Genomic DNA, 144,179 nt, shown 5'->3' on the forward strand with positions numbered 1-144,179 from the left:
GGGGGGGGGCCACCAGGTGTGGTTCCAGGCGTCAAGGTGTGGACCCATGATGAGCACCTTGGTTTTATCCGTGTTGACTTGTAGGCAGCTGTTCTTCATCCACCTAGTGACTGCTTCCATTCTGTTTTGAAAGTTGAAAGTTGAGTTTGGTGGTGTTGGATAAGGATGAGTTGGGTGTCTTCTGTCGTAGAGAAAGGAGCGGATCCAGTCAAGGGCCTTGTTCCGGATTCCAGCGTCATGGAGTCTGCTGGCTTGGGTTCGATGAGAGACTGTGTTGAAGGCCGCTGAGAAGTCCAGGAGGATAAGGGCCACAGTCTCTCCTCTGTTGAGGAGGGAGCGGATGTCGTCTGTCGCCACGTGAAGGGCAGCTTGAGCGGTGTGGTTCCTCCTAAAACCTGATTGGGAGGAGTTGAGGATGTTGTTTTCTTCTATGGAGGCAGCGAGTAGACTGCTTTTTCTGTGACTTTTGCCAGGTATGGGAGTAGGAAGATCAGTCGGAAATTCTTAAGGTCGGTGTGGTGCGTTGAGCGTTTTTGTTCAGGAGAGGGTTGATCTCAGTGTGTTTCCAGTCTTCGGGGAAGGAGGCGGCCTCGAAGGTCGGTTGATGATTCGTTGAAGCTCGGGCGATTATGTCTGTGGCTATGTGGTAGATGTGGTGGGGGCAGGGGTCCATGGGGGCACCGGAGTGGTTGGTCTTCATAGTCCTCAGGGGTCTTCAGTGCTGAGGGTGGTCCAGCTGTTTAGTGTCAGCTGCGTGGTGCTGGGAACGGTGGGAGGGGGGTTCCTCGTGGGGGTTGTTGTTGCCGAAGTAGTCATAGATGGTCTTGGTTTTGTGGTGAAAGAAAGCGCTGAGTCTGTCACAGTGGTCCTGTGAGGGTGGGATGTCTGCAGTCTTGCTGTTTGGTAGGGCAAACTCGATGATGCAGAAGAGTTCCTTGCTATTGTGTGAGTGGGTGGAGATTCTGTCCTGGATTGCTTTCTTCCTTGAGTGTCTGATAAGTTTGTAGTGGGCAGTGGTGGCTGATATGAAGTTATCGATATCTGCAGGGGTTTTGGAGTTACTCTGTAGCTTTTTGAGGCGTCTACAGGTGCATCTGCAGTCCTGGAGTTCGGTGGAGAACCAGCTGACTTTCTTGGCGTGAGAGTTGGAGGCTTTCTTGAGAGGGCGAGGTTGTTAGCGCAGTCAGTCATCCAGTTGTTTAGAGTTCGGGCGGCGGTGGTAGGGTCATCGTCAGTGGTGATGGGAGCAGAGCTGCGGAGGGCGGCGGTGTGCTGGTCGTCGGAGATCTTGTTCCAATTCCTGTGCTGGATCTGGTTTGGGCATCTGCGGGAGATGTTGGTTTTGAAGGTGAAGTGAACGCAGCGGTGGTCATTCCATGGGAGTTCAGAGGTGTGGCTGAAGGTGATGGAGTTCCCTGCTGTGAAGATGGGATCGAAGGTGTGTCCTGCTGAATGCGTTGGTTCTGGTACGATCTGTTTGAGTTCGATGATGTGGAGGTTGTCCATGAGGGAGGTGGAGTTGGGGTCTTGGTGGTTGCCGAGTTGGAAGTTGAGGTCTCCCAGCAAGGTGATCGGTGGAAGTGATGGCATGTGGCGTGATGATGTCGGTGATGGATTTGGAGAGAGGTGTGTGGGGTCTGGGGGTCTGTAAATGAGGGTGCTTTGGTGGGTGGTGGACGGATTGGTCAGTATCTTGAAGTGGAGGTGTTCCATCACGTCTGTGGGCCCATCGGAGGTTGGCCTTGTGGGCAATGGCGATGCCTCCCCCAGGGTGGGTGGGGAGGTCCTTCTGGGTGATTTTGTACCCTTCTGGGGTGATGATCGCAATGTCTGGTCTGGAGGCAGCATCTGCCCAGGTTTCAGTGAGGAAGGCGACATCCGGGGAGGTGCTGTTGAGGATGTCCCAGATTTTTACGACATGTCTTAGGGGGAGCGGACGTTGAAGAGGATGCATTGCAGGGTTTGGAGTGCTATGGAGTTATTGCTGGGGGTTCCTGGGTCTCGGTGAAGGGGAAGGAGTGACAGCAGGTTGAAGGGTCCATGTTTGTCAAGAGGTGAGGAGAGCTTCCAGTCGTCGTTCTTTCCGATGTTGAGAGCTGAGGAGCTGTAGTACTGGTGGGCCCGTCGCCAGGGTTCCTGGCTCTGGTCGGGGACAGGCGCAGATGGTCTTGCCTTTGGCGCACCAGCGGCGCGGCCGTACAGCATCCGCCATTGATTAGGGGTCAGGGAGGGTGATACAGCTGGGAGGCGGGCGCGTGGAGAGGGAACACGCGGGAGGGGCAGCATATATATATGGACTCGACACGACTGACACACTGGGTGGAGTGGTTTATTTGACAGTGGCCCTAAGGTGCCACCCCTGGTTGAGGACGACTGGCTTTTCTGGGGATGTCCACACTTCTGTTATGGACATGCCCTTTGATGGTACCCGTCTCTTCGGAGATAAGGCAGATTCGGTGCATAAGCGCTTTAAGAACTCTTGTGCTATGGACAGGTCTTTTGGTCTTTCTGCGGCCCCACGTCACCCACAATCTGCCTTTCACGGCTACAGAAGGGGCTTTCAGCCACACCCATTCCCTCCCAGCCACTGAGCTGCGCATGCACCCCAGCTTCTGCGTAGGCTAGGGCGCAGAATCAACAGACCTCGTGGGTGAGATAGCCAACAGTCTGGTTAGTCAACCACCATGGAAGACTCCAAACCTTCCTAATCTGCCCCTTTAGCACCATGGGCATCCAGTTGGCAGCAGGATTCGCCATCACTTGCTCCACTTGCAGTCCCTAATATCGGATAGATGAGTTTTGCAGATTTTCCGAAGAGGATACTCCCTCCTTTTCATAACTACCCCTCCCTTCATGACACCATCTCATGACCAGACCAGCTGATGGAGGATTATCTATCCCTTCTCTGCGAGGAGGTCGAGGCTCTCTTGGCCAAGGGAGCCATAGAGCGGGTTCTGGTGCCAGAAGTATGCTGTGGTTGCTATTCCCACTACCATTTTCCTGGTATCCAAAAAGGACAAAGGCCTTCATCCTATTCTAGATCTCCGAGCCCTCAATTTCTTGTTCAAGAAAGGCAAATACAAAATGCTCATGTTAGCGCAGGTCGTCTGCCCTGGATCCAGTTGACTGGATGGTAGTGTTGGACTTGAAGGACGCCTATTTCCACATTCCGGTCATGCCTGCGCATTGGCGCTATCAGTAGTTTACGGTAGGCATTGAGCAATTTTAGTTAACCGTGCTACTTTTTGGCCTTAACAGTGCCCCTCAGGTGTTCACCAAGGTGATTGTGGTGGTTGCAGCTCATCTGCAGAGATCAATGGTGCCCCTATCTTGATGATTGGCTGTTGAAATCGGGCTCACCCTAGGCTGTTGCCTCCAGCAAACCTCCTGCATTCGCTGGGGTTCGCAATCAACATGCCAAAGTCTCACCTGACTCCCTCTCAGGTATTCTGTTTCATCATGGCTGTTCTGGTCATAGTTCTGTTTCAGGCGTATCTTCCTGGGAGGCGAGTCCAGGATATTCAGGCTATGATACTGATGTTTCAGCCTCTATCCTGAGTTTCTGTGAGACTATCTCAAAGACTGTTGGGCCTCCTGCTGGTAACGCATGCCTGCATGTGTATGCGGGCTCCGCAGTAGGACTTGAAGTTCCAGTGGGCACAGCATCAGGGGAATCTCTCCAACACGCTCCAGATCTCGGAAGGAACTGCAAAAGATCTGCAGTGGTTCCAAATAAACCGCAATTGAGCCAGAGGCAGACCCTCTCCCTTCCCCATCCAGATATGACTTTAGTGATAGATGCGTCACTCTTGGGATGCGGTAGCCATTTGGGAGAAGTGGAGATCAGAGCATTCTGGTCCCTGGTGGAATCGGGACTCCACATCAACATGCTAGCGTTCCGAGTGATCCGACTGGCATTTAAAGCCTTTCTAGCCTCCATCAAAGGAAGGCTAGTACAAGTGTTCACCTTCATGTGGTACTGCAACAAAAAGGGCAGGGTGGGGTCATGGACCCTTTGTCAAGAGGCCCAGTGCCTCTGGACATGGCTGGAAAAGCAGGGCATATCCCTGGTGGTTCAATACATGGCTGGCTCCTGGAACACCAGAGCAGAAAAGTTCAGCTGTCGTTGCCTAGCGGATCATGAATGGCATCTCCACCCGGAGGGGGCGCAAGGTCTCTTTCAGCAATGGGTAGAGCCTTGGTTAGATCTGTTCTCCTCTGCAGAGAACGCGCAATTTCAGCAGTTTTGGGTGCTTGAGTTTCCAAGGCGGCTAGCGCTCAGAGACGCTTTTCATCTCGAGCGGAGCTCAGGCCTCCTGTACGCCTTTCTGCCCATGCCAATCCTGCTCTGAGTTCTCAAGAAGATCAGGAACGACTGTGCCCAAGTCATCCTCTTGGGTCCAGGTTGGGCATGGAGAGTCTGGTATCCCAAGCTACTGAGCATGTCTATCGATCCTCCAATCAGGCTGCCCCTTCAGGAGGAACTTATATCACAGCAGCAGGGGAGTCTACATGAACCTGTCCTTTCTACACCTGCGTGCGTGGAGATTCAATTGCGACAGTTTACAACTTTCAAACTTCCTCCAGAAGTCTGTAATGCCGTCTTGGCAGCCAGGTGCCCCTACACCAAGATATCCTTTGGGATCTTGTTCGCGCTATATAAAACTTTATAAATAAATAAATTAAATAAAGAGTATACACTTGCCGTTGGAAGAAATTTGTGGCATGATGTGCAGAAAAATGTACTGATCCCCTTCTGCCCCTCTTTCTGAAGTGCTGCTTTTCATTCTCTCCCTTGCCCATGAGGGCTCTGTTCTGGGCACTCTCAAGAGCTATTGGTCTGTCCTTGTGGCTGCCTGACCATCCCTCATTATTAAGTCCCCTATTGTCCATTGGTTCCTGAAGGTTCTTATCCATCTCTTCCCTCTTTCACCATTTATCATGCCTCAGTGGGACTCTTACATTTGTATTGTGTGCTCCTTTTGAGCCTCTCCACAATTGTGCCCTCAGGCTTCTAACATTGAAAACAGCCTTCCTTGTGGCAATTACATCTGCCCCCAGAGTGAGTGAGCGAGCTGCAGGCCTCATCATATGATCTGACTTAACTTTCTGTCTATCCTGACTAACTGGTGCTGCGCACAAGGACCTCCTTTATGCCAAAAGTGGGAGCCCCATTTCATGTAGGCCAATCAATCACCTTGCCTTCCTGTTTTCACTCCCCCGCATCCCTCTAAAGAAGAGGAGCAACTCCACTGTTTGGAACCAAAAAGAGCGTTGTCATTCTACCCCGAACACACATGAGTTCTGGGTGGTCGACCAACTCTTTGAGCAGAAGCAAACTATCGCTATATGGTTTGTGCTCTGCATCAAAATCTGCCATGCACTGGCCATGAACCAACCTACTCTACGCTTGCGAGCTCATTCCTCCAGAGCTTAAACTAAGACCACTGTGTTAGCACGCAGAGTTCCAGAGCTGGACATTTGCCAGGCAGCATTGTGGGCATCTCTGCACATGTTTACCAAACATTACTGTCTGGACAGTCTGGTCTTTAGGGATGGGCACTTCGCCCATTTGCTTATGCAGGACTTCCTTGTTCAAAACTGGTCCGCCGACCCAGCTCCAGGGAGGTTTGCTTCAGTATCTATCCAAAGGTAAAGAATTTGCGGCTAGAAAACTCTATCAGATGAATAAGTTACTTCCCTTTGAGGTAACGGGTTTTTAGGAACCCGTTTGGTGCCAGGGGATAACACCCGAAGACCTCTGAGTGCTCCCTGTTCCGGACCACAGAAACACGGAGTCTTCTAGTCGCAGTCAGAGATCAAGTTTTATTGGCAGCTACCAAGTAACAGGTGTCCTAGAAGCACGACAAACACGGGTCATGTGTTCTCAGGAGACTGTTCGTTTTTACAGAACCAGCCTTCTCCTTATATACAGAAATAATAGCTGCAAGCAAGAATTCTTGAGTTTATGATATGGCTATACACATATTTCTACAATAATACAAAAGAGCGAAGTCATGTAGGCAAGTCCGTATTTTAGATGTCCAATTCGTGATAGATTACCCAGCCAAGCCCGGAACTCCCATCAGATATCGGTGAAACCCCAATAAAAGAAGGCACCTCCTAGTCATAAAACTGGCCATAAACAGGGAGCGTGGACAGGTGTGTATGTGTGTAGAAAACATGATCTGTACGCGGTGAATGGTTTGTGGTATGTTGTGCATTGATGCTATCGTGTTTGGCCACTAGGCGAGGAGCTGCCCAAACAGGTTTGGCTGGAGGCAAGGGAGTCAGTTGGGACAGGTCAGGGGGGAGTCAGGGAAGGTGGACGTGTCCTTTTAGATCAAGCTCGACCTTTAATTGACTTATCATGAGGGCAAGACACAAGATGGATACCGTTTACAAAATGGAGTCTGAGGGGTCGGGACGGAAACTACGATTCAGGGGTGTTAGCATGTCTCGATCATGACGCAAATGCATAGGAATGATGTCCTAATCATTATCGGTTCGTCGACACCAAATTCGTCATGGTACGTTGATGTTTCGGGACACGGGTATCGGACCTCGATACCGGGACAACAGTAGGGTCCAGAATTTCAGAACCACAGACCCTCCTTTTGCCCTCATATAAGGCAATAATTCATGTTAATCCGAGTCTAAGTCTGTATGAAGGAATTCGTGGAGATGCTGCTGTAGCATCACTCTGTTGCTCAGTTCGTCCCTTGACACAGGCTTCCGTACATATGAGGTAGCACAGAGGCCACATAGTGCAGGAGCGCACTGTACACACAGGCAGAACATAAACAGAAGTGCTAAGATCATCCCAATGAAGATCAGTGTTTTCCATCCCCAGGTAGCGATCAGTTCCCAGAACCACCCTAGTAAGGACCAGTCCCCTTTTTCTACGTGAAGGGAACCAGATATCTCGTGTAGCTTAGAGATGGCCTGGTACACTGTCGGTGCGTTATCAGGGATGAAAATGCAACAACTGGATTGGATCACTCTACACACACCACCACAATCGGCGAGTATGATATCTAGGGCAACTCGGTTCTGAAGGGTCATAAGTCGATCCGACTGAAGTTCGGTCGTCAAATTGCCAAAGGCTCCGGCCATTGTAATCACGGCGGATTCAACTATCCTCGATAACTGGCGAATATTCCTGCTGTTCACCATAGGCCCCAAAAATGGCAGAAAACCCTTTGCGAAGTCGGCGAATTCCTGACCCGCGGTGTCGTCTTTACTCGCGACCCCTCTAGCTGTCCTTGTCCGATGGTAATCTGCTCTGGCCGTGTAGGTGGGAGGCAGCAGAAATGAGATAAAACATGTACCTGAGAAGTCAGGGGGCAACCAGGTGTGGGCTTGGTCATGGCAGACGAAATACGTGCCTTTGGCTGCTAATAGTATAGGGGAAGTTCGGGAAGCGAACACATAGGTTTCCGTGCATATACTCTTTCCTAATTGTGCTTTGGGATCCCTGCCGATACCTTGTAAACATAAGTGACCTCGGTTGGGTACTATCCAAACTGGGCGGGATTTCTTTGCTGTCTGGCTCTTACTCAGGTAAACCCCATATTTAGTTACGTCCCAACGAGTGTACGGAGTGAGTTCATCTTTGGGAATCGTAAGATAGGTGTCGAACTCTCTACTCATATTTCTTATCCCTGCTACTAGTGCCTTGTTACTGGAATCACTCTCAGTAGAACGGGTCGGGTATGGTTCTAGGGCGAATAGGAACATGGTCTGGAAAGCCCACAGAGAACCATAATAACTGAATGGCAGGATGAAGTATGGGATACCCTTATCCGTTGTGTGTGGCATGAGTCCACATATCCAACAGTTCGATGTGTTCATTATGGTGTTGGTGTAGAAGTTGAATGAATGAGTTATTTACAAATTCGAGTCTTCTGACAGACTCGTGTTCAGGTAGAGGGTGAAAGGAGTGTGTGGACAGAGTGAGAGGAGGAGTTGGCCGAGTGTCATTTGAGAACAAGGAAACTTGAAAGACGAATAGGGTATAACCAGTCAAGAACATTGCTATGCTACACAACATAAAAATACATATTATCAAAAAACTTCTTTTGGCCAGTATCGGGCATAATTGTCTTTCAAAGTCCGTGAGTCTGGCAGGTCTCTTTACCCTAGGAAACTCCATCCTCTAGTTGCTGCCCGCGGTGGTAGGTTGGTTCTGCCAGGGAGTGCGCTCTGTTCAGTCCGGGGTAACTCCCTTGGACCAACCACAACCGTTGACCTAGACGTCCCCAGTTGCACTCCCCAGACTTCAACCGCGACCCTAGCAGCAGAACCGGATGGCGGTTCAAAAATCAAAAATGAGCAAGTTTCCTGAGAGTGAGAGAGCTGAAAAAATCAAAAAAATAGTTCTTGGGGGAAGGGAAATCATATTAGTTTGCTTTTTATTAGTCTCTTTGTCTTGACCTTAGATTATATTGTTGTTTCCCAGGTACGGTGTGGTCTTCAAACAATGTCTCAGGTTCGGTAGTGTCCAACTGCATTGACGGTGGCACAAGTCCTTGTAAAATATGGTCACTCTCCTTTTCGGTACTAGTTTCTTTTAAACGTGCATCGCTGAAAGGGATGAAGCGAGGTATGGATTCTGTCTCGGAGTCGGCAATTCCTTCGTTGACCCACCGGTCGTATGGAAGGGGCAGAGGGACCCGTTTACAATGGGTCCCGTGCACCCAGTTCTTTTTGCCTTCCACCCGAACAGCTGATCTCGTGGAAAGAAGTACCAGGTACGGTCCGGTCCACCTCGGCTGTCCGTTGTTTGTGCGCTGGAAATTCCGCACCAAGACCCACGTGCCGGGTTCGATGGAGTGACCTGGATCGTCAGAGGCTGGCGGAGAGGAACTGTGAACCTGTTGGTGTAAAACACGCAATTTAGTTGTTAATTCGCACAAATAGTCAAGCAGTACGGGGTGCTCTATTTCGCTGAGTTTCTTTGGCCTTGGCACGCCCCAGACGTTGGCTGGGCGGCCAAACACTATCTCATGGGGGCTAAGTCCTAACCTGGAATGGACGGTCATTCTGGTTGACAAGAGTGCTAGGGGCAAGGCGTCAGGCCATTTAAGACCTGTACAGGCTTGGATCTTGGCTAATTTGAGCTTTAAAGTGCCATTGTAGCATTCTACTAATCCAGCTGATTGGGGGTGATTCGCAGAGTGAAACTTTTGTTGTATGCCTAAACACTCACACACTCTCTTCATCACGCGTCCTACGAATTCACTTCCATTATCACTCCAGACGATTCTAGGCATGCCGAATCTCTGGAAGAACTCTTTGACAAGGGCTTTGGCAGTTGACAAGGCAGTATTGTCCTTAAGGGGGTATGCTTCCACCCACCTGGAGAAAGCGCAAACAACAACGAGCACATACTTCAGATTGTTGCATCTCTCCATGTGAATGAAATCGAGCTGCAAAACCTCTAACGGATACGTTGGAGGCGCAAAATGACCAGCTGGAGTTGGGGTTCCCCTACCGGGATTGTACTTCAAACACACCATACAGTTTCTGACCACATTCTCTGCATATTTCGGGATATTACCATTTTGCCATACTGGGGCCAATACTTTACAGATTCCTCTCGAACTAATGTGCGCAACTCCATGAGCCATGGTTACTACTGCAAGTACATATGCGTTAGGTAATAGCCATCGCTGGTGTTCTGACAATTCGACCCAACAACCATTCGCATCTAACCTACCCTTACTTTCTCTCCATTCATTCACCTCTTTCTCAGTTGCCTTGGCTTGTATAGATTTCACGCTTTCGATGGTGTCCTCACACATTCCCACATCAGTAATCCATCTAGCGGGACCTACAACATACATCCGACTCATTGTGTTCCTTGCAGTCTCTTTCGCAACCTGGTCTGCAAATGCATTCCCGCGGCCAACATCATCCTGAATCTTTTTGTGTGCACTGCATTTTACAATTGCAACTTGTAGTGGCAAGGTCAGTGGCTCGAGGAGTTCATTAACTAACTGACCATGTTGTATCTTTGCACCATGTGACGTAAGAAACCCACGTTCACGCCACAATCTCCCAAAACTGTGAGCCACACCAAAGGCGTATTGGCTGTCAGTGTACACATTCACTCGCTTTCCTTTCACTAACACACATGCTCTGGTAAGCGCAATTAGCTCTGCAGCTTGTGCAGAATTATGGGAAATGCGCGCGGTCTCTATAATGGTGTGTAATGTCGTTACGGCATATGCTGCAGTCGTATCACCATTCGGCAGCTTGAAACATGAACCATCAACCCATAAAGTATCGTTGCATTCAGGAAGGGGAGTGTCCTGTAAGTCTACTCTCCCTTTTGTCTCTTCTTCTGTCCTAAAACAGCAGTCATGGTTATCAATCTTGTCTGTTTCTGTCGGAATGGGTAATAACGTTGCGGGGTTCAGTGTATCACACCTCTTTATGTGGATGTGACTTGCTAGCAGTGTAAGTTCGTAACTGGATAGTCGAGCGCTAGTAAGGTGTTGTGCCTTCGTCCTGTTTAGTAAAATGTCTACTGCATGCGGAACCATAACGATCAGAGTATTGTTCATGACTAATCCAGCGGATTGTCGGATGCAGACAGCTGCTGCGGCGGTAGCCCTCAGACAACTTGGTAGGGCTTTAGCCACAGGGTCTAGAGTTGCCGAAAAATACGCGCATGGGCGCTGTCTGTCCCCAAAATGTTGTGTTAAAACTGATAATGCACAACCTTCCTTCTCATGGACATATAATGTAAAAGGCTTACTGTAGTTGGGGTTTCCCAACACAGGAGCCGAACATAATGCATCACGCAACTTGTGGAAACTCGTCTGGCAATCTTCAGACCAAGGCATAGGATTTGGCGTGTCTTTGCAGAGTAGTGCCAGCAAGGCTTTAGCTAGTAGTGAGAAATTCGGTATCCATTGTCTCCAGTACGATGTAATGCCCAAGAAGGCTCTAACCTCTCTCTGTGTCCTTGGGGCACTCAGTTCTGCAATTGCCTGTATTCTTTCTGGTGTCAGTCTCCTTCCCTCCTTCGACAAGATGTGACCTAAGTAGGTTACTTCTTGTTGGCAAAATTGTAGTTTGGAAAGAGAGACTTTGTGCTTCATGTCACATAAGTTACGTAATAATGATAACGTAGCTTTCTTGCAAATCTCTTCAGTGTCTGCAGCGATCAGCAGATCGTCTACGTACTGAATCAGAGTTGAACCATTCGGTAGAATAATCGTGTCTAGTTGTGTTTTCAGGGCCTGACTGAATATTGATGGGCTTTCGCAGTAGCCTTGAGGAGCGCACTTGAAGCGGAAGCTTCGTCCTCCTAAATTGAATCCAAAAATATCTCTACTCTCCTCGGCAATCGGGATGCTGAAGAAAGCGTTCTTCAGGTCGATCACCGAGAACCAATTTGCTGAAGCTGGAACCATCGTCAATAAAGCAGTAATGTCGGGGACAACTGGAAAATGTGGGATAACTATCTTGTTCACTTCTCTGAGGTCGATCACGAACCTGTACACAGGCGGTTGTAAAGGATCAGTACGCTTTAAGACGGGCAGAACTGGACTGTTACAAACATTTCCTGTTGTTTCTTCGATGACGTCTTTATCAATCAGGTCATAAACAATCATCAATAACGCATTTTCGCATTCGCTAGATATTTTGTATTGGGGAATACGTGGCAACCTAACGTTGGCTTTCAATGTTATGACATACGGTGCTATCCCCAAACGACCTACATCATTAGAGCCATTAGCCCAAAGTATATCAGGAAGTGATGACAATTCAGTCGGAATATTGTCCTTTGACAAATACATTGGAGAAATGACTTTCTTACCTAAAGTAAGTTGTACTCCCAAGGGGGAACAGTACAAAGTCGCATATAACCTTTTTAGCATATCCAAACCTAACAAATTTTCACCGCAACCTGTTGTAAGAATGAGGGGTGCTTCTAATTCGCACGGGCCAATAGAAAGAGATATAGGACTAGAGATCGGGTTTCTAACAGGGGCGCCAGAGAAACCTACTGAAACATTCATTTCGCCAGACAAAGGTGCGCCAGGAAGTTTCGAGTGCATGATAGAACTTTTTGTAGCACCAGTATCCAGCAGAAATGGCTCTGACACTCCTGAGGTAATTACCTTGACATAAGGTCCATTCTGATCTACTGGAACTGAAACAACTCCCTCTCTTTGTCCATGGCTGTCCTAGCAATCGTTACCCTCATTTTCGTGTTCGGTGTAATAGTCGTCAGCATAGTACTGAGCTGACCTGGACGACGCATTATTCTGTTGGTCAAAGCTGTTCATCGAATTCTGAGGCGGAAAGGAAGTTGTATTCTGGGTGAAATTTCCACGGCCCCTACCTCTAGGGGCATGTTGAACACCTCTTCCCCTTACACCTGAAGCACCGCTCGAACGTCGCGCAAGAGCCGGACAATTACCTTTAAAGTGACCCTCTTCTTTGCAATACGCACATTGATTCGGGCAATAAGCAATACGCTGATGGGAAAACTCGTTTCCTTGCGCGTTTCTCGAATACTGCTGTTGTTGTTGGTAATTGGGCTGACTAGTCATACGAGGCGGATAGGCTTGCTGGAGAAGAACTTTAGTTTTTAAATCTTTTGTCTTTTTGTCGACTTTATCTAGCTTGTCTTTGCGCCTATTTTCATAGTACTGGGCTGTAGCTAAAATTTGCGCTGACGTAGAGACAGCCCAAGCACTCTCTGAATCTTTCAGTTTATTACACAGTTCAGGGATTAAATTATGTACGAATTTGTCTACAAACAATCTTTGACCACCCTCGGTAGCCATATCCTGACCACTATGATCGGTGAAAGTCTCCTCAAATCTTGTGAAAAAGTCAGACACATTCTCATCTTTCTTCTGCTTGCACGCAGATAGCTTGTCCCAGTTTACGCGTACTTCAGGCATTATCGTTTTCATGTACGCGATAATTCTACCGGGAAGTTCAGCTATTAACGGCTCAGGTTTAGAACCACCAATTTGTCTAGCATCTATAGCGGCAATGTTCGCCCATGAGTCACCTAGTTCTTGGTCATGGTTCGTATGACGTATTTTGCTCCATAAAGGATGTGGAACAACGTTCCCAAACAACATGTCTATATCCGCTAAATTTATTATACATGAGCTTGCAGTTTGTGATAACTCCTTATAATACCCAGTCGGGTTTTTACGAGGATCAGGCAGTGTCTGCTTGAGTGCTAAGACATCGGATCTTTTCCAGGGGACATGTACCCATACACGCTGGAAATGAGGCAGAATTGGTGGATTCGCATTCGCATCACCTTCCCTCCAAACCGGAGGAACCTCTCTCATGGGGTACTGTCTCGCTCTTTTCCCGCCTGGTGCATCGTCTTCGTGACATGATCTAGAGACGTTTCCCTTACTCCTATAAGAGAGCAATAACTCTATCGCTTTCTCAACATCTGCACCTATAATCATACCTTCATAGAACTTAAAGCGTGTACGCCATAGTTCGTTCATTGTGTATTTGGGATCATTTGTCTTCACATCTTCGCCCAGATATACACACATTTCTTCGAATACGTATCTCTGAGTGGGTGCATTCCATTGACGGAAAACTTCCATAACAGACTGAACATCATATCTAACAGTATCCGTAATCCATTTACGGGCTAGTTCATTCAGCACTTTTCTTTCCTCGTAATCAGGCAGTTGACTACGTAACTGTCTATCTTCTGTTTTAGGGGTCGTTTTAGGCGACCCGAAGAAAGGTGAAAGCAGACCAGTGACGGTACCTGTCACTCTTTGTCTAATAGAAGGAGAACCTTGCGGAGGAGCAAGTGCATCAGAAAAAACAGGCTGAGGCAAAGAAGAAGTAGAGGCAATAGCAGAGGAAGTTGAAGTAGTAGCAGACGTAGTATCATAGACAATAGCTGGAGCTGTAGGCAAAGTCATAGAAGTAGATGGAGTAGGTAGCAAAGATGGCGGCCCTTGAGAAGGCTGCGCCGGAGAAGTAGAAACCAGCTGAAGAGGAGCTGGCGTTCGTGCAAGAGCTGGGTTACGTGCGCCGGGGCGCGGTATAGTAAAATGCTTTGGCGTTGTAGTAGCGTCTAACGCATACGGTGGAGGTGAGCTTAATAAGTGGGACATTAATGGATCTTTCTCGGATCTCTCCTCTTGACCTTGTCCCTTATTTGGTAACATCGGGTAGCATTTATCTACTGCTAGTTTCTTGCTCCTAAGTATTTGTTCGCTTTCTTGCTCTTCCTCGTTATCCCTGTATGCAACGGCAGCTTGCACCATTGACATACCTCTTTTATTCCTTTTTGCTAATTTTATTTCTTTCTGTTTGGCTTCTTTGCACCATAAGCAAAAAGAGTCAAACATCGCCGGCCGGGCTTTTCTCTTAAATAATTTGACCTCTAGGTTATCTAATATTTCTGAGTCGAAACTACCATATTGGGGCCATTTTAAAACACCATCCTTGCGGGTGTATTTTATCCACACTTCATTATATGTGATAGGACCTACGCCGTGCTTTACATAGAGCTCATATGTTGGAGTTCCAATCGGAGGAACCGGACAGGAATCCTCTAATCGGGAGTCCTTACTATAACCAAGACAAAACAAGTTTCCAAGTCTGCTAAAACCAGGCATCTTTGCTCACTAGTCTAGCTTCAAACTTCAAAGGATTATCTGTTACGATATTTCTCGTGAATACACAAGTCCTTCGGCTTTGGGGCTTGCAAGTACCAAATCAAAGCGTATCTCAAGGATACCAAAAACTAAGGACAAACTAAGGACTGGGAGACGCTCCACTTATACTTAACTGAAGTATTTGAAGATCGGTGACGTCGCTAGAAGACTCGTCTATCGTTTCGCTCTACCAAGGATCACTGGGTCCAAAACAAGGCGATAGTCAGGGCAGCAGTCCTTCGTAGCCGTCGGGACGCGGGGAACCTCGCAGCAAAGACCTTCGGAACCACGTCGACATACAGGGGTCGCTGAAGTGGCTGGCCGTCCTCTGGAATTTTCACACGAAGCTCCTCACGAACATCTGGCTTGGACCGTCGGCGCTTGATACCGCCCCGAGTTAGGCGCCAACTGAGGTAACGGGTTTTTAGGAACCCGTTTGGTGCCAGGGGATAACACCCGAAGACCTCTGAGTTCTCCCTGTTCCGGACCACAGAAACACGGAGTCTTCTAGTCGCAGTCAGAGATCAAGTTTTATTGGCAGCTACCAAGTAACAGGTGTCCTAGAAGCACGACAAACACGGGTCATGTGTTCTCAGGAGACTGTTCGTTTTTACAGAACCAGCCTTCTCCTTATATACAGAAATAATAGCTGCAAGCAAGAATTCTTGAGTTTATGATATGGCTATACACATATTTCTACAATAATACAAAAGAGCGAAGTCATGTAGGCAAGCCCGTATTTTAGATGTCCAATTCGTGATAGATCACCCAGCCAAGCCCGGAACTCCCATCAGATATCGGTGAAACCCCAATAAAAGAAGGCACCTCCTAGTCATAAAACTGGCCATAAACAGGGAGCGTGGACAGGTGTGTATGTGTGTAGAAAACATGATCTGTACGCGGTAAATGGTTTGTGGTATGTTGTGCATTGATGCTATTGTGTTTGGCCACTGGGCGAGGAGCTGCCCAAACAGGTTTGGCTGGAGGCAAGGGAGTCAGTTGGGACAGGTCAGGGGGGAGTCAGGGAAGGTGGACGTGTCCTTTAGATCAAGCTCGACCTTTAATTGACTTATCATGAGGGCAAGACACAAGATGGATACCGTTTACAAAATGGAGTCTGAGGGGTCGGGACGGAAACTACGATTCAGGGGTGTTAGCATGTCTCGATCATGACGCAAATGCATAGGAATGATGTCCTAATCATTATCGGTTCGTCGACACCAAATTCGTCATGGTACGTTGATGTTTCGGGACACGGGTATCGGACCTCGATACCGGGACAACAGTAGGGTCCAGAATTTCAGAACCACACCTTTGGTAATGCCTTATGTGGTAGAGCCTATATCTAGCTGCAGATTCCTTACCAACCTACCCATTCTCCCTGCTATGCAAATGTATTTCTAGGGACAGGGCTGACCCTTTTCAGAGCCCTAGTTTTTCACACCAGTGGTCAGAGCACTATGCTCTGTTCTTCAGGTGTGGGAAGCTGCAAAAAGAAACTGAAGTCAGCGCGCCTAGGTGGTGCCTTTATAGCTACCACGAAATCACAGCCAGCATTGGTGATTCACGTGGAGCCAATAAATGCCACCCACTGCCACGCAGGGGTCTTGCTCATGAAAAACCTTCCGGATCCAGTCGGATGCCTGGGGAAATTCCAAGGTAAGGAATCTGCGGCTAGGTTATAGTCTCTACCAGATAAGGCGTTATCCAAGGTAAGTTACTTGTTCTTTAGTGCGAGGGGGGCGACATAAACCATGATGTGGGTTTTGCTTTGATTTATGGTCAAGTCCAGCGGTGCCATAAGAGGTAGAAAAATCCAGTGCTTTCTGCAAGGCCATCAGTTCTGCATGGTCAGCATACAATATGATCGGTATCCCACGGGCTCCTAATTGGGGAAAAGCAATGCACGACTCTAACAGATACTTCTCAAGTCCATTAATATGGTAAATGCTACTTACCAGTATGCATCTGTTCTTGGCATGTAGAGTCTCACACTGAGCATTAGATCGCCACCTGGTGTTGGGCTCAGATGATAGCATGTTGTTGTCGTCTTGGAAGAAGTCTTTGTAGTCACGAGATGGGTGATGGGCATCGATTCCTTCCTTAGATTGTTTTTCGCCATGATGGGAAATGATGGAGTTAGTAGAAATAGAAAAAAGGGATGTCCAGGTGTGTATATCTAATTAAGATAGAACTGGAACAGATCCAGGTCCCGGGGAGGCGTGTGGCCGTGTGAGACTCTGCAGCTCTACATGCCAAGAACAGATGCATACTGGAAAGTAGCATTTACCGTTCGAGGCATATGAGCTGCAGATCTCACACTGAGCATTGACTATACAGCATTGTTTCCCCTAGCGGTGGTCGCCTGTAACTGTTGCAGTACTTTGAAAGAGAGTTTTGAGGACAGCTTGGCCTACCGCAGCTTGCTGCTTTGCTTGCACATCAACACAATAGTGTTTTTTGAAGGTGTGTATTGTAGACCATGTTGCTGCTTTGCATATGTCTTCTAGAGGAATGTTCCCTAAGAAGGCCATAGAGGCTCCTAGTTTGCATGTGGAGTGTGCTCTATGAGGAATTTTTTATGTACTTTTTGCTTTTTGATAGCATATTTGTATGCATTTTACAATCCACCTAGCAATTCCAGCTTTAGAGATGGGGTTGCCTTTATGTGGTAGTGAGAAAGCTACAAACAATTGCCTTGTTTTTCGAAAGGTTTTAGTCCTATCAATGTAATATAGAAGGGCTCTGTTTACGCCTAGGGTGTGTAGAGCTCTTTCTGCTACAGAGTCTGGGTTTTGAAAAAACACAGGCAACTCTACTGATTGGTTTAGATGAAATGGAGTAATAACTTTAGGAAGGAATTTTGGATTTGTTCTTAGGACCACTTTGTTACGGTGTAGTTGTAAAAATGGTTCTTGTATAGTGAAAGCCTGAATTTCACTTACTCTCCTGAGAGAGGTAATAGCAATAAGGAAAGCAGTGTTCCATATGAGGAATTGCAGTTCACATTTCTGTAAAGGTTAAAAAAGGGGGTTCCATAAGCCTGGTAAGAACAAAGTTTAGGTTCCACACTGGAGAGGGTGGTAACCTAGGAGGAATAATTCTTTTCAATCCTTCCATTAATGCTTTAATTGCAGGTACCCTAAATAATGACAGATGTTGTCTATTTTGTAGGTACGCAGAAATGGCTGCAAGATGAAGCCTTATAGATGAATATGCTAGACTACATCTTTGAAAGTGTAGAAGGTAGCATATATTATTCTGGTTAGAAGCATCCAGTGGATCAATTTGATTATTGTTGCAGTAAATAGAAAATCGTTTCCATTTTGCTGCATAGCAGGCTCTAGTAGTAGGTCTTCTGGTTTCCTTAATGATATTCATACCATCTGGTGGAAGGTTAAGGTAACCAAACTCTAAGACTTCAGGAGCCAGATCGCTAGATTCAGTTGATTTGGATCTGGATGTCTCATGTCTCCATGGTTCTTGGTTAGCATGGATGGTGTCAGACACAGTTTTTGGTGTGGAACTATTGAGAGTGCTAGCAGCGTTGTGAACCACGGTTGTCATGCCCATGTGGGAGCTACTAGGATCATTTTGAGAGACTGTTTTCTTAACTTGCGTACTACTAGTGATATTAGTAGGAGTGGTGAAACAGCGTACACAAATCTGCCTGACCAGGTCATCCATATCGCATTGCCTTTGGACAACGGGTGTGGAAACCTGGCGGCGAAGGTTGGGCATTTTTGCGTTTTCGTGTGTGGCGAACAGATCTATGTCCTGATGACCCCACTTGTGAAAGAATGTTAGAAGAACATGCTGATGTAGTTCCCATTCGTGAATCTGTTGTGTCTGCCGACTTAACAGATCTGCTATCTGATTGTGAACACCTGGAAGGTGCTCTGTTAGCAGATATATTGTTTGTGGAATGGCCCATCTCCAAATGTTGTGTGCGAGCTGGGACAGTTGCAGAGAGTGTGTCCCCCACTGTTTTTGAATGTAGTACATGGCTCTCATGTTTTCCGTCCGGATCAGGACTTGAGTGCTAGGAATATTGCTAGCAGCTCTAGGTGATTGATGTGGAGCATTTTTTGTTGAGTGTTCCATTTCCCTTGAGTTGTATGGTGCAGGAGATGGGCTCCCCATCCTGTTAGGGATGCATCTGCTGTAAGTACTATTTGTGGAAGTGGCTTGAGGAACTGCCGCCCTCTGGACAAGTTTTTGGTGTTCCACCACTTCAGAGAGCGATGTGTGCGGCTGTCTACCAACACCAGGTCTGTAAGTTGTCCTTGAGCCTGGTTCCACTGATGTGCTAGGCACTCTTGCAGTGGGCGCATTTGCAGTCTTGCATATGGAACAATAAAAATGCATGATGCCATCATGCCTATTAGTTGCATGAACACTTTGGCTGGAAGAGAGTGTTGTGTTTGAAACTTTGTGACTAAGGCTTGAATGCTCTGTATCCTGGCTGGACTGGGATAAGCTAGAGCTGTATCTGTGTTTATTGTAGCCCCTAGGTATTGATGTACATGAGAGCGCTGAAGATGTGACTTGGTGTAGTTGATCGTGCAATGTTTGAATCGTTTGTAATGTGTGTTGGGCACCCTGATTGAATTACTTGGCTTTAATAAGCCAATCGTCTAGGTATGGGAAGATATGGATGTGTTATCTTCTGAGATATGCCGCTACTACTGCTAGGAACTTTGTAAACACTCTTGGTGCAGTTGTGACTCCGAATGGAAAGACTTTGAACTGGTAGTGTTGTCCTTCTAGCACAAACCTTAGATACTTCCTGTGAGAAGGATGTATGGGAATGTGGAAGTAGGCGTCCTTGAGATCTAGTGTAGTAAGGAAATCGCCTAGTTGCAACAATGGAAGCACTTGTTGTAACGTGATCATATGGAAATGATCTGAGTGTATATATAGATGGAGGGGCGTGAGGTTGAGAAGTGGTCTCAGTGTCCTGTCTTTCTTGGGTATTAGGAAATACAGCGAGTAAAGCCCTGTTCCTTGATGTTGTAATGGAACTATTTCTATTGCGTTTTTTAGAAGCAATGAGAGAACCTCTTGTTTGAGCAGCGTTAGATGTTTTGTTGACATTGGACGCTGTCTGGGTGGTATATGTGGAGGGGTAGCTGTAAGTTCTAGGCAGTAGCCATACTAGATAATTTGTCTTACCCACTTGTCTGTTGTGATGGAATTCCAGACAGGTAGGAACTGTGTTAGTCTGCCCCCTACAGGAGTGGAATGCTGTTGGGGAAGCAGAGGGAAGTCACTGTTTTGTGTTAGGGAAGGTTTGATTATTGTTATTTACTCAACCTCTTCCCTTGTTGTTGTTACCCCTATAGTCTCCTCTAAAATATCCTCTATTGGAGGATGTTTGTGTGTTGGTTTAAAAGGAAGCTGAATTGTCTGCTCCAGCTTGTTTGAAGCCTCCTCTATAAAAAGGAGCGACGAAAGGAGCCTCTTGCTTGGGTGGACTGCAGAGCTCCCATGGATTTGGCTGTATCAGTGTCTTTCTTCATTTTCTCAAGTGCTGTGTCTACCTCTGGACCAAACAATTGTTGTTGGTTGAATGGCTGATTTAAGATAGATGTTTGCACTTCCTGCTTAAATCCTGAAATGCGTAGCCATGCATGTCATCTAAGTAGGACACTAGTGTTTATTGCTCTAGATGCTGTGTCTGCTACATCTAGTGCGCACTTGATGGAGGCATTTGAGATTAGCTTCCCTTCCTGTATAAGGTCATTTGCCTGTGCTTTATATTGGTCAGGTAGATGTTGTAAAAGTGTTTCTAACTGATCATAGTGAGCCCTGTGGTATTTTGCGAGGAGGGCCTGTGTGTTAGCTATGCACCATGTATTACTAGTTTGGGCAGCTATTCTCTTGCCTGAAGCATCTATTAGCTTTGATTCCTTATCAGGAGGTGGTGCTTCTCCTGATGTCTGTGAGTTTGCTCGTTTTCTAGCGTTTGAAACGACTAGGGAGTCTAAGGGTAGCTGTCCCTTAATGTAGGCAGGATCCCCAGGAGCAGGCCTGTACTTTTTCTCTATTCTTGGATTTATGATCCTAGCTCGTACAGGATCTTTAAACACTTCTGGGGCATGCTTAATGACCCCTTTAATCATAGGTAGTATTTGAACTGACTTTTGGGAATGTTCAAAAGTGTCTTAACAAAAAATCTTCTTCTGCCTCATCTGAGTGCATTGTGACGTTATGATAGATGGCAGCCCTATTAAGTAAATGTCCAAAACCTATATTGTCTTCTGGAGGAGATGGTTTGGACGGGTATGGATGTGGATCTGGGATATCTGGTACATCCTGTGGGTGTGGGTACTCCCAGTCTGGTGTATCACTTGGGTAGGGAAAAGGCTCATCTCGGTCTTCCCCCTCCCCGATGGTATACTCATCCTCATTCTGAGGTGGGGTATGTGGAGGTGAAGAATGAGGAGGAGAATTTTGAGGTGAAAGGTTTGAAGGAAGAGGAGGTGAAGGAGAGGGTACAGGAGAAGAAGGGTGCATAGGTGATGTGGCAGAATCCTTCTTCTTGACAGGCACTGGAGGTGTAGGTGCTGTATCTAATTTCCTCTTTCTGTGTGGCATAGTAGAGACATGTCCTGTTGTTTGTGGATCAATGTAGATCCTGTTTTGCAAAGGATCAGGATGAAAAATCTCCTCTTCTTGAGAAACCTCTTTCGGCGACAATTTTTTCGGTTCCTGGCATGGTTGTAGCTTGTCTTTAGCCTTAGGAGCTGGTATAGAGTCCTTTGGCGTAGTTTTTGGCACCAAAGATATTGTCCTTGGAGTCGAGGCCTGTTTTGTGGGCTTGGAAGCAGGCTTTATGGGATTCGGCACCGAAGATTTCGGGCTGGAAGCTGTTTTGGTTGGCTTGGAAGCGTCTGAAACAAGCTTCATGTTTTTTGGAGCCGTCCTGTCTTTAGGAGTCGACAGTTTCAGAGTGTGTTTCGGAACCAGGACTTCTTTCGGTTTCGGTGCCGAGGGAGCTGGTGATATCGCCACTTGCGGTTTGCTCGGTCCCGAGCTTCCGGAAGGCTTTAATATTTTCTTCAGAGCCGGGCTCGATGGCAGGGCTTTCGAAGCAGTGTTTCGGTCGCGACTGGGCCCCGAAGGCGGAGTTTTGACCTTTGCCTTCGATTTAGGTGTAGGTGCTGGGGCAGGGGCAGTAGTACTCATGCGTTGACCCGAAGGTATGGAGTCATCGGAGTCGTCTGCCTCAGATACAATTTGGAGATCATTGGAATCTTCCTCTGGGACGCATGGACCTTCGTCGAAGATATCCACCGGTTCCGGAGCCGATCTCTGTATATCGTGTCGACGGGCCCTCCGATCTCGAATGGTCTTCTTGGATCGAAAGGATGCACAAGCTGTACAGCTCGACTCGACGTGTCCTGGTGATAAGCACAGATTACACACCTCATGATGGTCGCTGTGTGGAAATTTTGCTCCACACTCGGGGCATCTCTTGAACGGCGTCCTTTCCATGAGTTGCAGGCCTCACGGCGTGGATAGGCCCATCAGCCCGCGTCGACGACCGGAATCGATGGGATGATGTTAAGTCGATAGTTATTGATATAGAAAGTTGTTTGGTAAAGTTTTTACGCGTCAAACTACTGCCAAAGTAGATTTCAAACCAGAGCGGGAAAGTTACATCCGAACCTCGTGGCGGAAAAAAACAATCTACGGATGGAGTCGATGCCCATGCACACTATCGTCCAAGGGAGGAGTCACCCATGTCGTGACTACAAAGACTTCTTCCAAGATGACAACAACATGCAATCATCCGAGCCCAACACCAGGTGGCGATCTAATGCTCAGTGTGACATCTGCAGCTCATATGCCTCGAACATAACGTTAACCACAATGGGGCGATCATGCAGCCCTGTTACACTCTCCTTTGTATATTAAAAGGCCTGGTTATTTCTCCTTCTAAACCGTCCTCACCCTTGCAGATACATTAGAATGCAAGAATCTTAAGAAGCCCATAATTTGTTCATCAGTCACGAGTTCAACCAAGGGGTTCCACAATTGCAATCAGTTTATGTGATCAAAAGCTGAACTGAAATCCATAAAGGCCATATAAAGGTTTCCTGATTTGGCAATGGTATATTTGGTTGTCAGAAAATACAGATTGGGAGATTGTTTAATCGTACGTAAACCAGCATGAAAGCTAAATTTGAGATCAAACAAAGTTATGATTCTCTTCACTTCAATGCTCAAGCCATCCATAAGAATTCTACCTGCAGTTTTTGTAGTTGAATCTATAAGCGAGGTAGGGTGGTTGCACCATGGATTGCCTTTATCCTTATTAAAAATGGATACAATAATCTAATGGAAACCATCCCTGGGTGGACTGCAGATTACTGCATTTTGGCGCACATAAGTCACAAGTGGTGCCCACAATGTCAAACTGTTGTTAATTAGATGAACTGGTACCCCATCATTACCTAGAGCCTTGCCTTTAGGACATTTGTTTTTTTTGCTGCCACCACCACGGAAAGCTCAAAATTTAAATCAAAAGCTATGTAAACAGAGGGTCTCCCCACAAGGTTAGAGGGTAAACATGAATACACCAGGGTGAAATGCATCACCAATTGTCTTGGTGGAATCACCAAATCGGGTAAAATGGGACAAATCTGTAATAAAATGAAAAATTAACCAACTGCCAGAAATCCTCTGTGTGCTAACCACTTAAAAAAAGACCCCCAAGCATCTTCTCCGATTTATGTTTTCCTTTCCTCGAGAACTTTCGTGTAGGCTGCTATATAATAAGGGATAGCCTCCACATCCCTTAGGGCTGATTTTAACCCATCCTTAAGTTGACGATGGACGAATGAGCAGTTGCTATAAAAGCTTCTGACAACTCGTTCCTTAGGGGGATCCACGAGGTGGTCCGAAGGTTTTTAATTGGCCCACATCAGGCAGCAAAGGCACTGATGACTGGCGGGCGATGCTACAATCTAAACAGGACAAAATAGAGTCATTATTATTTGAAAGTAGATTAGCTAAATTCGCAGTTCTATCAATATGTTTCATATCATTACAATTCCTTTCTTTTTCCAGTTACCAAAGAATTTGGAATGTCTGGTATAGCCGTAGGATGGCCACCCCAACTTTAAACAAAGCAAAAGAAAATTATAATCTCTATGGGGCTTATTTATGGGAAACTAACGCTGTGCCACAAGTTATTTTGCATTAGTTTCCAGGCACAGGGATGCAACATATTTACAGCAGCATGTTGCATCTCTGTGCCTTTCCCTGCCCTGGCACACAAACTGCTGCCATGCGTCGGCGCAGTCACTGGCACCCTTGCATCATGGTGCAAGGGTGCCTGCATCGTGGGGCACCTTCCTGCACAAAAACAAATCACTTGAGGTGATTTCCTCTTCCAATGTGTGCTGTAGAATGCAGCACGCATTGAAAGAGGAAAAAACTAGGAGAATTGAAAACATTTCTTATCATTGCGTCTCACTTCGCAACCCCTAGGGGTGGCATAGCATCCCGATGCATTTCCAGATTTATGAATGCTCATAAATTCGGAAATTCATCAGTGGACATGGGTGTTGCATGGTAACACCAACCTGTTGCGTGAAATGGGGTGAGATTTATGAGCACATGTAAAGCCACGCAGGGTGGCTTTATTTGTGCTTGCAAATTTCACGCAGCAGGTTGTGCCATATGTGCGTCATGCAACGCGAAGCATCAACAGTGCAATGGGCTCATAAATAAGTCCCTATGTGTTTTCTTGCTAATCTGAAATATGATAAATAAGATCCTCTGTAAACAAGATGCAATCAATAGTGCTGTGGCCCCCTTTCCTCTTGAAAGTAGGCTTCTGAACGACTGGATCGGGACACCTATCTAAAGCCTGCGCTGGTGCACAAACTGCTGCCTAGCGCGAGCACAGGCACCCTTGCACCATGGATTGTTTTTGTGCAGGAAGGCATACCTTGGTATGCCTTCCTGCATATATGGTTTGTCATTGTAGGGTAAAGCGTGTCGTTGTATATTATGAAATGGCCTGTCATTGTAGAGCATGGTATGGTAATTCTTGTTACAATGTACACATTAAACCACAGGAATCGCAATAAAAACAGCCAAACAAGCAAAATGTGCTTTACAATGTTATTTTCATGGTACAATGTTCTACCAACTCATAATAGTGCAAATATAAACCAGTCTAAAACACCGCGTTTTTTTTTACATTAATGATTTTAATAATGCCCAAGACTTCCTGTAAATTATGAACCCCGTTTATTACCTCACAGCAATTGGGCAAAGTCATTAATGTATTTTAAAATCATTGTTAAAAGTGTTGCTAAAACCCACTGGTTTGCTGGTGTAGATATGTTTTATCAAAGAGTAGAAGGGGAGAGGATGAAAAGTGAAACAAAACAAACACGAAGACAGAAAACGAGTGGTGAAAGCAACAGCACAGAGCAATAGACACTTCATGGCAACAGGACCCCCCACCCCACACTTAGCATGCATCCCGCAAATAACACACTAGACACCAGTGTTAGATTGGGAAGAAACTGCTGCAGGTTTATTTTATTACATACAACGTTATGTAATCATAGTGGGTTATCTTATGGGCAATCCAAGGGCAGGCCGCATTCTCACCACCTGCCCGCCTGATGAGCCAGGCAGCACCGTGGCAAACCACCATGTGCTGCCCCTTATGGTAAACATTATTCTCACGCCCCTTGCGCGGCGTACTAGGCAAACCCCCGGTTGCACAGGCCCACAACCGCCCGAAGGACTAATGGGGCGCCGACACGTGTTCCCGGAACCTCCCATGAGGCCCCAGGTCTTAGGCTCTGGCAACCCTATGTGCCCACTGAGGTCCAGTGCTGAACTTCTCTGCTTCTGGATCGCCCTGTAACTCCACCTGCAACGAAAATTAGAACATTAAAACGTTCAAACTGTCCCCACAAGCTGACACACAGGGTGAGAGGTCGGGAGGGAAAATGTGTGTCCCCGCCACGAGGTCACTACGACGCGTCCGGTGCGGCAAAGAGGCAGAGAAGATGGCGAGGGGGGCTTAAGTACCCCTCGCCCTGCCTGCCGCACCGGACGTGACCACTCAGCTCCTTCTAGCTCCCCTCGGGACTCCGCCTGCCCGGGGGAGGAGAGGGGCTAGAGAGGGGCGGGGGGAAGCCCTCTGTGTCTAGGGGGCCGCCCTCCTGATGGCCACTGCGTGGCCTCGGGCAGCCGCATAGACACTTCATGGCAACAGGACCCCCTACCCCACACTTAGCATGCATCCCGCAAATAACACACTAGACACCAGTGTTAGATTGGGAAGAAACTGCTGCAGGTTTATTTTATTACATACAACGTTATGTAATCATAGTGGGTTATCTTACGGGCAATCCAAGGGCAGGCTGCATTCTCGCCACCTGCCCGCCTGATGAGCCAGGCAGCACCGTGGCAAACCACCATGTGCTGCCCCTTATGGTAAACATTATACTCACGCCCCTTGCGGGGCGTACTAGGCAAACCCCCGGTTGCACAGGCCCACAACAGCCCGAAGGACTAATGGGGCGCCGACACGTGTTCCCGGAACCTCCCATGAGGCCCCAGGTCTTAGGCTCTGGCACCCCTATGTGCCCGCTGAGGTCCAGTGCTGAACTTCTCTGCTTCCGGATCGCCCTGTAACTCCGCCACAGCCCAGCCGACGGCAACCGTCGCCGGCCGGGCCCCCCACTACTTAGCCTCCTTCCTACCTGCAACCTTTGTACATTTGACTTGCAATTAACCTTTCTCAGTTAGCAGTGTCCCTACTAAGGTATCTAGCATAATTTATTTTTACTATTGTAGCTTTACTTGCTTACTCGCAGCCATCAAACCTTAGCGTCCACAATTGGCATAGCCTTTAGACCAGACTCGTCCAAAAACTCTAATGGATTATTAGTGCATAGAGCGCGTCCATACTAAAAGGGAGAAAGCTGTTGGAAGTTCTGTTTTACAGGGAATGCACTTTAAGGATTCTGCAATAAAACATGTAGGGAAAGCTACAGGGCACGCTGTCCCAGCTACTCCATGGATTAAATGTCAGATCAGTAACATCAGTAACGTGCCTCCGCCCTGACCTTTCCATCTCTCTGATAACTAAGAAGTTATGGTTAGAAAACTAAGAAAATGACCATGACTATCAGAAAGAAAATGCTCTTATTTCTGCAGCACATTCAAAAATGTCGGATGTCAGACTGATGCTGGTCTTTATCGTTAGGATGACATTGCTATCTTACTCCTTAGTCTATAGGAAAAATAGGCTCACATTTGCACTCTGTTCACCCCGCAATTCTAGCCTTCTGCCTTACCACTGCGTAGAGAACCAAGTAGTGCCCAACACAATTGCTTAATAATGAACACAACTTCCAATAACTGGGGAGCCTATACGCCCCAAGTTGCATTTACCTGAGAATTATCCCAGAAAGCCTGCTAGATCCCCTGGGGGACCCGGCAGCGGAAGCTGCCGTTTACCGGCCTCTCAAACTATCAACGATGCGAAGGACATGTTAAACAACGCAGTGCGTGTTTCCTGGAGTACTGGGATGCCGCTTTTCTCATCAGACTCTTGTGTCCTAGCTGCATCGCAAGATGCCATAGTCCGAAGGGCAACTACGCTGTACAAGCCTATGCAGTCCAGCTGACAAGTACGGTCAGGGGGAAGATCACAAAGCCCAGGAAAGGGTGCAGCTGAGTACAGGCTACCCTGTCTTCTAATCATGAAGGGCACAGGCCGCCAATACTGCCCCCACACAACAGAGGTCAGATTAGTTGTACAGCCCGAGCACTAGTTCGCCCCCAATACCTGGTCGAAGGAGTTGGGTGTGGCACAAACTTGCTTCCTTCCGGCGCCTGATGCAGAAGTGAAGCGTCGCAACACTAAAACAAGATTCACATGCTAAGTATGATAATGACCAATGCACCTAGGAGTGTGCGGAAAAGACACTACTGCACCCGTCCCATTCTACTTCAACTCCGGAACACCTCCTCCTCCCGGGCCAACAAAGCTGACCTCAAGGTTCTTCTTCTTAAAAGACACCTCCCAAAACTACAGGCCCTCTCTCATCTGCAGAAGACCTAATAATATAAAATCTCCTTTACTAAGGAAGGGTCCTCCCATTGTTACCCAGTGGAAAGAGTCTGCCATGTACAGAGAATACTCCCTCTCAAATAACATGCACGCTTCACTTTACTCTAAGTCACACTGATTGCTATCAAGTAAGGGTCCTCCCATAGTTACCAAGAGAATTGAGTCTGCCATGTACGAAGAATACTCCCTCTACCTGTGGTGGGAACTCTCAACTAACATGCATGCGTCACTTCACTCAAGTCACAGTGGGCAAGAGCTTAAGTGCCTACAGCGCCTGCTGCATAAGTAAAGTAAAGGCGTGGGCCTACAACTGACCAACAAGATCTCCCCCTAAAGAGACACTTCCACTGCTACTACATGCCCTCTCCCATAATTGATGGCAGACCTTACATTCTAGTAATTCTACTTGCCTTGAGTGTGGAAGTGTCTTCCCAGTGAGATCTTGTTGTAAGTGAGTCTGACAACTTGCCAAGTGATCTTCTACCAGTGTAATAACTCGTAGTGACATACACTTATTACTAAACTCTTGTAACCGCTATGTGCTACCAAAGCAACGATTGGTTACCTGACAAGCACCAGTGACACTAACGCCTGCGTAACCATTCGTTCCTGGGTAGGCCTGTCTACCAGCAGGGAGGGTTGGGACCACCATGCGGCCCCGGAACCCCTCGGAGAAGTGGCCCACATTCCCGGCCAACAACACGTATTAAACAGCCAAAGGCTGTTCTCACTGGGCTCATCAATAGGATCTGTTCGATACCTATCAAATGTTTAACGCTCATAGGTGCAGACACAGGAGAAAGCCAAAGCGCTGCTTATAGGCTGGAGATGTGAGGAGAGAAAAGTGGCCGAACGCCGTGGATGCACAAGTGGAGCCTGCCAGGACATGCGCTTGGGAAAATTAGCAACTTGTATGCATAAGACTACTCTTAGACAAGAAAAAGGGGCATGCCTCATCACACAGTGCGCTAAGCTATATCCCGCCATCACTGCGATACTCCCTGGTGCAGCCTGGCCCAGGTAGCTAAGGTAACTATTCTGTATTAACTCAGTTCTATTGGTTATTAGCTTGTCTGTGCTGTCATGGCAAAGGATTGACTGTATGGAAGTCAGTCTAGGCTGTGCTAAAAATTAGGATAATTAAGCAAATTCTAGGTCTTGCCCCTTGCTAATAGGAGCCAAAATAACCCCACGCGCATTTCAATCTCCTGGGGCCTTAACCAAGAGGTGCAGTTAAAGTCTTGTTAGGCGAACAAGCTCGGGACCTGCACTATTATTTACCTTAACCTATGAGAAGATAAGGTCATATGACAATAGTCAATTCACTCTTCCATAATACTGCTGTTGTCTGTCTGTTTATCCAAGGCTCTGAAATCTGGAAGGCAGACCATCTTGCTGTGCCATCAGTTTAGGAGCACCTGCTGCCACTCAGTAGAATGTAGGGTCTTCAGCCTGCAGTGTTAAACTCATTTCACATTCAAAGTGGAGGAACTGTTGCAACCTCAGCCTGAGCCTGGACTGCCAATAAAATACCTGAAGGAGTAGGTCCCTAGAAAACTCACAATATTAAATTGCTCAAGAAGTGATTTAACTGCTGTTAAAAGAACTCAGAAATAATTCTCTTGGTGGGACTGGAAATCAGCCACGTTTACTGATGGTCACCAAAAGCATATTTACATGAAGGAGCGCTGGGCCTTTCTTACCTATCAGCGACCTCAAACACACTTTGAAATGAGGAATTACTGGTGTACAGATAAAAAGATGAGGATACCAATCAAGATTATATTACCCATTTCTAAATTGACACTATGCTACAGATGAGAAATACTTGCCGAAATATTATGATGCCATCGACAATCCTATATGTGGTACAAAATTGGAAGACTATTATCAATAGTATGCAAGTGAGCTGTGCTTGTGCGCTCCTTAACTCGAGGGCTCGTAATAAGAGGATCAAACTAATACTCTGTAAAACTGGAGGGTATACAAAGTATTCAGGGTACAGGATAGGTCATTGAGACTTAAAGTATTAGATTATTAGAAATAGAAGCAGGGATCGAAGAAAGGATCACTTTCAATATATATGTCTATAATGAACCACTCGGACCCTCCATCGCAGACAGTGTAACTGTTCTGCTAAATCTCCTGATGATGCTGGAAGAATATTCAATATTTTTCTTGGATATTTGATCGTGAGCATGTCATTTGCTACCAAATTGGCTGATATTATAGTGTAATGGTTGGACAACTTATAGCAAGATACCAGTGGGACAGGATGTTGCACCTTAACGTCAAAATCCCACTATGCCGTGCTCCCAACACAAAAACAAATTGGCGTTCAGGAAACAATGAATTTCGATAAAATTCATAACGGCGCATCCTACAAAATGAACAATACTGGTGACGTTTAAGGCTTGTGCACTCACACCTGTTCCTGGAGACTTGAAAGGGAGGCACAACCGTTATGGGGTGAGACTTTGAAAGAAGTAACAGGTATGAAGGATTAGCACTGTCACAGCTGACCCTCCCCAATCAGAACATCAGTAGCGCTCTGTCGTCCCTCATTCAAAATCGTATTGTGCCTTTCTTTATAAATTGCTTGTCATTTTAAAAACACAGGTACATGGGAACAATAACCAGGAACAGTTATTTCAGCAAACAGGAGTTACCTAACATAAGTATAATGTTGTGGAGAAATGGAGTTGGAAAGCATTCGTTCGCAAACTGGAACTTGGTGCATTTGTAATTTAGTTCCTCATCTGCAATTAAGTCACCTTATTACGCTTACTCTTTAGTAGATGAGATGTGGGGAGAAGGATTGTTCTGCTACAGTTATGACTGCTGCTGCTAAAGGGCAAGACCTGACGAGTCCCATGAATGAGAGCTTAAAGAAAAGGGCTCAGGGTGTGTAGCAGCGTGTTACAGATGACTCTCTTAATGTTAACTAGTGTTCCAGTGGCATTGGGCGCATAAGCAAAATGTAGAGCTTCTGCTACAGCTTACATTATATAAACAGAAGAAGTGAAAGATATATTTACCATAATTGAGGATATTATCCATCGTAATGCCTCATATAAATGCATTTAGCCATGAGCACGTGGTGCCACCCATTAATAAAGCGAGGCTGCAGTTCAAACCCCTTTCGCAACGTATTTGGTGGTGGGAGTACTAAACTAGACCTCCTGGGGGAGTGGAATGTGCAGGGGCATAAGTACATCCTCGTCGCCATCGCTGTCATTACGAGACATACGTGCGTCCCTTGGTGCCTCTTCTCAATGGGTCACTGAGCGCTCTCGACCTACCCAGGAGTTTCTACAACGGAAATTTATTATGAGGTGTACTAGAAGCACTCCAAAAACGACACCCTGAACATAAAAAGGAGCCAAACCAGGGTACAAATACTGTTGTTAGATCCCTGAACAAGCCTAATCGCCAAAGAGAGGGGCCGGAGGCTGAGCGCGACGTGCGCTAACCTTGCTAGCGCGAGAGGGGATCTCGAGCTCCGGTACGAAAGAGCTGCATCGAGCGTGCGAGTCTGAGGCCGTCATTGGATTGTAAAATCTAACCGGACCGCGCAAAATTACACTTTAAGTGATGTCATTTGCAAAATACTTAGCAATTCTTTGTGCATATGCTTAGAGGCTAGAGGTACTACTTTCCTCGTAGCGTTCAGGCAATTGATGCTGCTGCTTTCCCCAGCGCCACACATAAGCATGTTTATTGGTGGTGCAACGAAGTTTAAAACCCAAGGAAAACATTAGAATCACTTTAACCATTCGCTGTAATCCAAAGATGGAATGCTGCGTCGTTTTACTTGTTGTATACTTCCATAGCAAAATTTCGCCGCAAGTCTGGCAATTGACACTAAGCCCAAGCGCAGGGGCGAGTGTTTACCGAGGAGGAGTCCGAACACGAAGAAGGCTTCTTAGTTCGCAGCACAAGCCGTACTTAGATTGCAATACAGGGAGAGCATCTCCAGCATGCCTGGACTCGCCAACAATTCCCAGGCGCTGGGATAGAAGGTACAAAGCGAACAACCATTGAATTCGGGCCACAAAGGAACCTCGACTCACCCTCCGGTCACGGGATGAAATTGACTGTAGAGGCTGGGGATTGAACCCAGGGCCTCCTACATGCGAAGCACGTGCTCTACCACTGAGATACCCCCCCCAACACCGAAACATAGCATGTAAGTCTATGGAGACCGAAGAGCGGGGGTTGACGGGAGGGGGTCAGTTTCCCAACCCAGTAGTCTCTCTAAACTCGAACGGTCTCGCCGACGTACCCTGACCTGAGCAGAGCGCCCTCACCCTTGTATTCTGTGTATGTGCAGTTGTGTATATAGAGAACCCGGCTCTGTGCCCCATCAGAGCGCTTTAAGGGAGATCAGCAACTAAAACAACTGAACCAAGCAGGCAGGGAAAATAGATTGCATTAAAGAGAGGACATCCGAGTACAACCGAGCGCGGGGGGGGGCCACCCACTCGCCCTCCTGGGCGAAGGGAAGTTGTCCACCGGCAAGAACCCGGACCAGAGCAACTGCCCTGTATGCCCTAACTAATATCTGCCTGAAACCCGTGTACGAAGCTAAGGGTCAACACCGGGCAAAGCAGAGAGGAAGCCACAAACCCGGCAAGACCGCTGGGTTCCCCTGCGACCAAAGGGCCGACGTGGGGAACCCCGGGGCGACCTGTGTCCAAACTAAATCTTGCCCGCCAGGCCTGTTCGACCTTCCATGGGGCCCTATCTTTTGCTCACCCCCCTTGGGATGGCCGTGCCAGGAAGGACAATCCCCGCACAACAGGCCGGGAAAGCGGATGGGCCATGGCCCCAGGTCCACGCACACGAAAAGCACGCATGGCCAGATTCGGATCGGGTCCCGGCCCGCGCTGACAACCACCGGTCGTGCCTCGAGTCGAGGCGCCGCAGGCCCCAGGAGCCAACTCGACTAGCGGTCATCATAACCAGGTACAGAACAGGGACTCCTGGAGATACCGGGGATTGAACCCGGGGCCTCATGCACGAGAAGCATGAGCTCACCACTGAGCTACATACCCTTAACTGCCCACACAGCCTCCGCCAGCCCAGCCGCATGACGGCATACCGCAACGGTCGAGCGTGTGGGCGGCCCAAATCCAGCTATGCTGCCCCTAGCCCAAAACCCATCAGGCCACAGTGACGCAAATCAGCCCTCGCGAGCAAGTACCCGCCGGTGGCCACCTCACCCCCCCCCCCGTGGTCTCCTGCCACAGGGCCCCTGAACAACCTGGACCATACCAGGGATGGGGCCGTGGGGAGGATAGAGAGAGGCACACATACCTTAAACTTTGGCGATCCAACAGCGGCGGGCACGCACGCACTGCAGCACTCAATGGGGGGGGCGGACGGACGTAGCCCGGGGACGGTGGCCGAACACTGGGCAGGGGCAGGAAGCAGAGGAAAATGTGTGTCCCCGCCACGAGGTCACTACGACGCGTCCGGTGCGGCAAAGAGGCAGAGAAGATGGCGAGGGGGGCTTAAGTACCCCTCGCCCTGCCTGCCGCACCAGACGTGACCACTCAGCTCCTCCTATCTCCCCCGGGACTCCGCCTGCCCGGGGGAGGAGAGGGGCTAGAGTGGGGCGGGGGGAAGCCCTCTGTGTCTAGGGGGCCGCCCTCCTGATGGCCACTGCATGGCCTCAGGCAGCCGCAAACCAGGATCAAGAGAACTTGAGGTGAAAGGTTTGAAGGGGTTGCAAGAAGCTTGAACGTGCCTGGAGGAAGGATTGGGAGGAAACCAACAGGGTTGAATATCGCTCGGCGATAAGGGCGTACAAACTTGCTCTTCGGGGCACTAAAGCTCAATTCTTTGAGGAGAGAATCAAAAACTCTTCGAACTCCTCTAGAGAAACTTATTCGGTGGTTAAGGAGCTTTTGAGGGTGCCCGAGCCGCCTCCATCCCACGATAATCTAGAAGAGAAATACAAGGACCTAGCAAACTATTTTCAGACTAAAATAGTGAACATCCTAAGTACCCTGCCCCAGATGAACCAGAAAGTTGAGGCGAGTAGTGAACCAGTTGGGTCCCCTGTCCTTTTGGAAGCTTTTTGACCAGTATCTGTGGATGAGGTCCTCAAGGTACTGGGCACTATTAAGAGTGGATCCCCCAGTGATCCAGTTCCCATGAGGATTTTGAAACAGGTAGGATCCACTATTGCTAACCCTGTGACCGATTTGATCAATGCATCCTTGGCATCCGGTCTGGTTCCTCTGAACTGGAAGTGAGCAGTGGTAAAAGCTCTTTTGAAAAAGCCCAATCTAGACCCGCTTGATATGGCGAATTACAGGCCTATTTCTCTGCTTCCTGAACTTAGTAAAATCACGGAAAGGCTAGTGAATTTTCATCGATCACACTTTCTGGAGTCCAATGGCCGGTTGAGAAATTCGCAAACAGGCTTTCGGCCGGGACAGGGCACTGACACCGCCCCAGTGGCAGTCGTGGAAGAAGCCAGAAGCATTTTGGATTCGGGAGGATCAGTGGCAGTGATCCTCCTGGACCTCAGTGCAGCTTTTGACACTGTTAATCATCAAGTGTTAATTCAACGGCTGTCAGGTGTAGGGGTGACTGGGACGGCATTGAAATGGCTTAAGTCATTTCTTAGCGACCGGACCTACCAGGTACGGGACGGTAGCGCACGATCAGCATCAATCCCCCTCCATTGTGGTGTGCCACAAGGCTCCTCCCTAAGCCCCACATTGTTCAATGTGTATATGGCCCCCCCTGGAGGACGTGGTTGCCCCATTTAACATCAAAATCGTGAGCTACGCTGATGATACTCAGCTGGTGGTCACTTTATCCCAGTTTACCGAAAGCCCAGACATGTTGCATTCCTGCATGTCCAAAGTCCATACCTGGATGTGTGAGTCAGCATTAAAGCTGAACGGTTCGAAGACCGAAATAATTCTCTTAGGGCACAAAGGTTCTTTGCTCCCCTCGACTATCTGGCCCAGTTGTCTGGGCGTACTCCCGAGCCCAAAGGAGGAGATTAAGAGTCTTAGGGTGTGGCTGGAGCAAGATCTCTCCTTTAGGACTCAGGCCAAAAAAACGGCAGGAGTCTGTTTTGGTCTTCTCCGGTCTGCTCGGAAAGTTCTGCCCCTCCTCCCACCACTGTCCAGGAAGCTGCTTATTCAGGGGCTGATTGTATCAAGATTGGACTATAGCAACGCTATCTTGGTGCCCCTGAAGCAACGTTCAACAAACTCCAACAAATCCAAAATGCTGCAGCGCGGCTTCTTAAGAATATCCCATTGTCATGGTTGGCTAAACCCGCATTAAGGGCACTGCATTGGCTGCCGGTGCGTGAAAGGGTCAAATTTAGGTCCCTCTGCCTAGCGCATAAAATTCTGCAGGATAAAGGTCCTCCGATCCTGAAGAATCTAGCTATAACCCTACAAGGCCAATAGAGCCCTGCGCTCAGACCAGAAACATTTGCTTAAAACTCCTAAAGTTAAAAAGGCACGTACAGGGGGAAGAAGATTCTCAGTGAATATAGCTATTCTCTGGAATTCACTCCCCCTGAGTTTGCGTTCAGAGACCTGTCTTCTCCATTTCCGCAAACTCCTTAAAACACATCTTTTTTCTAATTGATGTCTTTGAGTTCGTCTGACTGCCACCTTTCGGTTTCTGGAACAAGCGCTGGGATGCTCCAGGGTAACTATGCGTTATATAAAACTCGTAATAAATAAATAAAAAATAAAAGGAAGAGGACGTGAAGGAGAGGGTACAGGAGAAGAAGGATGCATGGGTGATGTGGCAGAATCCTTCTTCTTGACAGGCACTGGAGGTGTAGGTGCTGTATCTAATTTCCTCTTTCTGTGTGGCATAGTAGAGACATGTCCTGTTTGTGGATCAATGTAGATCCTTTTTTGCAAAGGATCAGGATGAAAAATCTCCTCTTCTTGAGAAACCTCTTTCGGCGCCGATTTTTCGGTTCCTGGCATGGTTGTGGCTTGTCTTTAGCCTTAGGAGCTGGTATAGAGTCCTTTGGCGTAGTTTTTGGCACCAAAGATATTGTCTTTGGAGTCGAGGCCTGTTTTGTGGGCTTGGAAGCAGGCTTTGTGGGTTTCGACACCGTAGATTTCGGGCTGGAAGCTGTTTTGGTCGGCTTGGAGGCGTCGGAAACAAGCTTCATGGTTTTCGGAGCCGTCTTGTCTTTAGGAGTCGACGGTTTCAGAGTGTGTTTCGGAACCAGGACTTCTTTCGGTTATGGTGCAGAGCGAGCTGGTGGTATCGGCACGTGCGTTTTGCTAGGTCCCGAGCTTCCGGAAGGCTTTAATATTTTCTTCGGAGCCGGGCTCGATGGCGGGGCTTTCGAAGCAGTGTTTCGGTCACGACTGGGCCCCGAAGGCAGAGTTTTGACCTTTGCCTTCGATTTAGGTGCAGGTGCTGGAGCAGGGGCAGTAGTACTCATGCGTTGACCTGAAGGTATGGAGTCATCGGAGTCGTCTGCCTCAGATACGATTTGGAGATCCTCGGAATCTTCCTCTGAGACGCATGGACCTTCGTCGAAGATATCCACCGTTTCCGGAGCCGATCTCTGTATATCGTGTCGACGGGCCCTCTGATCTCGAATGGTCTTCTTGGATCGAAAGGATGCACAAGCTGTACAGCTCAACTCGTCGTGTCCTGGCGATAAGCACAGATTACACTTCTCATGATGGTCGCTGTGTGGAAATTTTGCTCCACACTCGGGGCATCTCTTGAACGGCGTCCTTTCCATGAGTTGCAGGCCTCACGGCGTGGATAGGCCCATCAGCCCGCGTCGACGAACGGAATCGATTGGATGATGTTGAGTCGATAGATATTGATATAGAAAGTTGTTTGGTAAAGTTTTTACGCGTCAAACTACTGGCAAAGTAGATTTCGAACTAGAGCGGAAAAGTTACATCCAGACCTCGTGGCGGAAAAAAACAATCTACGGATGGAGTCGATGACCATGCACACTATCGTCCAAGGGAGGAGTCACCCATCTCGTGACTACAAAGACTTCTTCCAAGACGACAACAACATGCAATCATCCGAGCCCAACACCAGGTGGCGATTTAATGCTCAGTGTGAGATCTGCAGCTCATATGCCTCGAACATAACGTTAACCACAATGGGGCGATCATGCATCCCTGTCACACTCTCCTTTGTATAATATAAGCCCTGGTTATCTCTCCTTCTAAACCAGTCCTCACCCTTGCAGTTACATTAGAATGCAAGAATCTTAAGAAGCCCATAATTTGTTCATCAGCCACGAGTTCAACCAAGGTGTCCCACAATTGCAATCAGTTTATGTGATCAAAAGCTGAACTGAAGTCCATAAAGGCCATATAAAGGTTTCCTGATTTGGCAATGGTATATTTGGTTGTCAGAAAATACAGATTAGGAGATTGTTTAATCGTACCTAAACCAGCATGAAAGCTAAATTTGAGATCAAACACAATTATGATTCTCTTCAGCTCAATGCTCAAGCCATCCATAAGAATTCTACTTGCAGTTTTTGCAGTTGAATCTATAAGCGAGATAGGGTGGTTGCACCATGGATTGCCTTTATTGGATCCATTTTTAATAAGGATAATCTAATGGAAACCATCCCTGGGTGGACTGCAGATTACTGCATTTTGGCGCATATAAGTCACAAGTGGTGCCCCCAATGTCAAACTGTTGTTAATTAGATGAACTGGTACCCCATCATTACCTAGAGCCTTGCCTTTAGGACATATGTTTTTTTGCTGCCACCACCACGGAAAGCTCAAAATTTAAATCAAAAGCTATGTAAACAGGGGGTCTCCCCACAAGGTTAGAGGGTAAACATGAATACACCAGGGTGAAATACATCACCAATTGTCTTGGTGGAATCACCAAATCGGGCAAAACTGGACAAATGTGTAATAAAATGAAAAATTAACCACCTGCCAGAAATCCTCTGTGTGCTAGCCACTTAAAAAAAGACCTCCAAGCATCTTTTCCGATTTATGTTTTCCTTTCCTCGAGAACCTTCGTGTAGGCTGCTATATAATAAGGGATGGCCTCCACCCTTAGGGCTGATTTTAACCCATCCTTAAGTTGACGATGGATGAATGAGCAGTTGCTATAAAAGCTTCTGACAACTCGTTCCTTAGGGGGGATCCACGGGGTGGTCCGAAGGTTTTTAATTGGCCCACATGAGGCAGCAAAGGCACTGATGACTGGCGGGCGATGCTACAATCTAAACAGGACAAAATAGAGTCATTATTATTTGAAAGTAGATTAGCTAAATTCGCAGTTCTATCAATATGTTTCCTATCATTACCATTCCTCTTTTTTCCCAGTTACCAAAGAATTTGGAATGTCTGGTATAGCTGTAAGATGGCCACCCCAACTTTAAACAAATAAAAAGAAAATGATAATCTCTATTGTGCCTATTTATGGGAAACTAACGCGGAGCCAGAAGTTATTTTAAGAGGTGTGGCGCCGCGGCCAGGGCGACTGACGCTGGAAACTGGGGACCACGGTTCGATCCCCGGCTCCGGCGGCAGGTTAGCCCAGCACCATGTGACTCTGGGCAATAGCTTGCTTAATCTTCCCGACGGCCTCCAGCGCCTAGAGACCCTTACGGGTGATTGTGCGCTTTACAAATGTGGACTTTACTTTATTTTGCTGCCCCCCGTTGCGTTAGTTTCCAGGCACATGGATGCAACATATTTACAGCAACATGTCGCATCTCTGTGCCTTTCCCTGCCCTGGCACACAAACTGCTGCCATGCGCCCGCACAGGCACCGGCACCCTTGCATCATGGTGCAAGGGTGCCTGCATCGTGGGGCACCTTCCTGCACAAAAACAAATCACTTGAGGTGATTTCCTCTTCCAATGTGTGCTGTAGAATGCAGCACGCATTGAAAGAGGAAGAAACTAGGAGAATTGAAAACATTTCTTATCGTTGCGTCTCACTTCGCAACCCCTAGGGGTGGCATAGCATCCCGACGCATTTCCAGATTTATGAATGCTCATAAATTCGGAAATTCATCAGTGGACATGGTTGTTGAATGATAACACCAACCTGTTGCGTTAAATGGGGTGAGATTTATGAGCACATGTAAAGCCACGAAGGGTGGCTTTATATGTGCTTGTAAATTTCACGCAGCAGGTTGTGCCATATGTGCGTCATGCAGCGCGAAGCATCAACAGTGCAAGGGGCTCATAAATAAGTCCCTATGTGTTTTCTTGCTAATCTGAAATATGATTAATAAGATCCTCTGTAAACAAGATACAATCAATAGTGCTGTGGCCCCCTTTCCTCTTGAAAGTAGGCTTCTGAACGACTGAATCAGGACACATATCTAAGGCCTGCGCTGTTGCACAAACTGCTACCTAGCGCGAGCACAGGCACCCTTGCACCATGGATTGTTTTTGTGCAGGAAGGCATACCTTGGTATGCCTTCCTGCATATATGGTTTGTCATTGTATGGTAGAGTAAAGCGTGTTGTATATTATGGCATGGCCTGTCATTGTAGAGCATGGTTTGGTAATTCTTGTTACAATGTACACATTCAACTACAGGAATCGCAATAAAAACAGCCAAACAAGCAGAAAGTGCTTTACAATGTTATTTTCATGGTACAATGTTCTACCAACTCATAATAGTGCAAACATAAACCAGTTTAAAACACTGCCTGTTTTTTGCATTAATGATTTTAATAATGCCCAAGACTTCCTGTAAATCATGAACTCCGTTTATTACCTCACAGCAATTGGGCAAAGCCATTAATGTTTTTTAAAATCATTGTTAAAAGTGTTGCTAAAACCCAGTAGTTTGCTGGTGTAGATATGTTTTATCAAAGAGTAGAAGGGGAGAGGATGAAGAGTGAAACAAAAGAAACATGAAGACAGGAAACGAGTGGTGAAAGCAACAGCACAGAGCAAAACCAGGATTAAGAGAACCTAAAAACATATACACTTTTACGAAGTGCCGCAAACAGAAGGAGAATAAAGGGTTGAGACAGAAAGGGGAAGCCGTAGAAGGACACTCCCAAAAAAAGGAAGCAGTATTTGGTCCATACTTTAGAGATAGAGGAAACACAGGAACAGAAAGTGAAGCCAGCATACGCTAACCGAACATGAGCTAGCTAATATGGCTGAAAATGAAGTCAATCAATTGTGAGCTATGGGCGGGCTTCAAACCCTCTGTATGTAAACAAAATGTCCTGAAAGTGACAGCACATGCGCAGTTTCAGGCAAAAGCTAAAAAAGAATAAAAAGTACAATGTCGTCTTCCACTTGATCTATGAAAAAGGCTGTCTTTTTAAGGAAGCAATTCATTTTCATTACAGATTACGAAAATAGCTCAGAGCCTCATATTGATTGAACTGCCACAAGCCTAAAGTCGAGAGCACATCACTATATTTTTTACTTTAAAAGTAAAGTGTTTAGATCTGGAGCTAGGCAAGACCCTTTGATATTACTAAAATATTATGTATAATATACTTACTTCAAGGGGTTTACAGCCAGTCCTCTTCCTCCATAAGTCTGTTATTGTCATTCACATTTTCCTCCCACCAACTACAGCGTATATACAGTATAGTGGCTCAGTCGACGTAATTTATTGGCCGACCTCAGTGTGAGTGACAGCATTAGTCCTGTTCATATGCAGCACATACACACACAAGAAGTTCCCTTATGTTTTTGGCAATGTGTGATTTTTAAGACAAAAAATTGTTTTACTTTTAGTCAATGTTTGTATTTTTGTTTTTTTTGTTTTATTAACAAGGGCCTGGCAGTTTTCCCAACAATAACATTTTGTAAAACCCATGACAAAACAAGTATTTACAAACCCAAAAGGCTAGCAGGCACCGCCAGAATAATTGGATTTTTATATGCATGTTTTTCATGTTACCATACCCCTAACAAAACTGAAGGTATAAAGAAAAAGCTCCTATACCTTTATTGAAAGTTAATTATGCATGTTGGGTAACATAGCGACTTGGATTTCGGGTGCATAGGAGAGGACCTTTCTCATTACTACTTAGGGCTCCTTACAAAGATGTCCGGAACTAAGAGATTGGGATACTGGGGTCAAAGATACGGATCCCATTTGGTATCTGCACCCCTAATAACAGCCATCATGGGTTATAGTTCACAGAATGGTTTGCTTCCTGGTAATACTTAATCTTTTACCATGGTCATTTTCCACTTACTCTGAGCTTGTGCAAAATGGTCTCAGACCTGTATGTTGTTTTATCAGCTGCAAAATTGCACCCAGTAAAATCGCAGGGCCCTGCTTATTAATTTTGAGTGCAGGAACACCAGGTCTCTTTGAATTGAGTTAGAGCTCCAGCTGGTTCATAATGAGGGTCTTCGTGTTTGAGAGGTTTGGTTAAACGACAGGTGTAAACTGAACCAGCTTGGCCCAATCGTTACTAATGGTGGACCCCAACTGGACTTTGATTAAAAAACCTTGTTGGGTGTTCTTCCTCTTATCCACGCCTTTCTCCAATTCATTTTAATTCCAACTGATCCAGAATAAAACAGTTATTTATTTAAATGACGAAAAATGAAGCGAGAGAGTTTACTTGATGGCCCCTTGCAGCTCATCACATCTGCCTGTCAACTGTTGTGTAAAATGCTACACTATTGCTTGGAGGATAATTGTTGTTAATTGCCAATGGTCTGTTTTTGTAGTATATTTAACCTTTCAGGTACATTGTTGAGGTGACTTGTAAAGGATCACAAACAGTCACTTTTTTGTCTTTTTAGACGTAGTAACGATCATAGTAAGAATGTAATTCAGTGACATGACCTAAACCTTACAGACAGTAAAATTAAGTTGTGTCACAAAATAGCTAATTTCAATGCAGTTTGAAGAATGCCCATTATATGCAGTCACTTAAAAAAAGCCTAAATGCCACTTTCCAGCATGCTCAGTAATGGGCAATGCCACTTTCTGGCCAGTAAATTAAAATACTACTTTCCATTGCACCCAGTATTACGCACTGCCACTCTAAAACGTGTCGGGCAATTCCTCTTTCAGAGAGCTCATCCTATAGCCTTACCCACCATCCTTTCACCTCCCTCATCTCAGTTGCTGTCCTCCAGGCACTAGACCATGACTCTGTCCTGCCCTCCCATGGAAAGAATCCAGAATGTTCCCCTGCTAGCGTTGTGCTCTCTTTGGCACCTGGTCATAACCTTACGATCACCCTGCTCTAGAGTGGCAACATTCCTCGTTGCAGACTTATCTAAGCGGTGATCCATCCCTGGAGACAGATCTCTTCCTAGCCCTATTTTGGTTGTTTTTGTTTTAAGAATCTCCCCATACCCAAGGGAGGTACAAAAGTGCCATTCTCCTACAATACCTCTTGGAGACTATGGAGCCAGACACGCTGAGCAGGATCTTCCCATCATTGACAAATTACCCTATGGATGGGTCTGTTTCAGGAAATTTGTCCCGAATTCTGAGTTGGTCTACTAGGTTTCTTGGCTACTTCATCTATCTCCTAGCAACCTCTGTTCTCCCTTGGGAGGGATCTGCTTGTTTTAAGGATAGATGCCCGTGGGAGGGCAATCATGGTGCCTCCAGATTTGCCAAAGAGCTGTTCGTGTTCTTCGTCAGGAGTTTGCAAGGGGTCCAGAGCGGCTACTTCTTTTTGCCCCTCTGCTGGCTACCTCTTCCTTTCATCATCCGGTTACTATTTGGCTTCTGATCAGATAGTCTTTGTGTTTGAGCTTACTTCCAGAGATAGTTTTGGCCATCCAGCGATCACATCTGTTACATGTGTTCCAAGAGCAGTACCAAGAGTTTACAAGAGAGTTTAGGCATTAAAAGAGGGAGGAGCACTCCACGAGCTGCCCGGCAGTGGGTTTTTGGACCCTATGCCAAGCTTTCGGCTGGGTGTGCTCAACACCTGGATTGTTTTGGCATCTCTGCACTCACAGTTACCAGCCGCATGGAGCATAAAGGGCAGCACAGGACTGTATAATTCACCTCAGCACAAAAGGATGTCAAATTTGTGTTTATTCTTCATTTGTCAAAGGAAATGCCATGAGTTCCATAAGGGAGGCATCGGCTGAGCCTATAACCAGACCTCTGCAACATGGTGAATTATCCAAGGCAGGCTCATAGTCCAGTCTTTTCTTGTGAGGCAAGTTCCTATTTGAAGCATATATAAAGGAAGCAATCGCAAGAGTTAGAATTGTTGCAATGCATTTGTTCCATGTTGTTTTATCTCCGTATGCATCCCTTTGCTATTATTTGTTTTATACACTGTTTTTTCCTTCTTGCAGTTTGGCTTTTGTATAGATTATACTTCTGAATATAATGTTTGCTTTTCTCTCCTCCCTGATATCAGGGGGAGATTGGTGCCTTGCTGATCAATACAGCGAGTCGCCTTGTCTCCAGTCAAGAGCTACAAGACTGCCAATGTGGGGATTGTGTTTTTTGACCCTTTGTGATTTTTCACTTCAACCCCCTTATCTACACTTACTTCTTCATGTATACTATTCTGTGCAAGGTAGCACTGTAGCAACTGGACGGAGTGAATCTTTCTTCAGGCAATTAAGAAGGGGACTCAACAAACTTCAGCGGGAAGGCATTGACGCCATTAGATCTCTATTTTACACACTACAATAGTAACTAAAGATCCTTTTCTAAATGGTGCTCTGGTAAACCTTTGGATCTATTGTCCTGTGATCTGCTGTTTCCTTGCATTCCTAAGAAATATTTTTCTACTGGGGCTGACAGTCTCTTCTCTGCACTGTCAGTTGCTGCTTTCAAGGCTTTCCACTCTTCTTTGAGCAATTAGGGCCTAGATGTATCAAGATTCCATTTTGCGAATCTTAAATAGCGATTTTTTGCGAATCGCTATTTAGAATTCGCAAAATGGAATGTATGTAAAAAAATCGCTTTTTTTTAGCGATTCCTTATTAGTCTTTATTTGCGAATTCGCATTTTGCGAATTCGCAAATAAGGAATAATTTCCCATGCATTCCTATGGGCCAGGTGGCCCATAGCAATGATTGTGAAGTAATTCTCAAATTGCGAATTCGCAATTTGCTAATCGCAATTTGAGAATTATTTCAAGGGTGCAGGGGTGTCTCATGGACACCCTGCTGCACCCCTGAAACTTACATGTGTGTGCATATGGCGCACATACATGCCCTATGGGCATGTATGTGTGTCACATGCCACCCTCAAAATAGCCAAATTTTGGTTTTTGAAAGGATTTCGCAAATTAACACGAACCTCAAGTTGGTGTTAATTTGCGATTCCTTAACCTGAATTCGCAATTTAAAATAGCATCATACATGGCATTTAAGGAATCGCAAAATTGCGATTCCTTAAATGCTTAAGCAAAATAAGGAATCGCAATTTTTTGCGATTCCTTATTTTGCAAATTTCTCATACATCCCAAAAGATGCAAAATGTCCGTTTGCGATTCGTTAAGGCCGAAATTCTGCGAATTTCGGCCTTAACGAATCGGAAAAGGCTTGATACATCTAGGTCTAGGTCTGGTGGTTGAGCTTTCTCCTGGACGTCTATGGATTTTTGCGTTATCCCACTGGAGGGTCAGTTCCACTTCTCCGTATTGATATCTTCCTCTTGTCATCACTGGCCTTTAATCAAATCCTTTTGAGCCTTTGTGAGGCGTCCCTGTTAGGATGCGGTCTGCTAAGGAACGTTCTTGGTTGCCATCACATGGTTTATAGGTTGGGGAGATTAGGCATTTTCTGTCCTCTGATCCTAACCTCTGTTTTCTTCTGGACGGTGTATTTTTACATCTCGCTCCTGAATTTCTAAACCAAGTTTCCCTTCAGAAAACTGTCCTGCCTTATTTCTGGCCTGCCTTCACATCTGAAGATGACTGAGCCTTATATTTTTGAATATGTCAAGGGTTGTGCAGGTATACCTTTCGTGAACCTTGGAGTTTCATTGTTCTCTTTTCATGACACAGTGGCCAGTAGTTGAGGTCATAAGCTTTCCCCCTCCATCATTAGCCAATGGATACACACTACCTTCGCTATAAGTTGTCACCTGGTTGGAGTTCCTCTGCCAGCTCAGGTACTAGGATGCTCCAATAGGAGCATGGCTGCCTCTGGAGCAGTTGCACATGGGATCTCCATTATGGATGTCTGTCGGGCGGCTAATTGGGCTTCCTCTGTACCTTCATCAATCTCAATATATGAGCTGGAGCACTGATCCTACAGGCTGATGTATGAACCATAGGTCGGCACAAAAGCAGATGCTTATTATAAACTGAGTTAAACATGAATGGTACATGTAATGTGTGGTAAACAGAGGAATTGGTAATTGAGACCAGAGCATTAACAAAGGAAGGGGGAAAGGTTAGATAGATCTTCTAAGACTTGGAGAGGACTAGATAAAGGTTTGATGTGTCTTATTAAAAAAACCAGAGAGTCTTGAGAGAATATACTTTCTTTTATCACTGTACACATATGTCCATTTACTGTTACACCAGCACTATAACATAATTTGCATCCAAGTCGACCATATCAACAATAACTAGTTGCTTCTATATAAAATCTGTGTAAGATTTCCTAAGTACAAACCAGCTGGCTCCATCCACATTCAAACAACGTTCCCTACCCCGAGAACACCACTGCAAGCGGTGTACAACTGCAATCATACCACAGCACTGTGGGTTCCCAGCGAGAGAGAAATAAAACACACGGACATGCCCCACCCTCAGGTAGGTGCAACTCCTATAATCTAAGCAGTAAAACAGATGAGACATACCATATAAAACGTATTATATTAATGCACTGGTAACAGGTAGCACAGTTTTGGGTCTGACCATTTCATGCAAGTAAACTAAGAAGACACTCCCTACCCTTTTACCCACACTCTTGCTTTCTCCCTTGTCACAGTCTTTCCGTCTATCACTTCCTCCTTTTCACCTTGTGGGGTTTTCTCTCTATTGCTCTGGATTAAAATCAAATGACGAAAATGTTGTGCAGATGGGTCCCACCTGCAACCACCGGCTCAAATTAAGTACTGGCCCAGGTAGTCCGTTGACTCAAGAGCATGTTAGTTTTATTTTTAGATGACTTTAGTCAAATGAGACATGTCCATGGCTTAATGTCTTTCTCAGTGCTTAATTTGTAAAAGAATAAGTACCGGGCCCAAAGTTTTTCTCGGAAGCCCGTGGTCAATGCCATCGATAGCAGGAGTGCTGAAGACCCAAGGGTGTGTGGTCTTGATGCGTCCACCACAAGACCAGTTCTTTATTTTCGGTGCTCGGCACTGGCACTTAATTGTCAAAAACACACATATCACAGTCTGCCACATAGTAGCACTGCTCATCTAATTTAAAGATGAGCACAACAACGGTTGTTTATGAATACAATATACATTAAAAACTGCTAACACCTATCTCCCCACCCATTCCTTTCGTCTTGGGGACCGTGAATAATCGGAACTGTCGCACTTACAGGTGAAAGAGTTGTTTTGGTACTGTCATTGACCGCAATGACGGCACTGTTCTGGCCAGGGCCCTGGCACATATTATTTCTTTTACAAATTAAGCACTGACCTGGGCCATGAATTTGATCCACTCGTTTGAAAACGCTTGCTACTTCACTCCTGTATAAAAGGTGGGGCATGGAAGAAACGCTAAGATATTCATTGCTGACATCAGTATACTTGCCCACAGCACGACCAAAGTTCCAGCTGAATTCTATGAAATCAGTACCTAGGTTTCCAAAAATATATATAAAAAAAAACAAAAGACCAAAAAACCCAGTTGAAAAAATCTTCTCATCATGGTTGCGGGTCGTGTGTGGAGAAGTCGACAAGTGACTGCAAGTTTAGAAAAGATTGTACTCAACAAAAAAAAAAAAAAAGGCACACGAACAGTGCTTCCACTATGGAGTATTCATTTCAGTTCATACGAAATGTGCATTTCATTTCGTATTTTCTTTATTCCAAGTACTTAAGTAGACTCTGCTAATGAGGAAGTATAGCCCCTCCAAAAAATAATCCCCGCAGGTTCAAGTTCATGATTAGGATTAAAAAAGGTCTACTACATAAAAATCAACAATAAAAAAAATCGCCTGCAATAATGTTAACATGCAATTAAGACCAAAAGATCTATTCATGAACAAAAGAAAAAAACAACTTTATCGACTGCAGGATATTACCCCGTTCTAATGCCAGTCCCAGCACATCACGGTGCACGTTCGTAAGTTTTATACTTCTTTTGATGGAGGCACATCAGTTGATAGGTATTAAGTACATGCTTACATTATTGCAGTAGATTTATTTTATTGTAAATTTGTATCTTGTTATAATTAAGACTGTGGACCCCTAAGACTGACAATAAGCGGACAGACATTCAACCAGTTCACTTCTCCGCCTCACACTGAATCTTAGCTCGTCGATTCCTGGTCCATGTTGAATATAAGGTAACAGGTCTCCAAGTGGTCTGAACCCATTCTGTGTTCAAATTGAGGTTGTAGGTCTTCTGGCGTCAGGCCGCTCTGGAACTGGCAGGCGAGTTCTTCATACAGGGTTTGTCCAACGTCACCTTGAAGGAAACCAAGAGACATAAAAAAAATCTTTAGGAACCCAACATCTTTTATATGCAAGACAGAGTAAGAATGAACAGCATACTTTCAAAATACATCCAGCGAATGCAACTGCCACACATGTCGATGACACTACACAGTAATGCCTAGGAGGCACAATCACCGTGACCTCACATAGCCTCACCCTAAGGATATTGATAACATGGGTGTTGGTGCCTATTACAGAGAATGGAATCTGAACCCCCTATGACATACTCATTTTTTAAGGGCAGGCAGAGGTCCAATCATACCAATAAAAGGTGCCTCGAAGCCAAAACAATGCAGAGTGTGGGTTAGGAAGGCCCAGTCCACCCGGTCGAAGGCCTTCTCTGCGTCCAGCACGAGAAGGATCGTGGGAATTCCTTTCCGTTGTGCTTTTTCAATCAGGTGGACTATTCTACGCAAATTATCATGGGTTTGTCTTCCCTTGATAAAGCCCACTTGGTCGACCTGGACTAGGAACAGCATGACGTGGTCCAGGTGAGTTGCCAGTATCTTAGAATATAGTTTTGCATCCAGGTTGAGGAGCGCAATCTGCCTATATGTTTGGGGAGGATGGTGATTAGGGCTTCTCCTATGGAGGGAGTCACTTGTTGGGTGGAGGCAATGTGGTTAAAAAGTGTCACTAGACGGGGCACGAGGTCCGGCGCAAAGGTACGATAGAAGGGGTCATTCAGTCCATCCAAACCTGGTGCCTTTCTGGACCTCCTCAGCGGAGATGGGGCTGTTTAGCCCTTTATTGGTAGAGGCGAGTACCTGAGGTAGGGTGAGACCTTCAAGGTATTGGTCTTGCAGATTGGGTTGATCCGGCATGTATAACTCGCGACAGAATGCTCCAAAGGTGTTGGCTTCGTCAGCTTCACTCTGGTGTGGACACCCCCCGCCCCCCCTCCATCGTCTACCCTTTGAATATAGTTCTTCTCTTGCCTGAGCCACAATTGGCGCGCTAGGAGTGCCCCTACTTTGTTGCCCACCTCGTAGCTGCGTGCTTGTTGGCGTAGGAGTGTCTTTTCGGCCCCGTTTGTGTATATTGCTTGAAGTTTCCCCTTGACTTGGGTCACCTTGCGGAGTGTTTGTACCGAAGGGGAGGTTTTATGGTCCTCTTCAACGGAAAGTAGTTCGCTCTCTAGGAGGAGGCGGTCTCCCGAGCGTTGCTTCTTGCAGCGTCTAGTTCTATACACTTCCCCCTGATGATTGCCTTGAAGGTGTCCCAATTGTTGGCTAATGAGGTATGGGCTGGGTCGTTGAGTTCGAAATAATTTGTGATTGCCTGTCGGAGCTCGTCTCGGAGGAGTCGATCTCTAGTCAGATAATTTGGGAAGTACCATCTGGAGTATTTGGAACGGGGAGCAGGCCAGTCCAAGGGGGCATAGTCCGAGAGGCATATCGGCTGAAACTGTGTTCTCAATACCATTGAGAGGAGGGATTGGCTCAGAAACACGTGGTCGATGCGAGAATATGTGTGAGTGGGAATAAAAGGAGTAGTCACGTGTCGTGGGATGTGCGGCCCTCCAGGCGTATATTAGACCCAGACCCTGTAGCGTCGCCAGAAGCGATTGGCTGAAGACCCTCTCTGCCGTACTGTGCTATGTGTAGTATCTAAATGCGGGTTCCAGATTAAATTAAAATCTCTCAGTAGTATTATATTGCCACTGGCGTAGTCTCCCAGGGTGAATAGAAAAGCTTTAAGGAAGTCATGCTGGACGGAGTTGGGCACATAGAGTGTTGCAAAGGTGTAGCTCCTGCCCCGTAGCTCCCCCTTGACCATCACATATCTCCCTTCCTAATCAGTGTGAGTGGCTGGTGTCACAATGGGATAGAGGAATGAAAGAGGAGCACCACCCCATTGTGTTTAGTACGTGCCGAGGAGCGAAAGATTTGGGGGAATGCCCTATATTTCAAGCGGTGTTCGTCTTTGCGGGGAAGATGTGTCTCCTGGAGAGCGGCAATTGTGACCTGGTGGTCCCAGAGGAATTTCCAGATCCGTTGTCGCTTGTTGGGAGAGTTCAGCCCCTTAACACTCCACGATAAGCAAGTGAAACCTGTCATTTGACATCGGTACCTGGACGGCTAGGCTCATTTCTCTCCTCTCCCGCCACCCGGACGGTATGCTCCCTCCCCTTTACCTTAGTTCCAAAGTGTGGATAGTAGCTAGAAAAAAAAGAGTCCAACGCAGTTCAACATCTTGCTCTTGAAGATCCTTGGTCATAGAGGAGGACCTCGTTGCGAGAAACAACTGGGTGGGACAAAATTCCATCGCCGTGGCCCATTGAATGTCTTGTGAGTATGGAAAGTATAGTAATCAGTGGCAGTCAGTAGGTTGACAGATTATTGCATACAATGGACTGCGGTATGTTGACGAGCCTCTTTCCGCTGAAACATAAGTGCTGGATCCGGCCTGACTGAGTGCCATCACAAATTAGAGTTTTCAACCCATGAGAGTATTGCCAGACCTTTGCTGTTGAAGCAAGGGGCCTCCTCCTTTCTTCTTTGGTCCTCACCTCCCCTCCGGACTTCTTTCTGGCGTCTCGTTTGTTGAGGCAGGCACCTCGATGCCCAGGATAGCTTCCTCCTCATCCAAGTAAGTACAGTGGCAGTTTTTATTGCCCCAGGTGAAGGCCATGCCAAAAGGTTAAGTCCAGCGATATCGCACCTACCGGTCTCTCAGGGTCGCCGTGTTTGGCCGGAATTGATGGTGTCTGGTTAACGTGGCTTGGGCCACATCTTGGTAGAGTGAACATTCCGCATTTTGGAAGTTGACTTTATCCATAGTATGTGCCTTCTGGGGGATCCGTTCTTTGGTCTTGAAGGAGCTAAATTTCACTAACACGTCACAGGGTTTTCTGGTGTCTCCAGGACTTCCGGGGTCCCACTCTGGATCCGCTCGAGGCATACCTCCTGTTCCAAGTCCCCCCAATATCGTTGAGAAGAGCCCCACCATGAAGGCCTCTAGGTCAGGTCCCTTGCAACCTTCCTCCAGGCCTCTCACGTGGATGTTCTCCCACCGGGAGCGATTTTCTAAGTCTTCACAGCAGAGCAACATGGTCTGTAGCTGCGCACTGAGTCTTCACACTGGGTCTCCAACGGTCGCATGCATTCTTCCAGGTCTTGGTGGTTGGCTTCTAGGTTGAGGGTGCGGGCTTGGACGGAATCCACATCCGCCTGTGGGGCCACCAGTCGATCCCCCATTTCCGACTTGAATGCATCAAGGGAGGCCCCAATGTCTGAGTTGATGTCGTCACGCAGCTCCTGCTTGAACTCTCTAAATGTGGCCATCAGTTTCTCGCTGGAGATTGCCAAGGTGCCTTGGGGGGTTTTGGGATCGACCCTCTATGTCCCCGTGGGTGCTGGGGAAAAGAAGATGGAGACCCTGGGCGTCTGGGATTTTTTGGGTGGCATAGGGACCCTCCTTGCTGTCTATAAAGGGCCTTGTGTACCCGGTAGGGTCATTGGGGGCCCGGAGCTACGGTGAAGTACTAGTCGTCAGTGACAGGGGTTCGGCAAGGTGGCACCCAGGAGTTCCAATGAGCTGAAGGCTCAGGGAACCAGTTGTCTCTATGCGTGGCCCGCGTATCCAAGTCCAACTTGTTGTGCGTGGATGGGCTCGGGCCCCTTCTAAGGTGTAGGGACAGGCCTTAGCAATATGGTCAATCTCAGGGTCAACTGCCGCTGTAGATCACTCCAGGTCGCAAAGCAGCGCAGGTAATGTGTAACTCTGGGTAACCCCTCTCAATTTGGCGCAGCCAAAGTCCTCTGTCATAGGAAGTCTCACCGGGGCACGTGATAGGAGCTTGCAGGTCCTGCTCCAGCTGCCTCCTCTCAGCTGCCTGTTGGTCACTCCATCCGGAAAATGGCAAGTCACTGCTGTTGAGGCCCCCACTGGTGCTACACCGTCGCTACTAAGAAAAGCGGGGTCCGGCTCAGTGACTCATTATGGTATAGGATCTTGCAGGGACTATTCCGCCTTCTTTAAGTCAGGCAGCGCAGAGCGTGGAAACAGGTAGTTCGGAAGGAGAAGCAGAAGGGCAAGCCCCCCACTCCTTACAAGCTAAGATCGGGAGCTTCCCTGCTGCAGTCTCATTAGGCGACCCCCCAGGGTGCCAGTCTCGTGGAAGGACTTGGTCCGCTGGCGTTAAGCGTTAGGAGTCCCGGCGCCTGCCATCTTCGGGCCAGGCACTCGAGCCGTTGCGGGAATGCCATATGCAGGAGGGCCCCCCCGTCGCCCCACAGAATCCACAGTCGCCGCCTTAGGGGGGATCTCCCCTGCTTCGTGTGGATCGAGGGGATGCCGCCTCTGAGAAGGTACGCGAGTAGACGTGATTGCTTCAGGGCGGTAGCGGTCTCTGCTGGTTTGCTGCTGGTCTTTTATTAATATGTAGGGAACGTGGGCAGCCCCCTACACCCATCCGCTCACCAGACTCTGTTCCCTGCTCTCTGTGCTCCGGCAGCTAGGGCAGCGACTCGTGGCGTCAAGATATTTTCCCGCTCTTCAACATTGCAGCCGCCATGATGTCTCACCCGAGCTCGGGGATGGGCGTGCCGCTGCGTCCGGAGTGTCCCGAGGGTATCTTCTGACGTTTGCGCGCTGTCCCTCATGTCTCGGAAGTAGCTCGCCGTCCCTCAGGAAGCAGCGAGAGAGCCCCTGTGCCAAAATCAGGGCATTTAGAGCGCTTGGAACCACTGATGCACTTGGGCCTAGCGAGGAGCTGATTGGATTCTCGTCCGATCAGCCATGACGGTTAGCCACTCCCCCCTCTATTTATGTGTTTTTAAAAGTAGCACATATAAAAGGCATTGTTATTTATAATGCCAATAACTCAAACTCAGACACATTAATGGTGAGTACACCCCTTTCTTTAGACGCTGCTCACTGTAGTCAGGTTACAGTGAGCAGCGTCTCAAGAAAGGGGCACGGCCAACATTTTAAAGTGAAAGCGCGGTATGGGACGCTTTCACCCAAAAAGAAAAAATAAATAAAGAAAGGTTCTGTTGCGCGGTCGCTAATGTGAAAGCGGACCGTGCCGTAAATTAAATAAATATGTGCGCCTGCAATAGTTAAAGCGGACGGCGCTGTAATAAATAAATAAGCTTGGCTGCTATAGTTAAAGCAGACCACACTGTAAATTGAATAAATACATTACTATTAAAAATATAAAATCAGGCGGCATGCTGCCTTGTAGGGAAAGCATGTCATGAGTAGAATAATGTTAGATCATTAAAGAAAATAGGGCTAACCCGATACCTTCCGGTCAAGTTTGCGCTATATGAAACTCAGAAATAAACTATGCTTTTGTTGGGCAACATAATTGTAGAGATGGTGTCAGACTAATTCCGTGCACCCCTGCAGGATATGTCGTCCTAGAGACCAGCTTGCCCACAGTGCAACCACGTGCATCGCTAAACCTAGACAGGTAGCTAATGGCTTTGGCAACCACAGAATATGGCAACCCAGGGATCGTGGTAACAGATCTAGAACCTTTTTGCTCAGTCACTCGTTCTCTCTACCTCTAAAAGAAGTATACAAGGAATACACAGTAACATTTTCAATATTTATTGATCCATTGTGATTCATTATAGAAGATATGTGATGCAGTGATTAATTAACAGAAGCAGATGGAAGTGATTAGCAATATAAGAACAGTGAACAGAATGAAAAGTTCTTGCTGAAACAATGTATATATGCAGGCATATAAACAATATATATGTATGTATATAGAGCGTACTCCGTTCTACGCGTGCCCTAACTTAGATGTCTAGGTGTTCTGCCAGGAACCCCCATTGGATGATCTAACCCCATTACCTGAAGGGAAAGAATGTAGATTCCTTGTGATGGTCACAAGTTGGACATTCCTCGCCGAGGGATCAGTTAACAGCTGGGCTGAAGTTTCAGCATGCAGTGACCTTGCAAATGACAGCAAGTGCTCCTCTCCCTAAACCCGGAAATCCTTGTTTATTTATAACAGAAAGCATCCTTGCTTTGGACCGAGATTCTAGTCAGGATGCCATTGTTTATGTGCTATAGATAGCTGTGTCGCTGCATGAATGAAAACAATCACGTTTGCACAATGTATGTATAGACCTTGCATGTGATGTTCAAGGTATCTAGATAGTGTTCTTGCAAAGTTTACTTTATAAGCAAGTATAGTTTCATGGAAACTAATCTGCACTGTCATGACCACAAATGTGTGTTAAAAGTAATTGTGTGCGAGTGAAGACAACTTAAGAGAAACCTGTGCGTATGTAAAATGGCCCAACCAGACACACGACAGTGGCAGTGAATGACTGGTGATTTCCTGATGATAGACAGGGCAGTAATGGGGAGCAAAGCTTATCTTCACCACTCTATAGCAGCAGCCCTGAACTCCTGGAGGTTACAAGAGCAGTAAACCCATACTAGTAAATCTTGAACTGCTATGATAGGGTGAACACGGAATGATGCAGAGGAAACACTACTTTGGATAGAACACAGGCTCTTTGGTAAAATCAGTGCCTTCTCAGGATTTGAGAAACTGTTAGAGGTAGGTCTCTCTAAGCTGGAGGAAATATGGAGAATGGGCTCAAATCATGCGATCAATTACAAACCTTATTCCGTCTCCACCAATGCCAATTCTAGAAGTACTTAGCGATCTACCATGGCCTACATTGTCAACTAATCTGAGTATTACGATAGCAGACTTCTCACCATTAGACTCAAACTTTCTCCCTGAGTGGATTAGAAGTCAGAGAGCACGGATCTAGAAAACCTTGAAAATCTTCCAGGCAATCTGAACTGGCTATGATCCCAGTAGGGACAATGGGAATTTAGAGGACTTAGAGTTGGAAAAGGATCTGATGCATGCTTGAAAATGTACTATTAATGACAGATCCAGGCTAGTTTATACCAAGAGCTGTCACAGGGTATATATATTTCTAACAATCCAGATTGTATGTGATGAGGCAATGTGCTTAGTCTGAAGTTGACATATTTGTACACACTGTGGGAAGTCTGCTGCTGGTTTACAGATATTTTGGTTGGGCATCACAAGTATACTCTCAAGGGTGCTTGTGGTTGAGCTAGTCTTCCTAGTGAAAGCAGACATGCTGGGAGTCTGACTCGGAACAAGAGTTGCCCAAGCACTCCAAAGCATTGCTAGGATGGAGTGGGGCGGCACAGAGGGAAACTGATTAACAAAATAAGGGAGTTTGAAAACCCTGGTAACAATGGCTTCCTGTTTGAACATGGATATGTGCATGGCAGCAGAAAAGGTCATACACAAAGGCAGGAGTGACCCTAAGAACTTCGAGAACCATAGATGAAATGCTTTGAAGTTTCTTAATAGTATTTAGAAAACGCACTCCACTTTAGTTGCCTGTTATTGTTCCATGGATAGAGGAGCCACAGCAATCCTCAAAGATCGACCTGCATACTAATATGCGGTATGAAGTGGTCCTGTCTTTTCATTCTTATTTTAATTTCCAACATTATACATCGAGTGACATTGTAAGACAAGCAGATTGCCAGACCTCTCATCTACAGTATACTGAGAGTATTCACAGTAACACTTGTAGATAGACTGAAGAGAAACCAAGCCATAGACATTTTCATTAAATAGGTGGCTAGTGCTTTTTACTCGAGGCAATGGACTCTGAAGCCCTCTGGCACATGCCCATTGGCCACGCCATAGCCGTTAAACAGTGAACAATCCACCTGGAAGCAGTTTCTGAAGCAACCGCCATATCTTTGCCTTTATTTATTTAGGACTTTTGTGCAGCAGGACATGCCACCTGCCAGCCACTTCATAGTGTTGTCCTGTGACTTTGGCAATGTTGAATGGTGGAAGGATCATCCTTTCTCGCCAAAGTTTTTGGAGAGCCGTTTTCATTTCTAAGAGCTTGATTAGTACATGCGGGAGTTCTGCGTTGGTATTCCTGCATCTGGAGGTACAAACCCCTCGAACATCGGTACCTTTGGAATGAGGTTATACCAGCCTATAACAGATTAACCCCTGAGGAATCAGTAAAAAAACACAGGAATCGGTGTTTCTGCACCCATTCCTGCATCTGTTCTACATTATAGGGCCTGTTTTCACCCCCACATTTTGCCTGCTTTGAGCAGATGAAAAGGGGGGGCCCTCGGCCCCCCCGCACGCATGGCGGCGCGGCGACCGTCGCCCCCCCTTTCCCCATTGTTGTCTCTCGGTGGTGGGGGCGGGCCCTGGGGGGCGCGACCCACCACCGATTGGCCGGCGGCCTCCCTGACCCGGATACAAGGTAGAAGGTCCGGGTCAGGGGGGGCGGGCTACAGGAGGGGCGGGCCGGGGGGCGTGCCCCCCCCGCCTGGCCCCTCGGGAATAAAGAGGTGGGGAGCGCCCAGGAGACCCCCTTGTCCCTGGACGCTCCCTCACAGTACGGTGTGCCCCGCGCTCGGGGCTTCTTTGTTTTTTATAATTTTCTGCTTTCTTTTTCAGGTTTTGTGCACCGGAGCCGCCGCGAAGGATCAGCCGCGTCGTGAAGGCGGAGAGCGGCTTTTTGGATTTTATGATCATTCGTGAGGGCGGAGAGCGTCTTTTGCCTTTATAATCACTCGTCTTCTTTTAACAGCCTCGTGTGGCCAGGCACGGAACATTGCTTCGCCGGTTGCGATTACCGGGTGAAGACCTGTCGAGGAATTCTAGCGAGGCGGTCCGTTTCTGAGGCCCGTAAGGTATCGTGTGGGGGCGGGAGTATCCGGTAACGAGTACGGGAAGGTTGCCTGGGGGAAACGAGGATCTAGATTCAAATCCCGGGTAAGCGCGCCAGCATTTAAAGACTGTTGCTCCTAAATTGCGAGAGAAAAGAAAGCAGCGGTTTATTGCATCGGGAGCGGGCAATTTTTGGCGCGCATTCTGAGGAACGGCTAAAAAGGCCGGGGTGAGCTAAATAAAACAAAGCAGGAACATTAGGCTGATTTAGCTCGTGACACGAAAGGAAGTGAAGCAGGGTCGACCAGGGCAGCACCTGGATGGGAGACCCCTGGTGAAAGTTTACATATTGTAGGAAAGAAACTGTTTTTCACGGCTGCATTACATTAATGATTAGGTAATTTGTTGTTCATGGAGTGACACAAAGTGTACAAGTGTATGGTAAAACAAGGGGCCATTTCTTACAAGGTTATTGCTTTAATTTTTAAGTGATTTATTATTAATGTCATTGCACAAAGTACATCTATGTAATTGTTTTTCACGCTACACTGCAGTGTTTATTTATAATTCATTGTACTGGATGTGACACAAAGTGTGCAATTTTCTGAAAACGAGGTGACAATTTTGAAAGGTTTTTCACTAATGTATTGTTTTAACTTTAATTATTAAGTGATTTATTGTGTATATCCTTACAGTTCCAAGGAATAAGTGCAGATACGGGTTCAGAATTGTCCTGGCCTTGGAAGGAGTGTTATTTTGAATGTCGCTTATACGCGGTGATAACACAATTTTTTAATTCCAGGCAATTTAACGACATTATTGGGGCCATTCACTAGCGGACAGGACGTAAGAGCATCCAGCACGCAACGTGGTGTGGACCGGGACCGCAGACCATTATCGCAGGCGAGGACGAGGGACTGGTCGGTAAGAGGGGTACGGGGGGCTAGCATTCATCGCTCCTGGTGGCCGCCGGGTGGGTCTACATTAGGTTTACTCATCCCTTACATAAGCGGACAAGCCGCTAGTGTTGCGGTCGCCATTGCATGGTGCTGAAAGCCCCCTGGTGACCCTCCATCTGAAAGGTACACAAGGTTGGCCTGTCGTGATATTAGGAGAGTAGGCAGCTGGTTGTTGGGGGTTTATCATGCCTGGTCCACGGGGTGGTAAAAGTGGGTCCAACATGGAGGCTATGATGCGGGCCATGATGCGTGAGATGGTGGAAATTAAACAGCGGCTAGGGAAAGTAGACGAGCTGGAAGCACGATTGAATGAGAGGCATGGTGATGCCCCTGGCCCATCGGGTAGGCCTGTCCGCCAGAGGGCGGCGCCATTGCCAAGGGGGGATTTTGTTACCCCACCTGGGAAGTCGAAGCCCAAGAGACCCAGGTATGCTGCACCCGCCCCAGGACCAGTAGAGCCGGTACCTGCCGTGCCGCTGCCGGTCATCCCACCACCGCTTACACCTATGCCTATGCCCCCAGCCCCTGTGATACCGGTGCCTGTCGCACCGCCAGGTGACGCAGGGTCCGCACCCCCACCGGTGGCCCCAATCCCGGCTACGGGCTTGCCGAAACCGGCACCCGCCTTGCCTGCTGCGCCAGTGCCATTGGGCATAACCCCAGTGGTACCTGGTGTCCCAGGCGGGGATTTAGATTCAATGCCCCCTGAATTGCTGTCTCAGATAACGGCCTTGATGCCCTGGCTCCAAAAAGGGGGAGCTTTCCCGAACTCTGCGGGTCATGCAGCTGAGGCGGCGAGGTTTGTAGAAAAGATCAAATCGGCAGCGGTCGCCGACAGTGTTGCATTGCCAGTATCTTCTCCCCTTGCAGGTCCAAGTCTCCCGCAGCCGGATGGAGTTAATGGGCAGCCGGCCCCGGTGCCCGCACTTGGTAAGGAAGTGGCATTGCCGCTCTTGGGGGACGGTGTTCTACCTTCTAGGAGTGAGAATTTAGCTCAACATGTGTCGTTAGCTGTGAAGGAGATGATTTGGGCGGATAAATATGTATATATTTATTCTTTGTTATTAGATAATAGAGAAATGGAGCATGCAAAAACACTGAAGGAGTGGATGCACCCAAGTGAATGGAGGGTGCAGTGTGCTAGATTTAGGGTAGAGGAAACACTGATCAACTGGATGAAGGCTTGGGCTGTATTCACTGCTATTAAGGCGGAACGACCTCCAGATTTACAGGCACCACTAGCATGCTACTCGAGCAGGATTGTGGGGTGGAGCGAACAATATTCTGGGGATGCATGGAAAGGGTATGATTTGAATTTCAGGAAGGCACTGGAATTTAATAGATCAATGGCATGGGACACGGTGGATTACATGTCTTGGCATAAACAGTTCTCAGATAACGCACCTCCCCCTTTAGTTGGTAAGCTACAGAAGGGCCCTCGTTATCCGATGAATGGTGGATAGCGGCGACGACCATCTTGCCAAGTCGATTTGACATAAGGGTAGTTAAGTACTGTCTCATCAGGTATCAGAAAGCCTCCCTGAAAGCAGTGACATTAACTACCTTCCTGAGTGGCAGAAGACTTTGTCTCCAAAAGAGACAAGCAGTTGGCAGATTGTCTGAGCCACCTGGCCTCAGTAATAGTTCCCTGCACAGCACTCGGGTGCAGTGTGCTGAAGAGCCTTTCCAGACCCCGGAGTGAGGCCTACTGAAGAGAATTATCAGAGAAAAGTTCATAGAAGGACAGCCTTTGGATAGTTTTGGGCGTGCGTAGAAGGCACAAAGTCAAATTCTGTGATTATAGGTAAAACATAACATGCACAGTATTCAATATGATATTTAAAACCCACGTGCAAGAGTTTGATTTTTAAATAATGACCTATAGTAGATAATAAAGGTAGTATGAAGCACAATCCTCAAACAATACATAGCACATTAAAGCTATGCTTAAAAGAATGTACTTTCGCTCAAAAATATGGATATTCGGACAAACAGATGCACATTCATTTTAACGAATGTACATTCTTCAGAGCAAATGCTTATTTGCCCTTCCATATGACACAACAATGTACATTCATGCTACACCACGCCACATCACATTCACTGGAGTCCAAATAGGAAGCACAGAGTGACTGCAGGAAAACATATCCGCTCAATAAAGATATATTAGATTAGCACTTGAAAATGGGATATTTACACAATTACGCCATACATTTTTTGTATGGACAAGTCAGGTTACCTTGTAATAATAAGGAATCAACATAATTTAGGAAGGGTGGTAAAAGGGCTCCATGCCTTCCTTAAGGGTGGATTTATGGACTTGAACTATTGAGAGTCAAGGAGAACGAATTTAACTTCAGCTATACCTTTATCTGTCCCCTTTCTCTGTTTACAGACAACGTATTGCAATTACTTAATTTGAAAGCACTTCGTCCTTACCCGCACACTTTTGAAGTACAAGAGCAAGGAAATATTACTTGAATTCATGTTGTCGTAGGGAGAAGGAATATATATGGTTTTTTTTGGTTCTTTTTATATATTCCTGTACTTTGCATCAACTCAATACATTACGCAAGCACGTGCAGACCACTGAACAAACATCCACACATGCAGTAAATAAATCTACTTACTCAGTAACTGTCATCCACTTAAAAAAACAGAAGGAAAGAAAACTTGCGTTAAAGTTGTAATACGAGCATAATGAGCCAAATAAAAGAGGGCCTTATTTATAGTGGGCAATATCGAAAATACTCTCATTTCTGGGGCAAGAGCTGATTTGTGGACAAATTCAACAAGGGGAATGAAATAGGGCCTGTTAGTGGACACTGGATTTTGCACTTTCTACAAAAATCAAAGATTTTGCCTTAGCAACCCAGCTCTACACCAGACACAGAATATGTTTTTTTTTTAACTGCATTAGCAAAGCTAATAGTTTTTGGTTTAATGTGCGAATGCATTAAGGGTTGCATTGGAGGGAGATACACAGGAAGGAGCCAGAGCGCTATAGATGAGCAGTGGTCCAAATGCAGTTCAATGCAAGCACTCGAGTGGAGGGGAAGGAAACCTCCAAAAGAAGTAAAAACACAGACCTAATAATCACACCAAAGCCCTATACAAAAAAGCTTCGCTTTTCTCAAACAATCACCAACATAACACAACACAGCATAACACTTAACCTCGGCGTGCTTCAGTTTGGTTGCGTTTTATTTGTCTTGTGTGCAAAACATGCGGTGCAAGGCTGTGGCCATTTAGATATATAACTGAGGGCATAGTGGCAGGCCATGGCCTGTACCAAAGATCAGGTGCGACAACTTTCACCTGTTCCCTGCGATTGGAGTATTTGCTAGTGATGGTTAGCCACGCAGCCATCGTCAGAACTCGACTATAAAAAGTTATGACTATCCAGTTCCAAAGTTGCAATGCCTGCTGCCAGGGCTGACAACCAAGGTGAAACGCAGGTCAGGTCACCGGCATAATTGAAGCAGCTGTTCAAAGCAACGAAAACAGAACATTGTTTTTCTCTCTTCTGCTATATTTTAATATCTTACAATGACCCGCAGAGAAAAGATGTTTATTTTTTGCACACTTTATTGAAAAATGCTAGAATTTTTCTCTATGTTTTTACACATTCCGAGCTAATGCAGCTTTTTAGTTTTTTTAACTTACTTGTATCAAACGGTTTCTAATATCTATTTACATTCAATAGACAACAGGTTTTTGATGCGTTTAATTTTGCAATATAGGTTTTATTTTTATTCTTAATGTTTGCAAACATACTCGCCCTTTCAAATGAAAGAGCTACGCACCAAGGTTTTAAGTGATTTGTGGAAAAGGTGTTGCTGTGACCATGTATTATATGGAATAAAGTATCCTCTGGCCTACATGATAAGAAAACTGCAAGTCACTTTGGAGAACCATAACCTTATAGAGGAACTCGGCCTTCTGCCCCGTTACTCTACATGGTTATGGAACTCCTCAGTAAATGTAAATGTAAATCCAGTACTTGTATAGCGCACAAATTACCCCCATAGGGGTATCTCGGCGCTGGGGGCCATTGGGAAGATTAAGCAAGCCATTGCCCAGAGTCGCATGGTGCTGGGCAGACCCTGCCGCTGGAGCCAGGGATCAAACCGTGATCCCCAGCGTCCAGCATCAGTCCCCCTGGCGCGGTGCCATACCTCTTCCTGTGACTTGCAATATCCTTATAATGTGTGGCGGGGGCACTTTATCCCTTATATAATGTCCCTTGGCTTTGTCATGACCTCCAATTATATCACATGGGGCATTACCATCCGGCATCCCTGTGCCTTCTAACCCTACCTGCAGTACTCAAAACATATCCTGAGGCTACTGCGAACTGGGATAAGCAACATACTCATAGTACTTGCAGAATATAGCCTTCAGCCAGGCCCTGCATGTACTTGGCACATGGCATCACCTCTGACCATGCCTTGTGGGTTCTTGTATTATTTCAGCTATGCTGTTTGCCCAAGACTGTTGTCACACTAGGTTCTCTAAAATACAATTTCTTATTCCAAGAGAGGAAACAATTTAAATGTTACATCAAATTGTGCTGAAAGATCAGATGAAGGAAATATCTAAATTTAACCCAAGTGACCATTTGCAACGATATAAACCAGATCAATGTCTCTGTTGGATTTAACCCCTTCCATGCTTATGACAGAACGGTTCCGTCATGAGCGACGGTTGAGCTGTGCTCATGACAGAACCGTTCCGTCATCGTTCCATTGGCTCAATGGAACGTTCAGCACAGCGCAGGAATCTGCGCCGCGCTGAAGCGGTTAATAGCACTTTTATAGAATATTTTTGAAACTCTTGGAGGGATTCTTGACTATATATTCCAATCTCCTTCATCGCGATAAGCTAAATTCCATGGTGTAATGATATCCAAATTGATGGGCTGGCAAACAATGTTCCCTCTAATTTTTTTCCTCTGTGTGCGGCAGTGGAGGGTCTCTGTGCACTGCTACCATGGCTATGTGTGCCAGGAACCGAACCTCACGTGTCTGCGGCGCAAAATGCCACTCGTTTTTGGTGCCCTCCTGCCCTCTGTCCCACTCGTTTTTGGTGCCCTTCTGCCCTCTGCCCCACTCGTTTTTGGTGCCCTCCTGCCTTCTGTCCCACTCGTTTTTTGTGCCTTTCTGCCCTTTGTCCCACTCGTTGTTGTGCCTTTATGCCCTCTTGCCCTCTGTCCCATCGTTTTTGGTGCCCTTCTGCCCTCTGACCCACTCGTTTTTGGTGCCCTCCTGCCCTCTGTCCCACTCGTTTTTTGTGCCTTTCAGCCCTCTGTCCCACTCGCTTTTGGTGCCCTCCTGCCCTCTGTCCCACTCGCTTTTGGTGCCTTTCTGCCCTCTGTCCCACTCGCTTTTGGTGCCCTTCTGCCCTCTGCCCCACTCGTTTTTGGTGCCCTTCTGCCCTACTCGTTTTTGGTGCCCTTCTGCCCTCTGCCCCACTCGTTTTTGGTGCCCTTCTGCCCTCTGTCCCATCGTTTTGGTGCCCTTCTGCCCTCTGTCCCATCGTTTTTGATGCCCTTCAGCCCTCTGCCCCACTCGTTTTTGGTGCCTTTCTGCACTCTGTCCCACTCGTATTTGGTGCCCTCTTGCCCTCTGTCCCACTCATTTTTTGTGCCTTTCTACCCTCTGCCCCACTCGTTTTGGTGCCCTTCTGCCCTACTAGTTTTTTGTGACTTTCTGCCCTCTGTCCCACTCGTTTTTGGTGCCCTTCTGCCCTCTGTCCCACTCGTTTTTGGTGCCCTTCTGCCTTCTGTCCCACTCGTTTTTGGTGCCCGCTGTCCCACTCGTTTTTGGTGCCTGTCTGCCCTCTGCCCCACTCGTTTTTGGTGTCCTCCTGCCCTCTGCCCCACTCGTTTTTGGTGACCTTCTGCCCCCTGCCCCACTCGTTTTTGGTGCCCTTCTGCCCCACTCGTTTTTGGTGCCCTTCTGGCCTCTGTCCCTTCGTTTTTGGTGCCCTTCTGCCCTACTTGTTTTTGGTGCCCTTCTGCCCCACTCATTTTTGGTGCCCTTCTGCCCTCTGTCCCATCGTTTTTGGTGCCCTTCTGCCCTTTGCCCCACTCATTTTTGGTGCCCTTCTGCCCTCTGTCCCATTGTTTTTGGTGCCCTTCTGCCCTCTGCCCCACTCGTTTTTGGTGCCCTTCTGCCCTCTGTCCCATCTTTCTTGGTGCACTTCTGCCCTCTGCCCCACTCGTTTTTGGTGCCCTTCTGCCCTCTGTCCCACTCGTTGTTGTGCCTTTATGCCATCTGTCCCACTCGTTGTTGTGCCTTCATGCCCTTTGTCCCACACGTTGGTGTGCCTTCATGCCCTCTGTCCCACTCGTTTTTGTACCTTTATGCCCTTTGTCCCACTCGTTGTTGTGCCTTTATGACCTCTGTGCCACTTGTTGTTGTGCCTTTATGCCCTCTGTCCCACTCGTTGTTGTGCCTTTATGCCCTCTGTCCCACTCGTTGTTAAGCCTTTATGCTCTTTGTCCCACTCGTTGTTGTGCCTTTATGCCATCTTGCCATCTGTTCCGCTCGTTCCCCAGCCGCTGTAGCCTCTCGTATAAGTATTGCTGATAAGCACAGCCTATTCACGGGCTCCGATTAACAGCAATACTTAAACAAAATGCCACAGTCTGCCTCGCGCTTTACTAACAAAAGCGTAGACACTTTCCAAACACAGCGTGTACTTACGCTGTGTTTGGAAAGTGTCTACGCTTTTGTTAATAAAGCCCGAGGCAGACTGTGGCATTTTGTTTAAGTATTGCTGTTAATCAGAGCCACAGTCTGCCACGCCCCCACACAGCAGTAAGCCCGCAAGCGCCGCAATCGCACCAGCCCCCACCAGCCCCCCCCCCCGCCTCCTTACCTGAACTCCTCACGCCCGCTCCACCTCCACACGGAAAAGTGCCTTTATGATCGCGCCGCTCGTTTTTTTAAAGCGGCGGGCAGCGCGACTCTCTAGGGACGTCCTGTGTGCGCGCTCCACGCTAGGTGGTGCGCGCTGACGTCAGGGGAGGTGCGCGCGCGCGGCCTAGAGGGAACACTGGTGGCAAAGGTGACATCACACGCACATTAACTTCCCCTGATGACATCCCAGAAAATTGTGACACCTGAATAATGGGTGTGATAAGGTTTTATCTTAAACAACCTTTATTCAAACCTTGACGCAATATTCTAATAACATATTTGCTAACAGACCCCAAAAATAAACTCCTAAAACTACTAGAAGATAAATGCGGCGTGTTACCTTACATGGCAGCTTTTATTATTGGATATGATTACGTCGCACGTAAACACATAGGGATTCTTTACATCAAAGTTAAGGTTTATTACTTTTACATCAGGAGTATTCCACTTCGTAGGTAAGTAATTTTGTGTGTATTTGTAGAAATATTTAGAGGATAGGTACATATAAAATATATTTTAAAAAATTTGAAAGTTAGAATGTTAATGAAAAATATAATATTTATGATTGTATGTCATGATATAAAAATCACAAACTATAATTATACGAAAAATAAGTTTTTAAAATATTATTTTAATAGGTTTAAATTGTAGGAGTTTTGGGGAAATCACGTATCCTGAACTAATCAATCCAACCAAAAGTCGCTGATTAAGTGTACACGGATATACACATTTAAAATTATACGCTGGTATGCAGGCACAACATCTGACCAAACTACAACGCCTGCAGAACTCAGCAGCACGTTTAATCCTAGACATCCCAAGAACAGAGCATATATCACACCATCTAGATACCTTACATTGGCTCCCATTGGCAAAACGAATAAGGTTTAAATCACTATGTTTAACATATAAGGCACTCCAGGGCACCGGAACCCTGTTCCTTAGAACCCACCTTAAGCCATACATTCCCACAAGAGAATTACGATCTAGCCAGGCAAAACTTATACAAGTTCCTAGGTTCAAACAGGCCAGATGGGGGGCAGAAGCTTTATACTGCATGCTGCCAAGGATTGGAATCGACTTCCCCTTTATATCAAGAACTGTACCTCCCTGATGTCATTTAGTAAATCAGTAAAGACATGGCTGTTCAACCCCCGTTAAATCCAGCTCTTTGTGACACCAGGACACTGTCTTCTTCTGCAGCGCCTAGACGCCCAAGGGCATACGCGCGCTTTACAAAACCACAAATCAAATCCAAATTAAAATGGGTGTAAGAAAGTATTAGGTGTTTCAGCACAGTCATCATAATCCTAAATGATGCAGATAATTGAAATTAAAGCAGACATAAACAAATTTACCAGCCTTTTCATCTCCTAATTTAGCAGGACTGAAGTAGTAAAAATAAATGTTTTACAGGGACTACTTTATGTCTACTAAGCCTTACCTATTAAATCAGGAATACATGTGTTCAACAATGACAGTTAAATTGCGATAATTTAATTTGGAGTGTGCTTGAAAGAACTGAAGCGCAAAGGAAGGCTTCACTGCCCAGACATCACAACATAATGGTGTATGGTGAGTATAATGCCTGAATAGTCTCAAAGGAATCTGGCAAAATATGGGTGCACATAGATCAGATTCCTTTAACCCCTTCCATGCGTCGGACGGCCGGCGGCGGCCGTCCGAACCACGGCCACGCCGTAAATCACCCGCACCGCGGCGGACTTTTCGCCGCGGTCAAGGGGTTAAGACTACTCAGGCACTATACTCACCATACACCATTATGTTGTGATGTCTGGGCAGTGAAGCCTTCCTTTGTGCTTCAGTTCTTTCAAACACACTCCAAATCAGGAAGAAATTGGGAAAGCAGGTCTAAAGAGCAAAAACAAAGGACACCACAACCATCAGAACACCCACACAGCAAGAGGCATGTTAATATTCATCTACTGTTCACAAGACCTATCCACTACAGCACACGTATAGGTTCTTCTGTAAGGGATAAGTAGCGGAGTGGTGTGGGCCCTTTTACAAATTAAGCAAGATCAAAGCCCAGCTTAAATAAAGACAGCTACACCTGACACTGGCCACCTGGCTTGGAAAGTGAGGGTCAAATAGAAGCCAGAACATTGGGCTCACTTGAATGGCTGGCATTTCAGACTGAAAGGAAACTGTACTCTAGAGAACGGCAGGAGTGCCTAGAAGAGGCGAGATGCGTCCTTAATTTAAAAGCGGACAGCGAAGGGTGGCCTTTGGTAGAGCTTGAAGGAGGAGAGGGTGAGAAACTTATAACAAGGTTGGTTTCACCATCTTAAAAAAACTAGGGACCAAAGTGCTGTGGATTTACTTTTCATGAAAGTCAGCCCGGGCCAAGAATAATTGGATTATAACAGTGAGATAAGGAGGAAAACGCGTGGAAATTCTGACTTGAATCGTTTAGGAAATTCATCGATCACAGCTGATTAACCTTATTAAAAAACAAATACTTGGAAGAATTCCTGCCTGCCTGCTGAAGTAATGAAAGATGTGACTCCTGCCCCATCCTGGATCCCTGACCCTGAAGAGCTTTTTGATGGTCAGGAAAGCTGGTGTCTTCCAGGTCCACAAGGTTAAGGGAGCCCAGAATATTACCAGGACAAGCCTGGTGCTGCAGCACCTGAATGTAGGGAAGAAAGATGCAGAGGGTCCAAGGAGCAGCAAAAGGTGCATCGGCCTGGAAGAAATCCAGCAATTCCAGCGCTTACTGGACATTTGGCCTTGGCTCTGACAAATTGGGGAAAGCCTTCTTCCCTGGGGGGAGGGGGGGAGGGGGGAGGTCAGTCTTTTTCTTTGATTTCTTCTATTTGTTCGTGAGAATGCATTTAAAAATGCTTGTAAAGTTTGAATCTTTTTACTAAATACTTTTAATATTCAGCTGAATAAAGCACGTTTGTTTCCCGTATTTCCAAAGTTTTCTTGATAGAGAGAAGCTTTCAAACCCTCCCAAGCAGAGTAAGGCTTTTTCAGTTTTCTTGCTTGAACTGCTCCTATCAGAAAATAATTCATAGGTGGGGTATATTTTATTTTTGGCTGTGTATATATGAAGTGATCACGTAACAAAATACATGGCAAATCTACAACCAAATTCACACAACGAGTGAAATAACAGTGTATACAATGATGCAGTGTATTTGAAAGCGGAACAAACCGCTGTGACCCAAAGTAGTTCGATCAAATGCTTGGGTCAGAGACAGAGTAGGCAGAAACAATATATATAATGTAAATGAATGCTAAAAAGATAATTTGATTTTGACTTATAAAAAGGGGAGAAGTAAGTAGTATTAATTACAAACATTACCAGAGAAATAGTTTTCAAAACGAATACTATAGGCTATATATGGAGGCTGAGCACATAATTCAAGTTGTATATTCGTTTTCCTTTAGATGGCAGTGTTGCTCAACTAATACGATTATACAATTTTAGGTTTTGAATGAGGTTAATTCAAGAGCTGCACTGTGACAGGAAGTGCAATGAAAGCCCTTGAATGCTGTATAATATACACTGCTTTCAAAATCTAAACAGTAGGCCTGGTCGAAATTTAAATTACGCTATTTTAATTATCTAAATTTCTGAAATTATGCCTTTACCTCACTTAGAGCAAACATGCGCCATTTGCACAAAAAAAACGTACCATGAACACATGTGAACAAAAGAATGCGAGCGGCTGTTGTACGCAGTGCTTCTGTTTTTTCACACTATTTGTTGGGAGCGAAATGCGTTCTCAAATCATAAATCAATTAAAGGATTTATTTTGCCAAAAAGATGGATTTCCATTTCGCGTGGTTTTACGCAAGTTCGCTGAAGTTCGCGTACTTCTGCGGGGGCCAGTGAGGCCAATTTCGCCCATTCCTACTCTACACAGTAGTGAAGTGAATCGGCTGTACAGTCTGTAGATGGAAGTGGCTCTGTGATGTACCGGCACCCCGTCTCTGGACTCCAAGTTCAAGAAGCAGAAGTGAGACATATAGATTTAACCATCAATTTATTTAGCTCCATTACACCCAGGCATACTACCACCGAAGCTTTCATTGCTCGACTGGAGGACAGTAAGTTGAAATACCCTGTTACCCCACAAGAGCTGCCACTAAGGAAGCCTGATGCTGTGGCTTCGGGACCCCAAGTACTCCCGACCCCACAAAAGGAGGAAAACATAATTCACTGATTGACAGTTCTACCCCACCTTGAAGCCTTCTAGGTTCCTTGGTATGAAATTACAATTACATTTCTGATCTTTGGGATGTTTAAAAGACGATTTGAGAACTTTTTCCCCTGGAATATTAAATAGTCTATGGTCGCCCGCTATGCTTTTCCTGTTCTACAGGCTGGTATAATAATAGTATTTTTTTTCGAATCACTATGCAGGCACTTCGTTGAGCTTAGTTAGATCGACAACATCCTTTGCTCACCAGGGTCCATATTATCGCACTGTACCTGTTTGCGCCACTGCTCAATTTTAATAAAGTGCGCTGGGAGCAAACAGGAACAGTGTGCCCTCTTACATATAATTCAATGACTTTAATACGATCTCAGATTTCCTCTTGAGTGAAGCTAGGAAAATTCCCATTTTCCTTTAATATTTGTGGATTTTATTTAGCTCAAGATGCATTAAGTGTGATGCCCAATTTTTAAGCGATAACCACATTTTCATTTGTCATCAATACCCTTGAAGTGTCAATACTATACAAATTTGAATTTCAATAAAGTGAGGGCTATTTTACCAATGCATTTCTCCTGTAACGTCTTCAGTGTTGCTGATAACGTAGAGGGAACTTTCATGTCCTTGAGGTCATCATGAAAGGCTTCATCGTCAGCCTCCACCTCCATTGCGATGCGTGCATTGGTTACTACCTCTTCTATGGTGTTGCCTCCTTCCTCCTCAAAATCGTCCGGGTAATCATTGAAATCATCATCATCAATCAGATCTGAGAATGTCAGAAAAGGAGACATTTGATTAGATATATCTTAATTTAGTTAAACATCAATTAATAATCCACAGTCTTCACCTTTCCCCCCAGTTCCTACAACAGCCCTGCCATGCAGTACCTCTTCAAGGAATGGAAAAAATGGCAACTTTTTTATTTATATAAATCTGGGGATAGAAGTGGGAGTTCCCACTCCCCCCACCCAAAGGCTGGTACCAGGAATAAATATGTGACCTCTAAAGCCACTCTTCAGAACACTCCTGGACTTGTGGCAGTTACAGAAGGACTGCCCTGGTGCTGCTTAAAGGACTACCCTACTGTCTGAGAAGGAAAACTGAACCTGCTTGCCTTCATCCCAGGCTGACCAGAGAGAGTCCAAGGTCAGTTGTCTGACCTCATGGGGGAGCTACAAGGACACAATATGCTTCAGAGGCCTCCCTGCAACTGCCCAGCGACCTGCTGCAAGTGGACTTGCTTGAGCCCTGGTGACCTCTGCTGAAGTGAGCCCCGATCCCCAAGAGGTGCCTCCACAGGCCATGGACTCTTGACTGGCATCAAAGGGTACTCCTCCTAAAAGAAAGGTGAAAATACTGAAGTTTGGGCTCATCGTGATCGTGAACAGCCCAATTCATACTAAGGCTCTAGCATCAGTGACAACCACCAACGCAAAGCTCTGGTGAAACCAGACCTTTACGCCGATGACAGTCCACTGTGTCTGGCAACACTATACCTGCACTTCTCATTTCAGTAATGACAGACTGTGACAGCTACCACCGCCAAGCTAGAGCAACAACAATCCCCTCTTTGCGCTAAAGCAATGTCTGCAATGTTCAGACTCTTCGGGGCAAACTTGAAAGGTAACCTTTCAGATGAACGAATCTGGTCCCTGTATCTAGCACATGTTCTATCGCAGTCAGCCCGAACTTGTGACTTTCCCCCGGCTTAGCCTGACTAGATGACTACAAGTGTTACTTTTTTTTTTGCTTTTAGGCACTATGTTCACTGGAAATTCTAAAATTGAATATCTCCGGTTCTACTGGTTGGATTTGTGTTGCTCTGGTATCATGTTATTTATTAAACTTTAACTCTATTTTTCGGAACTGATATGGGAGTTTTCTTGAGATTCACTTTATTACTGTGTGCTGCATACATACATCACACATTGCCTCCAAGTTATGCGTGACTGCTTGTGTGCCAAACTACCAGAGGGTTAAGCACAGGTTAATTTAGTGACTTTTTTGGTTCACCCGGACAAGGACTGTAGCTGTTGCATGAGTGAGGCTTCCACCCCTCAACCAAATAACTCAATTTCTTACAGTTGATATACCTGTACTTGCCTGGGTGAGGTCAGGATTGCCCCTGAAATACAACAATTTCTCCTACCTCAAATGAGATGATACCAAGTAGCAACCTTTTGTGGTACTTCTAAAGAGCAAACCTACGATGGAAAGAAACAGAGTGCTGTATTTTGATGCAGAGAAAGGAATGGTTTAAGATGGATCAGAAAAGGGACTTCCAGCAATGTACAATTCATAATAGCTGCATTGTATGGACCTACACCTGATGCCGACATAGTAAGGGCCAGCCCTTCTTAAATAAGATGGGTAGGAACCTACGGGAAAAGTTGAGTAACAGTAGAGAGATTGATGTGTCATCTGTAGTGAGTGTTCATCAGTAAAGCCTCTACTCAGTAGGACAGTCTGCGCATGTAATGTGCTCTAATGAATCAGAATGGATGGAGGTTGTTAATTGGAGTGGTCCAGACCCTTCCAAGGCTGCTGAAGGAGGAGTGTATAGATGAACTACAGAAGTGGATATCCACGGTGGTCCTTTGATGCGCATCCGAATCAGTACCAACTTAATTTTCTTAAAAGGGGAGAGGGTTGGGTCATTCCATCTCGAAAAGTGGAGCAACCACCAGGGCAATCTGGAAACATGTAGGCTAGGTAAATAAATGTGTGTGCGAAGCAAGAAAGTAACACTAACCAAATATAAGTGTTAGCGCAACAAAGTGCTTTAAAGTAGAGGAGAATATGCAAAGAGCTACAGCAAACCCAACAAACAAGAAAGGCAAAATGAGTGCAGTAGGAATATCCATGGAATTATAACCATATTTAACCCCTTGCATGCTGATGACGGCCCCCAGCCGTCATGCACTACAGTGCTCGTATGCTGATGATGGCTGGGGGCCGTCATGACCGCACCCGCGCTGAAATCTTCAGCACAGGAGCGGAATCGCGGCAGCATGGAAGGGGTTAAACACAAAAGGGATGAAAAAAAGTGAATGTTTTTAACCAATAAAAGGCTGCTTTGTAATAACTGCATTTTTGGGCTTGTAAAACACACAGAAAAAAATCTTTCATCGGAATGAGTTAAATTGATTAATTCCTAATATGTCTTTCTTTGCAAGATTGCAGGCGATGACAGTAGTTGTTTATATAACTAACCACACTCACACATGGGATGTGCAAAAATAGAACAATACGGATACATTTCACCAATTCAAGAATACACATCTCAATATTATCACATGCCAGTAACCCAGCAAGAAAACCCAACAAAGCCTAATAATCGTACGTACCAGTAGTGATGTCACTTTGGGGAGAAAAAGAATGCATTGTTCAGAAATGTAAACACATCACTTTGCATGAACAGATTTTCACTGATGGTGAAGTGTCATAAAGCCACTATCTAGCATTGGCATATATTTAGTATTTAAGACGGAATGAAAAAAAAGCAGGGGTCTGAAACAGTGTACAGAGTTTAGGCCTCAACAGATAATTATTTATTTTTCAAGTAGGTGTCCTGCTTTTTGCATTATTAATGTTCACTTATTCAGATGTACCCTTTTATACATAAAAACAGTGCTTTAAATGGGCCGGTACGGAGTACCAGCCCTTTTTTAGTGTGAGAGGGAGAGTACTGGCACTTCTCAAGAGTGACGTAATACTTTTAATTGGAGAGTACCGGCACTTCTCAGAAACAAGCAGGTGTTTTGGTACAGAATACCTGCATTTCTATTTTTCCATTTCAAGCACTTCATATTAATGCACAATTGCCTGGTCCTGTGGGCATTGTACCACTGGAACCTAGGTATACCTGGCAGATGAACCCTAATCAGGGCGCAACCGGTCCTCGGTTGCTTGTGTACCGGTTCAAAGAGGCCCTGCCTGGCAGTTTGAGCTGGTCTATTCCCATTGGAGCAGGGTCAAGACTGGTTTTCATATGGCTGGGTCCGAACGGAGGTGGCATGGTAGGCGAAAAATGGTGGTCTGAGGTGCGGCCCTGAATAATTACCAGTTGCTGAGATTAATTCAAGCATTCCATCTAACACTTTCTGTATACTTCTTTTCAGAATTAATGACACTTTGGTTTGAGTTCCTATTCTGTTGCAGCACAGGTAAGTATGTAAATAAAGTTGGGTGGTCTAATGATTTCTCAAGTTGTGTACTAGGGCTGGGCGTAGTTTGCATAGTGCCACTACGCAAACTTTTGGAAAACAAATTGTGGAAAACGGGGGCGCGTCCTGAGGGTCTGTGTGCCCGGGACAGGGGTCCCTCGTGCCTGGGCAGACTCCCTGATCTCCCCGGCCTGGTTGGAGCCCGGGAGCCCTGCAGCCCCGGAGCCCCAGAGCCCTGCAGCCGAGCCCTGCAGCCCCCAGAGCCCTGGAGCCCCGGAGGCCTGCAGCCCCCAGAGCCCTGCAGCCCCGGAGCCCTGCAGCCCCCGGAGCCCCAGAGCCCCGGAGCCCCGGAGCCCTGCAGGCCCGGAGCCCTGCAAGGGCAGGCTGGAGCCCTCCCGCAGAGGCTCGGGGCAGGCAGATTGGCGTCATTTCGGTCCCGGCCATCTGGTCGCCCCTCTCGCCTCGGCCATCTGGTCGCGACCAATGCTTTCCTATGGGGCGACCAGATGGCCGGGCTTCCCTGGAAGTCCCGATGAGGTGTCATTCACCTCCCGGATCCCAGGCAGGGCTCCAGGAGGTCGGGCACGTTTGCGCCCTGGGTCCCCTCTGTCACCTTGAGTGCACGGATTACAAGAAAGGGGGGTAATTTTCCTCCTGATTACTAGGGGCAAGGGTATGCCCGGACACCCTCCCAGGAGGGCCCTGGAGCCCTGGAGCCCTGGGGCCTCGGAGCCCTGGGGCCCCGGAGCCATCCCGCGGAGGCTCGGGGCAGGCAGATTGGCGTCATTTCGGTCCCGGCCATCTGGTCGCCCCCAATGCTTTCCTATGGGGCGACCAGATGTCTGGGCTTCCCTGGAAGTCCCGATGAGGTGCCATTCGCCTCCCAGATCCCAGCCAGGGCTCCAGGAGGTCGGGCACGTTCGCGCCTATAGACAATTGAGCAGTGCGGTGCGCACTTGTTCCCAGAAAGAGGGGTAGCCTTCCTCCGGATTACCATGGACAAGGTACTCTGGGACCCCTCCCGGGCCAGCGGTTCCCTGCCGTGGACCAGATGGGCTGTGTTCCCGGGCAACACCTCCCAGGCGTCCGGGGCTCCCTCCTCCGGCCCGCGGCGTGGGAAAGTACCCGGGAAGGGCTCCAATGGAATAAGAATAAGAGCTCTGTTAATTCCTTCCTCACTCCTGAGGAGGCTATGGATTACTTTCCATATCTATATAGAGTCCCGGATAAGTCCCAGTCTCAGATACAACATTTGGAGCATAAGGATTGGCATTGACCCCAGATGACAGATGGCAGGTTTGATGCTAAAAGTTATGGTGAACCCGGGTCAGTGTCCCTGCCAGCGGGGTTGCAAGTATTCAGTGAGCCATCTCTTGTTGGACTATGTACTTTTCCTTAAGGAAAGGATGACATTTCTCTGCTCGTTTTTTCTAAAATATGGTATTCAAACACAATGAGAGTTTTATCATGATATGTGGGCTTAGGTTTCAGGCTGTAGCAATTACTGCAAAAGATTGTAACCTCTTAAGCCAACTGCTCTCTTGTCAGTTGATCTTGAAAAAATACATTAGGAGGCTGCCCCAAAGGGAAGGCTTGCGATGTATAGTTGTCTTGTACATTGAACTTTATAATGGTGGTTGGTAAAGTTAGATGCATACTCCGGCTACAGCAAATCTCCCTAAATGCCGTTGTTAGGCATTTAAAAATGGGCTTAGGTTGTATGTTACTCTTTACATTGCCCTAGTTGGTGAAATTAATTGCTGGACCATGGTAATATGTTTTCCCCTTTCAAGACATATCAGCTGCACCTTGCACTTTACAAAGTTTTCCTTCCTTAAATGATCTACACGTCCTGGGTTACTATCATATCTTAAATGTTTTTAATTGGTATGAGTTGATATTGTGATCTCTGATTGAGTATGGCTCTGCACCATGCATTTTACTATGAATTTTCTTTCTTCCTCAAATAAAGTTTATGTCTTGGTTTATTACAATATCTTTAATGCTTTTAATTGGTATGAGTTGATATTGTAATCCGTGATTGAGTTTAGACATGTTAATTAAATTAAGTGTCGTATAATTTTTATTATGTTGTAAGTCTGTATGTCAAATTAAGTCTGTTATATTTCTATAAGAATGTATTTCTTAGAATTAAAGGATTTTGACTGACTGACACTGGATGTGTTTTTATGATGCAACTGTCAGCATAGACGGTGATGCCGCTGTTAATCTACTGAGCGTACATTTCTGCCTGTTTTTCTCACAGGCCATAACTTCACTTGTTAAATTATTTTTCGCACATGCCTGAATTTCTCAAATCTGTGGTTTGCAACCACCTTGGATTCAGATGATAGCTCTGAGAGGGTTGCCAATTGAGCTGTATTAATCAATGATATTTCATTAACTACCTTGCAAATTTGAAAGCGTAGCTAGTGGGCATTGTGGCACTAAAATGTTTAGTGAGAATGACGCAAGTCAGTGAAACATCTGAGAGGTCCTTCCTTAGGATATGTGGCACTTGTTCAGAACAACATTGAAGACTTTCAATATCTGGTATTGTATGCAGTTGTTATAGGACTCACCTATATCTTCAGGAATTTCTCCAACCCGAGATGGAATTGGACTTTCTGCTTCCAAAATTTCCTCAGTGGAAGATAAGCTGCCAGGCTCATCGAAATCCTCAGAGTAGTCTGACTTGTCTCCTCTGCTGGATATTTCTTCTTGGTCTGAGTTCTCATATTCCTCTACAGTCAGCTTATTAACACCCGGTGGAGCGGATTTTGACCTGATTTTGTCTTGGGCTTGGTTACAATGACCCATGGAAGTCTTGCTGCGGTTTCCTATGAGCTCAATTCCCACGATATCACCTTCTTTGGTTTTACCTACTAAGTGATTATGCTTCACTAGCTGAGCCTCTTGTTTCTCAATGAAAACCCGTAGTTGTTCCTGGACAAATGGAATGTTCAAAATGGCACTTGCTGTAGGCCTCTTCTCTGGGCACTTATCAAGAACGGTTTTGATCAAATTGTGCATAGATTCTGAATAACATTCCGGAACATCAGAATATTTGCCTTTTACAATTTTATAAAAGAGACTAACAAGATTCATTGCTTCGAAGGCTGGCTTCAATGCACATATTTCAAAAAGGAGACAGCCAAGGGCCCAAATGTCAGACTTGGAACTGTATGGCACATCCTGGCAAAGTTCTGGACTGAGATAAAAGGGAGTGCCTACACATGTGCTGGCCATATCGAAGGTGCTATTCAGAATTTTTGATATCCCAAAGTCCCCTAGCTTAACCATGCCTTTCTTGGTGAGGAACACATTGGACGTTTTGATATCCCGGTGAAGGATTTTCATAGAGTGAATATACTGTACCGCCATTGCTAATTGTACAAACCACTCCATAACTGTATCTTCTGGGTAATACGATCCATTTCTACTTTTAATATGGTCATCTAATGTCCCTCCATCACAGTAGTCCTCAACAATAAAAATATGTTCATCTTCTTTATCAGAGAAATGTTCATGGCATGCAACAATATGGGGGTGTTTAAGTTTCTGTAAGATTGTGGCCTCCTGTAGGACAGATTCTTTGGATTTTATTTTTGTCTTTGGATCAATCTTGATTCTTTTGACTGCATAGAATTTTTTGTTCTCCACATTTTTCATGAGGAAGACTTCGGCACTGGCTCCTCTGCCTAGTGACAGAATGCTCTCGTACTTGTCCATTTGGATCCAGGATTGTTGAAAACTAAAAAGGAAATAAGAGGTGATTGTTACTTTTTTTACCTAAAAAGTGGTGAGTCATTGCCTTATGTTTGACTACGAAGATAATTTCTGCTTTTGAAAATGTGTCCAATACATTTAATATTATTAATTTACATATTCAAATGTGGTGCATGTAGTACGGGTATAGTCACTTCTACCACTCCCAACTTACAGTGAAAGCAAACGAGGAACAATGTGTCAGTTTTATCAATAAATACAAGAAAGGAATGAGGGAAAAGGGCTATATTTGATCCCAAGGTGGCATCAAACAAAATGTGTCTTACCCTCTGAAACTCTGTAGTTTAATTTAGACGGACACATTGTTGAGGTCAACTTTGAATTCTTTTCGATTGAAAGAGCTTGACCTCAACAACCTGTTTTTCTAAATTAAACTGTGGAATTTTATCTATGTTCAAATGGTTCATCCAGTCCAGTACCTTCACCACACTAAACCCTCAGTGGTATTGCATCTTATGAAGTAATGACAGGTCAGCCGTAGAAAACGTATCCATTAAGAAAACTCTCATACCATTCTTCAGAATTTGAATTACACAAGTACACCAACCTTCAAGCACATTATCAGACATTACTACTCGATTTAAATTCCACCAAGAACTCGACTCTGCCATTTACAGAAGATTTAGCTTCCAAAATCAAATAAAGTTTGTAAAAACAGACTCACGTTTCCCACCCAATCCTGTTTTTTTCTATCATTTGCATATCACTCACACAAATCAGAGGCACCTAGGCAGAGAATTTGCCATCAACCCTATTCTTAGTTTGGTTTTCTTTATGCTTACTTCTGTTAACCTCTTTCCCTGACACCCTTAATAATGAACGTTGATTAAGTTGAGTAACTTGAATCTTCAACATCTCCACTGGGGGAAAGACAGGTGTCCAATGCAGTATAAAATGACATGCCTAAACCACCTTCTTAATACATCCTTTGTCTCCCAAAATTCTAAGCATTGCAGTTTGGATGTCCTTCGTGGCAGCCCTATTTACGCGTTCAGCAAGATAATTTACTTATGTGGTATACACAGGCATCCTCGCCTCAAAAGCTTTTGTCTTCATTAACTAAATTGAACTCCATTATCTGGTATAAAAGATGATGATAGGCCCCACCTTAAAATTCTCTTAGAAACTCTAACAATGAATCGGTAGTGGGATTAGAGCCAAACTTTAATTCAGACCCCTCTGAGCAATAACCTGTAAGGAAAACCATGCACCTCGTGCTAGATTCCAGCTTCTTAAACAGCCTCATAATATCCACGGCCATACTTTTCTGAGGGGAGTGGAATGAGATTAAGACGAGTAGCCCTACATCTCCTTTTTTGTCGAAGATTCTTCATTTTTCAAAATCAATTGACACACTCTCCAATTATTAAGTCCATATGTGGCCGCCAATAAGTGGGTCTAATCATTTTTTATAGCTATTCCCTCAAATGTCCTTCATAAATAACCCCGATGATGGCAGCTCTCACAGCCACAAGGGAAAGAAATGTGTCAAGCATTAACAACAATACTCCCATTAGTCAACTTATCCTTTACTTTCCAGAAAGACTGTAAACCAGAAACAAGCCCCCTTCGACCACATAATTGATCTGTGCTAAAACTCTGTCTTCACACAAAGGTGAAGGTCAAATTGATTCATATTCGAAAGTAAACTTATCACGGATTGGTTCAATTCTAGATAATGAATCTGCTCTACAAGTCATTGTATCAGGAATGTACCACAAACAGTATCTGTGCGACACAGATAGAATTTGAACCAAAGTAGGTGAAGCCTTTCCAATACTATTGTTAGGTAAAAGTACATTAAATGCTTATGATATGTATAAATACAGAATGTTTCCCCCACAAATAAGTTTTAAAACGTTCCACTCCCCACAAGAAAGCCAGTGCCTCTCTGGAACTTGCAGAACTGTGCAAGACATAGAGGAATGAGTTAGGTGGTACCCGCTTCTTCGCTCTATTCCCAAACGAGGAACGACAGACAGATAGTACCCAGGGAATGAGAACTGAGATGGGTTTTTGCGGTTTGCAAAGTTGGTGTGATACCAGATGACTGATGTGTGTAGTGCCCCCATGTACTATTCCCACACAATTATTAGACTGTTTGGCTTCCGCTAAAAAGACGGTTATCTGATGGGTTATGGTACCGATAAACTTTCTGGGAAGGATGTCTTTGATAACGATGGTTATCCAGATTTCTTAAATTTTTTGTTAAATAGTTCTATTTCTCTAATAAAAAGATTTTTTAATGCTTTGCTCATAGTTATTAACACTTATACTGGTCAGGAAACAGGCTAGGATAAACTGGGTCATGTTAGTTCTGCCATTACAACAGGGGAGACTTTTCATTTCTAGATCTGACGCCGTTAATGCCTAAGGGCAGTACGACCCTCAATTAATGAATTGCTGGCTAATCTACTAGCACTCGTGTTTTACATTATTAGCAAGTACCAAATGACAGAAAATGATACAAATAAATGGAGGATGATTGCGATAGAATTGACATAGACTGGCTAAATAATGTGGGCTTGCTATAATTACTTCATTGGAACAATTTTGGGACATTGCAGTTTAGGAGTGATCTCTGTGGCAGACTTTCATAAAACTGCACGAAAATGAAATCCGCTTATTTAGATACTCTACATACCTGTGTTTTCCAAAGGGGGATTCGTCAATTTTTGCTGCATGTTTAAAAATCAAAGGCCTTCTAATGCACTGGATGTATTTTCCTATTACAGGGTGATGGCCTCAATGAAAACTTACATAAAGGCATATTCAGCACCTCAAGCAGACTTTAAGACATTACAATACGACAGTAAAATTCTGGGTTCTGATCATCTCCAATATCTGCGCCACACCACCATCTGAAACCACTAGAAGCACCATCAGGGCTACATAACATTAGGAAGAAGCTCTCAACATTGAAATTGCAGAAGGAGATATGCAATCCATTCAAACTGATACATTTTAAATATGGACTTTGAATTCAAAATATCTTACTTGTACAAAATGAATGCGGTGGCATCAGAGGCATATGCTCTAGGTTTGGAAGGAACCCATAGATTTATTTGTAACACCTGGTACAGATGTGCTTCTCCAGTCCAGATGTTCTGGTGAGAGAGGGTATCTGATATCATGTGTGTGCCACTGGCTCCTGATCCAGCTGTGGTTGCTGAACGATATACATAAAGTCCCTAAAATATCTAGGAAGCAACTAAAACTTTCACTATTATTTGCACTGTGAAACTGTCCACGTTCCTTCTAGACCTCATAGTTTATGGGGGCAGTACGAACTGCATACGCTTAAAGAAGTAAACACAATTATGCACATCTGATTAGTCTACTAGATGTGTGAGGAATGCAATTCGAAAGCATCAGATTTGTGCCTGCAGAGACTATGCAGCTAGAGGATAGTGTGCAACTGCATACGGTGCCTGAATGTTTTTTGGAATGTTATTTGAAAAGAAAGAACTGTATTCACTATAAGTGGATCCCGCTGCTCTTTGTTTCTTTTCTATTGTCGTGACTATGCCATTAGAAATATGCTGATAAGCCTTGTACTACATTAAGCTATTCATAAATTATGTCAAATGGCTACACTGTAATGGTGTTGATATGATAATTTTAAAAATACCAAGTCACTCATGGTGGCAAAGCGTAACATAGCGCAAAAATGGGGAGCCGAGGAACTACCATCATTAGCGGCCTGGTGTAAAGATATGGACCTAGCTATGATGGCCGACAGAACGGTTTTCATAAACCGGAGATGCCCCCAGAAATGGACCAAAATATGGGGAGCATGGAACACATACCGGGGAACATAAGTGAGCCAATACCCGATTGCGAAGATGAAAGTTCTGATGATGACTTCTAAGGTGTGTAAGAGAACTGTGTTAAGTACATTGTCTAAATTCTCAACTGCATTCAGCCAGATTAATGTGGAATCGATGTGGGTTTTTCAAAACGGTTACATAAGTCAACTGTAACATGTGATCTGTACATTCTGATTTACTTGCAAAGTTGTAATTGCAAATAATAAAAACAGAATAAAAAAAAAATACCAAGTCACATTTTTAACTACCTTCATCATGCATGATACTTTACAAAATCTAAATCCACATGATTTATGAATAAGAGTAGTGAGACCCCACCCACCCTAGAATGTGTAGCAAAAGAAAACAAATGTCTCTGCAGACCGCGTATCTTTTACACAATGAGAAAACCCTTGTGGGCTTCTTAGACATTATTAATAAGACACTGTATGCCTTGCAAGATATGAAAAGTCTTACCTGGGTTTGAGGATTTTTCAGCCTTTTTCATTCCTGGTAAGAAATACATCCTCTACTTCCCGCTGCCTTCTACCTCAGCCCCAATCCATAACCATTAGGACAATTAAACTGTGTTTGTGTTTCTAGCAAGAGTGTGTCAGGAAGGCCTCATTAATGTATTTAGGCTTGGTTTCAATATTTACCGCCAATCAGACGCAAATGGGTATCAGAATGCTTTAGAACAATTAAAATTAAATAAGGTGCGTGACTGGATAAAAGGAATACGCCACGTATCAGGCCTTTCCTCAACCAGTGGAAGTTTAGAAAGTACACAAAGGATGCGTATCAGGCCTTTACTCAACCACTGTAAGTTTAGAAAGTACTCAAAGGATGCGTATCAGGCCTTTACTCAAACAGTGGAAGTTTAGAAAGTGCTCAAAGGATGCGTATCAGGCCTTTACTCAACCAGTGGAAGTTTAGAAAGTAATCAAAGGATGCGTATCAGGCCTTTACTCAACCAGTGGAAGTTTAGAAAGTACTCAAATGATACGTATCAGGCCTTTACTCAACCAGTGATAATTTAAAAAGTACACAAATATTTAAAAAGTACACAAAGGATATATTTGTGCAGAGCTATATATGGTGTGAGGAGGTGAGGGTTGGGGTGGTGGTCACGATTGGGGTTTGACCATTGTAGGGGGACTGCAAAGTAGTGCGTATGCTAAATGTAAGTCAGAGGCAAGGCTTCAAATGGAGCATGAAGCAGCAGCGGCTCCTCCACAATGGCGGAGTAGCGTCGCCCCACTGTCTCGGAGCCAGCAGGTGAAAAATAAAATGATATACTATAATTGTTTTATTTTGTATTTGCCGGCTCTGAGCCAACTGTGCAGGGAGGGGCGGGCTGGGGCCATGGAAGGGGGAGGAGGACTGGTCTGCGCACTTATAAGTGCACATGTGTGTTTGGCCAGCCAAATACACATGCACAGTTACATTTCTCCAACCGGATTGAACTGACTCCCTGTCCTGAGCGGAGCGTCAAACCAGCCCGCTCAGGCCAATCCCTGCACTGCTCTCATAGCAGGAGACCAGAACAGCAATTACGCAGGGAAACTCTGCTGCTGTCCCAGCGTCTGCTGGGACCAGGAAGCAGCAGAAGACCGAGGCGCAAGGAGCGATGCAGTATGTGGTTTTTTCCTTCTTAAATTATTAACCCTGCGCCACCACCTCTTCATTGTGTTGGCGGCCACAGGCATGAAGTTCAGTTACATTTAGTGAGGATTCAGGATTGCATTATAGCCTTAAAGTTGTCATTTGGAATGAATGGTTTGACTTTTCAAAGGAGTCTGATTTGGTGTTGTGTGCTCCTTGCTATGGTGTTGGAGTGGGCATGAAGATTTGGATTCTTTTCTATGGTGAAACAATGGGATTGCATGGTCTCAACAATGGTAGGCTTCCAGCTGCGAGTGTTTAATGAGTTTGACTAGGTTTGTACAGAAGTATTATGTGGTAAAGTGAGATCAGAAGGAATTCCATTTTCTCTGCGTTTAGTTTTAGATATTGTGTCATCCATATTTGCAACTCCTTCGACCCTCTTGCCAGTGCAATTGTGTCATCTGGGCATAGACCTTCAGATATAGTTCAGTAACGCTGGAGAACAGGTGGAATTAAATGTCAGATTTATTCAAGAGAGTGGCAAGCGGTTTCCACGTTTTAATAAAAGGCAGGTGAGAGATTGGTACATAGTGGGGCCTCCTTTTTCGAGGGAGAAGGGGGCCTAGATGCCATTAGCCAGTTTTAAATGTTTAAAGCAATTTGAGAGGTAGGATTCAAATCATGCTGAAATAAAACTCTCTGGACCCATATATTCTCCCAGGATTTTAGCAGAGAGATAGGATTGATGTATCAAACACTGCAGACAGATCTAGGAGAAAAAGCAGGCATGTTTTAAACTTATTTAAAATAGTGTGATTGTCGCGTATTATTTGCAGCTTAGCCGATTCTGTGCTACAGCCAATTCTGATCAAGCAGATAGTTTCTTCGATGAAGGTTTTCAGTTGTTTATCCACACAATAATGGAAAATTAGATACTAGGCAGATATTGTTCTGCGCCTCTCCCCCCAAACTCCCACTTGAATAGGGGTAATTTCAACAACTTTGAGACTATAAGGAAGAACCCCTTATGAAGGGAAGAGTCATTTATCCCAGGTAAGAGTGGAGTGTAGGCTGTGGTAATTTGAGAATTTTGGGCAGGACAGAGTTCGAAAAGTGATTAGAAAAGTTTAGATTGGTGGTTGTTGATTTGACATTGGAGTGTATTACTTCCTTGGATATTTACTTACCAAGTCATTGGAGTTTTGTCAGTTACTTGTTATGATGGCTGATGTTCAGTAGGTGTCCAGAGAAAGTTTGATAATTTTCAATTTCGTTTTATAGATTTAGAGATGTTTTTCATAAGATTGTTTTATTTCAGGGAGGACAATGGTTGACTGTGAAGAGGTGAGATCCTTGATGAGGTAGAGTCATTTTCTCGGAAGCATCGATTCACCTCTGATAATTTTGGCCTTACCAAGGGTTTTTTTCATCATGCACATTGTATGTATATGGTACTTCTATAGTGCAAACCAAGCCAAAAACAAGTGTAATACTGTACGTGGTCAAATAAGACTATAAACTCTACAGACAATAGAAGAGGAAGCTGGGTTGCGCATGGCTAACGCATTGTGATACATTGTTCTTTGAAGAGGGAAGTCTTCAACTGTTTCGTACATTAGAGACAAGCACGGGCGTTGCCAATAGGTCTCGCAGTAGGAAAGTTGGAGCTGTTGGTTTTGTAAATGACAAAGCCCTTTAATTTTTAAAAAAGAAAACAAAAATAAAAGGCATTGTTATTTGCAATTGTAATAGCTCCAACTTTCCTACTGCGAGACCTATTGGCAACGCCAGTGCTTGTTACTCTTGGTTTCCCTGATATTTCAGCTAGCATTGTCTGGAGCCAGCCCAAATTAATGCGTTCTCATACCTTGCAAAACTATTATACTCGGTTTCTTTAAAAGTTGAAACTGTCACAATTTGCCAACATGGGCCACTTTTTCCGCTCTCTGATTAACTAATGAGGGCAACTTTTGCTCTAGGCCTATTTTCTGACACAGCCCATCAGTAGCGACTTGGAGGTCGAGAGGTGCACACTTTGCAAGTATCATTTCCATTGTTTAATAGTCATACTGGATTCGCGCATCGCAGCGCATTCTCGTCACTTCTCTGCTCTTTTTCTGCAGGCCCCTGCCAGTGACTCACTGTGAAGTGTTGTGACCTTCTGCTAGTGTTGAGTGTATGGCAGCCGGGTGTTATGGCCCAACAACCCCTCTCTAATCACCTTCCCCCGGCGTGTCAGCTGCTTCCCTGGCAGTGCACCATGCCGCGCCTGGTTACAGCAGCGTTAACTCCTTTTAGCAGTGCCTTTTCAGATCGCTAAGACTTTGGCAATGTCACATATGCCAACTGCTCAGACAATTCCAGCAATTTCAGTTTTGCGCAGGGCCCAGGGTCAACTTTTCCCTGCAGTGCGAGGCTCTGGCGAACAGTGCCATGCTAGTATCAAATAACTAGAACACAGAGAGAGTGTCTTCTAGCAGTTCCATCCTCTCGTTGACGACAGTGCCGTCTGAATATATTGAGTCACTGCATTAGGAGCTACTATATTTTATTATAATCGTCAGTCTTTAACCTGGACTGAGAGAGGTAGAAGCAGTAAAGAGAGACAGAAGAAAGAGACAACTGGAAAAAAGTAAAACATTGAGAAAACAGGAATGAAAAGCAATAAGCAAGAGAACGAACAAATGATAGATGGGACAACGGGAAGCAAAGAGAGGGCGCACGAAGGGAAGCTGAGAGAAAGGATAAACGGGCAGAGAAGGCAAAAGAGAGGACAATGGGTATGAAGAGAAACAAGCGTTAAGAGCGGCCGGCCGGAAAACTGAAAGTACGGCCGGCCTGTGGCCGGCCATGATTCAATTGAGGGAAGGGAGAAAGGAGGCGGATGGCGCCGCTGCGTCATAGTTTCCCGGAAGCCCGTGGGCCTTCTGTTCCTCTAGGCCTGACACAGCGTGGTAAGTCTCAGATTTGGCTCTTGGTGGCTGGGACCAGTGTCGGAGGCGGGGAGGATGGGGGGGGGGAGTGCTGTGGTATGAGAGTGAGAATAAACAACTAGGACCTGGCAGGGGTGTTTGCTCTCTTCCTGTATTCTGAACGTGGTGTCTCTTGGCGCGGGCGCGAGAACAAACCGGAGGAAAGGCTCACGGGTTCACTGTGAGAAGAGTATGACGATGGGTGAGAGAATAAATAGAACGTGTGGGGTAAATTAAGGAGAAAGGACTGAGGGGCTGATGTAAAAGAGGGGCCAAGGAACACAGGAGCTGGAGGCAAAGACACAAAGGACAGTGAGACAATGAACAAGGGGACGATGAAGGAGGAGTAGAGAAAAGATGAGAAAGAGAAAAGAAAACGCGAGGAAGTGATAGAACGAACAAATGATAGATGGGACAACGGGAAGCAAAGAGAGGGCGTGAGACGATGGGTGAGAGAATAAATAGAACGTGTGGGAAACTGAAAGTACGGCCGGCCTGCGGCCGGCCATGATTCAATTAGGGGAGGAGAAGCCGCAGAGCGCACGCTGGGCGAAGCCCTTTGATGTGCTGTGCGGCCGTGAACGCGCGTGCTTGTTTTGTCACGTGATTCACGTGAACTCTAAGAAAACCGCAGCGCAAGAAGCCCTTGGTTTGACGAGGATTTCGAGCACTTGAATTCTCGCTCCCTCAATGCGCTTGCGCGCATTGTAGGTCACGAGACCTAAAAAACAGTGGCACTACTGATCGATATAGGGATGTTGCTCCATATCTTGGGTGCATAGATGCAAAGAATGCTGCCGCCTTATTTTTACTTCTATATCCTTCTTCGTCCGCAATCTGACCGTGTCCTGGCTGCAGGGGTGCCGACAACCACCAGAGTTGGAGAGCTTGTCTAAAAAAAAGTGGAAATGCAAGTACTTATAGTAAAGGCTTTGTAAATGATGCAGTTGCTTTTTTAAATGGTGCAGGTCGGCAAGGGGAGCCGGTGGTGTTCCATCATATTTCTTCAGACCCTGGATGAGACGTGCTCCAGTGTATGATTCACCTAAGGGGTGACAGTGTGGAGTCTGGGACGCTGCTGAGTTGGGCATTACAACCATCCAAATTCCTTAGAAGACAGAGCTGGTACCAGTACTGCCTTTGTTTTCAGGTAGAGCATAGCCAGCGTATGTGCCGTCTCTTGAGACATGCTGTATTCACTCTGTCAGCCTCCAGCTTTTAATTTGCTTTTGTGAGTGTTCTTTTAAAAACGTTGCTTCTAAGTGGATAATGGCTCCTGTTTGTCCCACCTTTTTCTCAATTGTTAACACCCACAGAGTATTGCTGCAGGACTTGTCCTCTTCCACTTGTGCCATTGTATTTTGTGTCTTTGGAACTTTTTTTTTTACATAAAGACCGAGCACTTCCCACTTAGTGCCACACCCGATTCACGGCCGCTGCGCTTCAATGTAATCAAGCACTTCTCTCAAGTGTTTGTTGTGGCACACGCTTCACAGACGCCGCACTTTGCGCAATGTTCTTTTAATTTATGCTGGGGGGGGGGCTGAGCACTTGGCACAGCACCCTATTCATTTTTAGGTCTCGGCTAGCGTAGGCTGCGCACATGTGCAGTCTCGCTGGCAAGATTTAATGAGATACAGAGAATATCACTAGTGAGGTTAAGCCCCGCCCCTCTTCTCCATTGGCTGGCCTCCTAAACGGTGGCCAGCCATTGGAGAAAAGGTCCCAGTGACGTTCTCCTTTTTCGCTAAGCCCCGTCTTTTTCAGACTGGGTTACTTGACTTACTGCTGAAGTAAAAGGTTTCTTATCTTCTTTATGGGTCCAGATGGCTCCATAAAGAAGATAAGGAACTTTTTATGCCAGCAGGAAGTTCGGGCGTCCAGTCTGAAAAGGACGGGGCTTACAGACAAAAGACTGTGTCATGGCGAGCGCTTGTTGTATTACATCCATTCCTCTGTGTGCATTAAAATGGAAAAAGGACCACATTGAAAACCCTGCTTTTACGTGCTCCTTAGTCGGCCATTTCAGAATTATATCAATGTCAAGTAACTATATCAGAAACAACACTCATACTACTCATTCAAGGCAAATGTTTTCAATATTCAGACTTTGTTATCATTTCCACGTGGTTTTCTAGAAAAATCAATCTTAACAGCTTACATCCAAACACGTTAATACTTTGAAAGCTTCACATGAAACATTGTTACATCATTAAAAATATTAAAATGCTTGTCTAGTTTCTTGAAACAATACCACTTCAGGTATTGCAGCACGTTGCTTTTCCTTGAACAGGTGCCCTTATCATATTAAACTTGGCGTCTCGTGTACGCGTGGCCGAGCAGGGGCTCCATGGCGGGTTGTCATCCGTGTCCTTCTTCTGTTTCTGTGATGAGTGCTGTCTGCACGGCAGTCAGGCAGCGCGCAGGGCAGCCCCGCCTATGGTGCTATATCGAGGGTCCTTCGGTCTGGACCTGCTTGGTCTGAGAGGAGACAGCAATGGCGGATTACGATACTTATGATGACCTAGCCTCCAGCAGCTTTGGAGGCAGTCGAGGGTGAGCTGGACTAGCAAGAATAACACCTGTGGTGTGGGAGGGAAAGGCAAGGCGCAGTTGGACGCGAGCAGGAAGTGGGCCGCCACTGGAAGGGCTCCAGGGTAAAATATGGTCTCACAAGCATGGGCATGGAGCCCTGGGAATTTGGATCAGCAGATCTTTCTGACCTCGCCCCTCATGTACTTTCAGGCAGCCGATATTGTCCGTGATTAGTGTAGGCTTCCCCCTGACCTCACCGACGCTGCCTCTATGGGCTCAGCCAGGTCCTCATAGTTTCTATCTGGACATTAGTAGATGCAGTGCTGAGGTGGGGGTGTGTGGTGTGTGGTGTGTGTGTGTGTCCATGTGTGTGTGTGTGTCCCTGTGTGTGTGGCCCTGTGTGTGTGTGTGGCCCTGTGTGTGTGTGTGTGGCCCTGTGTGTGGCCCTGTGTGTGTGGCTCTGTGTGTGTGGCTCTGTGTGTGTGGCTCTGTGTGTGTGGCTCTGTGTGTGTGGCTCTGTGTGTGTGGCTGTGTGTGGGTGTGTGTGTGTGTGTGTGTGTGTGTGTGGCTATGTGTGTGTGGCTGTGTGTGTGTGGCTGTGTGTGTGTGGCTGTGTGTGTGTGGCTGTGTGTGTGTGTGTGGCTCTGCGTGTGTGTGGGTGTGGCTCTGTGTGTGTGTGTGTGTGTGTGTGTGGCTCGGTGTGTGTGTGGCTCTGTGTGTGCGAGTGTGACTGTGTAGAACTGTGTGTGTGGGTGTGGCCCTGTGTGTGTGTGTGGCTCTGTGTGTGGTTGTGTGTGTGTGTGTGTGTGTGTGTGTGGGGCTGTGTGTGTGTGTGTCTCTGTGTGTGTGTGGCTCTCTGTGTGTGTGTAAGTAAGTAGATATTTCTTTATTCAGTTTTACAAAATAGAAAACCATAAAAGCAGTGTTGTAATCAAATAAAAAAAATTTTTTTAACAATTAATACACAATCATTACAATTTAAAAGGAAATCGTTCCACACTAGCATTGAAAATCATTATTTGGAGATTGATAAAAGTTATCCAGTTCATAAATCGTAAAAATACTCTATAGGTTAATTCTGTGTTTAGAAATACATTTCAGAAAGTTGATGACGTAATAACAAATACATTCGGACTCTAAAAACTGTAATCGCAACATCGCTGGGCGACATTGCCTAAAACCCCACTGTTTTAACAAAGGTAACAACCAAAGTCTCCGATGAACGTGATAAAATTTGCAGAACAGAACAGTGTGTATCGTCGTCTGCTCTGATGTATCATCGCAGGGGCAGGGTAGTGTGTGTGTAGCTCTCTGTGTGTGTGTGTGTGTGGCTCTCTGTGTGTGGGGCTCTCTGTGTGTGGGGCTCTCTGTGTGTGGGGCTCTCTGTGTGTGGGGCTCTCTGTGTGTGGGGCTCTGTGCGTGGGGCTCTGTGTGTGTGTGTGTGTGGGGCTCTCTGTGTGTGGGGCTCTCTGTGTGTGGGGCTCTCTGTGTGTGGGGCTCTGTGTGTGTGTGTGTGTGTGTGTGTGGGGCTCTCTGTGTGTGTGGCTCTCTGTGTGTGTGTGGCTCTCTGTGTGTGTGTGGCTCCCTGTGTGTGTGTGGCTCCCTGTGTGTGTGTGGCTCTCTCTGTGTGTGTGGCTCTCTCTGTGTGTGTGTGGCTCTGTGTGTGTGTGTGGCTCTGTGTGTCTGTGTGTGTGTGGCTCTCTGTGTGTGTGTGTGGCTGTGTGTTTGTGGCTCTCTGTGTGTGTGTGGCTGTGTGTGTGTGTGGCTGTGTGTGTGTGTGTGGCTCTGTGTGTGTGTGGCTCTGTGTGTCTGTGGCTCTCTGTGTGCTTGTGTGGGGCTCTGCATGTGTGAGGTTGTGTGTGTGTGTGTGTGTGTGTGGCATTTGAGAGAGATTACGCTATTGGCATTGTAAATGACAATTAATTAAGCTCACGTAACAGAGAAACCTATACTGCATCAATATTGGACCTCATCTGTATCTAAAATAATAGCAGGTTGAGTTCCCAAAATAAATTAAATGAATAATACCACATGAGACGCACTAGAAACTCCAGAGGGAAGTCCGCAAGTGTCTTAAAACTGCCCTCACACACCTTGCGGTGTCATGCTTCATCATTGGGCCGCATCAGACACCTAGGCGCAGACCAACACTCTAGGTGGAGCGTGAGATTTTTTTGACGAAGACAGGTGGTAGGGGTAGTAAAATCAAAAAAGTAAGAGTGGTAATACACACAGGACACTTGCAACATTACATGGAAAGGAAAACATACAAAACATATATAGCGGGATTACATCTTTCCCACAAAGACAGGACCAAACTTAGCAGTAAAGTGAAATTAAAACAGACTAAAGGTTTCCCAGTTTCTCCTTTATTTTATAGGGAAAACTCTGGCTGGATTAAAATGAAGTAATGGGGGTATATATAGGGAAATTATGATCCCTCTGCTTTTACCAACATGTTTCTGCCTATTTGAGTGCCTCCAACTGGATGGCTTTAGGCTTTCATCAGGGTGTTGGTACCTGTTTTCCAATCCTCCCCCAAATCGGGTGAATATTACCTTAATTGTATTTTTCGAATGGACAAATCTGTTCCACCTTATTTGTACCCCTCGCCAGAAATTCTGTGGGGAAACAGATACCTAAGGAAAGTAAACACACATAAGATTTTCCATGAGTGTGTATCTTGCCATCAAGATATCTTTGCTTCTCACTCTACTCGTTCAAAGAGTCTCACGTAATCTTCTCACTTACACGCAGCCATTAAAAACCCTTTGTGTACCATCCACCAAGGTTTTCGCACACACTTAAAATATGTGACTTAACAAACCACACACATGATGCCACAGAACTCGCAAATACATTCCTTCCATATATTAGGTCCAAGAAACCTACGTATGGGTTCTTACTTACACGAGTTTAAGAGAACTGCTCTTAACCCGGGACTGTGTGGGGCAGGTTCTCTCGCCGTCACACTGTAGATAATAAAGAGCGCATTAGTATCTCAAACATCAAGCTCAAGATTTTCTTATAGTCATTTTTTGTCACCACAATGGTTAACATTAAGTATGTTCGCAGTCTATTGCTCCCGGGTGTAAACTTACTTGTCACAAGAGAACAGCTGGTCTAATGCTCCCACTCTCGCAGTCCACCGCCGATGCAGTGTGTGCAAAGAAACGCCGTTTCTAAATACTCCATTCCCGCTCTACCCCGTGACCATTCTCCTTCCTGGACGCTGCTGAAAATAGTTAAAGGACTTACTGCGCTCGCTATGTTATTCCATATTTCGCGGGCGCCATCTTGGAAGGGTAAATACAGTGGTTCATTAAGGTAATGCCCTCTCACGATTCCTACAGATATCATATATTACTGGCACCACAATGGCATAATTATTCATTTTTCATGACATTAAGGCCAAGTACAAAGGGTCAGACAGAACGAAAGTACCGGCATAGATGGTTATGTAGTTCATAGTATCGGGATAAATGTAAGCTCGTATTTACATAGTAATCAGTAATTTTTAAACGGGCTACTTTTGTACTTTTATTTCACTTTAAATATCGACCAAACAACCAGATTAAGGTATCTTCCATGATATTAATTGTAAAGGTGCATAGGTTGTGAAGGCATGATTAAATGTTCTCCCTCCCTGATTAATACTGCTGTGAATGTTTGAGCCAAGTAAAAGGAGGGTGAAAAGAATGCCCAGCTATCGCAAAGGTGGTATTATTGCTCAATAGATAGGGAGATATGTCATTCTCATTGCCACTTAGTATTCCCTGATAATATGATAGACTGATGAAATCCTCACTAGTCTATGTGTGTTAGATCTCCTTGGTGTCAGCTAATCCAACAGATCAGTATGAGCCTAATAACCTGTCATGTTATTTATCTGGTATAAGGGGGTGGTTGATGTATATATCTGGAATATGCAAGTTAGGGATACTATCGCACCATCCATGCTACTATCGGTGCATACTGTCATCCCATGTTCAGTACATGGTCAGGGATCTTCATACTACTGGATACCGTGAGTCAATAGGCCTTGTGCACATCGTTATATTTCGTCACAGCAATCCTCTTTCTCACTTCATCTTGTCATCATACCATGTAATTGGAACCATGGTATCTGGTCATTCAGACCTATTGTGCTACTGCGCAATCGTTCCACCCAACGTTGTTCTCTTAACACCAAAACTTCACCCACATTCCTCATGCCAGCTGGTATGTTCGGTTTATCTAACACCGTCCATTGGAGGTCCTTCTCATTATGGCCCTTCTCCTGATAATGTGCCGTCTTTCTGGTATTGGTTTTTCGGCACCTGATCGTGCTCATATGTTCCAGAATACGGGTCTTAACTTTCCTTGTGGTCATGCCCACGTATAGCATATTACAAGGGCACTTCAGGAGGTAAATTACATTTTCCGTGTTACATGACATATGTTTTCTTCTCTCCCACTGTGTTTTAAGACCAATGTCAATTTCTCTTCCATTCATAGAGTAAGGATAGTGGCCTTCTACTGGTGGTAACGTCCAGGTTCTCTCTAAAGGTAACACTGTTTCTTCCATGTTTCTGGGCCGTGTGTGCACAATCATATCTTTTATGCTGGCACTTTTCTTAAATGAGAAAAGGGGTAAGGGTTGATTCAGCCCATTGGAATTTAAGATCCCCCAGTTCTTCTGTATGATCTTCTTCATATGATCAGATGTTGTGTTGAATGTTGTAACACAGATACTTTTCTCAACTCTTTCCTTGGTGTTAGTTTCCAGGAGGGATTCTCTGTTGCAGTTTCTTGCCCTCTTGCAGGCCTTATTTATTACCCTTTTAGGATAGTCACGCTGGCTCAATTTTTTCTGAGAATATCGGCTTCTTTTTTGTAGTCCGATATTTGAGAACAGCTCCGACGAAGTCGCAGGAATTGCCCGTAGGGCAAATTTTCCCGAAGCGAACGAGGATGAAAGCTCTTAAAAAAAAGAGAGCAAGTTGTTCCTGTCGGTTGGCTTATGGAACACATTGCTGATTAACTTGCCTTCTTTAGGTATGATGTTCAAATCCAGAAAAGGGAGACATTCCTTTGTGATGGTCCCAGTGAAGAATAGGAAAGGATTCCTGCTATTCAACCAGGATAAAAATGCTTCCACAGAGTCTCTATCTCCTCTCCAAATAATCAGTACATCATCTATGTATCGGCGCCAGACCCTAATCTGGTTAGAAAAGGGATTGGCGCTCGAAAAGATGGTGTCTTCCTCTAATTGGGAGACGTAGAGGCAGGCCAAACTTGGTGCACAAGTACTCCCCATGGAAGTTCCATGGATTTGTAAGTAGAATTTGTCGTCATATTGGAAGAAATTTCTTGTTAGTGCCAACTCCAGTAGACATAAGATAAAGGGTCTTGGTGTTTTAAATGACCCCTCTTCTTTAAATTAGATGTTTTCAATTACTCTCATGAGTCTCTCTCTGGGGTATATTTGTGTATAGAGACTCAATATGGAGTCCGATCAAAAAGTCTCTATCCACATCAAAATCAAGATCAGTGAGGAGGTTAAGTACTTCACGAGTGTCCTTCAGATAGGCTGGCATTTTTTGCACTAAGGGGCGTAGGAACACATCACAAAATTGTGAAAGAGGCTCTAAGCTAGAATTGATTCCTGACACTATCGGCCTACCAGGAGGCGGCCTGGCCGCCTTGTGTACTTTTGGAAGTATGTAGAAGTACGGAGGTATCGGGTTTTGTTTGATCAAAAATGCTGCTTCCTTATCACTAATCTATTCGTTAGTGACTGCTTCTTCAACCAAGGATCCTATTAGAACTCTCAATTCCTCAGTGGCGTCCACTCCTAGTCTCTCATAGTTTCTCCTTTCATCAAGTAGGCGAAGGCATTCATCATTGTATGCAGTCTGGTCCATGATGATAATCGCTCCCCCTTTATCAGCGGGCTTGATTACCACTGAGACATCCCCCTTCAACTCTTCAAGTGCTTCCTTTTCAGCTCTTGTTAAATTTGAGAAGGTTTTTTTGTAACTTCAGTCACCAGTGAGTCTATCTCTCTCATCACAGCCTGCTCAAATACCTGCACCTCTGGTGGTAGCTGACCCAACATGGGTACAAACGTGGACTTATTCCTTAGTCCTGTGTCATCTTCCTGTTCCATTCTCTGCGCCCCCTCAAAGAAAACCTTCAAGCGGACGCTCCTAAAGAAACCAGCCAGCTCACATTTCAATTTGAAAGGGTCCATGCGATTAGTAGGTACAAAGCCTAGTCCTTTAGAGAGAACTCGTGTCGGCATGGGGGTCAAGATTTTTTTACTTAAGTTCATCACTAAGTGTGTTCCCTGCTGGTGCTCGCTTCCCCGCGGCCCGCCATGCTCCGTGTCACCCTCTGGTTCATGTCTTCCCACTGGACCTTCTGTGTCCCTTGTACCCCCTGAGGTCTCCGTTTCCCTCTCCCTTTGCCTTGGGCTCTCCCAAAAAAGGATACTCATTGTTGTAGAATTGTGCTGGGGGACCCTGGCGCCCGCGAAATATGGAATAACATAGCGAGCGCAGTAAGTCCTTCAACTATGTTCAGCAGCGTCCAGGAAGGAGAATGGTCACGGGGTAGAGCGGGAATGGAGTATTTAGAAACGGCGTTTCTTTGCACACACTGCATCGGCGGTGGACTGCGAGAGTGGGAGCATAAGACCAGCTGTTCTCTTGTGACTAGTAAGTTTACACCCGGGAGCAATAGACCGCGAACATACTTAATGTTAACCATTGTGGTGACAAAAAATGACTAAGAAAATCTTGAGCTTGATGTTTGAGATACTAATGCGCTCTTTAATATCTACAGTGTGACGGCGAGAGAACCTGCCCCACACAGTCCCGGGTTAAGAGCAGTTCTCTTAAACTCGTGTAAGTAAGAACCCATACGTAGGTTTCTTGGACCTAATATATGGAAGGAATGTATTTGCGAGTTCTGTGGCATCATGTGTGTGGTTTGTTAAATCACATATTTTAAGTGTGTGCGAAAACCTTGGTGGATGGTACACAAAGGGTTTTTAATGGCTGCGTGTAAGTGAGAAGATTACGTGAGACTCTTTGAACAACGAGTAGAGTGAGAAGCAAAGATATCTTGATGACAAGATACACACTCATGGAAAATCTTATGTGTGTTTACTTTCCTTAGGTATCTGTTTCCCCACAGAATTTCTGGCGAGGGGGACAAATAAGGTGGAACAGATTTGTCCATTCGAAAAATACAATTAAGGTAATATTCACCCGATTTGGGGGAGGATTGGAAAACAGGGACCAACACCCTGATGAAAGCCTAAAGCCATCCAGTTGGAGGCACTCAAATAGGCAGAAACATGTTGGTAAAAGCAGAGGGGATTAAGGGATCATAATTTCCCTATATATACCCCCATTACTTCATTTTAATCCAGCCAGAGTTTTCCCTATAAAATAAAGGAGAAACTGGGAAACCTTTAGTCTGTTTTAATTTCACTTTACTGCTAAGTTTGGTCCTGTCTTTGTGGGAAAGAAGTAATCCCGCTATATATGTTTTGTATGTTTTCCTTTCCATGTAATGTTGCAAGTGTCCTGTGTGTATTACCACTCTTACTTTTTTGATTTTACTCCCCCTACCACCTGTCATCGTCAAAAAAATCTAACGCTCCACCTAGAGTGTTGGTCTGCGCCTAGGTGTCTGATGCGGCCCAATGATGAAGCATGACACCGCAAGGTGTGTGAGGGCAGTTTTAAGGCACTTGCGGACTTCCCTCTGGTGTTTCTACTGAGTCTCATGTGGTATTATTTATTTAATTTATTTTGGGAACTCAACCTGCTACTATTTTAGATACAGATGAGGTCCAATATTGATGCAGTATTGGTTTCTCTGTTACGTGAGCTTAATATATGAATAAGGGAATTAGAGAAACCATTATCCCTTGTCTCTACTTTGTGGGTATAAATATTGTAAATGATAATGCCATTTATTTATCTGTTTTCAAACCCAACACATACATAAAATTGTTGTCATTTACAATGCCAATAGCTCTGACTATTGCAAAGGCGAGACCGTTGCATTGTAAATGCTTGTTATTATTTAGATCAAGCACCTAGAAGTGCCTGGCCTTTAAATCCTGGCGTCAGCGCTCTTCCCACTTTCCTAGCAGCCCCTTTAATTTACAGCTAAGCGATTCAACAGGGCTACGCTGCATGGGGATGATTCTTCTATGACTTGCCATCGCTGCTCTTGTTGGCTTTAACAGTGCTTATTTTACATATATTTTAAGCTTTGCATTGCGCCAGCATTTCCCCTCTCCTCTTCTTCACAGTAGTTAGAGAACCAAGGTAAAGGCAGGGGAGTGTGTAACCGGAGCGTTTAGAATGTGCCGTCAGTAACCCAGCTTCTCTCCTTATCTGAGTTACAAACGCCTTCGTTTAAAGTTTTAAGAAAAGTATGTCAAATTAGGTCCATAACGTTGTTAAATTAAGCAAGAGATTGAAAATCTACACTGTTTCTTTTGCATAAAATGAGTAAATGAACCTCTATACTTTTTTTGCAAAATTACGCTTTTTATGTTTCTTCCTGTGCGAGCTGAACACTCCACTGCAGAAAAGTCCCGTAGGCCTGTGTTTGTACAGAAGCGGTCCCCTCCTCCAAGTGGCCACCAAGGTGCCTGCAGATGTGGCCCTAAACTGTTCAACCCTCGAGGGAAATGACTAGTTGATATATCCAGTATTGGAAGTGGAAAGTACTCGCGGCTGCATCCCATACATGGGGTGGGTTGAGATATTTCAACCGAAAGGTAGTGGAGTGAAGAAAGGACAGACCACAAGAGACTGTTCAGTGACAATCCTGCTGTGCATTATTTACACAAAGTCTCTCCCCGAAGTCCACGTGGTCTTACTCTTAAGATGGCAAGAAGAATTAATGTTAAGGTTCATGCGCCTCATGCAGAGATGTGTTGCAGGTATGGCACTGGTAAGATGGCCAGGTTTACTTGAAAGACCTGTGTGTGTAATCTTGGGCCAGAGACTTGACTGACTAAATAGCTCGTTCAGATGATTTATGTGTCGGTTGCAGAGAATTACGTAATTTGTAGGTCACAGGTTTTTATTTCATGTAATATAGCTCGGTGGGGTAATGCTTTTGTTGCAGATGTCCTCATTTAGCCTACATGTCCCAAGTTACACTCGGGTAAAATGGATCTGTGACTTTATGTCCCAATAATAAAAATCTGCATGTGCCCTTCCCCCGCAGACATAATTTATGATGCCTATCAGGTGGCTTGAACTCCCTCTTTAGTCACTTAAGGATGGTCAGTGGGTAGGTTGGATAGTCATAAACACTGTCAAACATTTTAAATGTTATGTGCTTTATAAAATATTACAGATTAGCGTACCTAAAGATTCTACAAAGCATACATTCTTACTAACAGAGCACATGGGTCTCAATGTATTTATTAGAAACTTCTGAACTAACACCCAGAGTGCCCAGGTATGTTGTTCAACTTGGAGACAAGGTTTTTGATGGTCCCTTGGCCTCCAACCACGGAGTGTTTACAAAGGGAATTGGTGCTTTTACTCAAAGTGAACCATGTACTGCTGGACTGTGCCTACCTTGCAGGCAGCAGCATCGCACAGTAAAACAAGCTGAGAGTACTTAAACCCCCTGAGTGTTTAAACCGTTAATTGGATGCCAAATGCTTTGTGTATAGTCTGGTAGACCGATGCCAGTCACGATAAACCAACGATTCACCATGTGATTTGTTTTAAGTCATGAGGTTTTAGTCACCAACACACAGCTGGTACTATCACTAGACATCGTGCATGATATTTTTCATATTTCTGTTTATTTTCTTTTGTTATGTTAATTTTCCACTGAGATTTAACAGAGTTCACATACTTTCACCTGAGTTTACAAGCGCTCATGTTTAGCATTTTGAGATGTTTTTCTATAATGCTTTATCAGGTTCTTACTACCACATGAAAACAGAAAGGTTTACAGGAACGCATTATTAACATTATATTGATTATTTACATGGAGTTTAAATTCACTGAGTTCATTGTACCTCGGATGAGGGCACACAGTATAGTTAACATGTCAAAAACACAAGTGAATCTCATTGTAACCATGATTACCGCAGAAGGCAGTTTAGATTGTTTTACGATACATACTATATTGGTAACACTTGGATGAGATTTTAGAACAGGAGCACCTGCTTACAGCTTTTCTCCTTCTTCTTGCCTCCAATTTCAGCTATTTAGCTGACGAGAATGGCAAAGCGAGCCCAACGGAGCTCTGTGGACTGATTGATATTTACAATTTACAGTTTACTGCTACTAGATGGCAACATTTAGAAGGAAAGGCATTTTTGAAAACTGAATTGTGGGAATGACCGAATTGTTAACAAGATAATGTGCTGCATGCCTAAACACTTCTAAGGCTCCAAAGGCGAGACTTATTGGCTATGCCAATGCTTGTTTCACAATATCTTCCCTGGGGGTGAAGTTGGTGTCCAGGGTGAATCTAAGTGACTTGCCATTCAGTTAAAGTTGGGTTTAAAATCTGTCAAGGTCCATGTCATTGAGCCATATTTATACTGTATCTTGCTTGTTGTTCTTGTCAAATAACATGAATTCTGTCTTGGTTGGGTTAAGCTTCAGGTTGGTGCTGGGCAGCAAATTTGAGATGAAGTGAAAGTAGTGTTTGAGGGATTGGATGCATGAAGCAGAGGAGGCTTTCAAGTTGAGTTGTTTGTTATCAGCATATTGGTGGATCTTGATACTATGTTCTGTGGGGTGAAAATTATACTTACACCATACTGGTGGGAGATGTATATTGACAGGTACAAATACCCAAAACAACAGGTCAAGCACCTTAAGTACTTGACTTCTCTGTGGAGAAATATAAAATCTTTTATGCAATCTACCCTGCTATATTTTCAAATGTTTGGCTTCAGCAGGATTTGTGAACAAATTGAATTGTTCATTGTAAATTATTTTAGTTGAATTGTGTGCAATCTGGAATTTGCCAATCCCTTGTCGCACAAGATTATTATTTCCATGGGTAAACCTTTTTCTAGCCTCCTGTACCAAAGAACTGTTATCTAGGAAGATAAACAGAATAGAAACAGGACAATTCAATAATTACTTCATCCTTTCCATCCTAAAATGGTTTCTCTGTCCCAGTAATTTAAAATGGTTGTTTATGAATAAGCAATTTTAGATAGCCTAGGCAACACCCGGTGGGGGTTGGGGGGTAAGTTGCAGAGCACTTGTCATCGGGATTGTTTTGTACAAAATAGTATACAATATATATTATTTAGTAGTATAACAGCATATAAAAGAAAGTAATGCTTCTATTACTTACCAGTAATTGCATTACTCTGTGTCCTACTCTCACTTATCTCCATTACATAATGAGGCAGACCAAGCTAAAAAAAAAAAAAGACCAGGACAACTGTACAACTATACTGCTCAGAGAAACCCAAACAAAAATGCAAATCGAGCTCAAACAAAAACCTAGTACCAAAATAGTGGACAGAACTGTGGAGCCAAGCACCAGACCCCAAACACACTAAAGAAAGAGGATAGGCAAGACAACAAGTCGAGCAACCCCGGCAGACTAGCAGATGGCACGAACATCAGAAAAACACCACCAAGATAGAAGGAACAACCCCACAGATGAAAGAGGTCCACCCGGGGAACATTGGAAAGCCCACAAAACCAGACAAAATTTCCATGAAGGATACACCGTCAGAGGGAACAGACAGATAGTAGACAACCCCTGAAAGATCCAGGGGACCAGACCCAGACTGACCAGAAGACCCCCACAAGGGGACCAGAAATTCATAAAAGTCCTTTGAGGAGGGACCCAGGGCAGAGAAACCGAACAACGAACCACATGCGGCTGATCCCTCCCAAGCCAGAAACGACCCCCCAATGCAGAGCATAAAAAGACCTGGCAGAAGCCTTCCGGATGCTAGCACAGAAGAGGAGACAGGCTGAGAGACCCTGCACAGGAAGCCGTCCCGCACAACAGCCCAGTTCTCAACAGGGAACTCGCCAGAGAGGGCATCAGGAGACTCAGAAACCTCATGGGAGACAAAACCAATGAAAGCCGTCACAACAGACCCACTATCAGGACCCGCAACAGAGGAAACACCAACGGCCAAGGACACCGCAGGGCATCCAACCCCGAACCCAACAAATTGTGGCAAACACCCAGTGAAATAGGAAACCACCTCCAAATGGAGACCTCCTGACCAGGAGCCGATCCAAGCTCCAGTAGATGTGCAAGAACCTACAGCATTCATGAGGCCCGGCAATGGCACACAATGCCCTGAACTGGCCGGAACCTACCCCCAACAAACATGCAAGATCCCAAAAGGGAACCTGCCGTGAACACAGCGCCGTCACACAGAAAGCAGGAGAAGATAGAAGAACCAGCACCGTCCGCACCCATGATCAATACAGGGGAAGAGAAGCCCCAAGCCCCAACAGTCGTCCAGACACTGGAAGAGAGAAAGCCCCCACAGACGAAGAAATGTCCACAAAGGAGCATAACATGATGGCACGCAACTTAGCAAACGAGCACAGCCAGGTAGACCCCAGGAGACAACAAAGATCAAATCCAGGAAACTGAATCTTCGATGGAATGAGCGCACGCGACACACTCACCCGTCAGTGTCTATAGACACAAAAGAACAGGAGTTTGAGAGGGGACAGGCCTTTTAATATTGGTAGGGGTGTGTCTACAAGGCACAGGGGCCTCATTATGTAATGGAGATAAGTGAGAGGGACGAGGAGGTCATATAATACAGTATGAACAATATATTCAATTACAGTTCCTGTTCCAGAGTTGTTTACAGGGAGCAAAAAGCATTTCATTGCTGGACGTAAAACTGAAAAGCAGGTTTCATCTCTTTTTATAAGCTTCATATGAAAGGATTTTTTTTTGGTTTCTGACAGTACACAGGTCATGAGAAGGGATTACATTTTTGCCTCCTAAAAGTCTTGTATTTAGGAGAGAAGGATGACCTGCAGTGGAAGAGGCATTTTACGCCAGAGATGGTCAATTTGTGAACAAGCTAGTTGGGGTTTCGCAAACACAAAGGTCTATGCATGATGCACACTAATTTTAAGTGCAGAAAGTGCACTATGTAAAGGACCAATGAATTATGCCATTCTTCACTTTTTTTGCACAATTGTGGATTTGCCGCGTTTGTCACAATTCACCATCTGCTGCATACTTTGCAGATTTTTACAAAAAAATATTTTTTTTGCCAAAAGTGGCCAAACGTTCCTAACAATGCAGGGAAGGTGTTGCTCCGCAGTGGAAAGCCCTCCCTGAAGGTTCACTGGCCACCTTTCAGTAACCTATTGCTGTATTTGCATGTTAATTACAAAATACAGATTTTGCCTTTTCTTGCTACATAATTTAGTGAGGGGTGGAGCGACATTGAAGCTAGTGTAGCCTCAAAAACAGTCGACTTGACTTCAACCTCTTGAGGAGAAGAGACTTCAGATGTACCTATCCCTCATCAACATACCACAAAATATGTATTTATAAAAGGCAAGTTCACCCCAACGGGGCATCTTGGCGCTCAATAACAGGTGTTTATGGTTACTCAACTCAATGGTACTCATTTTATCGACCTCAGATGGATGAAAGGCTGAGTGGACCCGCCAGGAGTTGAACCTGTGACCATGAGGTCGAACACAGGCCCATGCAGTAGATGCATTAGTCCACTGAGCCACCAGACCCAGACATATAAGTGCTATAAAGTTTTAGAACAACATGGAAGGAGTCACCATGAACAGGTAAAGGTTTTAGGAGATACCTAAGGAGATAGCTCATTGGTAGTTGGACTTTTTTTTTATTGAGACTGGTTTGCCAAACAGGATGTGAACCAGAAGAGGACTGCGCCACTAAATATCCACTCTACCTTTGAGGATTTTCAAGAGTGGTGAGAATCGCCGCGCCAAGCTGTGGAGAGCATCATGGACTATTTTTTGAGCTGCAGTCACAGTGCTGCAACTTGATCTAAAGCCCAACTGGAGCTCATCAATGCATCATGTAATTTGCAATACACCAAGCAAAGGGGGCATACAGTTTGTTGAAATACAGTTCTTCCTGCACAATGGAGCAAAATGGCCAATAGCTTGCCTTCTGGATGACTCTGAAGATGAGGGGATGGCCCAGGTGGTCCATGGATGCCAGTCTGCCAATCTACACTGTCATATATTAAGGGAGCTTGGAAGTCCTCTTAAAGCAATTCCTGGGCTGTGTCTCTAAAGGTGTTACATGCCAAAGTGACAGAAACTGAAAGTATCCTTGAAATGTTATCCATCAAGTAGCAGCCAACTTGCACCTCCTACACAATTAGACCATGGAAGAAACTCGATGGTCAAGGTATAACGTGAGATACCAATATGCACAAGTGTAGTCTGACTACTGTAGCAGAATGCTTGCTCGTGAAGCAAACGGATGAAAATGCTCAGTATGCAGCAAGAGGAATCGCTATGTCAAAGTCTGGAGAGCTGAAGGTAAGTTGTGATGCAAAAACAAAGAAAAGCTTTTATTAAGATTAATGTGCTCTCTAATACCACCATTCACTGACGTCTGTGAAAAATAGTCTTGAAAAATGCATAAAGTTCCTAGATGAGCATGAGTTAAAAGACAGCGGTCCCACCCCCAGTGCAGAGTAAGCATTCAAGGGGGGGGCTAGATGTTATAGCGGCCATAGACGCTAGAGCATCCATGCCCGACGTCAACTCAATAGTTCATCAAGTTGAAATCGAGGCCACGACTCTAAATTGATGTTTGCATATTAGAAACATCACTAAAAAGCAGCTTTGAATCATCCAGGTGCATCTTTGTGAGGGATTTGCTGACTATACAACTTTTTCAGAACTGAAGTTGCATGGGCTCACTGCTCTGCTGCATCACTTCCAAAATACTGCAGCGAATTCCCTAGCCACTAAATAAAGTTAAAGACATTAAGCAGCCGATGGATTTGGGTCACTGTTCAATTCCATTCTTATGGAAGCATGCTGAGATCAACGCCATACTGAAGAAACCCATGGCGGACCCTAAAGACCTCAAGAACTTCCGCCCCATCTCCCTTCTTCCCTTCCCTGCAAAAGTCATTGAGAAGACCGTCAATACACAGCTGACAACATTCCTCGAGGCAAACGGCTCCCTTGACCCATCCCAGTCCGGATTTCGAGCCAACCACAGCACCGAGACCGCCCTCTTCGCAGCCACCGACGACATCAGGACCCTGCTTGACAATGAAGAAACAACCGCTCTCATCCTCCTAGACCTCTCAGCCGCCTTTGATACAGTCACCCTAATCACTCGCCTCCACAACACCAGGATCCAAGGTAACGCCCTAGATTGGATCACCTCGTTCCTCTCTGACAAAACCCAGAGAGTACACCTCCCTCCCTTCCGCTCAGCGGCCATCGAGATCATCTGCGGCATACCCCAGGGCTCCTCGCTAAGCCCAACCCTCTTCAACATCTACATGAGCCCCCTCGCCAACATCGCAAGCAAGCACAACCTCAACATCAACTCATACGCAGACGACACCCAGCTGATACTCTCCCTCACCAAAGACCCAGCCACCGCCAAATCCAAACTCCAGGAAGGAAAAAAAACGTCACAGAATGGATGAAACTCAGCCTTCTCAAACTGAACTCAGATAAGACGGAGGTCCTCATCCTCGGACCTTCCCCATCCACCTGGGACGACTCCTGGTGGCCCGCAGCCCTTGGCACCTTACCAACACCCACGGACCACGCTCGCAACCTGGGATTCATCCTGGACTTCTCCCTCACGATGACCAAGCAAGTCAACGCCATCTCATGCTTCAACACCCTGCGCATGCTCCGAAAGATCTTCCGATGGATCCCTACCTAGACCAGAAAGACCGTCACCCAGGCCCTCGTGACCAGCAGACTGGACTACGGGAACGCCCTATATGCAGGAACCACAGCCAAACTTCAGAAAAGGCTCCAGCGCATACAGAATGCATCCGCATGACTCGTCCTCGACATCCCTCACCACAGCCACATATCTTCCCACCTGAGAGACCTGCACTGGCTTCCCGTCAGCAAAAGGATCACCTTCAGGCTCCTCACCCACGCACACAAAGCGCTCCACAACACGGGCCCCGAATACCTCAACAGCCGCCTCAAGTTCCACACTCCAACCCGCCAGCTCCGCTCCACCAGCCTCGCCCTCGCCAGCGTACCACGGATACGCAGAGCCACCACCGAAGGAAGATCTTTCTCCTACCTGGATGCAAAGACGTGGAACTCCCTTCCCACCCACCTACGACTGACCCAGGACCATCTCACCTTCAGGAAACACCTCAAGACCTGGCTCTTCCAGCAGTAGCAGCACCCCCCCCCCCCTTTCTCAGTGCCTTGAGACCCTCACAGGTGAGTAGTGCGCTTTATAAATGTATTGATTGATTGATTGATTGATTATGTTTGAAAGTTGGGAATTAACTAAAGAAAGAAGAAGTACCAGCCATCTTTGAGAAGGTCAAAGGTCACATACCATGGATACTACCTTCTATAGTCACAAAGAAGCTGAATCAGCCTTGTGTGGTGAGAATGTGGTAAATCTTAGACTTCTCAACAAAGCCATCAAGTGGAGGTGACACCTAATGTCCACCGTTAAGGAATGTATCCATGGATCTTAATGGTCTTCGAAGCTTGGACAGTACAGGATACCGAAGATTCCACTCCTCAAGAAAGGGGATGCACCACCACAATCCCACACATGTGAAAGCTAAATCACACTACACATATGTAAATGTGATTCTGAAGCTCAAATTGAAATTATTGTGGAATATATTCATTGTGAACAGCGTCTCTGCAGATGCACGGGAGGCGAAACACATTAAAGATGGTATCAGCAGCTCCCAATGCATATGGAGCCAGACTCTTCCTAAGGAAGGCCAGCCAATGTCTGAAGGTAATTCTCAACAAGACCACTCGAGCAGAGTCTTTGTGGTGGCTCTTGTTAAACAACATAGAGTTGATGTGGACTAAGAGGCAACATGAAGACTTCTAAGCACTCAAGGGTGCAGTGTTTAAATTGAGCCGGTGGTTGTGGATGGGGCCCTCCTGCAACCTTTTTAGGTCGAAGCCTAGCAGACCGGGCATCTGTCTGTTTGCTTAAGACATCCTGGGGACATTCTGAATGCTTCCATGGGAATGCTTTCCACCCATTACTTACCATTGGCTTTGTGTTTGATAACTGACATTTGCTGGCTTTATTTTAGGCTGTCCAGCTTGAATTCGTCCCTCCAGTGGATCATAACCTAATACCTGTATTCTTTCCACGAGTGCTCGCTTTTCTGTAAATAGGCCTTGAAATCTTCTTGTTCTTATCTGATCACATTTACTGTGCATTCAAAGACAGAGGTCAAATATCAGGCTCTGACCTACAATGGAGCTTGGTGTTTACTTTTCTTTCTCTGTCTTCAGAGTGAGAGGTTTTGACATTCTTGCCGTGAAAGGAAAGGCTTTTTTCAAGCACACAACAAATTGAAATGATTATTTGGGCCGGCAATTTTCCACATTAGACAGACTCAGAGCAACAGAGAGAACAAGCATTTGCAATGCAATAGGTCTCGCATTAGGAAAGTTTGAGCTATTGGTATTGTAAATGACACATTTTTTATTCATGTGTTGGTTTTGAAAATAGCGAAATTAATAGCTTTGTCATTTACAATGCCAATAGTTTTAACTTTCGCAAATGTGACACCTATAGCATTTGTAACGCAATATGTGTTGTATTTACATGACTTAGATATATTGATCTTACAAATAACAATGGCTTGTAATTTTTTTAATAAGTAATACTAAAAAAAAGTTATTGTCATTTATAATGGCAATAGCTTAAACTTTTGTAAATAACTTTTGTGAAGATTATGTTCATTGTATTTTATTATGAAGAAAATCCAAAAACAGAAGTGAAATATTAACATCTTTTTGTGACATTTGTAATAAAGCTTGAAACATTGAGAGAACATATTTGAACCAGTTGTTGTTGAATGATTGCACAGATTGATGCTGTGGTGGCACTGAGTGATGTTGTGGTGGCCACGAGTGATGCTGTGGCGTTCAGTGATGCTGTGGTAGCACATAGTGATATTGTGGAGCCCCTGAGTGATGTTGTGGTGCCCCTGAGTGATGCTGTGGTGGTCCTGAGTGATGCTGTGGTGATGCGATAGATAGATAGAGTGCGATAGATAGAGGGAGGGCGATAGATTGAGTGAGGGCGATAGATAAATATAGTGAGGGCGATAGATAAATATAGTGAGGGGCGATAGATAAATAGAGTGAGGCCGACAGATAGAGTGAGGCCGATGGATAGATAGATAGATAGATAGATAGAGTGAGGGCGATAGATAGATAGAGTGGTATTGTGTGGAGTGTGTGTTGCATTGAGTGCAGTATAATTATGTTGCATATAACTATGTGGCACTGAGTGGTATTTGGCGTGTATGTTGCATTGAGTGCTCTGTAATTATGTGGCGTGTAATGATGTGCCACTGTGTGGTATTTGGAGTTTTTGTTGCATTGAGTGCAGTGTAATTATGTGGCGTGTAATTATGTGGCACTGAGTGGTATTTGGAGTGTATGTTGCATTGAGTGCTGTGTAATTATGTGGCGTGTAATTATGTGGCAATGAGTGGGATTTGGAGTTTATGTTGCATTGAGTGCTGTGTAATTATGTGGAGTGTAATTATGTGGCACTGAGTGGTATTTGGAGTGTATGTTGCATTGAGTGCTGTGTAATTATGTGGCACTAAGTGGGATTTGGAGTGTATGTTGTATTCAGTAGAGTGTAATTGTGTGGCGTGTAATTATGTGGCACTTAGTGGTATTTGGAGTGTATGTTGCATTGAGCGCAGTGTAATTATGTGGCATGTAATTATATGGCACTGAGTGGTATTTGGAGTGTATGTTGCATAGAGCGTAGTGTAATTATGCGGCGTGTAATTATGTGACACTGAGTGGTATTTGCTGTATGTTGCATTGAGTGCTGTGTAATTATGTGGCACTGAGTGGGATTTGGAGTGTATGTTGCATTGAGCGCAGTGTAATTATGTGGCATGTAATTATATGGCACTGAGTGGTATTTGGAGTGTATGTTGCATTGAGTGCTGTGTAATTATGTGTCGTGTAATTATGTGACACTGAGTGGTATTTGCTGTATGTTGCATTGAGTGCTGTGTAATTATGTGACGTGTAATTATGTGGCACTGAGTGGGATTTGGAGTGTATGTTGCATTGAGTGCATGATGGGGCCAGCAGTACAGAGGCTTCTAGGCATTGGGAACAAGGGTTTACACCAGAAAGCAATCCTAAATGGGGTTTGTAGCGCTGCAAAACAGGTGCATAAGTAAAACAAATGCACCCACCAATGCCGGAAAACAAATTATAGTTAAATAGTAAAAGAATGCAATGTCAGGGGAGCCTCACCTCAAAGAACCGCCAGCGGGAAGGTAAGCAGAATAAACGCTCGTGAAATAAAGTGCAATTTCTCAGGTTAGGTTGAAGGCAGAAAAAATTGTTCATGTGAATACGGCGAACAGTGGCATTGCGCAGGCCAATGAAGGGCTGCACATGACACCGCTATGCAATCACAACACCCGATCCATTAAACTGAAAATGCGGCATTGGTGCGCTTAAAAAAAGAAAACATTGTTAATGTAAATACGGCGAAACGTGCCAGTGAAGGGCTGCGCATGACACCTCTATGCAATTGCGGCACCCACGTCCTTAAACTGTAAGCGCGGCATGGGTGCCCTTTAAAAAAATAATTTGTCAATGTAAATATGACGAACCGCAGCATTGCCTGTGCCAGAGAAGGACTGCGCATTACACCTCAAAGCAATCACGGCATCCGCGCCGTTAAACAGAAAGTGCGGTATGGGTGCCCTTTAAAAAATACATTATCAATGTAAATACAGCAAACCGCAGCATTGCGCATGCCAGAGAAGGGCTGCGCATGACACCTCAAATAATTCACGGCACCCGCGCCATTAAACTGAAAGTGAGGCATGGGAGCCCTTTAAAAACAAGCATTGGCCGCACGGCCGGGCCGAAAATAAATAATTTTTTTAAAAACCTGTGAGTTACTCCCCAAAAATCCTGTGAAGGCTGAAATGTGACAGCAAGGTTTCGGGTGGTCCGATACGCAGGACTAAAGGACCGAATATCTGCGCTGCCAGCTTGAAAGTGCACAGACTTCCATACTGCTGCCGCATTCTGCTGGTCCTTTCTACTCGCCACAGAAGTCTGTTTTCTTTCCAGTCCGGCCCCCATTTCATAGCAGGAGACAACCATCGCAATGACTGTCCCTTGGCAGCATGTCATGGCAAAACAGAAAGCGATCCGGCGTTTGTAGCAGTGTGTATTACGGACTGGGATGTTTAAAGCAGACTCTCTGTGTGAGCTACGTCCTTTGTGATAAGAGACTGTTACTCAGCTGAGAGACACCAGACAGAGGGGAGTAGCAGCTTGTCTGTGCGGACACATCCGGCCAGGGGACACGGCTGTTACTGAAGCCAGCTTCTAGCAACAGTCTATAAAAGAAAAAAAATTAAAAAATTAAAAAATTTAAATAAATAGCTCGCGCCAAAAGTGGCGGGGGAGCGGCTTTCTTTGAAGTTTGATGGGGGGGCGGGGGAGCGGCTTGCTTTGAAGTCTGATAGGGGGGCGTGGGGAGCGGCTTGCTTTGAAGTCGCTGACAAATGGTGTATGGGATGCGATGTGCACGCGCCTGGCTCACATGAAGTGTGTCTAATCCGCAGCTTGGGGAGACTTTTCGGACGCCTTACTAGAATCTCGACAAACATGCATTGCTAAAGCAATGCTGTAGGTCGAGACCTAAAAACACAAAAGAAGGAAAGAAGTAGGAAGAAAAAGATGGAGAAACTGTGAGAAAGGGTGAAAGCTTGGACAAAAAAAACACACGAGTGAGATAATGGGCAGGGAGTGGTGGTAGATGATAAAGGCATAATGTGGAATCATAACTAGGTGGCCTTGGTGTTCAGCACCCACCGCCTCCTCCCCCAACTCCTACCCTCCACCAATTTGATAGTACTGGGCGCAGGCTTTTGAGAAAAATGTTGGGCCCTGCACTTTTTCGTCTACGAATTGAGGTCTACAGGGATGTGTATCTAGCTTCCATCACCAGCGTACTTACAGGCAGGCGGGCAACTAGAGCCAAATTTCGGGGGGGGGGGCTAAAAATATTTCGGGGGGGGGGCAGGGACTAATTCTTCCAACCACGGACAAAGTGGCTGTGAGAAGGGGTGACCACACAACAAAAGCCTCATTTACAACTAAATGGTCTTTTAAAGACCAGTTAAGTACTCGGGTGCGGCTGCAATTACATGCTCGCCAGCCCGCGAAGCTGTCTCTGCCTGGGCTAACAGGCACGACGGGGGGGGGGGCTGAAGCCCCGTGAGCCCAATGGGTGTTGCGCGCCTGCTTACAGGCCAGCATAACAAATTAGAACACTTGATAGTCCCCTCACTTTCAACTGTGTGGTGTTTTATTCCAGGAGAACAAAGAGGATAGTGAGCGCCCATTAGCACGATAAGATGCAAAGAAACGCAGAGGATCTTGTTTACTTCCATCTGTTTAGTTTCACTTGAAGTTTTGGCTGCTAAAACATGAAATCTCTGTATGAGGTTCGGGGAACTGGACCCAAAATTGCAGATTTCCCTGAGAAATTAAATATTTCTCCAGAAAACTTCAGGGATCCACTTACAATGCCCAGTAACGTGGCCTCTGGGTTTATTGGTACCCTATGTATCGGTGGAGTGGAGGTGGAGTTAAGATGCAGGATACCGGGAAGCTTGTAACAAGGGCAGTGTTTGAAGTGGGCGGGATCGACAGGGCACGGGTGCTCCTACTTCTTTTATTCAATAGATTTTGATCCCCTACTTTTTTTATTTTAAGAATGCGTCCCAGGACGGCAGAAATAGCCAAGGCCTGCAGACAAGGCTCGGCATTCTTAGCCATTCAGGGACTCTTTTCCTTCTTGCCCAGAGAAGACAAGGACAGCCTCCACTTCTGCTCTGCAGCTGCCAGCTGCCCCCGCCCCTCTCTCTTTCTTCCTCTTATTCCCTCTGTTTAGGACTAGCTCTTCTTACTTACTGAAAATCGTGACTTTTAGAAACGGTTCTCACCCTTTCTTTGCTCCTTTCGTTTATTTGTTCCCTTGTGAATTGGATCCAAAAAATAAAAACACTTTTGTTATCTTTTTCTGCAATTTTTCTTTTCCACAATGCAGCCTCAGGAATAACAGGTTCAAAATACAAAAAAAATACAAAAATTCGAAATAAAGCAAGACAGAGTGGCTGCAAAGTGGACTGATGATTTTTTTCCTGTCCCTAACACAATAGCGTCACTTTACAGAGCTTGCCAGTCAGGCGCTACTTTTGTTTTCTTGTCTTTCTTTGAACAACAATGTTTTCCCCAGGTGGGGAAGTTCACCAATCCTGGAGGCACAGCGATGCCTGGTTGATGGGTGGATTTGTAAACAAAATGTGTACCACAGCTCTGTGTTTAACGGATGTTGTCTTTTTAAACCATACAGCTTACGTTTTGTAAGGATATAAGCAATGGACATTGAAATGGGTCCCTTCCGGACCCTGTACTGTAGAATAGTGAGTGTAAAAGCGTTATGGTAACCATGGTGTTCCTGTTTACACTTACACACTTTACTTAATCTTGCATTTTCCTAGGAGTGTTTGCTTTTTCAAGGATGTTGGTACTTTTTTTTTTTAGGAAGCATATTACTCTTGTCTAGTGCGTAATTTGAATTGAGTCGCATCCAGGTGTTTATAGCGGGGCACAATTGGGTTGAAGTTGAAGGCAGTGCGAGTTTCTCTCAGTGGGGAGAAGATGTGGCACTATGGTCAAAGCTGCCGAATTTGGAACTGGATAACCAGGTTCACCCTAAATGACCAGTTCCCCAGACCACCCTCCTGGGACAGCATATTCCCATGCTGGACCTTAGAAGCTCTGGTGTCTTAGCACCAGCAGGTGGACCCTAACAGTGGTAGTGTAGGTTAACCTTGATGCCGGTCCACCACAATCCATACTGAAGTTCACCTCCAGTCTTGCTGGCTCGCCTACGAAGCAGCATACCCTAGAGCAACAGTGACTCTGTCACTGAGATCACAGTACCCCTGAAAAGGGGCGCCTGTAGTGCGGTGTGACTGGTACGACCATACCGGGTGCTGACTTTGGATGGGGCGTTGTGTTTACAAGTATATTATTGTTTTAAAAGCACTTGCTGCCTCCTTCCTGGCGTCCAGCAATTTTCGGAAACAATAAAAATGCCACAATAGCTCTGGTGATTAATGTTCTTCCCAGAGAGAGTGAGAGATCAGAGTTTTGTCTAGTGGAAGTTTTGACTCATGCATGGAAAGGTAGCGCAGAGGGTTAATGTGCCTGCTGCAAAGACCATGTACCATGCAGATCACAAAGTGCACATAATGTAAATGGGTCAGTGGGTACTGCTTTTGTCAGAGCAATCTTTTTGTTACTTGCAGTTTATAAGTTAAAATCCTAACATAGAACAGTGAGCTATTAACTGTCATCTAAGAGCTGCATGCAAACTGCAACGTATAAATTAGAGGATTATGTTTTTCCCCAGTCTTTGATTATCCTAATGTTGCAAAAAGGTGTTCGTTCAGATGGAAATCAATTCTGATTATTAAAGAGAACCCCGAACCATGATATTACGTTTTAAATTCTCAGTTTGTGTTCCTCCAGACCATTCACTATTAAACTAGATTGCCTACTAGTAAGGTTGTCATGTGACTCCTACACTTTGTAGTCCTTTGTCTTATATAAGATTGCCTATACTGTGATTTACACATGTAAGATTGATTGTCTCTGGGTAATGTGTGTGATGTAAAGTGTTCTGACAACCTACACTGGTACGAGCGGCGCTGTAAATCAAATTAAATGCATCTGAGAGAGAGTGTAGTTATGGAGACTTGAGGGGCACTGTTAAAGGGTGGTAGTGAAGGAATCTGTGGCGGAGGTGGTCATTTGGGGGTACCAACAAACACTGTTGAACAGGGCGACAGCAGTGCTAAAGCCAGCCCTGCCCTTGACTGCCCTTGAGGACAGTCCGCCTCACCCATTGGTACCTCCAAAGGCCTTGTTTAAGCAGTAGTAGCTGCAACCCACCAGGGATCGGCAAAGCAGGATTTGCACGCACACCAAACTAAGTTTGCAAACTTCACAGTCTCTCTGCTTCACGCACAAGCACTTTTAACATGTGCTGCCTGCTTTGGGGGCACTGGAATTATGTAGCAAAGGAGGACAAAATGATGCTGCAGTGTTGACTAAATTATGCAGCAAAAAAAGGTTGGAACTTAATGCAGTATATTTTCTGATACTTTATTATTTTGACATTTTACACATGCTAACAGTCTCAAGAAAGATTTTGCCTTATTAGTACCAGTGTAACATACAAATACAGCAGTGAAAAAGGTGATAACTCAACCATTGCGAAGGGCTGTCCACTTCACAGCAACACAAGTCACGCTTTTTTTAATCTTTTGTTCTGTTTGTAGCTCATACAGGTTATAAGTTAAAATTGTCAGATTATGCAGCAGATGTTGTGTTATGTGCCAGACATGACAGAGCCATATTTTATATAGAAAACATTTGCCAACTAGGATATTTTGATATTCATGTTTGTACTGCTCTTGTGGAAAAAAAAAGAGAAGTGCTGACGACAGAAACTCCTTGGCTCCAAGACAAATGGCTTGTGATTCCACGTTTTTTTTTCCACAACATATTTTATTGTTGACAGGCAAAGTGAGCCTAGGAAGGTCCGGGGCAATACATCATATACGTAATATGGCATTGGTAAAGAGGTCAACTTTTTACAATAGATTTGTCGAGAACATGAGAATACATAGGACTGAATCAATTGAAAGTATACATTATAAACAAAGAACAAGAGTGTCACATCATCCATGTAAACAATATTAGAGAATGACTCGAATCGCGAAAGATTAGTATATGTATGATTGGTCACATTGTGCATACCTAACATTGAACCTTCATGACAAATCATTGGTACATAGAGCCGGGGGGACAGGTTCAAGATATAGACCATAATAATCGGCCCATCACTTACATATTTTCGGGTGATTCCACTTTTAATCATATTTGGGGTGATTCCACTTTTAATCATATTTGGGCCATTCTGTGATTGGAAACATATCCCACTTTGTGAATGTATCTTAATGTCAATAACTCATATTAAACCTTAAATAATCATGTGTATCCACTGGTTGAATGAAATAACATAATAAGCTGTAAACGGTCAGTGAAATGCCAAACAAATAATAAAAATTGGAATGTTTTTTGCATTCTGGGCACACTTCTGTCTCCGCCCACTGATCCAATCCTCAGGTTATTCCCGCCCTCTGAATCTATGCCCACAGTTCCCCTACGTCTTTTTTCCCCCAACTTCGACCACTGAACGATGGTCTGTCTGGTGTGATGAGGCTAGGATGGTTCAGGGCAGCGGCTGGTGCTGAGCTCAAAGTGTGAAATGTAAACAATGTGGTCCAAGACACAATTTATCAAATACATATAAATGAATTATTCATTTTTTACTCTTTTTAGGACTTAATCCTGGAAAGGAAAGGACAAAACAACAAGCCAAATGCGTTTTACAGTATTATCCTAAATACCCAAAACAGATTATAAAACACTGAGTTTGTATGTAGCAATATAAATTCGCAATTTATTTCACAATCATGTATACATATTTATTTACAAAAATGGGTGCCGACACCATAGACAACCCTCGGGTTGTCTATGGTGACGGCACCCGTTGAGGAGGTCAGCGTGAATAGTACCAGGACCACGCCTATGGAAGTAACTGACTGGCGTCCGTTTGTTATACTTTATTGGTCTGCCTGAATGAAGATTCACCCTTTGCGAGCTGGATTGATTTCTCAATGAGCCCTCTCCAATCACAGGAAGAGCTTTCTATCAAGTTTTCATTTATTGAAATCCTAGAGCACGCCATTAATTGATGGCTACCCTCATTCTTGGGGTGCTGTCCCTCTGCAGTATAGGTCCCCCCTTCTTTCTCCTTCCGTCCTGAGGAAGACCGGCAGCTGAGGTGTTGAACCACCCTCCACAGCGCTAGGGTCGAAACGTCCAGTACCCATTCCCCTGCCCCTTTTTTGAAAGACTATATTCAAACCGTATGATTAATATACGTGGGGCTGGCATAATACTAAGGGAACACAACCTTAGTTTCTGTTCTAAATCATTTGAGTACCCCCTTTTTACTCACTTTTCTCTATCTTCACTGGAGCACATAAAACCTTTGCACTTTCTACTGCATCTGGCAGAATCCCCCAACTTTCTTGGGTTATTGTAAATAAATATGTATATATGATTGTGAAATAAATTGCGAATTTGTATTGCTACATACAAACTCAGTGTTTTATAATCTGTTTTGGGTATTTAGGATAATACTGTAAAAACGCATTTGGCTTGTTGTTTTGTCCTTTCCTTTCCAGGATTAAGTCCTAAAAAGAGTAAAAAATGAATAATTCATTAGTATGTATTTGATAAATTGTGTCTAGGACCACTTTGTTTACATATCATACGATACCCAGGTCCTTTGACTCTGTCTGGGTCATACCCCATTTTTCATAAGAGCTCAAAGTGTGGACCTGTTGTTCTATTAGAAATTTTTATGAAGGGATGTTATGATCATAATATATGTAATCAGGGCTTTAAGTGGGATGAAAAACAGGGGGTCTCTCACAAACGGTGTGGCCAATGTAATTAAGGGCGGGCTTAAAAAACATGTAAGCTAAAAATCTGTTCTTAGCATAGTTTGACGCCCGACTTGTATTTTGCTGTTTCTGTCATTGCATCCATATATATGATACAAGTAACATCATACCTACAACAAGTCAAGACTATTCGCTTTGTCAATGGTTGTAAATTGCATAAGATGAATAAGCAGCAACTATGGATTGTATATAATATTGAAAAAGCTTCCACTTAACGCCGAGGTGACACCACGACAATGTTGATGCTCCTGAGTTGCAAAAAAAGAAGGTAAATCCAGAGAGAAAATTATTCTTTAAAGGATTTCCCTTTCCCTATAACGCTCACCTGGCATGACCTCATGCCGTAACTTCTCCACTGGTGTGAAGTAAGCAGTGTGAGCAGTGCACATCATTGTGCCTGCTGTCACTGCAGTCAGGGAAAAAACGGACCGCCCTGCCAGGGCACAAAACAGCGCCCGATAGAGATCTTTTTCGAGGCACCCTTTAACAAGCATTGGCATAGCCAATAGGTCTTGCATTTGGGACCTTATAAGTGTTTAGCCATGCAACAGTTGATTTTGTTGCACTAAGGTTATTCGGCTGCATAACTAAATACTTATAAGGTCTCAAAAGCGAGACCTATTGGCTATGCCAATGCTTGTTTAATAGTTCTGCCGGCACCAACATACACAAAGACAGACACACAGGGTGCATGCAGGAGGACACTAACGCCGCGCGGCAATAAAAAAAAAACAAGCATTGGCCGCTGGCGCTTGTTCTGCAGGCACCAACATACACAAACACAGACACACAGGGCGCATGCAGGACACTGTAACCCTGCGTGGCAATAAAAAGAAGGCAAAAGCTAGTTGGATTGCTCGGTAAAGTGGTTAATACCTTTAGTGAATGTGCAACAACTCCCTGACTGTGCAGTAGAGCCTGGTGGGGGGGCGGGATGCGAGCGAGTGGGAGGGAACGGGCCAAGCTGCGCTGGAGAAGCATCACGGAGAAGCGAAAGGGTAAGAGAAGAGGCATGGGGGCGGGGGAGAGCATTCCATTGAAGTGTGAAGCTCTCGCCAGGTCTGATAGGGGCGGGGAGCGGCATCAATGCGGGACTCTGCACACCAAGGACTCTTGCCTCGTGGCCCCTGAGAAAAAGGTTGCGATATAGCTGATTCTTTCTTTTTTTCACGTTTTTTTCCCTTTATGTCGTCATTAACATGCCCCCAAAACAAAAGATTCTCACAGGTGTGCTTCTGCCAAAATACTGCAAAAGCAAGTCTGGCGACTAAAGTGTTGCAGCCTCTCTTTTCCAAACAAGCAAACAGAAAAAAAACAAGATGACGAGGAAGGAGGGGGAGAAGGGAGGGGGGTAGCATGAAAGAGATTCTGCAAAGCGGACACATGGCTCCGCCCGGAAGGGCTGAAGCGGAATTAGAATAGTAAACAAGTTGTGAATAAAAGAAGGGACAGAGAGGAGGAAAGGTGGGAGGGAACACGGCCTGGGGGAAGCTGGCTGGGGAGGGGGAGGAGAAATGCAAGTAAGGCTGTGTGCGGGGAGAGAGAGGGGAGGTGCTGGAGCTGGAGCTGGGGCTGGGGAACAGATGGCCATGAAAGTTTATGGCCCAAAAGCGCGTGCCTGTGGCCACGTGAACTTGAAGAAAACCGCACGAACGAAACCCTTGGTTTCACGAGTTTTTTGAGCACTTGAATTCTCGCTCCGCTCAATGCGCTTGCGCGCATTGATAGGTCGCGAGACCTAAAAACTGCCGGTGCTCAGCACCGGTGAGACCCGGCCCACTTAAAACCCGGCATGTATATATATATATATATATATATATATATATATATATATATATATATATATATATATATATATACGGCCCCTTTCTGCACGGAAGTGCTCACACGCGATGTTGGGTTAGATGAGCAGGTCAGTTCACTAGAAAAGCTGTCTGATGATGACGTTATTACGAGCGGCTCTGTGTGTACTCAAAGGATTACATAAGAGGGCGTGCGGTTATCCCACGGCAGTTACGTGCACTTGTGTGTGAGTTATTTAAAGGAGCCTCAAGTTTTCAGATTCCACGCATCAGTAGTTCCCCCGGCCCGGTCTTCTTTGCATTCTGGAACCGATAGTCCTGAAATGATCATGGATTAAGCATGACTAATGTCGGACCGTAATGGAAAAGCTCGCCTTGGTCCAGCTGCTTAGGCATCTAATAATGAGGAAGTCAAAAATGCAAGAAATGTCGTCTTTTCCTTTAAAATGTTTTTTTTTTTTGTTATTTCTAAAGCAAGGAGATGGCTTGCAACGCATCGTGGTTTAGATAAGTTAAGAAAATTGTTTGTGCACTCATTCTAATAAAGTCTTTCTAAATTCGATTTATCAGCTTTGGAACGTCTGTTTTGTGTGCGCAGACCAGGAGCGTGCTACTTCGAGAAATATAAACACTTTCACAAGCGCATGCACTCTTGCTTGGTTATCCTGCGTTAAATGTTAAGCCCTCCCCAGCCCGGCATCAAACAACAAAATAAGTAAAAGACGTAGCATGCACGGGAACTCACCAGTCATTCAATGGGTGCAAAAAGATCCAATTAATTCGGGAAACGAAGAGCTTTTTCAACGGCGCTGCATAAAATGAAGGGTTCCTTCATCGCTTTGTTTACTTCCACGAGACTCCTTCCCAGGTGACTGTTTGAAAACAGGAACAGCCAGTCGAGCAGAGACCTTGCTACAACACATGGGCAGTTTTGTTTCCAATGCAACAGTACAATTCTCCAACCCCCCTTTGCTGTACGTAGCCCTTGTTCCCCCTCCTCCATCTACAAACACACACGACTTATTGAGAGTGACCCGAGGAAGGCTTTCCTGTTTCTATGACGACGAAGCGTCGTATTACTTCCGCAGCAGCTGCAATGGCGCCGCAGCTTAAAGGGGAAAGGTAACAAACAGCTGATAGTTGTCATGAACGAATGGAAAGCGTTTTCGCTACAACTCGGAAACCTGTTATTTTTGTTCTTGCGCTTTCCAGGTAACCAAGCGCCTTCTAAGCGCAGTGTCTAGTTGTGCGGCTTCTTACTGGAAACAAATAGTCTCGCAATGTTGTTTGAGCACTTCCAGCAAGGATTTCATACAGAATGTTGTAACTATTTTTCTTTAAAAAAAATAAAAGTAGTGCTAATAATCCCCAGACTCCCTGGATGTGGTGTGTAATGAAAAGAGGCTTGCTTATACCCACTGTTATGTTGTATTGGACTTAAACCTTTACATAGCGATTACTACCCCTGTGTGAGGCGCTGACATCACTTGCCCACATTAGTAGAAGGTTGCACCTAGTATGATGTGTGGTTCGAAGTGTGTTCTCTTTGTTTTGATGCTGAGTGGCAAGTGTTTCCATGTTGTTCCGTATGACCACCCTGGTGATATGTGACTCAGAGCTTAACGATTTGATGAATGAAGAAGTGTGAGAGAAAGGCACGCAGTTTATGGTTTTCATTAATCTGACATCTCTGAGCACGCATGGACGTGATTTACATTCTCTCATCCGACGAATTCTGACTGACACCAAAAGGAAGTTAACAAGTTAGCAATAATAAAACAGTTCAACTTTCGTGAAGCCCATTTGATCCCACCATAAAGATTAGAAATAGGTGTACATTAAAGAAACTCATATTCAACATGAAAAAGTCATAAAGTCATCTAATCAAGGCTTTCAGCTAGAATAAGGACGGTACATAGAATAGGGTCTCAAGGAAATACGGAAATGCAAGGTGTCAGCATAGTGAAGACTTTAGTAGAAGTCTCCCAAAAGTGGAATAAGTGTTTAGCCTGAAGCTTCACACTTGCAAGAATAAATGAAGCTGGAGAGGTCTGTACCCCTCAAATTCCAAGGGAATCTGCTTTAACTTCTAACAGTTGTAGCATCGTGCTACAAAGAACCACAGACACAGGTTCTACTTTTAAGGAGCTTTATTCTCTGCTACCTGTCTCTACCCTGTCCCTACTCTAAGTGCCTCTTCCCTTGTCCGTCCCCTCCTCTTCCTGTCCACCCCCTAGTCTCCACCCACAACCACTAGTCTGCTAACTTCACAACATCTCCCCCCTTTGTAACGAACAAAAACAAATATACTGGCTTCTCAGTCCATTTCTTCAATAAGTCTTTTGGGTGGACGTGTGTCGCGATGAGGTCGTGGTGACTGTCATGTCCTGATAGGGTGGGCGACCGACAGTAGGGCATTAGGACCCTGTGGGTTCTAAGGGAGAGTGACCAGGTCGTCACCGGACACCAGTTCCGGTGACGGGACAGGAAGAGGACGGACAATGACCAGGGCAGAGACGAGGACGGATGTACTGACGAGCTGCTGTACAATGTGACAATAAATGAAGTACCCGACCAACCTGTGTCCTGTGATTGGTATGCCGCCCAGCGAATAGCTGCAACACGACACTGGCGACGAGGGAAAGAAACGGATCGACATGTGTCCAGCACGTGCACCATCGTGGAAAAACCAGGTGCTCACCCTGGATGTGCCGCAAGTGAGATGGAAGACGGGAAGAGCGACGCGGGAGCCCACCAGACAGCAACTGTAGAAAGATGCAGCAGATCGCGGTAAGCGCTAAGAACAAGCGCGGGCCTTTGAAAGCAAGGCGCGAGGTCTCGCGAGAGCTTAGGAGTCTCGGCGGCCATCACTAAGTCAGGCGGCTGAGCCAATGAAAGTGGGAAACAAATGAGGAGGCCATCATGAGGTCAGGAAAAGCGAGATTTCGATCGCGAAATCTCGCGAGATAACGGCGGCCATTTTAAATGGGACATTGGAGAAACAGGCCATAAGAAATAGCGGGGCTGCCATTTCAAGGCCAGGCGAAGAAGAAAATAAGTGAAACAACATTGAAAAAGAGACAATTAAAGAACACGAAGCGAAAACAAAGGTAAACAGAGGTAGAAAGGGACTAAAGATCCCCACAACAAAACAACAAAGAAGAAAATAAGGGGCAAAAGAAGAACAACAAAGAAGATAAAAGAGAAGAGAATAAGCACAAACACAATTAAGGTGCCAGACAAAAGATAAAGGATAAAGAAAAAGGAGCACAACATAGCATACCAAAAGAAACAGAGACTCAAGAAATGATCAAAAGAAAGAACAGAGCAGCCATTTCAAAGCCAGGCAAAGGGCAATGAAGAAGAAGAACATAAGACAAGGTGAATAAAGGAGAACGCTGTGGGGAAAAATATATCTCAATTCCATATTCTCCTCCACACTATCTCAGACCTTCTGAGTTAACCGCTCTGACCAAGCAGCTTGCTCCGTGCTCCTGAGCACCCCTCCCCGTAGAAATCTATTAACTCCTGACCCCATGACCTGTAGTGCCCTCATTGACACGTCATAGGTTAACAGCTGTGGAAAGCCTCTGAATCTTGCAGGATGGCTTAAACTTGCTTTATGGCCCCTTGTGCCCATATATTGCTCTATGTTCTGGGCCTGCATGGCACTTCTATTTGTATATGTATAACCGTATTTGGCCTTGGCCACATCTTATGAGTTTACTGATGACTGCACTTTCTGCCCTATATATTCTGCTGTGACTATTCATGAGGGGCAGAAGAAGCTTGTTCCAAGACGTGACACTGCGTCTGCATTCTGCCTTGGCATGCCAATAAACGGACAAAGGTGCAATAACATTTCCTGTGTTTTGTGAAGGCAGCTGTGGTTTATTTGCTTTGGTCGCTCTGCGGAGGGTTGGAGGATTTATTGCCCAACTTAATGGATTTATTACCCAACAGAAGTGGTGTCAAGAAGTGGGACATTGAAGGACTGTAATGTCACCAGTTGGTAAGTAGGCTGTAAAGCTAAAATAACTTGCTGGCGTGACCTTTCAGTGTTTCAAATGCTCAGTTAGAACATAGTATTTTTTTTAAAAAGAGAGAGGAGGTAGTAACTGGCATCGGATTTAACTAGGGGACTGTAGAGAAACATTGATTGATTTTTTTCATCATTGATTGAATTCTTTTCCATCAAGTGATTGAAATTTTTATCATCATTGAAATATTTCTCTGTATCAACACCTTGGAGTTGATATGCGACAGGGGTCTACGGGACGCCATAACGCAACAGGAGAGCCTAGGCACGACAATAATTTATGACCCAAGAGTAGAGGGATGAAGAGATAAAAAAACAACCCTCCCAGAAGTGTAGCGAGGGAAGCGGTGACCATTAGCTGGCTGCAGGACACAAGGAAATGTTTTTCAATTTTGCACTGTCCTGTCATTGATCAATGACTGTATTTAATTATGTTTAGAGTCTTTTAAAACGTATTGTCCTGCTATGTTTATTTGAAATGCTTCTTTGAATGATATCACAACAAGTTGCATCAGAGAAGCCAAATTGTTTTATGTGGTGTCTGAGTGTTCCACAACTGTATATTTTTTCTCTCAAGTCTCTCTATCCAAATCTTAACAAATTTTTACTTCCAGGAGACATATTTATTTATCTTTCAGGGTTTAAAAAATTGTGAGTGAAGAGCACAATGGGTTCTGGTAATTCTAAAGGAACTATGGAGGTGGTAAGGCCTCGCATGGTGAAAAAGACAAATACATTATTTAAAGAACTGTCATTAGAGAAGGATTTTAAATTACCAGCAGATAGCCCTGCAGCTCAGGTTGTGAAAGATACAAATTGTTTAGAATATGTAACTCCTTTTTGCGCGCTAGTATGGACGTGGAAAGGGAATGACGGGCTGTGGCCTAGATTTGGTTCTCTTGAGATAGATGATATTGAACGCTTGACAGAACGTATACACTTAAAGGGTGACCCATCATGGGATTCACATTATGTAAAAGATTGTTTACAGCAGTGGCTTTCAGTTGCAAAAAATAAAGCTCTCCTTTCAAAAAAGAAAGGCCAGGGGAATGCCTCCACTGAACATAAAGCGTGTTCTGCAATAGCAATGGTGAATAGTGAGTGCAAGAAGCCTACTAAAAAAGAGCTAGAATTAGCAAAAGATTGGTTCACATCTTATAGCCAGTGTTTATTAGAATTAAGTAACTATGTGCAAACAGAACAGCATTTGTTGTCACTATGGCAAAAGTGTGGGTTTTCAACAATTGAAGCAGACCGGGTTAAAGAAATACCAAATGCCACTACTTCTAGACGGGCTGCTGCTCTGCTATGTATTTGGACGCACCGCCAAGTAAATATTGATATAAATACGTTGAAAAAACTGTTTATCGCCTCCAAGCCTCAAGGCCTTTTTGTCAAACTGGGGGAAGGAACAGACAATGAACAAATAACTAGTAGCGCATTGACTGAGGAGGAGATTTTGTTGCTTACTGAGGAAGAAACGAAAAGACAGAGAGTAAATGCAACTAGTGAATTAAATTCCTGGGTCTCAGATAGAGCCAGCAATGAGAACAGCCACCAAACATTGGGACAAAACATCCAGTCTGCAGGGCCTGTTTCTCCTGCACCTCAATTCTCAGCCCCTCTTCCAGCAACTTCAATTTACCCATCACTTTCAGGCCCCTACAACCAGTGTGAAAGACATAACACACCTGAGCAAGCACTGGCTTCACAACCAAGCTTAGCACGTGTACCTTATTTCCACATATCCCTGGAAGGTGATTTAACTAGGGTACCTGACATACCAACTAACCCCAGAGAGGGCAGTTTTAGAACACCAGTCTTGAATGGGCACTTATCCTTAGGAGGGGACATGCTACATGCTTTTGAATCCCCAGCCCAACCTTCCACTTTTGGTCTGAGTGAAGATTTAGGGCTGAGTGCAAAAGAGAGAAAAGATGAGGAGGAACATGAGCAGTTGACACACCTGAGGAAAGAGGCAGATGAGTTCCAAGAAAAAGTAAACACTGATAGGGAGGAAATACAACGCTCCATTAATAAACTACAGGATAAGCTAGAAAGAAGGGAACGGCTGATACATATACGGTCACAAACACGGACCCTAAAGGGAAAGGGTGAGAACTCATATACTGATGACATGCTATTGAACACTAAAATAACTGCACCAAAAATAGTGTTGGGGGGGACAGCCATGCTAAAACCATGGACCCCCTTGGAGGCAACCCAAATGACTAAGGACGCACCTGACCCACTGACTGCCAGTGTAAAATATTATGAGTGGCTTCATAAAATATGTATTGCCTATACCCCCCTCCCTCGAGATGTAGAAATGCTATTAAAAATAGGATATGGGAGCAGATGGTCTTTAGTAAAAAGTGCATTCCAAATTCCACAGGAAAGGGATTGGACCATACTGACTAATAATATGGATGTCACAGAAAATAGATTGATTCATTGGTTAGAGTCTATCAGGGACACAATTATTGGGCTAGCAGTTAAACATGGTGATTTTTCTCAAGTCACTGCCACGTTGCAGAAGCCAGGTGAGTCAGTGGCTGATTACATCTTAAGGTACAATGAAGCATGGGATAACAGTGCAGGGGTACCACGCACCACAGAGGCCTATAAGGTATTGGCTACGCAAACCCTTATGAATGGATTGCTAGCTTCTGTGGCCCACAGTTGTAAATTACGCCACCCTGATTGGTCCACTAAAGGATATAACGAGTTGTGCACGCTTCTCATAACTATGGAAAGAGATGGTATTTTTAAGGTAAGGAAGGACATCGCTAAAAATGACAAAGGAATGATGTTGCAGCAAATACAAAGAGAGGAGGAGCCAGAGGGAATGTACTATCAGGGGGCACAGCAAAGACAGGATAATGGACAAGGATACCAGAGGAGAGACAAGAGTAGGGATCGGTGCTATAATTGCCAGAGGTATGGGCACTGGGCACGCAATTGTAGAAATAATAGAGGTAGAAGGGACCGGAATGAGAGAAGTTACCAGTATAATAGAAATGATAGAAACAGGAATGAAAGGTCAGACAGAAATGAGACCCAGCCATCTGCACCACCCATGCCCAGAGACCTGAAGCAGACCCAGCACTCCCTGAGGAATCCTTTCCAGGAGCAACATGGATCAGCATAGGACAACGCGGAGAGAGAGATGGGACAAACTGCAGCAACCAGAGCCCAGTGCTTTATGATGAAGGTATCCGAGACACCAGAGGAGAATCCCATGTTTCAAATTAAGGTAGGAGATAAAGAGATCGATTTCCTAATAGACAGTGGCGCAACCCTATCCGCAGTAAGAAACAAGTTGGGTCCTGGCAGTGGTGAAACAGTCACTACTATAGCGGTAAATGGAATGATAATGCATGAAGAATTGTCAGAACCCCTACCAGTTTCTGTTGATGACTTCACAATGACATCTCAGTTTCTGCTGTCACCAGATGCACCCATCAATTTGCTGGGGAGAGACCTCCTCTGTAAATTGCATGCAACATTATATTTTTCACAAAATGGGATTTACTTACAAGTACCTGAGAACAGGTTAGAATTGGCTAATAGAGCACTTACTGCTTGCAAATTAAGTGAGGACTCTGTGTTATGTGCACCCCCTGTCTTCTCTCTCTCTCCAACACGTTACCAATGGACTCCATTACATGGAGATTTTTATGAAAACATGTTTCAAGAACTGTTTAAATACAGCCCTGACATTGAGAGTGAATTGGTCACTCATTTAGTGCAGTTGACATTAGTACCTGAGCCCATGCACTGTACTGCAGCATTTTTCACAGGAGCAGTGCCTGAATGGTACGCCTACAGGGCAGACAAACATTTGCACGGGACAATGGAGTTGTTTGAGCACACATTATATGTAGGAAAAGAAGGGTGTGCAGTGAGCATTAAACTGGGACCACAGAAAATGATATTATTTCAAGTGCCAGATTCTGAACCACAGGTATCCATAGCTGTAGCACCAGGTTACTACCCTAAGGATTTGGGCCCCATGGTCAAACGCCTTCAGGACTTACGTAGAACAAAGGATTTTACATTTCCTTTAGGACTGGTGTCCGTGTTAGGAGATGGAGAAGGGTGGTGTTGGACGTTGTGTATGAACAGAAAGGACAGGACTGCAGTTTTTGACAAACTTGAAGGGAATATGGCTTTACAGCTGACTAAAAATAAAATTCTAGAGCAAGTGAACTCAGAGGTCTGGGCAAAACACAAAAATGAGGCAGGATTATTGAAAACATGCCCTCCTCATAAAGTGACACTTAAAGAGAATGCTGAATTACCTTATGTCCGTCAGTATAGGCTGTCACCTCAGGCTGAGGAGAGAATAAAACCTGTGATTGAATCTCTCTTGCAGCAAGGTATCATTAAAAAGACATCCAGCCCCTGTAATAGTCCTATCATTTCATTACCCAAGGGCAATACTGGTCAGTATAGGTTCATACAGGACTTACGACAGATAAACAACATTGTGGTTCCCTTAGCACCTGTTGTGCCTGACACAAATACCATATTATCTTCTATACCTGTAGAGGCAGAGTACTTTTCAGTCATTGATCTCGCCTCTGCATTTTTCAGTATTAGAGTCCATCCAGAGAGCGAGTACCTTTTTGCTTTCACAGTGAAAGATACCCAATATACTTTCAGAAGACTGGCACAAGGCTATACTGAGAGTCCCACGGTCTATGCGCAGGCAGTAAAGAGAGACCTGGATAGCCTACACCTGGAAGGAGGTAGCATCATCTTGCAGTATGCTGATGATCTACTTGTGGCATCTCCATCCCTTGAAGCTTGTGAAAAAGACACTGTAGCGCTGCTGAATCACCTCCAGGAGAGAGGACACAAAGCTTCATTGTCAAAATTCCAGTGCTGCCAAAAAGAGGTGACTTACCTGGGTTATGTGGTATCCAAAGGAACACGCCGCATATCACCTGACAGGATCAAAATCATTCAGGGCATGAGGCCTCCGTCCACCAAGAAAGGAATGCTGTCATTCCTGGGGATGATGAACTACTGCCGCCAGTGGATCCCTGAGTACAGATCCTATGATGCCATCCTGCGACAATGTACACTACAAGATGCTCCCAACAACATTGCATGGACTAATGAACTTCCAAACTGTTTTAAGAAACTGAAAGAGACTTTGTGTACTGCACCAGCCCTGGGGCTGCCTGATTACAAACTGCCCTTCCATCTCTATGTGTCAGAGCAAAATGGCATTGCAAATGGTGTGCTGACACAGCAGCATGGCTCTGGAAAAAGACCTGTGGCATACTACTCCGTGACTTTGCCCGCAGCAGTAACTGGGCATCCAGCTTGCTTGAGAGCAGTGGCATCAGCAGCTGTGATGGTAGAGAGGACGGCTCCCATTGTGTTGGACTACCCTTGTATTGTTTATGTGCCACATTCGGTACAGTTGTTGTTGTCATCTGCAGCAACACAACATTTTTCGGCAGCCAGGCAAACAGGTTATGAGGTCACTCTGTTGTCTAACACCAATATCACCATTAAAAGATGCCCACCTGTTAATTTGGCAACTTCATTATCTCCACTAGGTGATTCAGATGAGACCCCTGACCATGACTGTGTTGAAGTTGTAGAGACATGCACCACACCCAGACCAGACTTGCAGCAAACACCATTAGAAAAAACTGACTATGAATGGTACACTGATGGTTCCTCCAGCAGACTAACATACACTGATTACAGAGCAGGGTATGCTATAACAACAGTAGACACCATAATTGAAAGTGCAGCCCTCCCACCTGGCACATCTGCCCAGCAAGCCGAGCTGTATGCTGTCACAAGGGCATGCATCCTAGCTGAGGGGAAAGATGTTAATATTTACACTGATTCACGTTATGCCTTTGGAGTTGTCCATGATTTTGGCCAGCTATGGCAGTATCGTGGTTTCATTACAGCAGCAGGACGCCCCATTCAAAATGGACCCTTAGTAAAGAATTTACTACAGGCAATACTACTGTCCAACAGAATAGCAGTAATAAAATGTGAGGCACATACAGGAGCTAATACTGAGATAGCCAGAGGTAACGCGATGGCTGACACAGCAGCAAAAGAGAGCATGTTACAGCCAGTACAGATGGTGCCTTCAATGGCAAAAAGTATTCCAAAAATACAGCTGATTCAGAGACAATTGTTGCTAGCTGATGTGAAAGAAGCACAATGGTCTGCACCTCCAGAGGAAGAAAGAGCGTGGAGTGATGCTGGATGTGAGCCAAATGATGAGGGATTGTGGGTACACAAGGATGGGAGGCCTGTGGCCCCACGCAGTATGTTCCTGCCCCTTACAAGGCTTGCCCATGGACCCACTCACATGGCTCAAGGAGGGATGAATGCTTTGATTAGACAAGAATGGTTTGCACCAGGGATAACAGCTTTTACTGCGCAATTCTGCTCCCAATGTCTTGTCTGTGCCCAACATGCTAAAGGTCGGTCCCCCGCTACCCATGATCACTTGCCAGTACCAGAGGGTCCCTTTACCAACATTCAAATAGACTTCGCCTACATGCCCCCAGTAAATAGATTCAAATATTTGTTGGTATGTGTGGATCAGTTTTCAAAATGGGTGGAGGCGTTTGCCACTAGGAAGAATGATGCAGCAACTGTTGTGCGATGCTTGATGAATGATATAATACCCCGATTTGGGGTCCCCCAGAGCATAAACAGTGACAGAGGGGGAGGAGCCTAGCTCGAGAGCGTAATGGCCGCCTTTTAGCTCGGCTCCGTCGGACCTCCGGCCAACCTCGAATATCCTGCAATATATCCTGTACTGCGACGATACTTCACTACAGATTTTGGAATTTAACGACCCACTCTTACTCACCGTCTGGTCCGGAGGCTCCTGCGTGCTGTGGGTCCGCAGCTGCGCCCTCGGTGGGATTGGGGCCTCCGGGCGCTCGAGACTGGGACCTCGCCTGTAGGACCCGACCGGCGGTGCTGAGATTGCCGGCCCCGGCCGCGAGAGTGAGCCACTGGTGGGAGCCGTTGTGTGTATGCCCCGGCGATCCTGAACCGGACCCGATTTGTGGACCGTGCGGCTGGAGGGGGACGAGATGTGTCGGGGGCTGACTGTGTGAAGGGGTCCCATCGCCTTTGTTCTGTCCGGCAGCCCTGGACCCCGCGCCTGGCTCTCGCTTGTGGGGCCCGCCACTGTTCGGAGGGGGCCCCCCCCCCCCATTGAGCGCCTGCCCGTTCTGTGCCGGTGAGGCCATTGTTGGGAACCTCCGGAAGTCTGTAACGTCCTACATTTGGGAACTGTTTGGGGGCCCACGGTGGAGTGCGGGGCGGCGAAACTCACAAAATGGCTACCAACAACGTGGGGGGTGATCCGCTCTGCACCGACGAACCTTGCTGGCCGGATTGCGCGGAGGCCTGGGCGTGTGCTCGAGCGCCCACACTCGGAGATGTCCTGGACGCCTTGATGTCCTTGTACGCTGTTTTGGCCCCCGGTGCTTCTCCCGACCCCATGCGGCCCGCCGCCATTTTGGGTCGTCGCTCTTTCATGCACCCCTATCGTCCTGATGCCTCCATTGCTTTGCCCCCTTCGGCTGCGCCAGGAGTGGCTGTCGCTGTTCTTCGGCCGCTTGATGGGCCGGTGGCTTTTGAACCTCCGCTTTCTCACCGCCCTGACTTCGAGGACTTGCACACGACGCGGAGATCTGCTCCTTCCTGGACAATTGGGAACTACGGTGGACCGCTGTTTGCTCCCGCTTCGACGGCTTCGAGCTTTTGTCCTGGTGGGGTACCTTTGCATTGTCGAACTGCGAAACTGGACTCCGGCTTGCTTTTGCTTGCCCTGTCGTTGCTGCTACAATTGACTTGCTTCATTGACTTTTTGTATTCCATTAGTATGGTGGCTCTCCCTACTCTACATCACTGCCGTAACCCTGGTCAACATTACGATTATTCTGTGCTGGGTGGTCCGCTTCATGTTATCCTTTATTGGGTTGGTTTCGTGATTAGGAAGGGCTGGGGGTAAGTTGCAAGACACTGATAGACTGCTGGTTTACCTGTCTGTTGCACTGATGCTTGTACTCTCGACATTGTGAAACGTTAAAATTCCCCCCCCCCCCCTGCGGGTTTTTGCTGTATGTGAAGGTGTAGCACTGATTTGATAATTATTCATTTGCTGGTCGGGGAGGGTCGTAGCCGAGTGTGTTTGTTCATATCCTCTGGCTCCTCCCTCACATCTTATTTTTGTTTCATATTCCCTTTCCTCCTTCTTTTTGTCTCCTTATTCTACTTTCTTTCTTTACTATATTTCGGGTTTCGGATTAGGGCGACAGGCACGCTGTTTGGAGGGTAGGCCGTAGCCTTCTGCAGGGGTGCGGGGTGGGACGGGTGGGCGGGGTCTTTCAGATGTTTCTTTTTCGGTTCTATGGCCCTTTTCTATCCCTTTATAACGGTGCCGCTTCTGTCCTCGCTTCTCTGGCATGAGTGGGTTGGGGTCTGTCGCTATGCCACTTTTATCTGTTTTGATGCTCCGTCGCGACTGCCATACCCTTCTTCTCGCCAGCTCTCTACTTTCTTCTGTATTATTAGCCGCGGGATGCCTGGCCCGGGGTGGCGCCCATCTTGCATGATTGTGTTTCTCCTTTTATATTTCCTTTTCTCTGTTCCTCCTTCTTCCCCTTTCCCTGCTCTTGCCCTTATTGGTTTCCTCCCCTCTGTTTCCCCCCTATTTTTCCCCTTTCCCTCCTTTCCCCCTTCCCTCCCCCCCCCCTTTTTCCCCAGGCTCGTATGGCGAGTAGGTTTCGATTGTGCAGTTTATCTGCTCCCCTTGCCTTTGTTAGCGTGTTATTGGGTGGGGGGCGTGAGATGCTGGTAGTACTTGTATGCTTATCTACTATATTTTGCGTTTGTTTTGTGCTACGACCGACTCGTGTGTTCACTTCCCCCCTCCCTTCATCCTCCTCTTCCCATTTTGGCGAGGGTGTATTTTTGTTTATTGTTTTTCCGTATTTTATGAATCTGCCATGAGCCTTGTCCCCTATTATAAAATGGACCTCATTGATCCTGATATTGGGCCGTTAATGTCGCTTGTCCTTTCCTCAGCATTGTTTTAAATATGTTTGCCCGCCTGCCAGCTGGCCTTGTGTTGCTTATTTTGACTCTTGATAATTTTAATTGTGGCCGGCCGGGTTGGTTGTGGGCCCACGCATGTCTATCCTGTTGATGCAAATAAAGGTTTTAAAAAAAAAAAAAAAATGTGACAGAGGGGGTGAATTTGTTGCTGCCATTGTGGAAAAGATGTGTGAGTGTTTGGGAATAGAGTGGAAACTGCATGCCCCGTACCACCCACAAAGTTTAGGGCAGGTGGAGAGAATGAACTCCACAATAAAACATAAACTAGCCAAAACAACTGATGCAACAGGCCTGAAATGGCCAGAGGCGCTGCCTTTAGTGCTGCATGACATAAGAGCAACACCATCTAGAACAACTCTCTTGTCCCCACATGAGGTATTGATGGGGCGGCCTATGTCAGTGGGGTTGAGGTTGCCTCTCACAGCATCCCAAGCAGCACTGCTGTGGACGGATGAGCAGATTTCTGACTATGCTGTACAATTATCAGTGGTATTGAGGCATCACCATCTCCAGGTGAAGGAAGCTTTGCCCCATCCTTCCTTAGAACAAACACACCCTTTTAAACCTTGCGACATGGTCATGGTGAGAAAAATAAAAAATGTTTCTCTTACTTCTAGGTGGACTGGACCCCACGTTGTGCTCCTGGTTACCAGAACATCACTAAAGGCGGAGGGACGTCCCGAGTGGCTGCACGGAACACGATGCAGAGCTGCACCACCAACGCCTGAGGCAGAGTCACCTTTAACAGATGAGCAACGACCACACGTGGAGCAGCGCGAAACACAGGACAAAGGGGAGACAGACCAGACCTTTCCTAACAACAACGCTGAGGGTCCTTCATCAAGTGTCCCAGGAACGGTGACACCAACTGATGCTGTTGAGTGAAGCACGCAGGGCAGGTCCGTGAAACCGCCCCTGAACAAGACGACTACGGACCAGGAGGAGAAGCAGATGACAGCACACCACAAGAACTTTCATTATTGACACTTACAGAAAGTACCCTGGAACTGAGACAGAAAGGCACTGCCTAACAACATTTTAAATTCTGAAAGTGACATTTACCACTGTCCAGAAAATGCATTGCATTATGCTAACAATATTTTTGAGTACCATAATTATGTGTGTGCTACCTGTACTGCAACAACCTGCTGACCATCCCCTCATTGCAGTACATGAGAAAGTTGCCCAGGCTTTAGGTCTTCAAAATTGCTGGATTTGTAGAGAGTTATCCAGACACCCCAGTGACCCTATTGGGCTTTATGAAACGCCTGTGCCTATACAAAATTATGCGCAAGGAATAGGATGCCTCATATCCAATGTAACATGGGATTGTGGAGAAGGAAGGATTGGATGGTACCCACGGTGTACCATACTGCCAAATATTCAAGCCCAATACCAAGTGTCTCCTACAGTAGAATACAAAGACAAGGAAAAAGCATTTCCTGTATGTTTAAAGCATCGTGTTTCAGGATATAACCCAGCTTCGCAATACTTAGGACATTTAAAAAGTAGCCAGTGTCCTAACATATTAGAATTTGATAATATCACAGGGAATTGGAACATAAAAGACAGACAGTTAGTAAGTAGGAACTGGACAGCTAAGGCAAGGGGAAAACAAGTAAACTATACTTTGCATTACTGGAACATCACTGTAGATGGGGAGACACTGTTAGTAACACCTGATGGTCTTCTATATGATCCATTTATTGAGCAAAAGAATAAGCACGCGTGGGCACCAAATGTGATTTCTAAAATATTAGAATACCCCTTATGGTCAGCTCGCTGCTCGCTGCTCATACATGGCACCATGGGCAAATGTTACGCTTATAAATTCTTCATGGATTGATTACAAATGGTGTGATCAATTCCAAAACACTTTCCCTGAAGGGGTAGGCCTTCCACTCAGTAAATATCACACATTAGACACACAGTTACAGGGCGGAATGTATTTTGTTTGTGGCACTAAAGCATACAAGGTGCTTCCCCGGCACTGGGAAGGCATGTGTGCTATTTCGTACCTTACACCAAACATTTCAGTCGTGCCACGCATTGCAGCCCATGAGCCACTTGGGGAGTTTTGCTCATAGATATAAAAGAGATATACATGCACCTATTCTGGAAACTAGACGGGGCCTATTCTTTGAACTAATGCGTATATTTATTCCTGGATATGGGGTATATGATTTAGAATTGGCTCTAGTTAATATGTCTGCTGAGCTAGCTGTAGCATTCAATGCAACAAGAGATGCACTTCAACAGTTGCAGATGGAAATTAACTCAGTAGCTGCCATGACTATTCAACATCGGATTGCACTTGACCTCCTGACACTACAACAAGGAGGACTGTGCGTTTTATTAAATTCCTCTTGCTGTTATTTTTTAAACAAAAGTGGGAACATAGCAAGGGATGTGGCACAAATTAAGAATGCAGTTCAAATATTCCGTGGAGCAGGGAAACTTACAGATTCTGATGACTGGTCCTGGCTATGGTCATGGCTACCAACAGAATGGTTAAAGCACTTACTTTTAGCACTACTGGGTATCTTTTTAACAATAGTGATATTTTTGTGTTGTCTTCAGTGTTGCTGCTCCATGGTACAGCAATGGTGTACTGAAAGCATCCATTCAATTTCCGCAGTTAAAATTCTACCTCCTACAGAGCAGGAGGTAGCCTACAAATATCTCCAAATACAACAGGATGTAGAGAAAGCACACAAAGAAACATTTCAATTAATGGCTATAGAGATATAATATAAAAGCATTAAGTATTAGTATATAATTTTATCTATGTAGAAAATTGAATACCTCTTGGATGGGTCTACGCCAATATATGCATGTTATTTAAACACTGTGTGATGCTAGTCAAAGATAAGTACATTTTCGATATTTCTACCATATGTATATATTCATATTTTTCTTACAATGGTATTTGATATTGCTATCAAAAAGGAGGGATATTGTGGGGAAAAATATATCTCAATTCCATATTCTCCTCCACACTATCTCAGACCTTCTGAGTTAACCGCTCTGACCAAGCTGCTTGCTCCGTGCTCCTGAGCACCCCTCCCCTTAGAAATCTATTAACTCCTGACCCCATGACCTGTAGTGCCCTCATTGACACGTCATAGGTTAACAGCTGTGGAAAGCCTCTGAATCTTGCAGGATGGCTTAAACTTGCTTTATGGCCCCTTGTGCCCATATATTGCTCTATGTTCGGCGCCTGCATGGCACTTCTATTTGTATATGTATAACCGTATTTGGCCTTGGCCACATCTTATGAGTTTACTGATGACTGCACTTTCTGCCCTATATATTCTGCTGTGACTATTCATGAGGGGCAGAAGAAGCTTGTTCCAAGACGTGACACTGCGTCTGCATTCTGCCTTGGCATGCCAATAAACGGACAAAGGTGCAAGAACATTTCCTGTGTTTTGTGAAGGCAGCTGTGGTTTATTTGCTTTGGTCGCTCTGCGGAGGGTTGGAGGATTTATTGCCCAACTTAATGGATTTATTACCCAACAAACGCGAGCAAGAAGAAAAGACAGGAAGAAAAAGAAGATAAAGAAGAAAAGAAAGATAAGCACGGAAAAGGTCTGAAAAGGGAGACAAAGGAGATAAATGTTGTGATTGAAGAATAAAGGATAAATAACGGGCAAAAGAGCGCACAAGTGGAAAAAGAGCAATAAGAAAAAGAAAGAAGACAGTGCAATAAGAAAAGAGAAAAGAAAAGAATAATAAGTGAAATAAAAAGAGAAAGAAAGAGAAAGAAGAAAAGAAAAGAGTTAAGAAAGGAGCAAAAGAGAGTGCAATAAAGAGAGTGGAGGAAGCCAGAGAAGGCTGAACAAAAGACAGAAAAGAGAAACAACAAAGAAAAGAGGGACAAAGAGGACGTAGAGAAGGAGGAAGAAGGAAAGAATATATACATATATAAGAAAGAAGAACAAGAGAGTGGAAGAAGCCAGAGAAGGTTAAATAAAAGACAGAAAAGAGACACAACAAAGAAAAGAAAAGGAAACAAAAGGAAAGAAAGCAGAACAACAAAGAGAAATAAAAGGACAAAGATTGCGCAAGGACAAAGAAAGAGCAAAAGAGAAGTTACAAGGCAATAAAGAAAAGAAGAAAGAAGAACGAGGAGCAAAATAACGAGGAAAGAAGGGACCAAAGAAACAGGAAAGGAAAAAGGAGAACACAAAAGAAAAAGAGAGAAAAAGGAGACACAAAGACAACAAAAGAGACACAAAAAAAGAAAAAAAGGGCAAGGAGAGCCTAGAAAAGGCTAAAAGGACAAGGAGAATAACAGAAGAAGAAGAAGAAAAAGGACACAAAAGGGACACAAGAGAAAAGGACAAGGATAGCCTAGAAAAGGCTAAAAGGACAAGGAGAGCCTAGAAAAGGCTAAAAGGACAAGGAGAATAACAGAAGAAGAAGAAGAAAAAAGGACACAAAGGGGACACAAGAGAAAATGACAAGGATGGCCTAGAAAAGGCTAAAAGGACAAGGAGAGCCTAGAAAAGGCTAAAAGGACAAGGAGAATAACAGAAGAAGAAGAAGAAAAAAAAGGACACAAAAGGGACACAAGAGAAAAGGACAAGGAGAGCCTAAAAAAGGCTAAAAGGACAAGGAGAGCCTAGGAAAAAAGGGGTAAAAGGGAGCAACACGGAAAGACATACCACAGGAGAAAGAGCAGCAAAAAGAAAGGACAAAGACATGCAATGAGCAGAGCGGACAAGCGCCACCAAGGAAATAAAGGAAAGAGGCACCGCAGGGCCAGGACCAAAGGTGTTGAGACAGAAATAATATAGATGATAAGACAACAAGCTGTCCAAAGAGTCACTGGCGGTGACGAAAGTGAAAGGATGGATGATAACGGTTGTCTACGACAAACAACGAATAACAAGAAAGAGATAGCATTTCAAGGACAAAGAAGGCGGAGAAAGAAGAAATGGCAGCGACAACTGCAGCCATATGGAAGGTAGAAGATAAAGGACAAGGAAGCGATGGAGAAACTAGAATAACGAAGGGCATGCAGTAAACAACAGAGACTCATTGAAGAAATGTAGAATGACAAGTGCTCTCTCTCTCTCTCTCTCTCCCTCTCTCTCTCTCTCTCTCTCTCTCTCTCTCTTTTCCTTTTTCGTTTTTCCCCTTCATCAATGCAACTGTGAATGAGGACTGTCAATGGTGGGCGACAGTGGTTATGATAAATGTGTCATGAACATTTGTTTGCAACAAGGGGGGAGATGTCATGTCCTGATAGGGTGGGCGACCGACAGTAGGGCATTAGGACCCTGTGGGTCCTAAGGGAGAGTGACCAGGTCGTCACCGGACACCAGTTCCGGTGACGGGACAGGAAGAGGACGGACAATGACCAGGGCAGAGACCAGGACGGATGTACTGACGAGCTGCTGTACAATGTGACAATAAATGAAGTACCCGACTAACCTGTGTCCTGTGATTGGTATGCCGCCCAGCGAATAGCTGCAACATGACAGTGACCTAGCTCTCGGACCAGCATTGTTCATTGTCTCATGGACAGGACCCGTGGTATCACGATCATCTGAACGTGGTTCTTCTGAACTGGGAGTGTCCATTTCACTCACCATGGTTCCGGTGGTGTCTCGTGATAACTTCTTGAAATGCGAAATGTTTCTCGTGACTCGCCGATGCTCTGATTCCGCAGTCAGCATTGTTCCTTTCCTTTTCGTGATTAGCAAAGGTTCATCCTTGAATGGGCAGTCGGTCTTCCTTTGCTGTTCTTGCTTGACGAGAACACGGTCCCCTTCATGTAAGGACAGTGACCTCGCTCTTCTCCGGCGGTCGGCATATGACTTCATTCTGTCCTTATTGCGTCTGTCCGTTATCACCATCTCTGAATGGTCTCGTGCGGGCGATGACGTCTGCAAGGCCCCTTCCCACGTTGGAATGCGATTCCTCATGGGGCGTCCTAGCATGAGTGTCGCCGGGGACTGCCCAGTCGTTGCGTGAGGGGTTGTTCTGTAGGCTCAGAGAACCTCGTTGAGAGCCACTTGCAGATCTTTGCCCTCCGTAGTAGCATGTTGAAACGTCTTCTTGAGTGTGGCCATGAATCTCTCGATTGTTCCATTAGCTTGAGGCCAGAGAGGTGTTATCCTGCGATGATGAAAATCCAGGTGTCTCGCAAAAGCTGCAAAGTCTTGCCCGTTGAAAGGGGGTCCATTGTCCGTTTTCACCTTCGTGGGAACACCCCATGTGGCAAAGACTTCATCAAGGACCTTGATGGTACTAGAGGCATTTGTGGATGGTACAAAGTATGCCATGGGATAGCGAGAATGCTCATCAATGATGGCCAACACATATTTGCCAGATGCCAGGGATCCATAGAAGTCAATGGCGATCTCCTGCCATACTCCCGGGGGCAACGTGGTCATGTGCAGTGGTGCTGGAGGATCACTCTTGCTGGTGAGCTGACAGAGGTGACAGTCTTTCAAGGTCTCTTCTACCAGTTGATCCAGATAGGGAAACCATACTTGTTCCCGTAGCGCACGTTTAGTCGACACGATCCCCCGATGCCCTTCATGTGCAAGGGCAACCACTCCTTGCCTTAGTTGAGTGGGGATCACAATACGCTGGTCTCGCAGTAGTATGCCATCAGTGGTGGCTGATAGTTCACCACAGACATGCCGGAAGGCTTGCATTTCTCGTTTGATAATGGGATCAGTCTCTTCATCCTGAGGGTCATGTCTCCACCTGTTGTTTCGAACCCTGCGAAGGACTTTCTGCAGGACAATGTCTTGAGCCATACTTTCCCGGATGGTATCCATGGGGATAGCTGGGGGTAGGGCTTGGTCAGTCACAAAATGTATGTATTCTTCCGCGATGGATGACTTGGAGACTGACGATGCAAGTGGGTGCCGGGACATATAATCAGCTGGGTTTTCCGATTTGCCAGGCTTGTGGATAATGGTGAATGTGTACTCCTGTAGCCTTAAGCCCCATCTTCCAATCCTTGGGGGCATCTTTGATCGTGGGTTTCCGTAAATGGTGACAAGGGCTTGATGGTCTGTGATTAAAGTGAAATGCTTGCCAAATATGAAAACATGAAAATTTTCACATGCCCACACAACGGCAAGGCTTTCCTTCTCGGGCTGCGAGTAAGCCCTCTCCGGGTCTGTCAGGCTGCGGCTCGCATAAGCAATGATACGACGTTGATCTGAGTCTTTATTATACTGGGCCAGGATGGCACCGAGTCCGACGGGACTGGCATCCACAGTTATCTCAGTCTTTCTTTGCGGGTTGAAGTAAGACAAGTGATCCACAGACTCCACCGCCTTCTTGATTTCCTTGAAGGATTGCTCACATTGAGGAGTCCACTCAAATGGTTGACCTTGTTTGGTCAAGATGCGGAGGGGATGACTGATCGTCGCATAGTCCCTGATGTAGCGAGCACAGTAACTAGCCATGCCTAAGAACGACCTGAGTTCACTGACGTCCTGGGGACTCTTGGTGTTGTTCAGGGTCATGATCTTGTCAGGATCAGGTTTCATGCCAGCGCTTGAGAAAATGTGGCCAAAGAATTTTAGTGTGTTCTGATGAAATTCACATTTCTCTTTGTTTAGAGTCAGGTTGGCCTCCAATAACGCATGACAGACACGATTGAGTGCAATATCGTGTTCTCGTAGATCAGAACCATATACAAGTATGTCATCGCTATAATTAAGCGTGTTGGGAATGTTTTGGATAACTTGCCGAATGGCTTCCTGAAATATTTCGGCTGCGGAGGAAACTCCAAAACTCAGTCTCTTATATCTGAACAACCCCAGATGGGTTGCGAATGTGGTGATGTATCTTGACTTTACATCTAGTTCTAGCTGATGGTAACCTTTCTTTAAATCCAACTTGGAAAACACTGTTGCACCATTGAGGGCGGAGATCATATCGCTCAGATGGGGTCCCGGATGTCGTTCTCTTTCGATTGCAGTATTGGGCAGGCGCATGTCCACACAGAGTCTGACTTTGTTGGCCGTGCCCTTCTTGGGTACTATAACTACTGGGGACACCCACGGTTTGGGACCATCCGTGCGCTCGATGATGTCAGCAGCTAACAGATCCTGGAGTTCTTCCTCAACAGCAGTCTGAAAATGGAACGGTACCCTTCGCGGATGTTGAGCGACGGGCCTGACTTGTTCATTGATGTGTAATCGCACTTGGCAGTCTTTCAATTTGCCTAGTCCTTGAAATAGTCTGGGAAATTGGCGGGTCACATCTTGGTTACCGCTAACCTTGAAGAGGATTTCCACTAGGTGAAGACGTTCAGCTGTCCTGGGCCCTTGATAACATGGATGACCGCTGAAATGGTTGTGTCCTCGTGCTTGAGGGTCGTCGAGAACTTCCCAAGGCAGGGAAGTGGCTTCTTTGCCATCCACGTGAAAACCCTCACTGGTGCAAATGTCAGAGGAGGACGTGGACTCATTCTTTCATATTCGGTGACCGGAATATAGTTCAAGGATGCACCGGAGTCTAGTACGAACTTTGTGTCATGATTGCCAACTGTGATGTCCAAACGAGGATACGTTTTCAGTTGGTCCGGATCTGCAGCTAGGTTCAGGTATTCGATGGTGTATGCTGAGTCTCGGGAGGAAGGTCTCGAGTCCTTGGATGGTGACCTCCGTTCCCACCTGGACCGCCGTGACTCTCTACTGGAGTGTGACGACCCAGAGGACTGCTCAGTCAGTTCTTGGACAGCTCGCGCATGATGTCTTCGAGTGTCGGACCGGGATGTCCTCGAAGTGCTGTTTCGTGTGTCAGACTGAGATGTCCTGATTGCACTATTTCGTCTCTCCTTGTTGTATTCCCCTCACATCGCTTCGAAATGATTAGTTCGACCGCACTTCCGACACCTCTGGCCCATGGCAGGGCAGCTATCCACATGAGGGTAATCATACCCACATCTGTAACATTTCCTCACTCTCTCTGGTTTTCTCTCTTTCTTCCATGGCTCTCGCCACTGGTATCTTGACTGATCTTGACGGGAGGGCGGGCGTGACCTCCATTGTCTGTCCCTCGAACTCCTTCGATTGTCGCTTTTGGCGTGGACTCGTCGCACTTGTTCGTGACTCCCTTTGTGTCCCGTTTCGATATCAGCGGCATACTCCTCCGCCTGGTCATAGACTCGTGTCATCTCCTCTATGTCGTCTAGGCTATGTTCTTTCCTCAATAGTCGCCTCCTCAGTTGATCGGAGTGGCATCCATCTATTATTTGTGACTTAATTGCAGCATCTGTTGAGAAATTATCAAATTCACAATGCTTGGCTAGTCTCCGCAGGCGCATCATGAACGTACTCATGGGTTCTTCCTTCCCTTGACGAGCCGAGTGGAACGTATGGCGTTCGTAGTCCACATTTTTCTTGTGAAGAAATCTTTTGTTGAGTGCGTCACGCACTTTGTCATAGGTGTCCGCCTCAGCAGCAGGAAGGTCTTTGATTATTTTGACTATTTCCCGCCCCGCCAGGTTGCGCAGGGCAATCAATTTCTTCTTGTCCGCAGTCACTTCCGACCCTTCGATGTAGTCTTCAAATTCTTCCAGCCATTCTTGCCAACTGGGACCCATGCTTCCCCCAGTGGTCACTTTGAGAGGCTCGGGCGCTCGTAGGTGCGATCCACCTGCAACCTTGGGCTTGACATCGCCTTGTTGCGGTGGATTGGTTTCATCGTCAGACACCATGTTGTCCGAGGGGCGTCCCGCTTGTCTCACTGATGTTTGTTTTCTGCTATTTACTTAGTCGTCGATGCTTGTCTTGTCACTGCTTGTTTTCAGTTTCTGGTATCAATGCTTGTTTAACTCTAGGTGCCAATGCTTGTTTGTTTGCCAATGCTTGTTTAACCTTAGGTGCCAATGCTTGTTTATTTTGCTCAATGCCTGACTTCAAAATGGCGCCTACAGTTTGCACAGGGAAGGTGTCCCGAAAGTTGCCTGACTCAAAGATGGCCGCCGTGATCATCCACAGGCACTACTTTCTCTCTCTTCATTCGACTCTTTTTCTTCACCCAGGACTCACCGGCAGTCGTTTTCAGGAGCAGCACCCTCCGGATTCAGCTCTCTCAGGTCACCGCTACCTTCAGGTGAGGTTGGGGTGGGCTCCCGCCTTACTTTGCAGGGTCCTCGGCAGCAGCTTGCCAAGTCTCACGCATCAGGCGTGAGATTTTCCGACGTCGGAGCTCACTCAGGCTCCGATTACTTCGCGCTCAGCAGCGCTCAGCAGCAGGCCTTCGTGGGGCGATCTACCCCAAGATTCACTCTCCCCCGGCCACAGCAGACATCAGGGTGGGTTGGGGTAGGCTCCCAGCTCACTTTCGGAGTTCCCGCTTCTTCGGTGCCGATAGCGTGCCAAAGCTCACGCATCAGGCGGAGCTCGCGCTTTCGGCGCGAAAACTTCTTCAGCGCTCGTAGTAGTGGCTCCCTCGGGCTCCCACAATCACAGGAGGGGCAGGGTCACCTACTATTGCTCTCTTCTTCAGCTGGCAGCATCACACAGCAGCAGACTTTTCTCTTCCACGCTGCAGGGGACAGGGTGCTTTCATTCGATTCTGTGGGCTGCAGTCCTGCTTATCCCACCCTCGTCGCCAGTTGTAGCATCGTGCTACAAAGAACCACAGACACAGGTTCTACTTTTAAGGAGCTTTATTCTCTGCTACCTGTCTCTACCCTGTCCCTACTCTAACTGCCTCTTCCCTTGTCCGTCCCCTCCTCTTCCTGTCCACCCCCTAGTCTCCACCCACAACCACTAGTCTGCTAACTTCACAACATCAGTGAATACTAATTAAACCACATAAATATCAACAAGAGGGAGAGGAATTTGGGAGGCTAGTTTATTTCCCCTGTAAAATCAATGTATCAACAAGAACTGGTCTTCACATGAATGATCAGTTTGTGTCGAGAGAAAACCATTCGTTTTTTAGGGCTCGCGAAGCGAAGAGCCCTATTGTAGGGGTTTAAAAATGGACCTTGAAATTCCACACCGCTCGTGCGTTTGCATTTCCTTTGGTTCATTTTTATTGAGCTTTGCGTGCGTGCTGTTTTTTAACAGAACACGCAATAGCCATAGGCGGTCGCGTAGCTCCGCCTATAGCCTATTGGTGTCTGTTACGGGCACCAAAGCTCATATGTCTTCAATTATCCCACCCAGACACGGGCGCCATAATTGAAGACATATGCTCGCAGTGGTGCGCGTGCGCGCACCACTTGCGAGCTTCTTTTTTTTTTATCCATTTCACGGCAAAGCAACTAAATAAAACAACAGCTGACGTCTTGTTCTATATTGCGTGAACCCTTCTGGACTTGGGTGGAACATGCATCATGCTGGCACTCGGTGGAGCGCGCATCAGGCTGGCACTGGGTGGAGTGTGCATCAGGCTGGCATGTCTCAAACGCCGCGGAGCGTCTCAAAAGCTTAGACTATATTGAAGTCCATTCTTCCATTTACATTGTGCATAGAATTCATGTTTCCATCCATCGGATAGATTGCACCAACTCTTCAAACGTTGACCTGTCTGACATCACGAGGAGCGCATTGGAGTTAATTAGTCGGAGGGAAGATAAAGAACAATCGTTTTCAATGGTGCAATTGAAATTTCGCCAGATACGGGCTGCTTCCCTTGAAGTTGAATGAAGGAGGCCAGGCTAGATGGGAATTCTAACATGGCGCTACTTCCAAAAAGATTATATTGGTCACTTTCAGTCACGAACGTAGTCAAACATAAGGTGTGGTAAGCAAGGGAATGGACATTGTGATAAAGGGTTGTGCTCTCCGAGGGAAGGGGTGTGACTGGCAAACATGCATTTGTAGCTGGTTTGTAAGCACAGATTAAATGGGGATTTCTGAGGTTTCCTTTTGGGACATAAATATGGGGTTCAAGATCACTGTTGCATTTGTTTTTAAGGAGGATTCTTTTTGCATTGGGGGGGTTAGTAGGTCACAGATTTTTTCTGTTTCCTATTTGTTGGGCCAAAGTATGACACGGTTTGCATTTAGTATATATTAATTACAATGCATTAAGCGGAATGTTCACAGAGTGTGTATGTGTACTAGGTTTGCTAGTATAGTCGAGGTTATATTCATTGTGCTGATGTGTTCTTGTCTGAAATGTTGTATCTTAGATACCCCTGATGATGTGAATTATCCCGAAATGCACTGGTACTTGACTGTCTCATGCTACTGTGAAATGGCCAGAGGGGAGATTTTTGAAAGTGTAAAAAGTGTATTTGCATTGCAATAGGTCTCGCATTTATTTATTGATTTATTTATTTGACGGAATGTTCACAGAGTGTGTAAGTGTACTAGGTTTGCTAGTATAGTCGAGGTTATATTCATTGTGCTGATGTGTTCTTGTCTGAAATTTTGTATCTTAGATCCCCCTGATGAAGTGAACTATCCCGAAATGCACTGGTACTTGACTGTCTCAAGCTACTGTGAAATAACCAGAAGGGCGATTTTTGAAAGTGTAAACAGTGCATTTGCATTGCAATAGGTCTCGCATTTATTTATTGATTTATTTATTTGAAGAGTTTTATATTGTGAGAGTTTGAGCTTTTGGCATTGAAAATGACAATGCCTTTTATGTATGTGTTTTAAAAACTTGCAAGTGGTCGTAAACACGCATATAGTCGTTGCTTACGAGAACCAAGGCTGGCAGTAACTGCGCCTCATTGACTGCCAGACTTGCTTGTCGTAGCAAGGACTACAAGTACAAAGTGCTTATTTATGCACTGATTTCAGGTTTTCAAAACACATAAACAAAAGGTATTGTCATTTACAATGCCAATAGCTCAAACTCTCGCAAATGTGAGACCTATTGCATTGCAAATGCTTGTTTAAAAATAACCCTCACCCATCAACCTAGTTGGTGGCATGCTTCACCATCGGGTTCCCACCCAAGGCACCTTGGCTGTTTTGCGACGCCTGAGCTAAAGGGGAGCGTTTAAAAGTGAATTGAGGCGAAACCCTGCGAGTTTGGGATTAATTCATGTATCCAAAAGAAGAGTCTACATGTTTTAGTCAGTCAATTTCATTAGCTGGCTTTAGTCAGAACCACCAAGTTGTGAAAAGACTGAGGAGAGGTCTTCAGTCTAAGGGTGCAAAAAAGTGTGCACTCGCTAAGGTGCTTGACAAAAAAAGAAAACCTATTTGTTTTCTGAAGTTGTTTACCTGAAAGAGAATAGAGACTCAAAGAAAAATCATCAAGACACACACAAAACATAGAAACACACAGATAGATGATCAATGCTTGCACTCATGTGTGCCTCACATTTTGTCCGGCTTGATCAAAATGATCATAGATATGAGGACACATCCTACACCCATGCGTGCATGGCATTAACTTTTTTTGTGTATTGATTTTTATGGACTGTGACGGTCCCTTTAAATCGAACTCTGTCCTTTGTTTATCGTGGGGCGAGGGTGGTATGGCTAATGGCTATAGTTCATCCAACATAGTGAAAATCAGGAAAAATTAAGATGTTATGTATCTCTTACTTAACTTGCTTAGTATGTGCGCGAAATGGATCCCAGGGTGGGGGCAGTGCCTGTAGTCACACACTAGGAACAACCGAGAGAGAAAATGAAGACTCCCATAGTGATTCACATAGTGTCCTGTGCCATATAAATGGGCCAAATTTGTTTCTTTATAACCCTACAAATACATTGTCTCATACATAGTGGGCACTGAGTAACAAGATTATGTTCTTCACTTGAAAACAGGAGTGTACATATCTTGCAGGTATTTTTCTCCCCGTTTTTCCATGAAGATGCATTTTTGTACTTTCTGAGAACTTGAGAAACTAAAAATTTTCATAGCTGCTTGTCTCATCTATGTCTTTTCCATGTTGCGAAGAGTCAGGCTTCAAAGTGCTTCATGTGTGGATGGAATTTTCAGCTCCCTCTTTGTGTGGGCACAAAAACCCAGAGATGATGTGTGCAATAAAAACCAATTGTCCAAGACAATAAGATGGTATTTTATGATGTTATCAGAAATATATGCGACAGAGACTTAAGTTGAAAGAGCTAACGTAACTATGGTTTAGGAGGTTGGTTTAGTATATGGTGTGCACGTATTTAAGTGATGCACCTTGCACTAATCTAGGCAACACGTATTGTGATTTTAGTGGTATTTGATAACCATAGAAAGCTCTCAAAGTGGTAGCTGTGGAGAGCAGCCTTCAGGCTTATCTTGAAGGAGTGTTATGCAGCTTGTTTTACCAGTTTAATCAATAGTGCAAGTTAGATGGAAAAAGACCCACACAGTGCTTATATATAAATACTTCTGTTTATTACACAGCACTCACTAACACATTGGTATATCTCCCACCCAGATATATCAACACAATACACCAACGGCCACATGCATCATTGTAGGATTTTGCATTTCCTAAATTGCGAAAATTAAGGAATCGCAATTTAGGAATTGCAAAATCATATGCATCAAGAAATCCTAATTTTTTTTAGCATTTCTTAATTTTCGGAATTTGCGATTCCTTAATTGCGAATCGCAATTAAGGAATGGCATTACATTGATTCCTATGGGCCTAGAGGCCCATAGGAATCAATGCCGTTTTGCATTTCTTTTTTTTGGAATTCGCAATTTGTTGATGCAGTGCAAGGGTACAGAGGGGGGTCCAAAGGACCCCCCCCCTGCACCCCTGAAATGTATTTTAAAGTGCATGTTTCACACACACATGTCCTAAGGACCTGTGTGTCTGTAACATGAAAGTTTAAAAAATGCATTTTTGGGCATTTCCATAACTTTTCGCAAATTACCACGAGATTCAACCTCGTGGTAATTTGCACCCCCTAATTGCTAATTTGCAATTTAAAAAAAAATCATGCATTGCTTTTAAGGAATCGCACAAATGCGATTCCTTAAATGCAATCGCATTTTTTGGAAATGCAAAAAAATGTGGTTCTTTAAAAATTGTTTCATGCATCCCAAAAAGTGAATTTGGAATCGCAAACGGACGATTTTTCCGAATCGCACCGTTTGCGACTCCAAATTCACTTGATGCATGTGGCCGCAAAATACTTCAAATGCAATCAGGTAAGTATCACAAAATACAGTGGTCTCCAGGGGGAGACCAAACCATATACTAAGAAAGTGGAATGCGAACTACAAAAGAGGATGAGACTTGGACCAGATGACCCAGAGGAGCCTGGGACACAAGGAACAACCCTAGGTAAGTAGCAAGGACCCCCAGGGAGCCTGTGTGCAGAGTGGAAACACAGCCCAGTGCCCAATGGAAGTCAATGGAGAAGTCTTGGTTGCGGTTTTGCAGAAGAAGGACCCTTCCAAGAGGAATTCCCCTGAA

The 144,179-nt window shown here is 45.4% G+C and overlaps 1 protein-coding gene across 3 annotated transcripts; it reads right to left on the reverse strand.

The window, feature by feature from the left end:
- Positions 1-45,218: 45,218 nt before the first annotated feature.
- LOC144784718 (uncharacterized) lies at positions 45,219-116,734 on the reverse strand. Of its 3 annotated transcripts, XM_078663685.1 has the most exons (6): positions 116,426-116,678; positions 89,908-89,969; positions 89,556-89,636; positions 74,867-76,038; positions 68,681-68,884; positions 45,219-47,340 (listed from the first exon to the last, which is right to left on the reverse strand). In XM_078663685.1, exons 4-6 carry the CDS (start codon positions 76,014-76,016, stop codon positions 47,183-47,185), a joined length of 1,512 nt encoding a protein of 503 aa, XP_078519811.1. In that variant the 5' UTR covers positions 76,017-76,038; positions 89,556-89,636; positions 89,908-89,969; positions 116,426-116,678; the 3' UTR covers positions 45,219-47,182. The 3 variants fall into 3 exon arrangements, with proteins under 3 accessions (XP_078519811.1, XP_078519812.1, XP_078519810.1); XM_078663686.1 differs by lacking the exon at positions 89,908-89,969 and having other exon boundaries at positions 116,426-116,690; XM_078663684.1 differs by lacking the exons at positions 89,556-89,636; positions 89,908-89,969 and having other exon boundaries at positions 116,426-116,734.
- Positions 116,735-144,179: the final 27,445 nt, after the last annotated feature.

This window comes from Lissotriton helveticus, chromosome 10 (assembly GCF_964261635.1).
Source record: "Lissotriton helveticus chromosome 10, aLisHel1.1, whole genome shotgun sequence".
Classification (NCBI taxonomy): Eukaryota; Metazoa; Chordata; class Amphibia; order Caudata; family Salamandridae; genus Lissotriton; species Lissotriton helveticus.

What these genes read in the sequence shown, in the direction of transcription:
- LOC144784718 (XM_078663684.1), bottom strand. Translation starts at nt 76,016, where the DNA reads ATGGACAAGTACGAGAGCATTCTGTCACTAGGCAGAGGAGCCAGTGCC. An exon ending in AGAAATTCCTGAAGATATAG is followed by an intron (nt 68,885 to 74,866) that starts GTGAGTCCTATA and finishes TGACATTCTCAG; the next exon opens with ATCTGATTGATGATGATGAT. An exon ending in GTTACAGGAGAAATGCATTG is followed by an intron (nt 47,341 to 68,680) that starts GTAAAATAGCCC and finishes GTTTCCTTCAAG; the next exon opens with GTGACGTTGGACAAACCCTG.